At 42.6% G+C, this 144,179-nt stretch overlaps 1 protein-coding gene and 2 pseudogenes across 2 annotated transcripts; 2 read left to right on the top strand and 1 right to left on the bottom strand.

The window, feature by feature from the left end:
- Nucleotides 1–36,169: 36,169 nt before the first annotated feature.
- On the top strand, nucleotides 36,170–134,124 carry TGFA (transforming growth factor alpha). Of its 2 annotated transcripts, XM_090281490.1 has the most exons (6): nucleotides 36,170–36,504; nucleotides 73,604–73,657; nucleotides 115,136–115,256; nucleotides 127,846–127,995; nucleotides 131,672–131,781; nucleotides 133,700–134,124. In XM_090281490.1, exons 1-6 carry the CDS (start codon nucleotides 36,465–36,467, stop codon nucleotides 133,705–133,707), a joined length of 483 nt encoding a protein of 160 aa, XP_090137616.1. In that variant the 5' UTR covers nucleotides 36,170–36,464; the 3' UTR covers nucleotides 133,708–134,124. The 2 variants fall into 2 exon arrangements, with proteins under 2 accessions (XP_090137616.1, XP_090137615.1); XM_090281489.1 differs by lacking the exon at nucleotides 133,700–134,124 and having other exon boundaries at nucleotides 131,672–131,798.
- LOC150006180 (elongation factor 1-beta pseudogene) lies at nucleotides 41,414–42,119 on the top strand (annotated as a pseudogene).
- Nucleotides 58,153–58,962, bottom strand: LOC150006179 (calponin-2 pseudogene; annotated as a pseudogene).
- Nucleotides 134,125–144,179: the final 10,055 nt, after the last annotated feature.

Here is a 144,179-nt window from a genome sequence, read left to right as displayed (position 1 = left end):
CCAATTCTATAATCTACCAAATTGCCTTCCAAAAAAACTAGCAGAGGGCTTCTCTTATCTACCAACAAGAGCCCTGACTAGTACACTCATTAACAGATGCTAATTTATGCTTGACTTTGAAAAAGATATAGGTATATGTATGTATACATGTATAAATATATAAATATACATTTACCTTCAAATTATATATAATCTAAATATATATTCCTTTATGTAGATTTAATTTAAAGATAATCAGTGGTAGAATAAAATGGGATCTAAAACTTGTAAGTTATGAAACAAAAAAGAACAAATAAAAGTTTATCAATATACGAAAAGACTGGAAAAGGAGAGCAGAAATATATTAGCATAAAATTAAATACTTCGAGCAACACGATCTGTTATAATAACTGTTACTGGACTGTACTCCCATTGAAACAGAAGGGGTCTTGGAATTCAAAAGGATAAATCCAACCTTGTTAATGTGTGGTCAATTCTTGGATTGGCTCTCCTAACTGCCATTCCATCCTCCTTCAAGTTGGAGAAGTTGCAAAACTAAAAATTACCTTTTTCAAAGGCCTTCAAAGTTAGGGTGCTGGGAGTAAATTTGTTTGGGCCAATAAGATGTGCTTGAGCACAATGCACTCGAGGAAGATGACTACTTTGGTAGGTGGAGGTGAGGTAGAGGCCACTTTCCTGCCACTGGTTGATAGGAAACAAGTTTGAACTGACAGGACTATTGCTGGCAGCCAGAGCTGTGTTCCTGTGTCTGGTCTCTAACTTTGAAAAGCAAGAGGTGTCTTGGGGATCAGGAAGCTCTTCACTAGCTTCCTGATCCCCATGCAGTAACTTGGAATCAATAATTCAGTGAAAGCTCCCAATCTTCATTCCTCCAGCCACCCCTAACACATCACTAAGCACCAATTTCCCTGCATTAAATCCCCTTTCACTTGAAACACATAAGGTGATTTCTATTTCTGCCACAAAAATCTGAGTAATGAACACTTTACAAAAGTCAGGCCTAAAATAAAGTGACCCATAAAGCTCTTTTGCAAAAAAGTGACAAAGACATAGTACATTAATGAAAGCAAAGCAAAAACCAAAGTAGGGATGGCAATATTATCAATAATATCAAAGAAAAAAACATTGTATAGAATATTATTTCAACACAAGATGCAAATCACAAAGAAGATATAAGCTCAGGAATGTTTATATTCTGCATACAATATCACCTAAATATTAAAAATAAAAATCTTAGAAATCAAAAAGTATTTGAGAGAATTGTAACCTTATTGGTAAACTTTATCATTTCTTTCATGCACTCTGATGAATCAAGTGGACAAAGAAATTAAATAATATTATCAATATGCTTTTCAAGATTTATAGTCCACAAGCACCTAATTAATATTCCTTTAAAATAGCTAGAGGATACTTATAAACTAAGTTAATATATTATATCATAAAAGAAGCTTTCATAAATTCTTAGATGTAAATTCTCTTTGACCATAATCCAGCAAAACAAAGAATTAGTAAGAAAAATATTAAATAGTAAAATTCAAAAACCAGGAAATTAAGCAATATTCTTCTAAATAACTCCCGGGTAAGAAAGGAAATAAAACATGTAATTAAATAGTGTTTTGAAAGTAACAATAATAACAATACTAGGTTTCAAAATTTCTAGCATGTGACAAAGCTATGCTCAGAAAAAGATCATATTCTAAAATGAGGTTATTGTTATTTTTATAAAGGAATAATGAAAATAAATGAATTAAGTATTCATCTTAAGAAGGAAAGTTTTAAAAATTTTTGTTTGTTCACTATGTAATTAGAGAAGGTGGTTTCACCTTTTTTCACCTGCTTCTATCCAACAGCCTTTATGGTTTGCATATTCTTTTTTCCAGCTTTATTGAGGTATAATTGACAAATAAGAATTGTATATATTTAAGTTATAAATTTGACGTTTTGATACATGTATACATTGTAAAATAATCAACACAGCCAAGCTAATTAACATATCCATCAGCTTACATAGTTCCCGTTTTCTTTTTCTGTGTCTGTGCATGTGCGTGTGTGTGTGTTTATGGGGAGAACACTTAAAATCTACCCTCTTAGTAAATTTCAAGTACACAGTATAGTCTCATTATAGTCACCATGTTGCACATTAACTCTCCAAAACTCATTCATTCTGCCTAACTGAAACTTGATACCCTTTGGCCATCTCCTCCCCAATCCTCTGCCCCTCTCCCAGTTCCTATAGCGACCATTCTACTCGTTGCTTCTACGAATTTGACTGTTTTAGTCTCAGAAGAAATGTGGAGGTTTTTAAAGGGTAAAGTAAAGCTGTTAAAAATTATTAATATAATGAAAGCAGAAATTAATTTATTGAAAAAATCAAACAGTATTGCTAATAATTCAATCCAATCTGCTTTCTGTAAAACAAACAACAATAAATTAAAGAACATTCTAAAAGTCAAGTTTTTAAAAAAGAGAGAAAGAAAAATCAATGCTAGCCTATTTGAGGATCCTGAAAAGGGATTTTTAAAGTTACCAAAAAGAACTCAATAGGAGGAAGAAAACCTGATTGCACTACTAATTCTTAAAGAAATTTTAAAACTGTATAAAAAAGCATCCAATCTCAGTGTTGTGTGGTATATTGGACATCACTTGGAATCCACTGGCCTCAGGCCTTCCCTCAGTGTAGGATGTCAGTGGGATTCTGTCTGCTCAACCAAGGTAAGAAGTAGTTTATGTCCTTTGGGGCAAGTCCCATCAAGGGTTGTGGGGAGCCAGGGGATATACGATTCCACACCCCTAGGAGCAAAGCCCTGAGCTGCATATTGTAAAGCTTCTCAGATTGTCCACTGGGATTGAGCACACTGTAGTGATTAGTCAGCTGGATAACACATCCTTGTTTGAACTCTCCTTTCCCTTTTTCATCTTCCTGTCCTTCCCTCATTCCTATCCCACTTCCTAGATCTACACTCCCAGATGAACAGTCATACATGAGCCTTGGTCTTAGGCTCTCCTTTCTTTTTTTTCCCAGTTGGCTTTTGACTTTAATTTCAATCTGAAAATCTCAGTATTTACATTGGAGTGTTCCATTCATTTAGGTTTAATGCAATTACTAATATACTTGGGATTATATCAATTTAATATTTGTCCCATCTGTTTTTTTTTTTATTTGGGGGTTTTTAATAATTAATTTTTTAAAGAATAGTTTTAGTTTCACAGCAAAATTGAGAGGAAGGTACAGAGATTTCCCATATTTCCCTTGCATACCTAGGATAAATCCCACTTGGTCATGGTTATAGTTCTCTAATGCACTGTTGGATTCAATTTGCTAATATTTTGTTGAGGATTTTTACACCTATGTCCATGAGAGATATTGCTCTATAGTTACCTTTTCTTTGTAATGTCTTTGCCTGGTTTTAGTATTTTGGTAATGCTTGTCTCATAGAGTGAGTTAGGAAGTATTCCCTAAGCTTTTATCCTCAGAGAGATTGTAGAGAATTGGTATTATTTGTTCTTTAAATATTTGGTATAATTCACCAGTGACTCCATCTGGGCCTCATGCTTTCTGTTTTGGAAGGTTATAATTATTGATTCAATTTTCTTACTAGATATAGAACTATTCATCTTTTTCTTCTTTTTCTTCTAGGTTCAGCTCTTTCAGGACCCTTTGTACTTCCCAGACCTGTATGTCCATCTCCTTCGCAAAATTTGGGAAGTTTTTCCTCATATTTTTCAATTTTTGCTTCCTCATTTTGCACTAGTTGACTTTTTTTCTTCCTTATGTTTCAAATCATTGATTTTGAACCCTGGTTTCCTTCCTTTCACCATTGGTTTTGTGTGGATTTTTCTTTATTTCACTTAGCATAGCCTTCACTTCTTCTTTTATGCGTTTGCCATACTCAAGCATATCTGTCAAGCCTGTGAGCATCTTTATCATCAGTGATTTGAATTCTGCCTCTTTTAGGTTGTCTATTTCTTCATCTGTTAGGTTGGCTATCTCCTTATTGCTTAGTTCTCCCACTGGAACCTTGATCCGTTCCCACTTTTGGGTCATACTTCTCTGTCTCCTCATTCTGACAGGCTCCTGTGTTTGTTTGCCTCTGTATCCCAGGTAGAGCTGTTGCTCCTGTTATGTTGTAAGGAGCAGAGTCTTAGGCGACCTGTTTCATCACATTGTGGCACTGTATGTGGGGGAGGGGTCTGAGAGGGAACAATGCCGCCAGCCCAGCACTTGTCCCTTTTCCAGGCACCTCTCCCACTTCCGCACTGGACTGGCACCCCCTCTAGCTGCTTCCCTGGCCGTCATTCCCAGAGTGGGTGGGTCTGAGAATGTTCTAGGACCATGGGGGCCCTTTAAACAAGTGGACTCTGCTGAGACCGGCAGTTTCTGCCTCCACCCCAACCCCCACTGGTGTGCACAGTCAGAAGCAATGAGGCTTGATTTTTCCTGGTACTGGGACCATGAGCTGCTAGGTCAAGCAAGGAGCTGGGAACTCTCTCCAGGTATCCCTCCTGACTTTTTTAAATGTGTGACTGCACTTTCTGCTGGCCTGCCGCTACCGCTGCTGCTGCTTCCACCGCTGCTGCTGCTGCCACCACCACACCGCATCCTCTCCGCCCCTCCTACCTGTCTGGATGAGTTTTTCTTCTTTATATCTTTGTTTGCTTAACTTCCATGCCGTTTGATTTTCCTGGAACTTCTGGTTGTTTCTAGCTGAGGTAGTTGTATTCCTTCTTAGTTATGGAGTCAGACACAGTGTGTCTGTCTATGCCTCCATCTTGGCCAGAAGTCCCCATGTGTTTTTTAGAAGTGTGTTGTTTAATCTCATCATATTTTGGGACTTTCCAGTCATCTCTCTGTTACTGATTTGTAGTTTAATTTGATTGTGGCCTTAGAGCAGACATGGTAATGATTTATATACATTTAAATTTATTAAGGTATGTTTTATAGCACATAATGTGGTCTATCTTGGTGAATAATCCATGTGAGCTTGAAAAGAAAATGTATTCTTGTTGGATGAAAAAATCTATAGATATCAATTATACCCAGTTGGTTGAGGGTGTTGTTGAATTCAATTATGTCCTTCCTGATTTTCTGCCTGCTGGATCTGTCCGTTTTTGATAGAGGAGTGTTGAAGTCTCCAACTATGATAGTGGATTCATCTATTTCTCCTTTCAGTTATATATTCTGATTTTTAGAAGAACCCAAGCTAAAACAGTTGGCACAAGGAGTATCCTAGAAAGTAGACCCTTAGGGTGGGACTTATAGATGGGCCATTCATAGGTCATATGGCCATCAGGGCCCCAGAGCTGGTTGTAAGTATTGTGGTCAAAACTTCTAACATGCATTGACATCAAATTACTAAGATTCTTAACTGTGGTTGACTGGGATGAGTACAGTGGATGTGATGTGTTAGATTAGGAATAGGAGTGGAGCTTGAACTATTGGAGGCAATTGTAATTGTAAGTATTTTGAAGTGGTATAGCTTTTATTAACTGCATTGAAAGCCCTGAAAAAAGAAAATTATGGAATCAGGAAAGCCATCTCGCAACTTGCAAAGCATGCTGTGAAAGCAAGGTTGCTTCCATAGAAGCATTTAGTGAGATCTCTTCATTTCCAGCAGTTAGAGAGCACATTGTGTCAAAAAGCAGGCCATAATCTAATTGTAAAGATTACAAAATAGGAAAGGAGACAACATGTATTCACAATAGGTGTCACATGTTAGAATCAGGGCCCTGATACAGAAAGAATGAATCTGTGAGACATGGGATGGGGACATTTGGATGTATAGCCCTAATAATTTTAAAACCCAAGGATTCCCCTGGATAGCCTGCACTAGGGGAAGCACCCACCTCCTGCTTATTACAGAGCAATATCCTCTTGCCTGGAGACCTGGGAAGACCTTACTGAAGCCAGTACCTTGCAATATGGAGCCTCATTATAGTTATCTATAGGCTGACAACCACAATACTGTGTCAGACAGCCTGAGGATGGAAATGTGGTTCTTGCGCCAAGAGGAATTGCAGGACCTGACTCATAGGTACTGGCATGAACCAGAGCCTGGGAATGCAAAATCTAAGGATGGATAGGGAGAAAACATTGATACAGGGACTCACCAGTGACTTGGGATGTAATATTCTGAAAAGACACAGTCAAAAAACTTACTGGAAACTTATTTCAAGACTTCAAGAAAAAAGTAATTAGAAAAAAAATTAATTGCTCCAGAGACTACAAACTGTAAAAGATTTCCAATGTATAAAATAAAACCCAATTTATAAAATAAAGCTAATATTCCTTGAAGGCAAAAATGGCAATAAAAATTACAGGCCAATTTATTTTATCAGCACAGGATAAAAATCCATAAATAAAATATTAGCAAATATTTGCAATAGTATATATTTTAAAATATGCCACACCATGTCCAGATAAGGGTTTATTCCAGTCTCCAGTAGGACAATCAGAAAAAAAAACTATGTCCAGAGAGAAGAGCTATCCTATGTAGTGTAATAACACTAAATCCTGTCTTCAGAATTAATCTGTCATCCTTTGGAATAAATTATTTTTCTGCTTTCTATGAAAAGGATACTTGAACTAATTAGAGAGTAGTTAGTTGTGATGTTCTAAAACATATATTTAAAAGTCCAGGGTTTTACTATATATAAGCAATAACTAATTCAAAATATCTGATGGAAAAAAGGTTCCCAATGATAGTTACAGAAATTGTGACACATCTAAGAATAAACTTCATATGAAATAAGCAACTCTTTTCCCAACTAGACAAAACCAGTTAAATAAAGGATATAATTTTCAATAATTGGTCAAATGACTAACCATTGGGGGAGGGGAGGTTACTTTCACAATAAATCAACATCATCATTAGATAGATTAAAGATGTGAATGTAAAAAGTAAAATTATAAAAACCCTTGAGGAAAATAAAGAAATAGTCTATATATACAAGTATTTATTTTGGGTAGGGAAGTACTTTCTAAGAATGCTACCAAAGACAGAAATTATAGAAGAACTAGATCATTAAACTTTGACAATATAAAAGATGTGCATATCAAAAAAATTTTAGTATAAGATTAACAGGTGAAAAACAATTTGGGGGGAAATATTTGCAATTTGTAAAGGAAGGAAAAGTTTGATATTGTTAATATATATGCGCTTATAAATCAATGGGAAAAAGATGAATGATTTAACAAAAAAATGAACAAAGGGCATGAACATACAATTCACAAAAGAAGAAATACAAATGCTGACACTGAAAAAATAGTCAAGGTCCATAATAACCAGCAAAATACAAATTTCTAAAAAAATGAGATGCTGTTGGGTACCCACCAGTTTGATAATAATGTGTATCTACCAATAATGATAATAATAACTAGAATTGAAGAACATATCTGCATATGAGTATGTTCATGACCTGCTGGCTTGCATATAATAGGCACAAACTCTTTGAAGAATAATTTGGAAATAAACATCAAAAACCTGAATAATGTTTATACATTTTTGAACCAGAAATTCTGTATCAGGAGCCCATGTCTAGGGCAGTTATATTGAGAATATATACTTTGACTTCACAAAAAGGTTTTGACCTCCAAAATTACATTGTCAATGCAAAAACATTTAGAAACAATCTAAAAGTACAATAGGGAGTGGATTAAATATAATAATATATATCGTAGAATACAACCCTATGTAACCATTAAAAATAATGTTTTAGAAGCATACTTAGTGACTTGAAAAGACTGCATTATATTGTTAAGTAGGAACTGGTTTAGTAAACAACATGTACCACGTCTTTATTTTTGTAAAACAATATAGCAAGATATATGTTAATAGTGACTATCACTGACTTGTGGAATTCCCATTTATCTTTCATTGCTTTTGGCCTTTTCTAATTTCTTACAGGCAACATAGCACTTCTATAATCTAAAAAAAACCCATAAATGCTAAAAACAAACAAACAAAAACACTAGTTCACATCCCAGAAGTGGCTAAAGTTCTCTGTGTTGGGTTTATGTGCTGCCCAGGACAAAAGTGGCAATAGGAAATTGAAACGAAGTTATTATTCTTACATTAATTACTATTATTATGGAGGCAAAATTGCAGTCTGTCAGTTGCCCAGTTCCTGTTATTATGTGAGTCTAAGTCTTCAGGGAGTCTTTGTGCCCCTCTGGCCTCTTTCATCAGCAAATCTCTGAGCAGCAGACAAACATCCCCTTCCGGGTGGATTAGAAATGGGGCAAAGACCATCTGGCTTTCAGATGGACAAACACAGTTTCAGAGAGATAGGGGGATTTCCCATCCCAGCAGTGGAGTACCTGGAGCTCAGGGCTGGAAATCATCTCAGGAAGAATTTGTCACCCAGCATGCTGCTGAGTCCCTGGTACCCGGCCCTGGTTAGAGCGCTATGCTCTACCTCTTTCTTATTGGGCCTTTCTAACAGTTGGCAGGCCCCTCCCAATATCGAGGGAAAATCTGCCTCCCTGGAATTCCACTCACTGGCCTTGGTAAAAGGAACGGAATTTATTGAGTTGTTCTGATACAGCTCTGGTTCTGCTGGAGCCACCAGTAATTATCCATCCCGCTGGACGAATAGCTACCAGTCACTCTGCATCTGTAATAGTTGTCTATGATCTGCCTTTTATCTTTGTTTTTGTTTTTATTTAACAGCTTTAATGTGGTAGAATTCACATACCATAAATGTGTAATTCAACAATTTTTAGTAAATTTACAAAGTTGTGCAACCATTATCACAATCTAATTTTAGAACATTCCCATCACCACTACCCCCCAAAAAACCCTGTACCCATTTGCAATCATTCCCCACCCCTCAACTCTTCTCTTCCTACCTGCCCCCCGCCCCCCACGTTTCTATTTTATACAGGGGTCTACAGCTAGTCTGTCTCTTGATCATCTTTGCTAGCATTACCTCCATACTTTCCTTTAAAAAAAATTTTTTTTAATGTTTCTTGTTCCTTCCCGCTCATTTCTAAAGAATCCAGGCTAACCCAGATTTAGATTGCAGAGTTAAAGGTCAAGGAGATAACACGCCCTAGCTATGCCTGACTGCTGCTGGGCAAGACCAATCGGCACCCACACACTTCGCAAGCATCTTTTATGTAAGGTGGCCAATGTGCTTCTGAATGAGCACTTGATGTGATTTAGTTCAGTTTACCAGGGATCATCAAAGCCTAAGAGAGAGCAAGACCCATTATTTACCTTTGAACATTGCAGATAGTTTTCTGTTTTGTTGTTTTTTGTTTTTAAAGAAGCCTTTTCTTCTCACTCACCTTGCTATGATTCGCAAATAATGTCAGCCCTAAACTGCACTGAACTGTGAGAGGTGCTTGGCGTGGCACCTGAAGGTCAACAAAAGCCTTCTCAAGTCCTTGTCCAGGGCATCAAGTGAAATAGGAGTCACAGAAGGAAGGATTCCTTCCTGAGGAGTTATTTGCACCCTAACTCTCTAACCAGGAACAGAAGTCTTAAACTGTGAAAATACATCTGTAGTATACTACACTGGCCGTATCTTTCTAATTAATTCTGTAACCCCTGCCTCAATTTTCATGTTAATATCATCAAACTGATCCCTTAATCAGTCACCCACTTTAGCCCACCCCCACAAATGATTTTTGGTTAAGTTTTTAAATTCTTATTCCACAAATAAGCCTGAAGCCTTTATGTTTAAACTAAACCAAGACATTTAAGGTCTCTTATCCTCCTCACTGGTTGAAAGAGCTTACCCTCAAATTACCATTACCCAACCTATTTCTCAGAAAATGCTTCGCCCCTCTCCAAATCTGAAATTATTTTTTCTGGGAGTGGAGTGGAGGTGAGTGGTGAGGAAAGACTCCAAAAGGTAGAAATAAAGCCCAAGAACAGGTTTAAAATTCCTCTGGGGTTTATATATGAACCAAGTGTCACCAGCCTCACACCACCTTCCCTTCCTGTCTCCCTCTTTCTCTTCCTCCCTTCCCTCCTCTTGTCTTAGCTGCTTGATGACTTTTTTACAAAAATAAAACAGAGCCTTCTAAAAGAATAGAAAAATAAGAAAGGATAGAACTTAAAACTCAGAAAAACACGTAACACCAAACCTGAAGCTGATTTTCAAACAAAGTGTGAACACTCAGCCTCACCCTCCTCTGCTCCCTGCACCAGCCTACCCACCCCCACCCCCTGCCCCCCACCATGGGGCACCCCTCACAGGCATCTCTCTTTCCCAAAGAGACAGCGAGAAACCACTACACACTCCTAATATGAAACCGCAGGTTCCGATTTTTAAAAAATGCTCAGAAAAATAAAAATAAAGACAATTTTACGCCCTGGCTGGTGTGGCTCAGTGGATTGAGTGCTGGCCTATGAACCAAAGGGTTGTTGGTTCGAATCCCGGTCTGGACACATGCCTGGGTTGTGGGCCAGGTCCCAGTTGGGGGTACACGAGAGGGAACCACGCGTTGATGTTTCTCTTCCTCTCTTTCTCCCTCCCTTCTCTCTTAAAAATAAATAAATAATTGAAAAAAAAAAAGACCATTTTACTAGTTCCCTCAGGGATTTTTAAACCACTAGAATCTTACTTTAAGTTCTTAGCCAGTAGGATCATTACTATTAGATGTCCTGACACACACGTTTGTGCACAACACACACATGCGCAGCACCTACCCACACACTCATCATGCAGATTTATGAGAATGAAGTGTGGGGACTTTGTTTCCAAGATGTGCGTGTAGGTAGCTTGGAAGTAGCTCCTACATCCTAACAAGCAAAAAGCTGAACAGATGGAAAAATCAACAAACTCCTTCTTGGATCCCTAAGAGAAGGAGGAAACAGGGCAACCTGCTGCCCCCAAAATTGGAGAGACAGACAGGGAATATTGGAGACTCCCAAGCAGAAACCACCACAAGAACCAGTGCCAGGGGAACCTGAACTGTTGTTGACAAATTACTGAAGGCTCAGGGTGGACAAGGGGGCCCAGTCGTGGAAGGAGTGCACAATTTTGGAAATTTACCTCCTCCAGGAGGTCAGCCATGTTCCCAGAGTAAATATTAGTGAAAACCACCCTCTTGCTTCCGGCAGGGAAACGTGACCATTTCTGAAATAGCCAGAGCACTCTGTTCTTCTTAGCAAGGCCTGTCATCAGGGGAAACAAGTTACCCTGGCAGGGTATAATCAGAGCCTAACTAACCTGGGGGAAGGGAAGTCCTCAGCTCGAGTCAGCTCTAGACATCCTCTCACACCTCAAGTTAGAGAAGAAAGTTAAAAACACTTGTGAAGTTCACAGTACGAAGGTTCACTAAAAAATTGAGACCTAATCCTAGGACTATCAAATGCCTTCTCTCGCCCGACAGCTCACCACCATGTCATGAAAGGCCTGTTTACAGTAGTTCCCTTTACCTGATTCATTATGTACAGCTATTTAAAAAAATAAAATAAAAAAGTACAAGGCATAGCAAAAGGCAAAGGCACAATTCAAAAAGGCAGAGCAAGCATCAGAACCAGACATGGCAGGGATGTTGGAATTATCAGACTGAGAATTTCAAACAGCTGAAGAGAACTAACATTTTGCTATCCTGAAGCTGTCTTTCTGGGATACTGACTTTAAGCTGTTTATTAAGAAACAGAAGACTCAGAATGAATGTTTGACCGTCCCCACTTTCTCACCCAAGAGATTCAGACAGAGAAACCTGACTCATAGACTTGCCTCGTTCTCTGCATGACACCATAGCTGACTTAAACACAGAAAACCACTTATGATATCCCAGGATTTCCAATGTCAGACTTGGGACTACTCTTTTCAAAGACATATCTAGTGATGTACATAAACTCAGGAACTTTTTGAGAAGCTCTTGATCTCTGTCTTCCATCTTGGAATTTTCAGATTCTCCTTTTCACCAAGAGTTCTACACCCAGCGCTGCCAAATCAGCTTGATCATAGGAAGAGGAAATTATGAATTTTATGTTTCCCATTGGGCTACTGTGCTTGGGTGATGCTTGGAGATAAAACAATTTGCAGATCTCAAACGTTTTCTTAAAGTTTGGCAGAAGATATATTTTATTATTTGTACATATACAAGCATATATTACAGTAAGCATGCATACATGTTAACATATATACACATATATGTATATGTTCTTTCTTCATTGACAGTGAAGTAGAGATAAATAGTAGGAAAATTGTTTTCAAGCTGCATATTAAGACATAAATCAACTTTATGCAGTTGAATTAAGTGGCATTATTTGTGAAAAAACAGAATGTGGGAACCAGGGATATGGGAGAGAATTTGTCATTGGACTTACTGGACTGAAGAGGTTCCCTCGGCCCCGTTGATGTCTAGCAGGGCATCTCTAAGCATCAGCTCCCAAAATGAAAAGTGACTTTATGAACTTTAAATGTCAGCTAATTGTTTTCCTCTCTTAACACAAATTAGTCAGATTGACAGTTTAATGTGGAATTATTCCCCATTAGAGATTCTAATACTTCATCCTTTCTGCTGTGGTATTCAAAGCAGGTTTTTGGTGTTGTTATTCAGTTACCCTTTATGTGCTATCAAGCATACTACCACCGACATTTTTGAAGGCTTCTAAAGAATGCTACATTTATGACATTACCTAAGTTGTGGCATCAGGGGACCCGCAGTTGAAATAGTTTTGTTTAGCAATCACCAAGGCAACAGTATCTATAACCCCGGCAGGACTGTGAAGCTGATAGGAAACAGTGCAGCACTGTGTGGATTCTATGTGATGGCGGAAGCCAGATTATGTTTATGACTATCCCAACTGAACAAAGACAGCCACGACTCTAAAAGAGCTTACAGGGTTTGTGATAGCTTACTATTAGCTGTCTGGGAAATACTTAAGTTAGAGTGACAGCAAGGGTGTGGTTGGTCTGTTTAAAATAGCTTTTTATTTCCCCCAGAAATCCTGAGTTTGGTAGCACTTATAACCTGCAGGGCCCTAGTAGTCACTTCTTCATCATCCAGTCCCACATTCACCCATCCAAATGCATAGAAGATGTAAGAAGGTGTTCATACAGAGAGTTAAGTGTTTGATTTCAGGAATTCACTTTTGAAGACTGTGAAGAATTCTAACTGCCAAGAAATTGATAAGGATAAATAGCATTGCACAGATACATCTTGTCATGAGGCCACACAGAGAAGGATAGGACCACAGATATCTTGGTTGGGTATACAAACCCTACAAATGGAGCCAATGCATCAACAATGGAAGAAATTGGAAAAGACTTCCTCATGTACTCCAGTTGGCTATTCAAGAGGAGGGGGTTGACAAGTTAGCTTACTTAAAACATCAGGACACACATAAGTCTGCTACAATCAAAAATGAAATAAAAAAGAGTACTAAAGTGTATTCATAGACCATTAAAGCTCTTATAAAGTGGACAAATTCAATTCATGCTCTACTAGAAATAAAACCAAGAAACTATGGGTATCAAAATTTTTGCTTGAAAGTGACAGGATATAAAGAAGAAATAAGTACAGCCAATGAATATACTGAAGAAATGATCAACTTCACCAGTAAACAAAACAAAAGAAAACAAATTAAAGGTTGACAAAGGTGAAAAAGAGTGAAAACATTGCAGAGTGCTGGTAGGATATAGAAATTGATTATTCATAAGTTTTGGGTGGCAGCACAACCACCATGGGTGCCAAATTGTCATTTGGGTCACGCTTAACTGAAAGCTACAGTTGAGTTCAGAAAACCCTAGTATTGCCCTTGGTACCCAAAATAAGCTTTAGAAGCCAGAGACAGAAAGACATAGACTGGAGATACCCACAGGCATACCCAGCTTAACCACCACAGACCACTGGAGGTGCTCTGACTTGACCTTGACTATCATGTTTTTTCTTAAAGGGGAAAAAGTCTCAGAAAGGCACAGAAACAATTCTAGAACAGATAAATAATATTAATTTTTTTTCAGTTTGTTTACTTGATGGTCCTAGTGCTATCACAAAGGCCGATAACATCTATGGTGACTTCCCAGAATGCATTGATCTAAAATATATTTTTCAGCTTCAGCTGCAACACTCTGACTTAACTCACTGATATCTCATTAGTTACAAACTGGATAATGATACGTTTCCATATCACAGTTCAATGTTGTACAGAGTAAGAGGGCGATTCCTATGGATACTGTGGTTGACACAGTTGTGGTCTGAAGCACAGGTGGAGGCCCAGATGGGTGCAATATGTTATTTACAGTTGTGTGAAAGTAAACAACTAGATCTAAAAACTTTAATTACAGCAGTGATCATTTATCTTTTCCTGCTTGTTTTTAGTAGGAATAGGACAAAATCCCAGCTATTGAAGCAGATCTTGTTTCATGAAGGTTCAATATTTATATCTCCAGTTTAGACTGGTATATTTAGCTGTCTACATGACATCATTGCTTAGATATATATTCTTAAACTTAGCTTGTTCAAAATAGACCTCCTCCTTACCTCCCCAAAAAACTTGTTCTAGTTCCTAAACAACTAGAACAATGCCTGGTACATAATTGTCATTGTCTTCCCTGTGTCAGTAAATGACATTTCCAAACTCCCAGTTGCTCCGGCCAAAAATATTTCTCAGACACCCATCAGTTGATCCCTATCATCAAAGTTTTCCCAAAAGTCAAGCTCTTCTCACCAACTCCACAAGATCACCCTATTCCAAGTAACCATTTTCTCCTGCCGGCATCATTGCAAGAGCTTTCTACCTCATCTCCTTGTGTATACTTTTGCACCCTACATTTTGGTCACAACACTGCAGCCAGAGTGATCTTTTTTACATACGTTCATGCTTTCACCAAGACCCGAACCCAGGTCTTCAGGGTTGCTAGACAAGCACTCATTCCACTCTGCCACCCCTGCCTCAGCTCAGAGTGATCTTTTTAAAATATAAATCAGGTATGTCACTCCTCTGCCTAAAACCTTCAGTGGCTCCCATCATTTCGCTCAAATGGTGGACAAAGTCCTTACAATGGCCTATAGAGACCTACACAGCCACCCCCCATCCGAATTTCATCTCTACTACTCCCATTGCTTCCCTTTTCCTTTCTGCTATTCTGCATAGAAGGCAGGCATGCTCTTGCCTCAGGGTCTTTGTACTTACTTTCCCTTAACCTGGACTACTCTTCCCCCCTTATCAGCAAGGCTTACTTCCTCACCTTCTTTAGATCTTTGTTCAAACTTCATCTCTTAGTGAAATCTTTGCTGACCACTCTTTTATTTTTTTCAAGTATATTTTATTGATTATGCTATTACAGTTGTCTCTATTTTTCCCGCTTTCCCCCCCTCCACCTGGTACCTCCCATCCCTTCAGCAATCCCTCCCCGCTTAGTTCATGTCCATAGGCCATGTATATCAGGTGTTTGGCTTCTCCAGTTCCTATACTATTCTAAACATCCCCCTTTTTATTTTGTACCTATCAATTATTCTTCTTAATGCCTATACATTTCCCCGCACCCCATTCTCCCCCTTCCCCCTCCCCACTGAAAACATCCAAATGATCTCCATATCTATGATTCTGTTCCTGTTCTAGTTGTTTGCTTAGTTTGTTTTTGTTTTTATTTTTTAGATTCAGTTGTTGATAGTTGTGTTTGTTGTCATTTTAATGTTCACAGTTTTAATCTTCTTTTTCTTAAATGTGTCCCTTTAACATTTCATATAAAGGTTTGGTGATGATGAACTCCTTTAGCTTTATCTGCCCTTCTATTCTAAATGATAGCCTTGCTGGATAGAGTAATCTGGGTTATAGGTCCTTGTTTTTCATCACATTGACTATTTCTTGCCAGTCCCTTCTTGCCTGCAAAGTTTCTTTTGAGAAATTAGCCGATAGTCTTATAGACACCCCTTTGTAGGTAACTCTCTGCTTTTCTCTCCCTGCTTTTAAGACTCTCTCTTTATTTTTCACCTTTGGCATTTTAATTATGATGTGTCTTGGTGTGGCCCTCTTTAGGTCCAGAAACAATTTTAGTTTCTAGCAGGTGTGCATCTAACATGGCTCCATATAACTGAGGTAGCACATTCTCCCACTTGGTTCTTTATTCCTCTGAACCATGGAGTCACCTGTGAAACTGCATTTGATAGTGTGTACTACTATTAGAGATCTTCCTGTCCCCACCCTAACTGTAGTGTTTAACTTGTAAATATTGCACCTCCCAGGATATAGTACAAAATTGCTGGTTCTCCTTCCTCCCACCCCTCCCCCACATATATACACACTTTCTGACCAGTTATTTCCTGGGAGGTGCTACTTTCAAATAGATATAGTATTAGCATACTCCAAAAGTAGCACTGCCTTAATAATACTCTATTGCATATTTGGAAGTTGCTAAGATTTTACAAGTTCTCATCATAAGAAAAAAGAATTTTGTAACTATAGAAGCTGACAATGTTAATCAAACTTACTGTGCTGATCATTTTGCCAGGTATACAAAGATTAAATCATTGTGTTTTACACCTGAAACTAATATAATATTGCATGTCAATTATACATCAATATATATTTTTTTATTTTTAAAAAGCTACACTTCATAGCATATGGGTACCCACCTAGTGTTCTAGTTGTTATAGACCTTGGATCTCTCTACTTGTAGGAAAAGGTAGGAGCAACTAGCTTCCCATTGACTTCTATTACATGAGACATAATCTGCATAGGTTTGTACAATTCAATGTATCCCAGTTTATAATTATTAAAAATGCCTCCTAGCCCTGGCTGGTGTGGCTCAGTGGATTGAGTGCTGGCCTGTGAATCAGAGGGTCACCAGTTCAATTCCCAGTCAGTTGATTCCTGGCTGGGGGCACGCAAGAGGCAACCCTTCTCTCCCTTTCTTTCTCCATCCCTTCCCCTCTCTCTAAAAATAAATAAAATCTTAAAAAAAAAATGCCTCCTTGAATCTCATTAAGCCATTGATTGGATTGAAGTTTCTAGTGTCCTTTTGAGTTCTTGTCTTTTCCTGTTTTCATAAACATAATTTGGGAGAATCTGCCTTATACACTTTGAGCCAAATGGCATTTAAAGCCAAAAGTCATGTCTTTGTGGCTACCTATTTTATATGTGTCTGTCATTAGAGAGAAAGGCACATTCCAGAAATCTGTGAAATAGGACTGTTTGTTTTTGGCTGGGCATAAATGGAATAAAGACATAGGATCCAGACCTCAGAGAATGCTATTATCTTGTCAGTTATAATGAACTATTTATACAGGAGATGTTACTGCATTGATTTCAGCACAAAGAGACTCTCTTTCCTGTCTTTTCTCTCCAGTCCCCTCATGGCAAGTCTCTTTTTCTTATCATTGGGCCCATCTTCCCCATCAGTTGAAACCTTCTAGAATGCAGACCTCCACTTGGTATGTTCTCTACAAAGTGAAAACTCCAGTCTTGGCTGCTTGTTTCTCAAGTCTCCTTCCTGGGTTTTAGTCTTTAAAAAACATTTGATCAGGCAGTTAAACCTGGAAAAACATCAAGAGAAAGGGTTGTCTGGTAGGACCCACCAGATGTAGAGGTGAACACTTGATTAAGGTACCTAATCCATAGGGGCTGGGGCCCACGCCTGGTAAAAGTGGCTTTATTCTTACCTTAAAACAAAACAAAACTGTTTTTCAATAATTGAGATTTCAGACTTGCAGAGCTGACATAGGTTTTTCAAAAAAATATTGGGCAGTGAAAGTTTTATGAGTTTGTTTTGGTAAAAGTTTCTGACAAGAGGGTTTGGGATTATTGAAGATTTAAGAAATTCTTCATAGATTAATCCACTCATTCATTGAATGAATATTATTGGGAATCAGTTATATTCTAGACTGTATTAGGTATGTAAACTTCTAATGGGGAGAGGTAGACAGAAAACTAATAAGTTTGGAAGTCCTTATGTAATTATAAATGTGGTATGGTATAATAGTTATGAATTTAAATGAAAAAAAAAAGTCATTTTACTTGTCAAATTAAGTATTGCTTAAAAAGCCACTTGCCCAGGTTAATAAAGTTCTCCCCAGTGATCCCTGCTATCCTTGGGCTGATATCATTCAGAAAACTAGGGTATGGCCCATTCCTCACCCTGGATACCTCCCACTTTGGCTGACCTTTCTCTTGGCCCATGTTGCCCTGCAGTGGAGGTTCCACCCGCTCCATCCAGGCCTGACCACTAAAGTCCCCACTGAAGGGCCCAAGTTTGCAGACTTAGTGCCTGAATTCCACAGGTATCTTAGCGGTTGTCTGTGGGAGGCGTTGCCACACTGGAGGTGATATCTCGTGGTAATGCTCACAGAATCAGCAACCTTCTCCTCTAGGCCTGATCCTTCATGGTTCCAATGCCCACCTTGGCTCCTATTCCCACCCAAGAGGCCCAAGGCCTCCACATGCTTCTGGAGATCCTTCCACTTAACACCCCAGGATACTTGTAAGCCCAAGAGAACCAAGTGAGGGTTGGGGTGGGGTAGAAAAGCATCCTTATCTTCACTTTGAGGTTAGACAAAACATACTGTGATGGGAACAAAGGAAATGCTATGAGGCCCCTTGAGAAACCTGCAAGGTACTATCAGAGTCCATGTCTTATGTCAGAAGAATCAGGGAAGGCTGCCTGGAGAAGAGATATTTTGGCTGAGCTATGAAGGGGAGTAGGAGTGAACCAGGAAAGCTTCAGACGTGGTGGCTTGCAAGGGTGTGTGTGCATGTGTGTGTTTTGAGACAAAGGTGAGAAGTTTATTAATACAATTAGGAGGATGACATTTTGATTATGACTCTAGCTTGGTGAGTAAGGCTACTTCACTCACGTTTAGATATTGCTTATCTTCTTGGGACTTTTGGAGACATTCCTAAGGGAACAGCTCTTGGTTTTTACTTTCCAGCTGAATTCTGTAACAGCCAGAAAATTTGGGGATATCTCCCAAATTTCAGGTTGTTTAGAATGATCCACAGAAGCAAATCATTAAGCACATTCTAGACCTACCTTTATTCTGACATTGATTTCTTTCAAATCATTCACCACCAGCATACCTGTGAGGACGTGTCTGGTGCATGAAGATCTGCACAGGTAGAGCCCCTCCCAGTGGGAGGGCATACTTGTCATTCCTCACTCTCTTAGTCACTAGGTTCTCTAGCTTCTTTGCAGCTTCTTTTGGCTGTAATGGTTTCAGACAGTTTTGTTTTGTTTTTTATTGTTCTTTTCTCTTTTTTTATACAAGTTTTTAAAAAATTAGAAATGTGCAAAACTAGCTTTCTTTTCAGAATTAAAATGTAGAATAAATGGGAAAATTATGGTACTTAACCTTCCCAAGTTTGAGCCCCCACAAGTAAAGTGCCCAAGTGTTACATTTTCAATAGCCCTTCTGCTCCATCTTCTCTAACTTGGTTCCAAGTTTTATCTTCATTCCCAATAATGCCAATTTCATTGTTATTTAAAAAGAAAAGGCCATCATGGTTATTGTCAGAAACTGCTCTTTAGCTTACTTACACCGTCCACTAGCTAGCAAACTACAGAGAGGGTGTTGTGGAATAGGAGCAGTACAGAGTGGGATACAATTCATGAGAACCACTTAGTCCTTACAGGAATCTGGTTGCTAATATTTCTATCATCTGTGACAATGACTCCTGACTTTTACTTCCTGTGAGAAATGGGGGGATTCCTTTCTTTTTCATGCAAGTAGCACATAAAACAGCAATCTCATCAGCTGAGCTGGTAGGGAGACTCCAAAGAAACCAAGGAGCTCTGAGAGCTGAATAATTAAGAATACAACAGGACCACGTCTTTATTGCCTCTTTGCCTAGGGTTCTGGTGTTGTCCTCTCCTGGAAAGATGGCCCTGCAAGAGAGAAGCAGTGACTTCTTTTTCACTTCTGGTAGATGCAATGGCCCTGGATTTGGTGTTCAGAGGACAGAGTTCAGCTTTGTGTTCTGACACTTCCTCATTGTGTGACCCTAGATGAATCATTTAGTCTCTCTGAGTCTCAGTTCACTCATCTGTAAAATGGTGATACGTTAGTAGCTTCACCACATGTAATGCAAGGATCAAATAATATAATGATTCAGAAGCTCTTTGTAAGTAGTACCAGGAGAGGGAAATGTTGGTTATCTTATTCACTGTGATCCAACAGCAATACCACTGAGCCTGTCTCACCTAAGAGGTTCTTCCAGGGGAATTCCAAGGCCTTGATCAACTGGAAAAACAGATAACTTGACAGATTCCTATGTGGCCCCAGGAAGGCTGTGATAGTTGACAGTACAGATCACTGCTGATACTTAAGTCAAGGACACCATAGGCAGGCACATTTGCTTTTAGATCTGGGGTGTGGTTTCAGGACACAGGTAAAAGTTCGGACATGAACAGACACTGGATCATGCTGAGCTATGTACTACTATATTTGCAAACATGCACCATAAGTTTATATGAATGATCATAAGAAAGAATATTAAAAACCAGAAGTTTAGTTGTATGAGAGTAAAAAGTAAAATGGCAGCATCAATATCTTAACCCAGTAGTCAAAGAATTGTTGTTGTTGTTGATTGAGAATGACAGACACACTAAAAGGACAAAAATTAAGCGAATCATATCTGACCAAAGGCCAATTAAATTTTGCTTTATTTTTATTTAAAAAAAAAAAGATAAGCCTTGGCTGGGTGGTTCAGTTGGTTGGAGCATCATCCCATACACCAAAAAGTTGCGGTCGAAACTTTTCCCCAGTTGGAACATGTACAGGAGGTAACTGATGGATGTTTCTCTCTTCCTCTCTCTCTGTTTCCCCACCTTCCTCTCTCTCTAAAAATCAATACAAATATCGTCAGGTGAAGATTGAAAAAAGGAGAAGAAGATAAAATGTTAATACACTTTCTTAAAACTACGGACAACATATAAAACCTCACTCATTAAAATTGACTTAAAAATTCATTCGAATGCTTAGTTTCTCATATTGCTGGTAAACAGAGGGAGAGATGGGAGAGAGTAAGGAAAAGAAGGAGGCAGGTTCAGGGGTGCCTGTGAGGCAGCAAGGAGGACAAGCTGAAATAGAGCACAGGGAAAGAAGAATCTACAGAAGGTTCTAAAGTTAGCATGGGAAATAAAGTACCTAGGAATAAACTTAACCAAAGAGATAAAAGACCTGTACTCTGAAAATAATGTAACATTGAAGAAAGAAATTAAGGAAGATACAAATAAATGGAAGCAAATACCATGTTCTTGGATGGGAAGAATCAACATCATCAAAACGGCCACACTACCCAAAGCAATTTACAGATTCAATGCAATCCCTATTAAAATACCAGTGACATATTTCACAGACCTAGAACAAATACTCCAAAAATTCATATGGAACCAAAAAAGACCCTGAATAGCAAAAGCAATCTTGAGAGAGAAGAATACAGCAGGAGGAATCACAATACCAGACATCAAATAATACTACAAAGTCATTGTGACCAAAACAGTCTGGTACTGGCATAAGAACAGACATATTGATCAATGAAACAGAATAGAGAGTCCAGAAATAAATCCAGGACTATATGGTCAACTAATATTTGATAAAGGAGGAAGGAACATAAAATGGAGTGAGAAGAGCCTCTTTAACAAATGGTGCTGGTTGAACTGGACAGGGACGTGCAAAAAAATGAAACTAGACCACCAACTTACACCACACATGAGAATAAACTCAAGATGGATCAAAGACTTAAATGTAAGCCGTGACACCATAAAACTCCTAGAGGAAAACATAGGCAGGAAAATTTCAGACATCCCACGTAACAATATTTTCACAGATACATCTCCTAAGGCAAGAGAAATAAAGGAAAAAAATAAACAAATGGGACTACATCAAACTAAAGAGTTTCTGCTCAGCAAAAGAAAACATCAGCAAGATGAAAAGGAAACCAACCATATGGGAAAACATATTTGCCAATGATACCTCAGACAGGGGACTGATCTCCAAAATATATAAAGAGCTTATACACCTCAACATCAAGAAAACAGACAACCTAATTAAAAAATGGGCAAACACTTCTCCGAAGAGGACATACAGAAGGTCCATAGACACATGAAAAAATGCTCAACATCACTAGCCATCAGAGAGATGAAAATAAAAACCACAATGAGATACCACTTTACACCTGTCAGAATGGCCATCATCAACAAATCAACTAACAGCATGTGCTGGAGGGAATGTGGAGAAACGGGAACCCTACTGCACTGTTGGTGGGAATGCAGACTGGTGCAGCCACTATGGAAAACAGTATGGAATTACCTCAAAAAACTAAACATGGAACTGCCTTTTGAACCAGAGATTCCACTGCTAGGATTATACCCAAAAAAGCCTAAAACCGTAATTCAAAAGAACTTATGCACCCCATGTTCATAGCAGCACTGTTTACAATAGCTAAGTGCTGGAAACAGCCTAAGTGCCCATCTGTAGATGAGTGGATCAAAAAACTGTGGTACATTTACACAATGGAATACTATGCAGCAGAGAGAAAGAAGGAACTCCTGTCATTTGCGACAACATGGATGGAACTAGAGAGAATTATGCTTAGTGAAATAAGCCAGGCAAAGAAAGAAAAATACCATATGATATCACCTAATACAGGAAACTAAAGAACAACATAAACAAACGAACTAAATAGGACAAGGAGCAGAAAAACAGTCAATAGTGGGCAGGGGGAAGGGAGAGAAGGGGGATAAGTAAGGGAAGGGTCTAGTCAAGGAACATGTATGAATGACTCATGGACATGGACAACAGGGAGGGATATGATTGCGGGAGCAGGGGTGGGCTGGGTGGGGGGAGCAATGGAAAAATGGGACAACTGTAATTGAAAAACCAAAAATTAAAAATAAAAAAATAAAGTTAGCATGGGGCCAAAGAAACTGCTCTTTACCTCCAAGTAAGTTATTGCTATCTTTGGTTTTCTGATTATTTCTCAGGGTCATCCCTTCTGCTCTAGAAATAGCTCATCTACCATTTTTAGGAATAAATGCTTCTTTCCATCAGAACTTTGACATTTTTTGGTGTAGGAAGGGATGGTTAAGTTTTAAGAATTTTCTATGTGTGATCTTAGCTATGTCTTAAAATCCATCGGCTTCCTTTTTTTCTCTCTGTTCCTGCTGGTGACTAATAACAACTCAGTGGATAAAAAGAAGTGGGAATGTCCGGCCTCACCGGTATGGACTGCTTTGTGTTAGATCCTCAGAGATTCAACTCTAAATGGCATTCCTACGAGAGATGACTCAGGAATCCTTGGGCTCTGAAATATGACAAGCAAATGTCACCTCAGATATTTACCTCCAATGTTGTTAGTAACAGATAAGATTTGACAGAACAGAGGATGACAACATGGATATAAATTAGTGATCTCACATTTCCCCTTTCCATATCATTCATATATAAACCACACCCCCACTGGGGACATTTCACATCATTGGTGGCCATTCTCAATCTTACACTGCTAGAAGACTACATCAGACTCTGAGGGTGGGGTCAGATGTGGGGTGCAAAAGCCCCTCCCCAAGTTTCTATGTCTACCCCTTTTGAGAGTTACTGATACTACGGTAGTCACTCAAGAACAAGCCAGCATCAGATAGTCACTGACTCTACAAGCTATGCTTTCCAGCCCTATACATGCACCAGTTCAGCCCCATCTTCCCAAACTGGGGAAATGCTACAACTCCCTCTTCCATAGGGGGTGACAACACTTGCAAGTCACAACAGTGACAGCTACCATGCATTGAGTGGTTTCCATGTATCACGCTCTGATAACACCCTTAACACACATTGTCTCATATAATTTTCATTAGTCACTCTATGTGCTGAGTGTTATGGTTATCCCCATTTTATAGGTAAGAATATTGGCAATCAGAAAGGTTCAGAAAGTTGTCCTTAGGTCATTGGTGCCAGAGCTAATTGAACCCAGAAGCCATGAAAGTCCATACAATTTTCACCGTGCCACAGTGGCCTTCAAGAGCTCATTCCCTATAGTCTCAGGCACCATCTTCCAGTGTAGAACCACACTGACTTTCATGATTTAAAGACTCCTATGTCTGATAAAACTCTTTGTAAGTCTAATTTTCTAATTTTGAATAAGCATCTGAAAGGCAAAGAGTATTCCACTGTGTGGGAGGCTAGACAGAAGGGTGGGAGGCGCATGGTCTTGAATATGTGTGTGCTTCCAGCCTATAATGAGCTTATTGCAAAAGGTCAAAGGTCACTTGTTCCAGCTGACCCAGGTACAGGGAATGCCCCATTTCCTGGGTAATGAATGGACAATTCAGGGGCCTAGTCAGTCACTGCTACTTCTCAACCTTTAAGCCATAAATCTTTTTTTTTTTTTTTTTTTTTTAAGTAATAATAAACAAGGGAAGTTCTTTAAGGCTCCAATCGGCAATCTAAGCTGATTGATTTTTATTCAGGGAAGATGCCAAAAAATCCCCAACTCACTACAATTTTTTTCTTTTTTTTTGTCAGAAACTGAAAAGAGGGAAAACTCAAATGTTTTTGCTGTCCTTCACTTGAACATTTCTAATCCAAAGTAAACAGGGGACCTCTGTCCTTTGTGTTGGATAGTGGCAGACACAGGCCCCTTGTTGGAGGAGCCTGGTATTGGCTCATCACAGGCCCTAGCGCACAGGCCCCGGTGTCCAGGCGAGTGAGATGGGCCCAGGCAGCCTCTGATTCCTGTCCATGCTGGTGTGGCAGCGCAAACAGTTGATGTTCAAACTTCATCTCGCCCCATCCCCCATAATCATCTCTACCTCCGTGAAAGAAGAGAAACCCTCCTCTCATCCTCAGCAACTCTGAAACCACCAAACTGCACTCTCTGCCTTTCTTTCTGAAAGAAATCAGATTGTTTTTTATTATAAAAATAAAATAAGTTCATTGTAGAATATTTAAATAGGAGAAGTAAAGAGAAGAATAGACAAAGAATCACTCAAAGCACCCAGATCTGTGTTCAGAATTTTTGTATATCTACAGCATTTATCTGTTTTTCTATGCATGTATATTTATATTTATGGGGGAGGGACAACATTTGGATCATACGGTATATTTCTTAAAGATGTGTTGTAAATCACCGAAAATTCAATTGGATTAAAAAATTAAATGTAAAAAATGGTGGGATAAATATAGATGAAACAGGGTAAGCAAAAGTAGGTTTACAGTTGGAAAATAATACAAGAATTAATAAATAATAATACAAGAATAAAATCTGTGTTCTGTGTATTCACAACTGTGAACCTACTTTTGCCCACATCTGTATTAGTATCAGATATTTTTAACCTGGGGTCCATGCATAAGTTTGAGGGAGTCTATAAATGCATATAATAATATGCACAATTTGGTGTATTGATATATAGATGTAGACATAGATATAGATACAGCTATATGGGGAAAAAAGAGAAGACAGTTCATAGTTTTCATCAGATTCTCCAAGGCGTATATGCTCCAAGAACTAATGATGTATATTAACTTGGCCAGGGGGGAAATAGCAATGTAGAAAACTGCCTACCACACAGCTGGTAGGAATGTCAAACTTTTCTGAAGGACAGTTTGGACACTCTCATGGAGAGTGTGTGTGTGTGTGTGTGTGTGTGTGTGTGTGTGTGACAGAGATTTTAAATAGCCATAAAATATTATGAAGTTAAAATAATGCAAAAAGCCTGGGGATTAATGGGGCCATGAATATAAAAGATCTGTGATATGATAAAGTTATTATTTCAAATCAGTGAGGAAAATAGCTAAAAATAATGAATATCAAAAACCTTAAGATTCTTCATCATCAAATCAAATTTTAAGAGAAAGTTATAGAACAGTGGTTAGATTAGTATTCTTGTTTGGTTCCTGGCTCTAGTAGAAATGCTTCTAATATTCCGAGATGAAGCATTTTATCAGACAAGAGTGTGGTGAGTTCAGTGGGCAGAGGGTGGGTGGAGGTGGAAGAGGTTATAGGGGAGATAAATGGTAATGGAGAAAAATACAATAAATGAAATACCTGATTTGACATAGGTATTCCCTATGTTAATGAAGTAGCCTATTTCTATTAGTTAACTAAGAACTTTTCTTATCTATAGAGATAATTAAGTTTTATTTTTGATTTTAAAATGTTAAAAAGTTTTGTTATTATGTGTGGGATGGATGTTACCTAGATTTATTGTGATAATAATTTTGTGATATATACAAGAACTAATCATTATGTTGTATACCTGAAAGTAATGTACTGTTATATGTGTCAATTATATTTTAATTCTTAAAATATAATTATTTATGTTAATAAAATACTACCTGCGCTAGCAGAAAAACTCAACTTGGTCATAGTATATTACTTTCAATAACATTTTGCATTTGGTTTCCTATCAGTTTGTTTATTGTTTTCATCTATTCTCTTAAGTTTGGTCCTTAGTCTGGTTTCTACTTTTTGTTCATTTTTGCTATTTTTGTTAGTTTGGGATATCAGGGTTGTTTTAGTTTGGAAAACTGAAGTGGGATACTTTTTATCCTTTTTTATGTTCTGGAACATTTTAAACAGCAAGAACATTAAATTTCTTAAGGACTAAAAGAAATATACTTTATAACTCTTGGAACAGGCATCTTTTACAGAGTAATTATTTAATAACTTCTATTTCTTCTCTAATTATTAGTTTTTTCTTTTTTTTTTTTCAGATTTAATGTGTTTTATTGATTAAAATATTACATTTGTGCCAATTTCCCTTCCCTCTGCTCCCCTCCACCCGGTGGCCCCCCTCCCTCCAGTTGTCCCCCCCTTTTAGATTATGTCCATTAGTTGTGCATACAGTTCCTCCCAATCTCTCTCCGTCTATTCCATTCCCTCCTACCATGATCCCCAATTCCTATATCGTCTCCCTCCCTCTCCCCACTCCCCCTCCCTGTTGACCTCCCCCCACTATGCTTCCCTTACCCACAGTTCCTTTTCCACTCTCGTTGCCTGTTTCGTTTGCCTTTGTTTCATCTCCCTAGCTTCTGTTTTTTAAACCAGTCCCTTTAACATCTCATATAACAGTGGATCTAATGAACTCTTTCAGTTTTATTTTGTCCTGGAAACACTTTCTCTGTCCTTCTATTCTGAATGACAATTTCGCTGGATAGAGTATTCGTGGTTGTAGGTTTTGGATTTTCATTACTTTGAATATTTCTTGCCAGTCCCTTCTTGCCTGTAGTGTTTCCCTTGAGAAGTCAGCTGATAGTCTAATTGGGACCCCTTTGTACATAATTCTTTTCTTCTCTCTTGCTGCTTTTAAGATTCTCTCTTTATCCTTAATTTTTGACATTTTGATTATAATGTGTCTTGGAGTGGTTCTCCCTGGGTCCAGTCTCTTGGGAACTCTCCTTGCTTCCTGGACCTGCATGTCTATTCCCTTCCCCAAGTCTGGGAAGTTCTCCTTTATTATATTTTCACTCAATTTTTCAAGTTCTAGTTCATCTTCCTCATTCTCTGGCAAACCAATGATTCTTATGTTGGGCCTTTTATAGCTGTCCCAGAGGTTTCTGATCCTCTCATTGTTGCTTCCTATTTCCTCTCGCTGCATTGGTTGACTGCTTGTTCCTTCTCCATATTCCAGTTTGTTGAAATGAACTCTGGATTCCTCACCATCTGTCTCGTATGTGGTTTTGTTCCTTTCGTTATGAAAGTTTTTCGCTTCTTTCATATCTTTTTCCTGCTCTTTTGTGAATTCTGTAAGCCACCTGATAACAATGGCCCAGAACTGAGCCTCTGACAGGTTTCTTATCTGTTCATCTGTCAGGTTCTCTATCTGCTGTCTGGTGAGTTGTGCCACCGGGATCTCTATATTTGTCTGCCACATTTTGACAGATGCGTTTTGTTTTCCTGGGCTGGCTGTCGGGGGCGGTGCCTGTGTACGCGTCACAAATCAGCGACCGGCGCCTGCCTGTCCGCGACCTATTTCGCAGCCCTGTGGTGCTTTCTGTGGGGGCGGGGGTCCAAGATGGATTCACACAGTTATTCAGCTAGGAGACCCGGATCCGTCCTCCCGCCCCCCTGGGCCTCACTGTTCAAGGCGATGCTGCGGCTGCTCTCCCCAGCGCCGGAGTCGCGCACGCCAGGGGCTTGATTGGAGTCGCGCACGCCAGGGGCTTGATTGCCTCCGGGATTTTTCGCCGCCCCGCCCGCTGCTCCGCAAACAGCTTTGCCTTCTTTAACTCTTACCTGCCCAAATGGCACCGCTGGTTTATAACTTCATATGTTGGGCTTCCGTGTAGTTTTATTTTCTGGAATTTCTAGTTATCCTTTGTTTTGAAGTAGTTGTATTCCTCTATAGTTGTAGAGGAAGACCTAGCGTGTCCGTCTAAGCCTCCATCTTGGCCGGAAGTCCCTCTAATTATTAGTTTTTTCAAATTTCTACTTCTTCTTGAGTCAATTTGGCAAGTGAATTATCCTAGAAAATTTATTCATTTTAATGAGATCTTTCAAATTCTTTAACACTGAGTTATACATACTACTTTCTTATATAAAATCTTTTCCACATGTTCTATCCCATTGCCAACACTGTACATTTTTTATTTTCTCTTCTTAATTAGCCTTACCATTTTTATTATTTTTTTTTCAAAGACATTCTGACATTTATTCTCTGGTTATTGCCTTTTCTAAGCCATTATTTTTTGTTTTAATTGTAACTCTGCATTTCTGCTTCCTTTAGATTTATTTTTCCTTTCTATTGAGGTTAAATCATCACTTCATTTAGTTTTATTATTTCTAAGTAATAAAAAAAAATTTGTGGCTACAATTTTTTCTTGGAATACCTTTGGCTGAATCCCAAACAGTTTGATTTGAAAGGAATATATTTACATTTATAGAGTAGAAAATCTTGATTTGTATATATTAAATTAATTTTATTAGATAAGTTTTCAAATTCATCATAACTTTATGAGTATTTCTTCTTTTAAGGTGCCATAGAGAAATGCTCAGGTCCCACAAAGTGTATCCATTATTTATTGCTACATAACAAAACACCCCCCAAAATTTAGTGGTTTAAAACAGTAACATTTTCGTATTCCTCATGATTCTGTGAGTTGGATGGATTCACTCTTACAGCTGAATCCAACTGTTGGATTGGATGAGGACTGGGTTCAGGAATGGTGGCTTGTCTCTGCTTCATGTCATCTCTCTTCCTCTAGTAGACTAGATCAGGCTTCCACCCAAGATGGCAGAAACAGTTCAAGAGGACAAGCCCTGATGCACAACAGTTTTTAAGTCCCTGCTTGTATCATTCAGTTTACTGAAGTTCTACTGAACTAAGCCAGATACATGGACAAACCCAGATTCAATGTGGGAAGGAACTACACAAGAGCATGGGGACTATTAATGTGACAGTCTGCCACACAAAGGGATTATAATTCATCTGACCATCATTCTCAGAATGGGTGGGTCTGTGGACATTCTAGGACCATAAGGGCTCTTTAAACAAGCAGACTCTGCCGAGACCAGCAGTTTCTGCCTCCATCCCCACTGGTCTGCACAGTCAGTAGCAATGAGGCTTGATTTTCCCCGGTGCTGTGTCCGTGAGCTGCTCGAGGTCCAGTGAGGAGCTGGGAACTCTCCCCAGGTGTCCCTCCTGACTGTTTAAATCGTGTGACTGTGCTTTATGCCAGCCTGCCACTGTTGCCACTGCTGCCACCACTGCTGCTGCCACCACACCACATCCTCTCCACCCCGGCTCCGCCCCTCCTACCTGTCTGGATGAGTATTTCTTCTTTATATCTTTGTTTGCTGGACTTCCATGCAGTTTGGTTTTCTGGAACTTCTGGTTCTTTTTAGTTTTGAGATAATTGTATTCTTTCTTTAGAGATAGTTGTATTCCTTCTTAGTTGTGGAGGGAGATGCAGTGTGTCTGTCTATGCCTTCATCTTGGCTGGAAGTCAGATTATTGTTATGATTTAATCCCAGCTCCTAATTCCTGTACATATCTTCAGTAGGTTTATTAAATATCCAACAATACCTTTCGCCTCACATATCAGACTTCCTGACGAGCAGTGGCTCAGATATTACAAGCACTTAACCAAACCACGTAGAAAGGCAGGTAAAGGGAGGTGGGTCCATGGTTGGTTTAGCAGCTCTTCAATATGTTCCAGGGTCCTCAGTGGGCATCTCTCACATTCTTTTGGCCTTCTCATGGTTATGAGATGGATGTCACACTCAAGATATTTCATCCTTAGACAGCCATCTTCAAAGCAGGAAGAAAAGTCAAGCTACCTCACTTTCTGTCTTTATCAAAAAGCAAACTCCTCCCCAAGAAGTCTAACAGGAGACTTTCCCTGACAGTTCTTTGGCTAGAACTTAGTCACATACCCCGATCTAGGCCAATCATCAACAGTGGTTCAGGGCATGTTGTCAATCACACAAAACTGGAATTCTGTTTGTAGGAAGGAATGAAAAAATTCATCTGTTGGCATCCAACAATAAGTGCCACAATATATTTTTTTTAAATCAAGAGTAAAGCTCAACATTAAGTTTTTTTTTGTTGTTTTGTTTTGTTTTGTTTACTTTTGATGAAATTGCTTTAATGAAGATATTTCTCTTAATTATTAAAATATAATAGGTTTTTTTTTTTTTTTGGAACCTAACCCCCCTTTTTGTACAAGTTCTTTCAACATTAAGTTTTACTGCTTTCATCAATTCATTGACATTTCTTTTATGCTATTCCCTTTACATTATTGAATTTATTTGCTTGACTGGAGTATTTTCTGTGGAGTCTTTTTTTCAGTTGTGGTGTTACATGAATTATTTACTTTTTAATAGATGCTTGTCTAAAATATCTTAACATGAAACAGAATTTTAAGTCATAATCATTTCCCCTAAAAAATCTCATGGATATTGCTTTGTTACTTTGGCATTTATGTGGCAAATGTCAATATGACTTGTTTCTTTCAGAGGTAACCTGATACTTCTCCCTGAGCGACTCCATGAAGCAAAGAACACGTGTACATTGTCGAATCCCTAGGCCTAACCCAGTGCCTGCAACATAACAAACTTATCATGAGTCAGTTGTCTGTGGAGACTCCCAAAAGAGCAGAGTTTCGCCTTAATATTAAGTAGTTTTCCCCCCTGCATGCTATAACCACATAAAGCTAGCTGGGAGCTAGTGTGGCTACCCTGACCATCATTGTCCCCTTGGCATGTTCTGTCTATGCCAGACATCCAATGCGAGCCTCCCATGGGATCCTTTCCCTGTGTGCACCCACTACCTGGGCACTTCCAGGGTGCTTCAAGAAGCACCTGACTTTCTTGTGATTAATTTTTGTCTACAGCCCTTGTCACAACGAACCTTGGGAGCATTACTGGATCTGGTGGGGAGGGGTCTTTCCCTCATGAGACCCCCTTCTTTTTACTGTGAGGTAAATTGAAGGTTCTCTAACCTTTCTCTCCAACTGCTCTCATCTGCATTGAGTAGTACAGAAATTCCTTAAAATGCCTGGTATGTGGGTGAAATTCTTTTTGTTTTTTTTTTGTTTGTTTGTTTGTTTTGTTTTGAACAGTGACAGATTTTCCCTATCATTATTTATTATAATTGTTTTATTTTTGGCTGTTTCAATAGGACTTTGGAAGAGAGGCAGCATGGGAAATGCAATGTGATGGTCTGAATGTCTGCAACAGAATGAAAGCTTTCCTTGCACTTTCTGTAGTCTCTTTAGACAAAGCCCCTGTCCCCTTATAGACCTATAAAATGTACAGCCCCCTCCTCTCATCACTAATCCCTCCTGTTCAGAGAACAAGAATATTTTCTCTTCTATTAGCTCTATGCTCCTTTCTGGGATCCCTATTAAAAATATTTTGGATATTCTGCTTTTGTCTTTCTCTGTCTCAGAACTTCTCTCTCATATTTTTTTTTCCTTTTCCTCTGAACTTGGGGGGAATTTTTTTTAGTTTGTCAGACAGATTGACCCATCACTGAAAAAGAAATTAAGCCTCCTTCACAGCTCTCAATCTTTCTTTGCTTTCTTCTTCCTCTATTCTTTATATTTCCCTTTTCCTGTCTGTCCTTTGCTTCACTCAATCATCACTACCCTCCGTGTTTCCATCAACATCATTAGTTTTACTTGCCAAGGGATTTCTAGGCTTTTGATTTAGGACTTTCCCCACGGCACCCCTGAGAAGTCTGGTGGGCAGTCTTCCCGATCTACAAAATGTTGTGACTGTATGGCTGGGGCTGCTGGAGGACAGCAGCAAAGACAGCAAGGACAGAATTGAATGCAGAGCTCTTCCTCCTCCAACTGTGCTTAATGGAATGGTTTGGCATGAGCTGTACTGAATCTTTAGGGTATCACTAACGCATCCAGTCATCTGGGCAGTTCACGAGCTATATGAGAAGATAATGCCTTTAGTTGCAGCAGCCATGTGTTAACTCCAAGTCTTAGAGATTCAACCTAGTGCCTTGATGTCCTGGAGCTGCTTGGACCATCCATGGAACCATCAACCTCCAGACCTCAGTATCGAGCCTTAGGCCATCCCATGATATCCCTTGAGAAGAATTCAAACTTCATACACAACTTCAAAGTGTATTCCCAAGGCAGATCTGAGAGCCGGGGGGATGGAAGATGTTAAGCAGAAGGTCACACCAGTATTTGGACAATAATGGTCAAGAATATCACTCCACTAGCTGAGGACAAAGCAAATGCTTCTTATGGCTTCTTACCCCACCCATTATGCTGGCAATGAAAACTGTAAAAATAGACTAAGCATAAGGTTTCCTATTTTCCTTTCAGCTAGAGATAAGGAATACACTAACAGCTAAGTCTTCACAGGGAGCTGATACTTGGACAATATCTTACTTTGGATTAGATTTCTTTTCCTAAATCCCTTAACACATTAAAATCTTACTTTGCCTAAACACAGTCCTCAAGAGTCCTTTATCAAATCCCTGCCTCCCACCCCATCTCTCATACACAGATGACATCTGACTTTGGCCCTTCTACTGGGCCAGGACCCCTTTCCTGTTTTCCCTCTGAGCCCCGCTGTGTGCTGCTGCCACCAAGAAAGGTCCTGCAGCCCCCTGAAGCCATCACTGGTCATTGCTCTTCGAGGCTTGTCTGCAGGAATTGTAATTCCTTCAGTGCTGTGGCTCATGGCTGTGCTTCCTTCCTAAGAATGTCTAGGCTGTTTACTTACTAATTTCTTGGGTAATTACCAATCTGAACAGTGGACGGCCTGAATCATTCGGGGAAGACTCCTGTGCGGGTAGCCCACAGTCATTTCTACAGATGAATCAGGACAGGGGGAGGCTGATTTCAGAGAAGAAGGAGACTCTTTAAACACACCTCTGTAATAAGTAGGTAGAAGAAAGGAAAGGGGAAACTGACAGCGGGAATTTACAGGCCAGAGTAGAACATAACATAGTTCTCTTGTTTGCACAGGGAGGAGAAGCCGCGATTGGCCTGTTACAGCAGGGGCTCTCCTTGAGCTAAGGGCCAGCTGAAGCAAGTGTGTGCAAAGGCAGCCCAGGCAGATTCCTAGTGAAAAGTCCACCTATTCATTAGTTCCATGTTCACACAGAAACAGGCCCTTCAGCGGCCAATGAGACAGCTACAGTGCCTGTATCTGAAAGAATGCACCCACATGTCTACATAGCTCCCAGGGCTATGACTGGAATTTCACCCAACTTAGAAAGCAAGTATTCCATACTGCTAAAATGCAAAACATCAACCACCCTTTAGGAAAAAATGATTTCTTGCTCTGAATCATATTCTGTAACTTTTCCCCGACTCCTGTTACACCACAGACTGAGAAATAAATTCATAGCTCCTGACTTACCTGTGAAAGTTTCCCCTGCAGGAAGGTGTGTTGTGTGCATGCAGAGACATATATGCACCAGCAAAGGTCTGATATAGAAATGATAAAATAAAGATAACGGTAGGGACTTGAGAAAAGGGAAAAGTATAGCCACTGAGGGAGTTTTCTTTAAACCATAGCCAGATTTGTTGATATCAAATACTGTGCTAAGCATGCAAAAAAAAGTTTTGCAGTTAGTCCTCATGGCAACCCAGTGAGTTTAGTATCATCCTTATTGAAATGTGGAAACTGAGGCAAGATAGTATAGAAGCCAACACATAGACCTTGGAACCAGCTCATTTTGCTTTCAAAATTGGGCTCTGCCATTTGCTGGCTTTGTAACTCTAGGTAAGTTACTAAATTCTCTAGTTCTCAATTGTTTTAATATTAAAGGGAGATGGAATCTATCTCATCAGTTTGTTGTGTGGATTAAATGAGATATACAAGGTGCCAAAGGCAGAGTGTTAACATTTTAGGATATTAGGTGTCCTCATAGTTCTATAAATAAATGCTCAGAATAATTTCAATTCAGTTTACAACAAATGCCATGGACATTTTAAAAACTCAACCCTTGATTACCTATGTGACTTGAATAAATTGGAAGGTTTATAAAACTATAGATATGGACTAGCTCTTGAAAATGTTGGGGGAATCTTTGATTTGGATACTCTTTAGTTTAGAAGATGGCAAATTATATCTTGACTTTCCAGTCCTGATCGGGATGTGCTCACTGGCTTGATGCTGCTGCCACTTCACTCCACCCCTGACTTTGTGTGTTGGCAGAGAAGGGGAAACACCTGAACCTGGCTCTAACCAGCCTGGACAGCCGGACCTCCGCCACAGTGAATTGGACACAGTGTGTGTGTCTCAGCAGGAAACAAGCTGATAGGTCCACTCTCCAGTCCCAGTGGGGTTCCTGGAGAACAGGAGAGCCAGAAGAATTCTTCATTTCTTCCCTCCTATAGCCATGGCAGGCTAGTCTAGGAATGAGACAGATGAGCCACCAGAACAGATCAAGACCAGCCTGAAGGAGATGGACATAGATGCTTGAAGGGATCACTTACCAAAAAAAGTGTGCCCTGTACATGCATGGTTGTGGACATAGGTACCCCGGGACTTACCATGAAAACTCTCATCATGGATCATTAAGGGTTGAGAGAACATCAAAGTATCCTCTGATATATGTATTGAATGGTTTCTCAAAGTAAATTTACACTGTTTTCAAAATCCCTTTCCACACTGATGTTTCCTGCTCAAACGTTGATGCCAATGGCTTGGTGCTTCCCTGTAAAAACTAGGCCTCTCAGCTCATATGAAACAATCTTTGCAAAAGCAGCCCTGAGAGTCTGATCCTTGGGCCAAGGAGACAGCAGACTTCCTCCTGCCCCCTCCCACCCAAGGAGAAGGAGTCTACCCAGCGCAGCTAGGCTGGTGGGTAGGGGGAGGTAGGAAAAGAGAATTAGTCCCTGAGCTCAGGGCAACTGGTCACTGCCTCTCTGGGGCCATACTGTCCACTGCGTACAGTCCCCAAGGAATCTATGAATGGTTCCCAAGGAACCCATGGTTCTCCCATTCTCCGTCCAGGATGTCTTTCATCGGTCCCCTCCACTTCCCTTAATTCTAGCACCAAGAGCCAGCTCCAGGTCACAAATCCTGAAAGGGCCACCCAGATAGCTCCAGCACATTCACCATTCTCTCGGGGAGCGCTTCTCAGCACGCTACCCCACTCCTGGCCTCAGCTGCCTATAGCAGGGTGGGCTAGGGGTAGTGGTAGATAAGCAGGTGCCTCTTAACAAAGACCCATCGTCATTATCAGCCCCAGGCCAACATGTAGGAAGATCCCCTGATCTTAATGTGCCTGCCTGGGATTGTGGGGTGGCTGTGCTCAGCGGCAAGCGTCCCTAGAATCCAGTACTATTCGCTGGAATGGGGGTGCAGGTGAGCAACGTGCTTTATCAAATTCTTCGCTGGTTCTAGGGAGCATTTTCCCTAGCCCAAGTCTTGATGGGCAGCTGAGAAGCTCACAGTTCAGGTCCATTCAGGGCCGTGTCCTAAGTCCCTTGCTTGGGTGACCCCCTGCAGAGGAAGTGGGCACAGGTGACCGCTGCCGGGCAGCTCTGCTCCGCCGCCTAGAGTCTAAAAGCTGGCACTGCGCCTGGGAAAGCTCTGGCTGCACAGCAGGCACCGACCCCTGGCTCAGAGGCCCTGGACCCGCACTGCCCTACTAGTCTGAGGGTGGTGTCTGAAGTCAGGAGCTTCCTGCCTTTTCCGTGGCCTTTTCTGTGGCTCCTGTGCTGGGCTTGGAGAGTCCCAAATCGCCCCGCCCCACCGCCCGCGCCCTGCATGGTGCGTGCAGCGTCCCCGCCTCCAGCCCCAAACTCCCACCTCCCATGCCCTTAGGGGGGGCACCCCCATTGGGGTTGGAGGGTGGTCCGCCATGCCCTGTCCCCGAGTGGCGAGTGGCGGGAGGTGACGGTAACCGCCTTCCCATTTCCGCCTAGCAGACAGCAAGCGCAGTAGGGTGAGGGCCAGCCAAAGCGCTTGGGCCAGCTGAGCTCTTGGTCCTCCCTACGCCCGCCCGCGCGGGGGCTGGCCTTGCTCCTCTGGCGCCTTTTTCCCCCCTGCACCGCAGCGCCGCTTCGCCATTCGGGCACCGCAGGTAGGGCAGGAGGCTGGAGTGCCTGCTGCCCGCCGCCCGCTGCCCGTAAAATGGTCACCTCGGCTGGACAGCTCGCCCTGTTCGCGCTGGGTACGTACACTGCCGGCTGCGGGTCTCCTGCCTTCGGCGACACCCCGCTTTCCCCTGTCCCCTTCCGTTTCTTTTTCCCGGGGGGTTTTCTGTGCCCTCCTAGAAGAGTGGAGCAAGGTTAATGCTTTTCGAGGGTGGGAGGCTGAGAGACAAGGGGAGTGGGTAGGGCTTACTAGGGATTTGGGGAGCACCTTGCAAAGTGGGCGACCGTCGAACACCCAGGCTTTGCCCACGAAGTGGCCACCTGGGCTGTGTGTGAGAACGCCGGCCCGGGAAGGGGAATTGGTGTATGCTCAGGCTTGAACTTTAATGTGCCGCGTCTGTGTGTGCGCGTACACTTGCCCACACCTACCTGCTTACCTGGCTGCCTCCACGCCCGTCTTCCCCCATGTCGGTAGTGTGTCGACTCACAAGGGGTGACCAGCGTCCGACCCTCCAGCCAGACCTTGCCTGCTTCCCTTTGGTACCTCCTGCCTATCCCGGAGTCCTAGTAGATGTTCATGGTCAGGAAAGGTGCCCTCAATCTTCTAACTTCCAGCGCTCTTGAGTTTTAGCGTAGATTTTGGATTTTTGTGCGGATTAATTGTTCTTTTAATTAACTTCCCTTGGAGAAGTAGTTTAAGACTCAGCTAAGGGCAAGAGTGAAACCCTAGACGGAGAGTTGCTAGTTTCCTTTGAATTTGTTCTCCGACGGGAACAAGGGATGGGGGAAGGGAGGGGAAGTTAGACCCGGCACCCCGAGGACAGGTATGCGGAGCAGGTGAGTTTTCAGCAGTGAAGTTCACAGGTTGGTCTGAAAGTGACGAGGGGCGCTGTGCCTCACATCGCCTGGTCGGCTCTGAACTCTGCGGAGCCAGATCTGTCCCGTGTGGAGATAGCAGACTAACAGCCCAGGTGTCCTGGTTATTGCCACAGCTTCTGTGAAATGAATTGTTCCGTGGATTTTCCCTGTAAAGCTAGTTGCTCAATACATCCGAGTCTGGGAAAAACTTTGGAACCCTTCCCCCAGATGCCCAGAAGGCACAGCCTTACTCAGTTTCGTGTATCGTTTTCAGGAGGTTCATGGACCTGCCTGTAATCCTGCGCATGAAACGCGGCGAAAGAACTGCAGCAGAAGGGCAGGCACATCTAAGGGGAGTAGTGGGTAGTGTGGAATGGATGCTCCAAGTATCCTAACCTGAAACTCACCAACAGGTGGCATGATTATGGATGGCTGTACTGATTTTAGATGTGGTTAAAGCAATAAAACATTGCCAATACAATAGAAGCCCTCTATAGGCAGTTTTCCTGTTGTAATTTCCTTTGCAAATTCTAGTAGTAAAAATAGCTTGAACGTTTTACTCTGTGTCATGTATTAACTCATTTACTTTTCACACCAACCTGGTGAAGGAGGAATTATCACCCCCATTTTATCACCTCCCAGGGCCCACAGTGAGTAAGTAGCTGGGCCTGGATTATTAAAGAGTGTGGAAGGAATGTGGCCAGGAAAAGTCACCTAACTGTGGTCTCTGTAGTTCCATCTCCTAGATATGGGACTTTGCCTTGAGGAGAGATTATGTTGGATACTCTGGGACTTGCTGTTAAGTTCTGTGAAGTCTGAGGACATAAAGGTCTAGGACTTCAAGGTGTTCTTAAGTTATTCAGTGAAAATTAGGGGCAGAAAATAATAAAGGTAAACATATTTGAGGAAGCTTTTTGAAAGTTGCCTCCTCCCAACTCCCCATCACAGTATAATTAATTGCCCATGAAGATTGCATTCTTTCATCATCTAATTTTTCTTTATTGCCTAAAAGTTCAACTTGATCTGTGTTTCCTTCTTTAAGAAAAAGATGTATAAACTTAAAAGACTGGTTAATGTGTAAAAACTGGCTCATATAATTCTAAAATGTGAACAGTTTGGAGCGGTGGGGGGGAGGGTCAAGGAAAGGGAAGGCAGGAGTGATTTACACCAATAAGGTGTAAATATATATATATATATATATATATATATTTAAAGCATTTACTAGAACTTCTGCCTCCCATCTCACTTTCTGCTTGATTACTAAATGCTCATTAATGCCACATGCATTTTAACTTGCACATTTCCTTCAGAGCTACTTTCCTCTCTAATTTTCTTAAAGTAATTGAAGGCAGTTCCAGGCAAATCAGCCAGTGTTCTATCGCTAACCAAGATCTAGAAAACCAAGATCTCTCCTCTCCTTCCCTGTTTTCATGGGGACACTCTGAGAAGGAACCAGTTAATGCTCCTGATTATTTAGAACCTAAGCACTGATTGATGTTTTGGCAGAATGTGGAGACTGTTGATTAAATGGCAACGCTGAAAAAGTAATCCCGGTTCCTGTGGTGGCTGCCCTCCCTTGTCAGGTTTCCATGGCTGGCAGAGCAAACCTCACAGGGGCTTGGCACTGCCAGTTGCACATCCTCTTTGTGTTCAGAGAGTAAGATGTGTAATTTTGGGCAAGTTACTTAGCTTCTCTGTCCTTTGCTTTTCTCATTTCTAAAATAGTGATATTAGTAGCACTGCTGGTTGTATTTAATGAGCATAGAATGGTGCCTGGCATGTAGTAAGAACTTAATTAATCCTAGTGCCATCAGGTTGTGACTGATGTTAAATAAACTTCATAGAATTTCATTGCAGGTTATGTCAATTCTATAACTAGGAGAGTGTCTATCTTATCTCCCTGCTCCCTGTCATTCTTAAGCCAGAAAAATACCACTCAACTTAAAAATCAGGTGATTTTGGTGACTATCATTTGGCAGATGACAAGGGCAAGCAAATTTGGGGGTTCTTTTGGACATTGTGAATTCTTTAGTTTTTTAAAAAATTCTTTAATTTTTTGATGCAAAGTATTTGTATTTCCTCCATTAACATTTAATGGCCAGTTATTTGGTGAATTCGGTACTAAGTTACAGTTTTCTCATCTGTAAATTGGGAATAAAACTGTACCCACCTCATAGGTTGTTATGAGAATCAAATGAGATGGAAATATGGAAGCTACTTAAAAACTATAAAAATAAAGTGTTACACACAAAATGAAATTGATTTTATAATCCAGAAATATGTTTTATAATCCAGAAATAAACATTATTATTCTTCTGGCAACTCTCAGAAATAGGACTGGATAAAGACCTAAAGGACATCCTAGGACACCAAGGGTCACTAAGAATGTGTAGAGATGAAATAAGTCAGCTTCCCTGTGGATTTGGGACTGAGACCAGTGGGAGGCATGAAGTAAGCTGTTTCTCCATTACATGGAAATTATGTATTCCAGTGTAGGTGATGGGGGGGGGGGGTGCCAGGACACAGGTTTTCCTTATTGGGCAGGCATAATTAGGGAAAGTTCACTTAGAACAGGTTTCCCCAGCCTCCTTCCTCCCTGTCCCTGGACACAGCTTGCATTACCATCTGAGCTTCACCTCCTGTCTCCCCCACCCCATCCCAGTCCATGGAAAAATTGTCTTCTACAAACACGGTCCCTGGTGCCCAAAAGGTTGGGGACCGCTGACAGAACATGAGCAGTAAAAGTGTATATGGAAGACTTAGAGCCTAAGTTTCCCATATTTGCTTTTCCAAAATTTTATTTCCTCGGGCTTTTTCTGTAATACTCAGTGTCCTCTGCAAAGGGGACCTTTCTTGTAGGAGTAGATGATACTTCATGTTACTATGGTAACATACAAAAAATAGGTGACTTTTTCCATTAGCCCTATCACTAAGGGCCTTTTGAAAGTGTGTTTGAACTGGGACTTGCTCTTTGGGCAGCCCACTAAAAGGGATGGGCAATGGGAAGTTGAGGTTGGGTCAACCAAAAATGGGAATGGCCTGAAAGACTGAATTGGACATTTTGTGCTTGGTTTCACATGCAAGCCTCTGTAGTATCTTCCACAGCAGTGCCCTCAAATCACAAGCGCCCAGAGGGTCTGGTAAACCAGATTGCCAGGCAGTAAGTGGGAGAGTTTGCATGTCCAACAAGTTCCCAGGTGTGGCTTATGCTCCTGGTGGGAAGGACAGGGGAGGAACCCTTGGAGAACCATCACTCTTCACTCAGTTGCTGTTAGGGAAGCCGCTGGCTTAACCAATTGCATTTTCTCTAAAAGTACATTCTGACATTTTTAAACGCCACTGTGGATTTATGAGCCATTATTAAAGGTGCTTTTATAGCCTGTCTTGTTGATGAGGGCTGAGTAAGGACTCTGGCTGAGATCTCTTAATTGTTCTAAGTGTTCTCGTACTTTACCCAGGGGAAATGTGATGATCCCATGTTATTAGATTTAAGCTGACCAACACTAATCATGTCACTCTTTGGGTTGTTTTTTCTTTTTCTTTTGGATTACCAAAAGTGACCGTTGTTTTGCTCCCATTTCAAATACTTTTAATCACCTCATTTTAAAGTATTGGGTTGGCTAAAAAGTCAATTATGTGTTTTCTATAAAATATAAGATACATTTTTTATTTTCATCAATAACTTTATTGATTTGGATATTTTGAGTGTTTCAGCTATCTCCCACTATTGACTTCTAGTGAGTAGAGGCCAGGAGTCCTGCTAAACATCTTCCAGTGCATAAGACAGCCCCACAGCGAAGAATTACTTGGCAGTCATCTCCAGTACTTCAAGGGGCGGGTCCTTTAAGTCTTCAGAGGTTGAGGGGGTGCTAATTTAAGACATGCCTCTTTTATTAATTTATTTCCAAACACAAAGGCCCACGGATAACTGTGGGCTATTTAATTCATAGCCCCAATATTTGTGTTGAGGAATGAAAAGGTTAATGTACTTTGACCTTAAACTTCATGTGGGCGTGGCAGAGGGAAATAACTCTATCTCTTTATAAGGAATTATCTGGCTTTTTGCAGTCCTCTTTTTGCTGTTTAGCACTTGGCACTGACTTCCTGGGCTCCCAGGTTGGCTACACCATGGGTTTTGGAGATCCGGAAAACCCCGCCGGTCTCCAAGTACTCAATGACTACCCAGCGGACAAGAAGGGGTATGTGCCATCGCAAGCAGGGGTGGCAGTATTTGAAGCGACCTCCGGCCCACCACCTGCCGACTTGTACCATGCGTTACATTGGTATAATCAATCATATCAAGTCTTACAAAAAGGAAAAAGCCAGCCTGCCTGAAGTGAAGAAAGCTTTGGGCAAGTATGGCCCTGCTAATGTGGAAGGCACCACAGGAAGTGGAGCCACAGATAGTAAAGATGATGATAACATTCATCTCTTTGGACCTGAGGAGGAGGAAGGAAGTGAAGAAGCAAAAAGGCTAAGAGAAGAAGGCCTTGCCTGTTATGAGTCAAAGAAAGCCAGAAACCTGCACTTGTTGCCAAGTCTTCCATCTTATTAGATGTGAAACCTTGGGATGACGAGACAGATATGGCAAAATTAGGGGAGTATGTCAGCAGCATTCAAGCAGATGGCTTGGTCTGGGGTTCTTCTAAACTGGTTCCAGTGGGGTATGGAGTTAAAACACTTCAAATACAGTGTATAGTAGAAGACAATAGAGTTGGAGCAGACATGCTGGAGGAGCAGATCACTGCTTTTGAGGACTATGTGCAGTCCATGGATGTGGCTGCTTTCAACAAGGTCTAAAATCCATCCTGGATCATTGCCCTTAAATAAAAGCTTGAAAGATAATAAATAGATAGATAGATAGATAGATAGATAGATAGATAGATAGATAGATAGATAAGCAGGCCAAAATGTCGATAGTACCAAGAAATTTCGCAAACTGCTTCTGACACATTTGATCAGTCACAGCACCTTCTCCATACACTGCACAAATTGTTTTTTGCATTTCAACTGCATTACCTTTCTTGAAATAATAAAGCATAATAGACCAAAAGTGCTGGGTATTTTTGTCCATCTTCAGTAGTAAAATGGCTGCACAAAAATTCACCAATTTTGATATATTTTTTAAATGTACACTGATATGATAGCTGTCACAATACATCTAACAAAATTATTTCAAATAAAGTTAAAGACAACTAAGAACTACTAAAGCCATCATACAGATAAAATATTATGGACTTTCTGGCCAACCCAATATAAACATTATTTTACACTAAAGGCTAATATGTTTAAAATTGTATCTAGATTGAGAATTGGAGTACTTTTACATTGACTTTTGGTTTTGTTCTGCTTTTTGCCCCTGTGAAATGTCAAATAAAAAATGTAGAAAAACCTGAAATCTAGACTACCAGAACCATCTCTTAAGAATTCTTCATTTCAGGTACAAGGCATATTCCCTTTAGACCAACTCTAAAATCTGGGCAAATTCTTTTGAAGCATTATGAATTGGTTGTATTGAATATGACTTAAATTGTTACCTGAGTTTAGAACAAGTTAAGTTTATTAAAATGGAATTTCATGTATTTGCTACTGCTTTTTTTTTAAGTCCTAGAAAGCAATTTTCTTTTGTATAGTCTCTCCCTTGTCAAGTGAATTCTATGCTCAGTACCTTTGCCTTTAATTTTTCATTGTCCCTTTACCTTGAAAAGCTTTCAGTCTTCTTTTTCTCCTTCTCCTTTCTTGTACATCTCAGGTACTTGTAGATGGTTAGGGCTTCCTCGAGAAGGGATATACACATAACTCCTTTGTGTAACAAGCTTGTACTTAGAACTTGGTGGAATTGCAGCCTGCTATTGCCTTGCTTTTTTGTTTGTTTGTTTTTAATCTTCAAATATGTTAACACTTCAGCAGCAGAGTTCTGGCCCCTTCAGGTCCTGCCTTGGATTAACATTGTTGGTGCTTGCCCTCTCTTTTCTACTTGTTTGAGGGCCGCTTGAGAGCAGAGAGCCTTGGTCTTCATCTCTGCCCTTGGCCCTTCTGAGCACAGGTGGAGCCTCAGAAGCGAACACTAAGCACTTGATGACACCTTTGGGTGCCCAGTGCTGGATACTCCAAGTGAACACTCTATTGGAAGACACTGGCCACATAGTTACTCTTAATCCTGAAAAATTCTTTATTATGATAAGGATAGTGGTAGCATATAAGTTCTCACAACACCAATACAATTAGTCTTTAGAATCTATTTTAAAAAATAGATTATGATTTAATGTTTTTAATGATTACAAAACATTTTTTTCCTTCTAGACCATTTGGAAAATTCTAGAAAGCATAAGGGAAAAAATGGTTTAATAACCTGTAATTCTACCATCCAAAGATAACCACAATTAACATTTTGTTGTACAGGTTATAGATAAATGCATAGGTAGGTAGTCTTTTGTGGATTGAGCGTCGGCCTGCGAGCTTAAGTGTCGCTGGTTCGATCTTCCAGTCAGGGCACATCAGAGAAGGAAAACTCTGACTCCAAAAAACCTCCGCTGCCTTGCGGCATACCTCTTCAGGGGAAAGGCTAAGGGAGTAAACCCCGACAGAAAATCCGGAGCCGGAGTCCCTAAGGCGGTTTGACGTTGTAGTCAACACCGGCAACTCCTGCGGCGCACCTGAAACCAAGCTGTATTGACTCCGTCTTTCCCTTGGACCCTTCAGCTGCGAAGAGAGGGGGGGTCTGCTGCATGGGCAACAGCAGACCCTCCATATCACCCTGCCCAGGCTCTGTAGCTTCAGCTTCACTGGAGAGGACACTCCAGCGTCATCGCAAGATGTCGATTCAACACGGGAGGAGACAGATACCGTGTCACTCCCGAGTCGGACTGCACAGCCATTCTCGGCGGTGCAGATAGACTCTTAAGAAGCTACACCATCGTCTCTAGAGACGGACGGCTGCCGACGACGAGGTAGTCTTTTAATAATATTTATAAATTCCAGTGAATTAATTTGTTTTTGTAACTTAACCTTTCATAATAAACATTTTTATGTCATTAAACAGTCATCATAACATCATTCTTGGTTGCTGGGAAATAATCCCTTGACTGCATTTACTGTAATTCAACCAATTTTGAAGACACCCTTTGGGCCAGATTTTTCCTATTTTTCACTACTATGAATAATCTACACATTGTTGGTGGGAATACAAATTGACAGAACTTTTTCTGTAGTCAATGTGGCAACAGATATCAATTTTAATTGAGCATAATTTGGGTTACTAAATATGCAACAAAAAATGTAAAGGATGGTGATAGTTGACTGTTTATCAGAGTACATGGTGCCAATACCACACTGCTACAGTTGCTTAAGTAGTTCCCTAAGTAAGTTATTTTTGTGTGATAACACAATGATTTACTATGTCATATTTAAAAGAATAAAGGTTTCTTATGATGTATTAAATTTTAAAAGGCATAGAACCATATTTTTATGTAGTGCCTTGGTTTGAATTTGTTTCTTTTTCATAAGAATATTTTAAATTTATGCCTTTTGAACCAGCGACTCCACTACTAGGATTATACCCGAAGAATCTTGAAACACCAATTCAAAAGAACTTATGCACCCCTATGTTCATTGCAGCACTGTTTACAATAGCTAAGTGCTGGAAACAACCTAAGTGCCCATCTATAGATGAGTGGATCAAAAAACTGTGGTACATTTACACAATGGAATACTATGTAGCAGAAAGAAAGAAGGAGCTCCTGCCATTTGCGACAACATGAATGGAACTAGAGAGAATTATGCTTAATGAAATAAGCCAGGCAAAGAAAGAAAAATACCATATGATATCACCTAATACAGGAAACTAAAGAACAACACAAACAAAGGAACTAAATAGAACAAAGAGCAGAATAGCAGTCAATAGGGGAGAGGGGAGAGGGAGAGAAGGGGGATAAGTAAGGGAAGGGTTTAGTCAAAGAACCCGTATAAATGACTCATGGACACGGACAACGGGGAGGGATATGATTGCGGGAGAGAGGGTGGGTTGGGTGGGGGAGAGAAATTGGGGGAAAGGGGGACAACTGTAATTGAAAAACCAAAAATAAATAAATAAATAAAAGAAAAAAAAAGAAAAGAATATTTTAAATTTATAATGCCTGAATTCAAGGAAGATAAATGATTCAACAGACATTCTTGGACATAAATGTGTAATACATCTTTGATTATTTAGGATAAAGTCCTAGAAATTGGCCTTTTCTCCCACCAGCAGTATAACAAATGCCCATTTTCTTCAATCTTCCATAACACTAGAAATTGGTTTTAACATTTCCCAAGTTGATTGGAGAGGAAAGGTCTCAGCCCAGTTTTTATTTTTAGTATTTCTTAGGGTGAGTAAATTTGCTGGCCATTGTCATTTTGTTAGTTGCATCTTAACCTTTTCAAACTTTTTCCTTCTTGATTGATCATCTTTTTTCTTAGAGCTTTACACAACACTTTATATAAAACAAACATTAATACGTTGCAAGTATTTTTCCCATTTAATGTCTGTCTTTTGCTGTTTTGTTTATGGTATTTGACGTGGCTAAGGTTTTTATTTTTAAGTAGCAGAAACTATAAATCTTCCCCCTTAAGCTTACTACCTTTGCCTCTAGATTTAGGAAAACCTTCCCTATGCTAAGGCAAATATTTACTTATTTTTTTCTTCTAAATCTTTTAGTGGTCTCATATATTATGTTGAACTATTCTACCTATAATATATTCTAGTGTATGGTATGAGGCATAACTCATATTTCACTTTTTAAAAATAGCCAACCAGTTAATAGTCTCAATTGCTATTTGCGGAATAATCTATCATACCCACTATGGTTTGAAATTCCATTTTTATCATATGCTAAATTCTTATAACTACTTGAATCTGTTTATGGAATTTCAGTTTGATTCTATTATCTTATATTTTTGCCCTTATTGTGAATTTGTTCATTCATGTATTCTGCAAACATTTATTGAGCACCTATTCTGTGATGGGATTGCTTCTAGATGCTAGGAAATCAACCAAGAATGAGACAAAGTCCTGTCGTGGAGCTTGGGTTCTAATGGGAAAGATCCTCCTTCTGCTCTGTATTCTCATCAATTATTGCTAGTATTTAAAAGCCTTTTTAAAGAATATTTATTTTGTAATGGGTTTGTTAATTCTAATAGTCCTTCAAATTCATTCTCTTAGGTTTCACAGTTATATGATCATGTAATCCTGAATGGTAATAACTTTGCCTCCTCCCTTTTAATATTTTTATTTCTTATTACTTTAAGAACAGCAGTGTTTAAAAGGCAGTAGATATCCTTGTATTTTTCTTGACTTATCATGTCTGTAGTATTTAACAGTTAAGTATTAGGATGACTTTGTAGTTATATACATATGTGAGTTTATATTTATATCATGTATATATGCATCTAAACTTTATTATGTTAATGAAATATAATTTTCTTCATCACTTACTAAAAATGTTGGCATTTTGCTTTGTTTTGTTTTTTAACACAGGGGAGAGAATATAAGTTGTCTTTTTTCCTTCAAATGTTTTGAGGACTTATATGGACTTAATTATATTAAAGCCATTCTTAAATTCCTGGACTGAATTTTTTGTAACTATGTGATAGTATTCTCTGTAAGTACTGCTAGATCTGATCTGTCCTAAAGTGTTTGGGGCCTCATTTTCCTTTTTAGGTTTTGATGTCTGTGTTATGTCAGCTTTATAAAATGAAATTTAAAAACATTTCATCTGTTTTATTCTCTGGAACAATTGAAATATCATAGAAATCAATGGCTCTGTGAAGGCTGAAAAAATTACTTCTGAGCCTGGTCCCTTTTTAGTGGTCAATTCAAGTCTTCTACCTCTTGTGTCATTTTTGGTTTATTTTCCTCACAGTCTATTCGATTCAGATTTCTAAGCATTTAACACAGATTTACAAATGACCTCCTTTTAATTTAAAGTTTTTCTTTTGCATCTGTGGCCCCAGTTAATGAGACTTCACCAAATATGAAACAAAGTAAGCACCTAGGCCCCCCAAATAAAGTATACTTTTAAGTATGTTTCTCTTGGCAATAATATTTTTTTGGCGAAAAATACTTTTTAATCATTAGGCCAAATTTAAGTGAAAGCTCCATATTTAATAGTGTTCCCAGAAGCCAAGGAAAATAACTAGTTTATTTGCATAATTGCATCTGCCAAAGTTGTTATTGTAATGTCATTTCTGATTTGAATGATGCATGACATTGTAATTTCTAGCAGAAGCTGCTAAGTATTTTCCTGTTGGTTCCTTAAGCATTTAAATGTATTAAAACATCCAAATATGCAATTGTGTCCATTAGATGCTACAATAGCATTTGGAATAAGAGGACCCAGGCTTGTGAGGGAGATTCTTGTTGTTTGCTCATTTGCTTTTTGTTTGTTTTGTTTTGTTTTGTTTTTAAGATTAATACTTCTAGGTCAAAATATTGGATTGTTACAAAGAGGCCATATCTTCAGCTTGAGTTCCTTAGAACCTGCGATCTGAGTTTGAATGAGGTCAGTCAGTAAACAATTCTCTGGGGCAGTTAGAGGATAGATCTACCTTGCATGCTCTTTCCTCACCTCTTGCCAGGTCAGAGGCATTCTCTGTGTAATTAATGTACTTCCAAGAGGTACAGGAGATTAACTAGCTAAATGGTACACCTAATGTGCTGACACAAAAGCAGCTGAAGCCGATAAATGAGAGGTTTGCAATTACACACTCCTCTCCCTCCCTCTGCAGGCCTTGGCAACCAACTGGGAAAACACAAACTTAGGACACTTTTCTTGGTTGAAAGAAGCAGCTCAAGGAGGGTGGGAGGAGGTAGAAGAGAGTAAAGGGGGAATAAATGGTGATGGAAGGAGACTTGACTTGAGGTGGTGAATACACAACACAATATACAGATGATGTATCATGGAATTGTACACCTGAAAGCTATGTAACTTCATTAACCAATGTCACCTCAATAAATTTTAAAATAAATAAATAAATAAATAAAATTTAAAAAGAAAAAGCAGCAGCAGCTAAAGACCTGTAACTTTTACCATGGCAGTGGCTCTGAGGAACTGGCATATGAACTATGGAGACACGTAAACTGTTCACCTTATTTGGCATGAGCTCAGATGGAAACTCTGGGCTTGAGCACTTCTCACCTGGGGACGGCTCCCGGATTATTATTTTTGCATTGGAGGAGCACGTCATTGGGCCAGTGCATGCTAGCCACACACCCTGCCAGCAAATTGAAACAATGACAGATGTTTTTTGCACATAGCAGACCTTGGGTGTTATAATTAGGGTTGCTGGGGATGAATCATAGATCCCTGAACTAGAATGAAGAAAGCAAGCCTGTGGGACTCGAGCATTTTTTAGGAAGGTGACAGAAACTCAGACATCACCCAGATGGGGAATCCTTCTGCATCTGGACTCTCTCTGAACCTCATCAACCCTCCTCCTGCCCTCACCAAAACACGAAACAAGCACACGTGTCGTGCTGGCCCCTGTTCAGGTCACTTAGTGCTCACAGATCATGCACACCCTCTGGTCGCCACCTCCCTGTGCAGGCCATTCGGGACACACTCCCTCTCTGTCAGCCTCGGTTACATCCTACTTGTTCTTTTTCCAAAAAGAAAGAGAAATCAGAATATACAAACCAAAGAATCTAAGAAACACCCCCAATTAGACTCACCAGAGTCATCCTCTTACTAGGTTTAACCAACAGGTAGGTGTCCTACCAGACCTAGTTCTGTGTATAGATATAGATATTTGTATATTCACTTTCCTTCAGAAATGCCATTTGGTAGATTATGTTTTCAAATCTGCATTTCACTTACAGTATATAGGGAAAACATTTCTGCGGCAAAAATATAAATATATCAATCTATTATTTTTTAATGACTATAACACATTCCATTATATAACTATTATTGTTTATTTATTCATCCCTTATTGAGATATAGATTGCTTCAAATGTTTAAATGTTCAAACCTGAAATGAAAATTCTTCCAGCTAAATTATTGCTAGCATCTTCAATTATCTTCTGTGGACTATCCCCAGAAATGGATTACTAGGTCACCTTTTAACATGCTTTGACAATGTACCCTCCCTGAACAGTTGTACAAATTAATACTTCTACCACCCACGTGTGAATGCCTATTTTCTAGACTTTCCTAATTATGTTGGAAAATGGTATCTCATTGTTTTAGTTTGTATTTCTTCGGGTAAGATCAAAATTTGCTACCATTTAATGCTTTCTCATGTTTGAGTATTTGAATTTATTTGCTTATTTTGGGGTAGGTTATTTTGGATAGGTTATTTTCTTATTGATTTGTAAGCAGTTTTTAAAAATATTTTCTTCATTTTGCCTTTTAAATTTAAATGTTTTGTGTTTGGGTTTACGGAAGTATGATTATTTGGGGTTTTTTGTTTGTTTTTTTACTTTTAACCATTTAAAATCTGTTCATTACTCCTTTATGACTTCTACTTTTGCAGAATAGTCTCTGAGTAGGAAGGCGTTTCAATGACTATTTGATCTCTTATTTTCTCTTGTACTTTTATGTTGTTACTTTTGGGGTTTAAATTTCAATTCCTTGAGAATGTATTTTGGTGTAAGGTGTGAGATAAAAATCTAACTTGCCTGTTGTTGAATAACGATCCAGTTCCTCTAACACCATTTGTTGAATAATTTATTTTCTACTCACTGATTTCAAATCCCACTTCTGTCACTTGATACATTCTTAGGAGTACTGGGTCTGTTTGTGGAATTTCTGTTCTGTTGCATCAATAGGAGGCTCGCCCTGTAATGACCATTCTCTTGGACTGGGAACACAGCATTGCCCCAGGAAGCTGGGGCAGAAAATATTGAGAACTAGGAAAGCAGACAGTGTGTTATAGTGAGTATAATTTGCTTCTCCCTCTCATGGCAATACTTCACTTCCCTCCCACCTAGGGCATGTGGGAGGAAGAAACGCTTGTGGTGACGGAGGAAATGAACTTTTCCTGTGGTAGAAGAGAGAAGGATTACTTACCATGTTTCAATCCCTGGGGAGAAAGGATGTCTTACCTCCTCTTCAGCTTGGTCTAAGACTGATGGGCATTGGGCCTTACTGTACTGGAAGGCGTGGTGAGCCTGCTCTGCTCTCCTGTTCTTGCTGGAACTTCATGCTTTACAGAGTTTGGGGGTCATGAGGCAGCCCTAGAATCCACCATGTGACACTTCAGTTAACAGAGACTGTATATTTTCGTGTCCCCTTCTCAAATGGGAGCACTGTGGAGTACACTGTGGCATGCTTGGAACCACAGACCAAACCTGGCACATCTCCCTGGAACGAGGAATAATTAAGGAATCTAAAAGGAACTTAGCTGGCAAGTCGGAACATTGTTTTCAATATTAAAACATGCTCAGATTGAGGTTTGAAATATCAAAATTAACTTTTAGGATGTAACACCACTAGTCAATTAGAGTGTTTTTTTTTCCTTCAGTTGTTTCAGACTGTGCCCCAGACTCTATAAAGGAATGGGTATGAGTTCCTTCTCTTTGCCATTTCAGGGATTTTAATGGAAAAATGTGAGAAAAACTCTCCCATGTGGATGACTAATTTTAGATATTTAAAGTAGAACAAGACGGTAACTAAAACAAATATTATAACTTTATCATATTCTTCTTACTTTGGATTTAATTTATTTTTCTTTTTCAAACCTTTTCTAAGGTGAAAACATAAATTATTGATTTTAGTTCTTTTCTAATATGTTTATTCAGTGTTATAAATTTGCCTCGAAGCACTGCTCTCGCTGCATCCCGCACATTTGGATGAGTTGTCTTTCCAATTTTATTTAGTTCAAAATATTTTTTGACTTCTGAGATTTGTTCTTCAACTCACATGTTATTTAGAAGTGTGTTGCCTAATCTTCAGTATTTAGCTCCTTTTGGTGTGAGAGAAGACGTTGAATCATTTCTAATCTTTTAAATTTGTTAGGGTATGTTTTATAGGTCAGAATGTGGTCTGTTTTGATGAATGTTTATGTGAGCTTGAGAAGAATGTCTATTCTGTTGTTTTTGGATGAAGAAGTCTATAGATGTCAATTATATCAAGTTGGTTGATGGTGTTGTTGAGTTCAGTTATGTCCTTTTGATTTTCTGCCTGCTGGATCTGCCCATTTCTGATAGAGGTGTGTTGAAGTCTCCAGTTATGATCATGGATTTATATGCTTCTCCTTGTAGTTCAATTAATTTTTGCCGCATGGATTTTGACATTCGGTTGTTAGGTGCAATACATGTTAAGGATTATTATGTAACTTTATCATTCTTCAATGATTCAGAAGCTATTTCAGAGTCTCTCATTGCCTGAAAGTCATCATTAGTAAACTCTCATCCCACCCCCCAACATGGTACTTGTAATTATTGCAAGTCTTCCATTACTACCTGTGAATGAAAAGTTCCAGAGAGTAGTTTTCTTCCTGAGTTAGTTAAGAAAAACTACTCTATTGTAATTTTCCTTGTGGAGAGAAAAAAAATACAAAAGGCATTACTCCAAGTTTCTGGACTACTGCTGTATTAGGACCTAAAGAGGGGGGCCTCTGATTGAGGCCATCATTTCATGTAAGTCCTTACCTTGAACTTTCTGTAGGTGGTAGAAGGTTTTGGTGAACGAACTGGTGATGCCACAGTGAGTAACTTGAAAGTTAGAGATTTATGCTTAAGAAAACAACTTCAATGTAATGTGAGCTTATTTTCTTATAAAGTGCCTCTTTCCCTCTGTGGAAGAAAGGGGGAAACAAACAAAACAGGCCTTTCAACTAAATTGGATTTTTCTGATTTTAGATAAAAGGCAGGACATTTTTCTTTTAACAGTAATAGCAGAGGCATTTGAAGTATCTCTGCTGTCATCCCACGTAGACTATATCCAAGTGATCAAACAGTAGTTGTGATTTTTTGTGAACTGGGCATAATGTAACATGGTTCTTAATTCACTGAGGTAGCTACTTTATTCACTTAATGCTGCATTTTATAGAGCCAAAGGGATGAATAACAAAGATAAGATTTATCAGCTCAAAGTGAGGGACACTATTTATTTGTTTGTTGAGGTTATTTATTTTATACATGGATTGTTTGGATCCTCTGCTAGGATTGGTGACATTAATGCAGAGGACCATAACCTAGCTCTTGCCTCCTGCTTCTGAATTTTTTGTAGATTGTAGCAGAAGCAGATGCACAATATTTTTACAATGCAGTAAGATATACAGTGGGCACCTTGGGCTCAAGAGAAGGGTTCTTTGTATGACAAGACAAAACATTCTTTGAGGACATAATGACCTCCACGTAGAACAGTGCCTGTACATGGTAATTTCTTTAGGTGCTTTATGTGGTGTGAAACTCCTTTAACCCATCTAGAAATCCTATGAGATATCATTATGCCCATTTTGCAGATGAAGAAACTGAGGCACAAAAATGTAAAGTAACTCACCCAAGCTCCCACAGTCAGCAAGTGGCAAAATAAGATTTGAACCCAGGATCCTTGCCTGCTGACCTAGGCATCCCATTATTCTACTTCTCTGTATCAGTCATGGAAGGTTCTGGATGCTGAGGAGTCTGGAGTCATTCATGTGTGACAGTGCCATTTAGTAGCAGACATTAGGCTAAATGCAATCATATTTTCAGATAGCTGGTCCCCTAAATATTTACCATATTGAGAGTAATTGCCATGCAGGTAAGTGTCATGCTGGCTAGAAAAGAATTTTATCATTTCCCAATGCTGTGAAGTATCATAAAGAAACAAGTGTGGTCAAGTTCTTTTTTTCTCTCCTGTAGTCAAGAGTTCAGATGTTCAGAAGACAGATAATCATGTGAGTTGTGCTACCTGACATTTTTTGTTGTGACCAGAGAACCTCTAACAATAAGTTCATTAATGGAGGCCTGTTTGCATTTCTACCATAAATTTTTTAAAGGTGTTTTTTTTAAGGTGTTATTTTAAAAGATCATCTCTTCCATTAATGTGTCTGAAAGTCACAGCACATGGAAACTGTAGTCACAGCATGTGGGAGGTGCTGGCTTGACCTCTTCCTCACCCCATTCCTACACTTCCCCAGTTGACATTTCCCCCAAATAATAGTGGAAGATGGTAGAGTCTTTAACACTTTTACTTTAACACATTTAGTTTTTCGAAGTCCAACTAAAGATAGAACCTGTGTTAGTACTTTGCTAATAGCTGGCTTACTGTCAGACTCTTGGCCCTCAACTTTAGCAATGACATGTGCCCAAAGAAAAACATAGGTATTTCCTTCGACTTTATGGAATAGCTGATCAGAATTAAAATAGCATTTATTGTTTCATCTGCACATGGGAACTTTCTTCCTTCAGCTGGCAGCAGTTTTGATAGCCTTTGCACCTCTGACCAGAGAGTTTAATATCTGGATCCTCAGGTGTTAAGAGCAATGCCACAGTGTGGATTCTACCCACATGTATTAAAGGCCATTTCCCCCTCAGGCAAAGGTAAAGGAGTCGTACGCATTGGCACAGTGTGTTACTAACACATGAAACAGCCAGTGGGATGAACCTCTTTTGCAATGAATGAGCATCTGTAAAAAAAAAATGTGGGTTTTAAAAAATCAATGTATTAATTAAAGGACCTTATTTGATAATCCTTTATAGAACAATCTGTCCTTAATTTGTTTGTAAATCCAAATCATTCATATCTCTGGTGTGCTTAAAGTAGATGGACCCCCAACATCCACCCAAAGTTGACTACTTAGTAGTTATATAAAAACCCATCCTGTTGGCCCATGGGGAAGGAAATGCGGATGTTTTAGGGAGCCAGGAAACTAAACTACCTCCTGAGATTTAAACAAACCTACAGATAGTAGCTCCTTATAAGCATTCTGTTGTTCTTAGAGCAGGAGGCCGGCTTGTATTTTCCATGGCTTCCCCACACTGCCCTACAGGCTTCCTTGATCTTCAGGTGCGTCACCTAATCTCTAGTTACCCAGCATCAGACATTTCTTCCTCAGATTGATGCTTTTTAGTTGTAACATTCAGCAGGAGAAAAAAACAAAAAAGAGAAGGGTTCAACATTTTGGAACAGAACAGTACCTTTGGGTCAAAATTTCTTCATCTTTTCAGCTTGTACCTCAGAACCCAAGGAACCAAAATTGCAAGAAGCCAGTGAGTGATCACAAGGAAAAGATTTTGGTGCAATGAGCCTGCTGTTTCCCAGCAGTAAAGAAAATAAATGTGCTTAATCACTCATAGATGGGCTTCACCTACTAATCATGGAATGGCACTTTCCAGCTGTTTTCCCTTCTCCTCTGAGAGGAACTGCCTGAAGCTGGGAGAGGGTTCTTTTCCTAGGCCAAGGATGAAGTCTGTCTTTCTGAGAGGCACCACCCTCTGCAGAGAGCTCCCACAAGCCTGCCCTGCAGATGGACAGTTTATCTGAGATCCCAGCCTTGAGAAGTGAACCCCAGGGAGTGCGGGGTGGGGGTGGGGTGGTATGTTTGTTATGCCATAAAATGAAGAATATACTGTTAAGCAAGGCAAGTACCAGCTGCCTTTGTGATTGGGAGAGAGGGTCAGGTTGCAAAGTGTAACCCCTCCTGTGTGGGTGGTCTTCACCCCTGAGGGTTCCATGTCCCCAGAGTCTGGTCCTGGCTCAGCCAAGAATGCCCTCGAGGGGGCTGTGATGCCATCTGACTCCACTGGGAGCAGAGCAAAAGTGAGCAATGGCCTCACTGTTTGGCCTTGAAGGCAAAGTCATTTACTTTTGTTTAGGCTCCCAATAGAAAGCATTAACAAAATCTGGGTTGTTCTAAACTACCTACTTATGTGCTGTTCTTGGTTTTCTCCACTAGCCTCTTTCAGAAATAGTTGTCATTGTTTTCACCTGGGCTATTTATCATCTGATGAGCTAGCTATTTTCAGAGGCTACACAGGCAGAAATTTTCTGAAAATCTAGGGCTTTGTTTATATAAAAACCTTCTGCAGAGAAATTGGTAGTAATAGCTATTGGTATCCTTAGGTTCTACCTCCTTTCTGCTGGGGGAAAAAGAATCAATCCACTTTGATATGGTCATCATACCAAGGGTGTTCCTGGATGACCTCTTGCTCCATTGAGAGTAATTGTGTGTGAGAGTGTGTGTGTGTGTTTCTTCTCCAGGTTTCATTCCCTACTTCATGGGCTTTTTCTTTTTCTTCCTCTATTCTCAACTTCTACAGTGCAAATGGTTGGCAAATACATTTTTATTGATGACAAATAATTTACCCCCAGAGTCTCTCTTCACTTCTCTCTTCTCTTTCTTCTCCTCCTCCCCCATCTCATCTCCACATCATCACTGACGTAGCAACAGATATTTTATAAGCAGAAATGAGAAATAGTGCCACTTTTTAGGCCAACTGTGGTCACTTGGGAGTGGCTGTTTAGAAGGATTGAAGGCTGCATCTGTGTCAGTGGGAATGGTGCTCTGATCAATTAGTAATGTCTGCTGTGGGCTCAGTGTGGAGATAATGATACATGTGCAATATCTTTGATGGTAGGACACTTTTTCTTAAAAATGAGAAAAAGATGTGTTTTCAAGGAATTGGTTGAAGAAGGTCCCACTTATGTTACTTACATTTCATGTCCTTTTGAGTACACTACCTTGATTTTCAAAAAGTGTTCCATAAACATGATACCATAGTCATAGAAGTACCATAGAGTCGTATTAGGCACAATTAGCATCCCAGCAAGGCAAGGAGCCCATGGGGGTGTGGACTGGTATGTCCTGTCATCATTCAGGACACGGGCATTTGCCTCCCTCCAAAGTAAGAAACTAATGCTGGGTGATGAAGCTCTGTGGCAATGCTATTGAGTAACTAGGAGTGTTGCGGCTGCCCCCTGGTCAGAAGGGATGCTGCCTTCTATCTGTCTCAGAGGGAAGGGTCCATTTTCCAAGAGGATGGGTGGCATGTTGAGTGCTTCAGCTGAGCAGCCATCTTAGCGTCTTTACACCCACATCAGTGAGGCCACTGTCCGGTGCTCTCCCGCAGGCACCGTGGGGGATATGAAGGGAAGGAGAGAGCTGGGCTGTGCCCACAGGGGGCATTAAGAGGTTGCTGCAGATGCAAGACATTTAGCGTAGAGAAACTGGGTCTGCATGTTTGCAACTTGCACAAGTTCTGGTCACAGGTCAGGACAGAGTCTGTTCACTTTGCTCCTTGGCAGCCCTTCCCTTGGCCCTTCCCTTCTGAGCCTGACACATTAGTCCAGCCATAGGCAGTAGTAGAGGGGTACAGAAAACCCTGGGTACAACCATCACCCTCTGGAGGCTATCTTATCCTGGATATCAAATGTGTGTCTCACAGGTAAGCCTGGGGTTACCTTACACTGAGAGTCTTAGGACCTACTTGGAGATGACCCGGGGCAGGACCTTCATGTTAGCTTGTAGCATCCAGAGGACCTCAGGGATAGTGGGAAAACCCTGGAAGGGATTATACTAAAAGCTCTTTAGAGAAGTTTGAGAACCTCAGGACCAAGATAAGATTGACTTGTGTGGATTTGACTCTTGTGGCATTCAGCGTGCTAATGGGTTTCTTTAGGCCTATGTTCTTGTGTGTTTATTCATTTGTTTGCTTTTTTATTTTTTGAGCAAGATGGGTGGTCAAGAAAGGTTTTTGAAGACATCAATGTTTGAACTGGCCTTGAGAGTTGAAGAAGGCCTAGGTGAAGAGAAGGCAGGGGCATCATAGAGATAAAGACGAGGTAAAGAGAGGAGGTCCCTGAAGAAACAGGACCAAAGAATACATCCCATATTCAGTCCTCCCAAGTTCAGTGACTCTTATCAACTCTGATTATATTCTACATCTGACCCTTCTCACATCCTTCCCTGCTACCCCTCACCTTTCACCTGGACTTCTGCAGTAGTCTCATCTTCACTCTCCAGCTTCCAGTTTTGCATCTGGTAAGGCCTCTTCTGTTCTCAGTACCCCAAAAGACCGCTTCTAACACATACGTCATATGCTGTTGCTCCTCTGCTCAAAACCTTCTGGTAGCTGCTCAGCTTATAATAAAATTCAGACTCCTACCACTCTATCTGCCTTAGCATCTCTCCAGCCTCATTCCCCAACACTGTCCTGCTCCAGCCACACCAGCCTTCTTGTTCCTTTTTGTTTTTTCCCTTTTGCTAAAAGGTTTTTATTGCCTTTGGTCCACAGTTGGTATTTCACATTATCTCTTGTTCTCAGGGCTCCTGAGTGGGATTGGTCCCAGAAGGGCCTCCTGCTCTAGGTCCCTGTGCAGTATTTCATGGGGGAGAAAGGAATACTATAGAAGGAGGTTCTGGCTTTGCCTCAACCATTCACAACTCCACTGTCCTGTCTAGGCCTCAGTTTCCTCACTGGGCCCCTGGGAGGGTCCTGGGGAAAGCCAGTTCCTCATGATGCCTAAAATATCTGGGGACTGTGGCCTGACCCTCTCCTAGGGGACTTCCTTCCCAGCAGCACCCCCTCCAGCATCCCTACCCCATCACCCCAAATTACTTTTGTTTAGTTAAAACTGCCTGAAAATTTTGTGGGTACAGAAACCACAAACTGATCAGCAGAGAAAAGGGAAGAGGGGCAGAGCAACCGGAAACCATTTGAGGCCAGTTTCCCACCCTGCACAGGTTTCTTCTTCCCCCTACAGCTTGGCCCAAAGCCTGCTGGGAAATTTGCTACCTGGATGTGCACTGGCAGGGACCCCTTATACCACAAAAATCTAGATCTGGCCTTCACAGACCCTCAGCTGGAAGTACTTGAACACAGAAGAATAATATGAAGACACAGAAAAACCCAAAACCCCAGATGGAGTGATGACGTAGGGAGATACCCCACAAGGGGGGACTCAGTAGCCTGCCTCCTCTTGGTAGTAGGGGGGATATTCTGGGGCCTTCCCTGGGCTTTGGTAGTCACCTGCTGACCCTGGAGCCCCATCGTCCACTGGGCCTTGTGGGCAGTACTTGGGGTCATATATCTGCTGGCCCAAGCCAAAGACCTGGCCACTCTGGTTGGCACCCTGCGTGTAGCCCATCCGCAGAGACATGGAGGAATTGTCACACTTGTCGATCCCCAACTTGGTGTCATAGATGTGCCGCCAGGTCCCGGGAGCCATCATGCCTGACTGGCTGGCACACTTGTTGGTGCCCATCTGGAGCCCAATGACGCACTGGCCCACCTCCATGGTAGCATCATCAAAGTTCTGCTCCTGCTTTTCTGAGTACTTGATGCCGATGTCCACACCACTCTGCAGCCCCTTTGTCTTGGCCTTTCCTGCCAGAGCCAGAAGAAACACCTGCACCTGTGTCATGTTTCCACTCTCAAAAAGGTCATTGGCCTCGAACAGGTCCACAGAGTTCATGCCATAGCTGACCATGGCCTTGGTGAAGTTGGAGAAGTTTTCTAGCTGGTGCCAGTTTTGCATGGAGTGGTTGATCTTAGGGACAGAGCCAGGCTACAGCTTATTCATGAGTGTGCACAGGATAATCCCATCCTTCAGACCCTTCTGGAAGTCAGAACCGATAGACAGGCCCGTGAGTCCCTCGATCCAGCTGTGGAGTTCTTCCTCCTTCTGAGGGTCATATTTGGATAGGAGCTGGTTCTTGACCTTGGCCAAAAGCCTGTAGGAGGGCCCCTTGTTGAACTGTGTGGAGCTCATGTCAGCGGCGGCGACAACCTTCTTGTTCTTGCTTGAACAGGCTAAGTTCACTCCCACCACAGGACCTTTGCACTTGCTGTTTCTTTCACTTTGGATGTCCTTCCCCCATATATTTGCAGGACTGGATCCTAATTTTATTCAGGTCTCTGTTAGATACGACCAGCTCAGAAAGGACATCCACAATGACTCTAATGATCTACACACATGCACCTTCAGTGTCTGCATTATTTCTTGGAGAAGTATTATCACAGACATGTTTTCATGGTGCCTTATTCCAGAATGAAAGTACCAGGATTCCACAAAGTCCTTAAAAAGTTTTTGTGCTCAAATAGGAGTCCAAATATTGTCTTCTTTGGTCCACACTCTCTAGACATCTTTGTGGAAATGTGTGGCAGGTTTGGCTTGAAACGGAACTGAATTCATTTAGCAAGTATTGTTGAGAGCTATCTCTGTGTCAGGAGGGCACCGTTTGGGCCCTGAGCATACACCGAATCAAAAACACCCTCTCTCCCGCACCCCTAATTGATCCCAAGAAGGCAGAAAATAAACAAATAAACATACAATAAAATGTCAGGTTGCAACAGTGCAGGGGATGGGGTGTGAGTGAGCTGCTCACTTCAGTACCTTGCTCATAGGTTTTCATAGAAAGATGATGTGGGATATTTAAAAGGCCCAAGTGCTGTCTTATTCCTTTCCTGCCTGAAGTATAAGGAAAGAGAGGAAGAGGAGGATGAGAAAGTTCTCTGTAACTCTAGTTTCATTTTGTTGTGACAGAGGCTATACTTGACACCTACTTGGGAGCTCACTTTTCGATGCAGCTGGAAGGTCAAGAAATTGGATGAAACAATCTTGCTAGCAACTCTTACATCCTGTTACCTCAGTCTCACAGCTGACCGTGGCTGGCACCAGATTGAAAATTGTATTCATAGCTAGTCCTTAGCTGAGAGACAGCACATCTAGGAAACATCATCCCTTTTACATTAGGGACCACCAAAGCAAAGACTGTTGCCTTGAAACCGAGATACTGGATTTCCTTGGTTGTTTCAAAGGCTGTTTAGATTCCTGACTATGTCTGTCAGCTTCTCTGTGGGAAGACTTCTCTTGAAGACCCCTCACCCATTATTTCTCTTGTTCCTCCCCTGCCTTCTCTTGGCCTGTGACTCTACTCTGCTTTCTCTCATTTGATGTGCTCCCCATTTGAGAGGGAGGCAAAGGGTACATGGCCAAAGCTGGGCGTTGCTCTTCCTGGGAGCCACTGTCCAGTGAGCAGAGACTTACAACCCATTTCACAACAGGGGAGAACTAAGTGTGCTTCATGCCCTCTAAGTTTTCACCTGGCCAGAACTCACAGTGATGGCAGAAGATGGCCAGGAAGTGAGCTCTGTGGTCTGTCTTTACATTCTGCTGAGCTGATGGGGCAGCGATGGTGCCTGGAGCCGTGGGACTCTGTGAAAAGCTGCGCAGTGTCTCCTCTGTATTTCCAGAAAAGTCCAACCCAAGCTGTTCATGCCAGCTTGGCCTTCCTAGGGAAGGACATTGTACTTGCTCTTAAAGAAGCAGTAAGACTAGACAATTCAGAATGTGGAGAAAATAATAGGGCTTTATACTGTTGTAATTATGATTAGCTGGGTTTTTTTTTTTTTTTTTTTAATAGGTATTTTTTAACAGCTTCGGGTTTATAGAAAAATTTAGTGGAAAGTACACAGTCCTCATACATTTCCTTACTTCACCCCACCCAATTTTCCTCATTATTAACACCTTGCCTTAGTGTGGTATGTTTGCAACAATTGATGGGCCATTATTAGTGCATTATTATTGACTAAAGTTAATGTTTTTAACTAAAGTTAAATGTAAACTAAAGCCCCTAGTTTACATTAGGGTTTATTGTTTTGTATTGTGCATTCTATGAGTTTTGATGAATGTAGAATGACCAGTATTCACCATTGTAGCATCATACAGAATAGTTTCACTGCCTCAGCTATCCTGTGTTTCCCTTTTTTAATTCCTCTTCCCTCCCTTTTTCCAAACCCCTGACAACCACTGATCTTTCTACTGTCTCCATAGTTTTGCCTTTTCCAGAATGTCATATACTTGGAATCATATGGTCTCAGCCCATTTTTCTTATTGGCTTCTCTCACTTAGTAATATGCATTTAAGGTTTCTCCATGTCTTGTTATGGCTTGGTAGCTCATTTCACTGCTGCATAGTACTCCACTGCCTGAATGTACCGCGGTTTCTCCATTCACCTACTAAAGGATGCCTTGATTCCTTCCAAGTTTGGGCAGTTATGAACAAAGCTGCTATAAACACTTGTGTGCAGGTTTTTGTGTGGACATAAGTTTTCAACCATTTGGATAAAATCAAGGAGCTCAATTGTGGGACCATATGGTAAGACTATGTCTAGTTCTGCAAGAAACTGCCAAACAGTCCTCCGAAGTGCTGTGCCATTTTATCAGCTGATTTTGGTTCCTATGCCACTTTCATTGAGATGGGTCTCATTTTTCTAGACAATTCTTCAATAATACACTGAATATTAATAACCTAAGACCCTTTTCTCACCGCACTTCTACTTGGCACTTAAACGTACAGGGTTTCCACCCACATTCTTCTTTATACCGTCCTCCTATTCTTGCTAGCGCTGAACCATCCTTGCAGAAAATGTCCCTTTTGCCTGCTCTTTCTGCTCTTTTGCTTCTCATCTCTAACCTGTCCTCCCCAAAAGTCAAAGAGGTAAATAGGGGCAGAGGGCCACAGCAGGGGTGTTGAGGGAGATCCTATTCCCATTCTTCCCTGGAAGAGCTACTGTGTTTTCCCCAGGTTTGTGTCTTTCTTTAAAATGCTCTAAGTTGATACCACTAAAAGGTATATGATGCTCTCTGCCTCAGAACTGTGGGAACAGGCATGCCTCATTCCTTACTGTTTTGTCTCAGTCAGCAAACGAGACTCTTTCCATATGACTAAGTGCTTTGGGGGCATTTTACGAACAGCTTTGCTGTGTGTGGCCAGAACTCACGTTGCCCCAAGGGAAACACGTCAGGGGTCCTAAAATAGGGCAGTGGACCCAGAGAGAGTTGAAAGCATCACCTCTCCTGTCAGTGCCCCCCCCCACACACACACACTCTTGAGGCTCTTGGAAGTCTTTCTGGAACCCCATGACCATAAAACACTGGGATTGGGTTTGTTTATGGCTTGTCAGTCTTGTTTCTTTGTAGGTAGACTTCGTATTGTGCAACCCAAATACTCTGGGTTAATATAGAGACAGGCAGATGAACATGAGAAGAGAGGGAATTTCTGAATGGCAAAGAGAGCACCCAGTTAACTGAGGGCAGGCTGATCACCATGGTTACTCTGCAAGCTTCCCTGAAACCATCTGCAAGGCTCTAATGAGCAGCCCTGTCTGTCCATGTGACTGCCAGCTTGTTCCATTTCTCCTGAGTGTTGGCTGCTTCTGCCCATTTGCTTGGATGCTGAATGACCTATGGTTGAAGGGACACTCCCTGTTGGGGCCCAGAATTTTTCGACAGAGTGCACTATGAGCATTTCATGCAGGACAAAGTCCTGGGCATTACAGCAAGTTGGCATCCCATCTCCCACACACTAAATACCAGGAGTACCCCCAACTCATTGTGACCACCAGTTTCCGGATGCCCCCTAGGAGGCAGTGCCAGCAGAGAGAACCCCTGGGTTGCGGGTGGTCTGGGCAGGGTGTCCCAGTGAAATGAGCTCAGTCTGAGTGCTTCCTGCCCGCTCCTCATCCAGGCTCCTTTCAGGAGCTGCAACCTGCACTTGTCACTCAGGCCCTTTCTCACCTACTCTCTCCTCCTAGAGCTGCCCCTCACTTTCAGGGCCCAAGGGAAACAAAGACATTGTCACTGTCTGCAGCGTGATGTGGATTGAGAAATGCGGGGTTAGAAGAAATTCATGGTGTTTTCCCTTTAACTCTGAAAATCTATAGTTCTGGAGATTTGTCTCCTCTCTGAACCCTTCTTCTCAGCCCGTGGCCCTTAACTGGTCCAATGAGTTCCCCACAGGGGTATTCTATGGCCATCCCTGAGAACACAGAACACAATGGAAGTCTGACAGTGGTGATTAGTATTGGTACAACACTGTCCCTTAAGCCCGCCCTGCCCCACCCCACCCCCAGGGCTGATGCCACATTGATCTTAAATTCTGCCAAGTCACACAGTTATTTATCTTGGCCCAAACCCCAAACTTCACAGTGCCTTCTGCAGGGTGGTTCTGGGGCTGACCTGAGTGAAATGGTGGAAAGTGGTGAGTTTGTCGTCACCATACTATTCACATGGAAGAAGTGGGGCGGAGGCCAATGACTGCTTATTTTTTACCTCCTCCCCACTCATAGCTTACTTCCAAGCCACTTGCAGTAAGTGATGTTTACATATGGCTTTGACAGAGCTGAAGGATTGGCCCGGCTTGGTTGGTTCTGCTGAGAAGCTAACTGCTGGTCTGAAGTCCACGCAGACAAAGCCCCTGCTGACTCTTGGCCCAGAAGATGGCAATTCTGAGGTCCACGAGGCCAAGGGAAGCTGAGATGGGGCCAGTGGGTCTCCATGGAGTGGGAGAGGGCTTGTATCATCCAGTGGACCCCTCCAGAGCTGGCATTTGATTCCTAAATTTCCTGACAGCCAGGTCTCTGCTCAGCTGGTTCACAATGCTGAGAGCACTGGGCCCTGCAGATGGAGCCACTGTGTCTTTAGTACACGTCTCACCCTGTCTTTCCTCTGGGACCCTGGGAATGTCAAGCATAGTCCCTTTTGCAGTCACCTTGATGCCTCAACTCTGTCAGTCAGCTTGGCATGGCTTCTTGCAACCTCAGAGCTCAGCTCTGGTTGAGCCTGTTGGTGATTCAGTGGCCAGGGAACTCCAGCTAGCCTGGGACACTTGCCCTGCTGCTCTGCATCCCCTGAACGGGGGCCCTCAGCCAGCCAGCACAGGAGCAGGCCTTGCGGAAGAGGAAGTTTGACTCGGTGCCCAGCCCTTGGCCCAGGTCTTTGGTAAGGCTTTGTTGAACTCTGCTGAAGATCTGTTGTTAGCTGCCTCCTAACAACAAAGAGTATAGCATAGATCTGGGTGAATGGGATCAATCACCAGGCCTTCCTCACCCAGGATGCTCAGTGCATCCTGGCTAACTGATTGTTTGGTAGAGATGTTTTGCCCTTGTATGATATATGCATTAGTTGCAGGAGTCCTCTCAGACCACCAGATAAGTAGATACCATTGTTCTCTAAGGTTTTGAAGTGGGTGGTGAGTTGGAGAGAGTGTAGAGATATGTATTGGATCAACTCCTGGTCCTTAGAAACAAAGGTATTTTAATGAGGCAGCACCCACCTCCTCCTGCAAGGGTCTCTAAGGCTTTTTTGTCTAGTCATTTATTTTTGCTCACTTTCCCAGAAGTCAGTAAGATCACATGTCATCTTCTTTTATGGCTGCATTACTTCTCTGATGCCTGTGCATGTGGTGTGAGCCCTCGACTCTAAAGAACTCAAAGCATTTTGCAGATATTCTGATTTTCCCCATGAAGTAGGGAGGGGAAGATAGTAATCAGTTCTCCTGAATCAGAGATGGTGGGGAATGAGCTCTGGGCTGAGAGGGACAGGGGAGACCCACGTGAGCGACTTAAGTGGGCTATGCACCTGCCTGGTGCTGACAGGTGTCAGGAGATAAAAGGCGAGACTTCTACCTGCTGGAGTGGTCAGGAGGGTTGAACTGGGCCTGGAAGGCTGGACAGAAGTGAGGTCAGGGCAGCAGGAGGGTTTTCTAGGAGAGAAAGAATGAGAGAGCGTATGTAGATGTGTAGGGCTCAGCAAACCCTGGCCAACCTGCAGCTCCAGCCATTCAATGCGCTCTCCTCCTATCACATCCTGTCGTCTTCTCCTGGGGTTCCCAGGTGTCAGTCTTCCCATTTACTCATAAAGTTTTCAGAAGGCCTACGAAATGAGTTAAGGATCTGCAAACAAAACGTTTTAGGGGTCATTTTATCTGTAACTAAACAACTCAGGATCATCTTGGCATTCCAGTTCAGCAGACACACACTCCAGGCTCAGAAGGACACTTCCCCACAATTCTAGTGAGACTAGTTAGCTAACATCATTGTTGACATTGAAGACACATTTTAACTCACCACCCATCTGAATGGTGATGCAGCCGTTGTTTATAATGGAGTTCAGTGTAAATGGTTTCCAGGAGCTGGGAGAATTATTTTCTATAGGACAGGTACATTGTAGACACTGTGAGAGAAGGAACTTCTAATCCTTCACTATCTCGGCAGCACCTAGAACTGTGTCTTCCCTGTAGCGGGTACAAAGTAAGCACCTGTTGAATAAATAAATGCAAGGTTTCAAGTGTTCTTGTTCTGCAATCAGAGTAAGAACCAAGGCTTGGAGCTTATAGCTGAGGGCATCTAGGATAGACATGAGGAAGGAATTCCTGAGGATCAGCTGGTTTGTCCACTCCTCATGTGCACACTCTCAGTACTCATCTCCCTCCAACTCTGTAACGTCCTAGTGAAATCCAGTTCAGTGCATCAAAAACCTAACTAGGTGTGAGGCACTATGCCGGGCGGCGGGGTAGATGTGAGTTGGGTACAGTTCCTGACCACACTACAGGGTAAAGTAAGACAGATAAGACGTGAAAACTTTCAAACTACAAAGCAGAATCAAATAAGACTGCTCTGAGGAAATGATTATTTCTGACATTTGAGTGAAGCTTTGAGAAGCAAATCTGATTTCCATGGGCAGAGGAAGGGGCCTGCCCACTTGAGAGACAACATAATACAGGGGTGGGCAACAGTAGGTTTACAGTTCTGATGGAAAGTGACAAATCATACAACAGTAGGTTTACAGTTGTTCTGATGGAAAATGACAAATCATACAAGTAACACTACAATAGTTAATAAATAAATAAATACCACAAGAATAAACTGTAAACCTACTTTTACCCACTCTGTATTTTGGTAACTCTCTGTAATAGCAGCCACCATTTATGTGCCACTCAACATACAACACGCTTCTCATGTGTCCCCTCATCTCATCTTTACAATAACCCCGTGCAGGAGATGGAGATCTTTATCTCATTTTACAATGAAGGATAGCGGAAGCAAATATCACACAGCTGCAAGGACTCGAGTCAGGTCCCTAGTGATGTGAGCCCAAGGCACTGAGCTCTGAGTGAGGGCAAGTCATATGCAGGGAAAGGGGACAGTACCTGATGTGAGTGGATGGGAAGAGCAGGTGGAAATGGGTTTTAGGATCAGGCCCTGCACCGTATATCTCTGCTCGGGACTTTGCACTGGGTTCTGTGCACGGTGACTTTAGAGGAAAGGAGTGCTATGGTCCAGCAAGTGCTTCAGGAAGGTCCCTCTAGCAGCAGGAGCAAAGGTTAAAAAGCTGTTGGCAGGAGAACCTGTTAGGCAGGCAACTATGTGACAGCCTGGGAGAGATGATGGGGCCTGAACTGGGGCAGTGGCAGCAGGGGTGCTGGGGATGGATGAGATGGACAATGTGGAGGCGGGAGGTGTAGGAGGCCTTGGCTTGGAGAGCAGGTAAAGGAGAGGGAAGGGTGGACCATGGCTGTCAGGCCTCCAGCCCCACCCAGAAGCAAAGAGGAGGAGGTAGAACAGGTCAGGGGATGAGACCAGATGAAGTCATTTTTGAACACATGGTTTGAGGCACAGGCTTCTGGAGAGGGGTCAGGGTTGGAGATGGTGCTTGGGGCCTGGAAGCAGAGGCAGTGTCTGCGGGGCTGTATGATCCGGGTGCCACCCTTGGTGCCTCATACTCATCTGCCTTTGCTGTAATATGGAAGATTCCATTTTCCATGACTTTGTGTACTCCGTTTCATTTCCTTTCCTCCTTGCAGTAGCTGTGTGAGGAGGTGTCATCCTTATTTATGGATGAGGACACCGAGTTGAGTAAGACTAATAACATAAGCCAAGCTCTCACAAGTAAGGAGTGGCAGAGTCAGGATGTGAACCCAGGTCTGATTTCCAGGCTCCTTTCTGCTCTATAACAGACCCTGAGTCAGAATTAGAAAATGGTAGAGGGTTGCAGTGTAAGCACCCATCTGCTTATTTCTTCCACCTTCCTGATGCTAAAGGTTCAGACTGAATACTTTGGTTTTTCCTAGCCACAGATGTATTGAGATGGCGATGGAAAATACCTATGAACATTCAGGTAGCACTGGCTTATTTTCCATGACATCATAATTATGAGATATTGCCTTAACCTCATCAGGGTGGACTTTGCTGCCTATGGCCACCCCATTAGGAAGGGCACTGACCCAAGTGCATTCCCTCATGGATGGTGAGCTTGCAATATCCTACCTAGCCAAAATCAAGACTGCGCTGTGCTTGCTTAGGCAGCACCTATACTAAAATTGGAAGACTGTGTGGAAAACATAGAGATGGAACATAGTTCACTTTTAGGTTCAGATTTAGAATCTCCTCCATCTCTCCTGATAGTTGATATAAATGCCATGTTAAATTGAAAGGCAAAATTACCACAAACCACACACACTCATTGAGACACACAGCCTTCATATCACCTGATCCTCATTCAAGGCAATGGGTCCACCTACACAGCATTGGAAGGAGGCCAGTGTCCCTTGATGGTGCTCCATGTGCTAGATGGTTAAGGAAGATGGTCACCTGTTCAATTCCCAGTCAGAGCACATGCCTGGGTTGCAGGTCAGGTCGTCAGTTGGGGGCACACGAGAGGCAGCCACACATTGATGTTTCTCTCCCTCTCTTTCTCCCTCCTTTCCCCTCTCCCTAAAAATAAATAAATAGAATCTTAAAAAAGGAAAAGATAACCATAGAGTGAGAGACGTGCAGTGACTTGCTGAAGATGACACCATTCATGGATGATCCGAGTCTCTGGGCTTCCCATTAACTGTTTTCCCCATATCACAGAACATAGTTGGATTTTATCCAGGAGAGAAGAGGAGGAGGTGGTCTTTTCCAGCATTTCTGTGTTCTTTGACTATTTCACAGGGTAAGCAGAAATAAAGCGAGGCAAACTGGACCCAGTAATATAAGCCTACAAATGTCTGTCACTTACAAGCTGGGTGACCTTGGGCCAGTTCACCTTCTGTACCTCCACTTTCTTACCACTAAAATGGGAGCATAATAATACCTATGTCCTAGGACTTGCTTTGAGTATTGAATGAGATGGTGCTGGGCATGAAGTAAGTAAGTATCAAGCAAATGTTGCTGCTATTAATACTAATAATGCCATCAGCCACAATGACAATCCTATTACTGAACAATATGAGGAGATAGCTCAGAACACCAGTCAGGCTCCAGTGGTCTTCACTCTACCGCCCACCGCTGGCATAGAAACATCTTCCTGGTTAGCGTGTCCCATGTCACAGCTGTGTGGGTGCAGCAGTCAGGACGTCACTTGTGTGGGTTTGGAACTAAAAGCTGCTCCCTCCCTGCATAGTTGTTTTCTTTGCTCCCTGCGTCAGGACCTGCCACCTGAAACATGACACTAATCTTTTCTAATAATGTCTTGATAAGACTCCCTCCTTGGGTAGCAGGGTCCGACCTGTGTTTTGAAAGCAGTGTTCCAGTTGCCAGGATGGCAAAAGAAAGAGCCCTCTGTCCAATGAGCCCATCTGCCCAAGGTGACTCATTCCTGGGTCACATGCTTCTGAACTTTCCTTGCCATCCCCAGAGTTTTCCTAATCCCGTTTGGCCAGTTCCTCTGCAGCTTCACCTGACGTTCTCTGAAGTGAGTGTCACCGGAGTCTGTGAGCAGAGCAAATGTGGACTGTCACCTCCTCCTTCAAGAGAAACCATGGCCCCTCTGAGAGCTGGCCTCCCTGCACTGGGCCGATGGCAGATGCCGTGGCTGCTTTTGGCCACAGCATTAGTGGGTATTGTCATGGGGGCAGGCTCTGCTCCCCTGGTCTTTCCAGCCTCTTACGTGCCCCTCCCTGAGGTGCAATCTCTTTTTCTTTCTTCCTAATCAGTTCTTATCCTGCAACCAGCATCTCACCTGGCTATCAAAACCTCTTGCAGTTAACATGTTGGGTACCGGGGAATTTAAATGCCTTTTAGAAATGATGAGAATTCTCGCCACCTGTACGCAATGTGTTAAAAATACTGATTGCTTGGGGGAGGTGAGTATAAGGAGGCTAAATGGTAATGGAAATAATACAATAAAGATTAAATAAAAAAATTAATATACTGATAGTCATACAATGTTGCAGTTTCTGCTACACAGTTAAAATCTGGCCTTGTTTGCAAATAAAATTTAATATTGGGATATAATTCATAAGGAAAGAGGCCTTAGAACATATACCAGCAGGTCCTGGGTTCCATGTGATCCATTCACACACATGTTTGTGCCCATATGGCTGTTCCATGGGTGTCCCCTGTGGACCTCTTGCTGAGCTGCAGGATTCTCATCTTCTAGAGGCCACCTGCCACTTCCTGAGCTCCTGGCTCTGTCCTTCATGACTTCAGAGCAGCATAGGAGAGGAAGGGGGAGATCCCGGCTACCCTCCAAACACCCACACTGCTCTCTCTTGCCTGACTCCTGCATAGTTCTTTACCCATATGCCTTTCCTAACTACCTCTCCAAATTCAGGGCATCCTTCATGCAAAAGGACCTGCTGCAACCTCTCTCCATTCTCCCCGTGTCTCCCTGACACCAAAACCTTACCCTTCACCCCCTATATAGAAAGCCTGGCTTAGGGGACCCCAAAACAGATGAGATGTGGAGCTCTTGACTTTCTCAGGGCACAGCTGATCAGCACAGTGGAGAAGCTAAGAGCCAGGAAGCAAACACTGGCTGTGACAGAGGCCAGAGCCAGGCATGGTCGACTGCTGGGCTGACTGGGCACCAGAGCTGAGTGTCCACAGAGAAGATGGCCACCAGGCTGACGAGGAGGTAGGATGCTGGGTGTCCCATGCTGAAGGCACAGCCCAGGTCCCAATCCTGTGCATGAGTGAGTGGCTGCATGGAGGGGCTGGGGGGAGCTCCCTGCTCTGTGGTCCAGGGCACATGGGGGCCCAGTACCTCTCAACAGCACTTCCCATTGACACACCTGGGAATGGGCTTCACCATGGCTCTATTACATGTACTCAGGAGATTAATAGCCTAGCCTCCCTGACATTCTTCTTGCAGGAAATTATTTTTGCCTTTCTCACAGCTGAGTTAGAGGCACTGCCACCCTTGTCCTTCCTTGGGGGCAGGCCTGGGTCCCCACTCTATGTGGGATGGGGCTGATCAACCTTTCATACAAGTTCTCTTCCCTTGTATGTGGTTTTTCCCCCTCACTACTTTTTTTTTTGAAGTCCATAATCCAGGGATTCCCCTCTTTGGAACTTTTTAAACAGAAATGGGATGCTGGCAGCAGCCACTTGAAAGGAATTCCTGCCCCAGAAAGAGGCTGGCTGGGTGGCCTGTGGCAGGCAAGGTCCAGCTTTGAAACTCAGGCAAGAGGAGCCTGTGGCTTCAGGCCACAAGCCGCCATCTGAACTGTGTGTTGTCTGCCTGGAGTCACTGGGTGTGGCAGCTGTCCCAGGGCTGTGTTGTCCCCACACAGGTGCTCCAGGGAAGGATTTCCTGTGTTTCTGATGAGCCTCGGAGGCTGCTGAAGCTGCATGTTTCTGGAAGGCCTTCACAGAGCCCAGCTTTCCTAGCATGACCAGGGGGGTCAGCAGTCTGGACATCTGGGCTTACACAGACTGGCAGGCAGGGGTATGGATGTTCATACCCTGGCCTCTCAGGAAACCTTGTTCATAGTTGGGTGTGTGTGTGGCGGGGGGTGGGGGGGTGGGGGGTGGAGGTAGTAGAAATTACCACGAGGCAACAGATGTGGCCTCTGGAAGAGAGGGATAGAGCCTTGCTGCTAGATCTACTGAATGAGTTGGACTCCTTTTAGAGGTTATAATTGGTGATTACACACCAATACGTTGCTGTGGTCAGGAAGACTATTGTGTAGTGTGGTAATAGGAGTTGGGCAGACTTAGTTTGACTTTGGCTGCAGGAGCTTGGGCACATTTCTTAACCTCTCTCAGCCTCAGTTTCCTCATCTGTAAAACCATGTGTTTCCATAGACTGGACCAGAAGGCTGGAGGCTGGGGGGGTGCCTATATTATGGGTTATTCTGAGGACCCCATAAGACAACACATGTAAAAGTGGTAGGCCAGGAACTAGGACATGCCCACTAAGTAGTACCCAGCCACCTGAGAAGTCAAACAAGTGACCCCTAGTTTTTTTGCCTGGGACCCTCTTAAGGAGCTCACCACAGAGAAAAGGGAAAGGAGAAGCCTCCTCACCTTTCATCACACAGCCTCAACTGCAGTTGTGCCTGAATCGAGATAGTACAGAGAAGCCCAGAGCATTAAGTTGTTTTCCACAAGTGCAACAGGGTATAGAAAGAAACTATTCTTCTCATATTTCTCAGATTATGAATAAAGCAGTGTCTTTCATCTGTGGAACGTGGTGGTTTTGCAAACTGATGAGTTGCCCAAACACCTTTATGTTAACTCACATAGGAGAAACAGAAGGAGCAGCCCTTCCACGTGCCCTGAAGGGCTAGTGATTGTCTCTGCTCTGTCCTGGCTGCAGGTGGACGAGATTTGCTTTCTTGTCATGGTTTTGCTTAAGCAGAGGTGGACATGGAGCCCAGGAACTGTACTTTCCCTTAACTTAGGGGACACGGGGCCAGGGAGGGAAGTGACAAGATCATTCAATCATTCAGGGACAGTTTGTGACTGGCCAGTGGCACTTCTTGCAGAAAGGTATGCAAAGCATCCGCTTGCTGTTATGTTACTACAGGTCACTGGCTGACTTTGGCCCTGAGTGGTTTGTGGTGGTGCCAGCAAAGCCAGTGTGACAGGTGCACTAAGACTTCCCCTGGCTTTGGCGGGAAAGCCTTCCTTTAACACTTGGTGTGTGGATTACAGACTCAGCCTTTTACCTATGTCCAGGGGAACCCTAAAAGTCATGCTTTCAAAATTAGTGTCTACTGGGCAGCAAAAAAGAATTGCACAGGGAAGACATGGTAATTTTACTAATTATCTCTTCTTGCCTCCTACCTCCTGTCCCACCCCAAATATCTGGTCCAGGACTCTGTAGGAGCCTTTAGGAAATCCATGCCAGGCCTCCTGCAAATGTGCTCTAAAGCTTGTGTGATGTTTGTCATTTCAAAGGCCTGAAGAAAAGTTGTGAGCATGATTGCTCTCTTCTAAATGTGTTTCTCCACTGAGAGTCAAGGGCTCCTTTGTCTACATGCTGACTGCAGGGGAAAGGAGCCCCCTCGACCTGCCTGGCCCATGGGATTTACCCTGGTCCTGTGCAGTGGAGGGGTCACAGCAAAGAACTGTGCTTGTTTTCTGTATGACTTGATTCCTCTGCCTCCTGGGCTAATCCCTAGACTCTGCATGGCCACCATGGCATCTTTTGCATTTCAGTTTTAGGAAGTCATTGTAACTTAGTTCATGCTGGTTGCATAACTCATAAGAAGTTCCTTTTTCATTGGAAATTTGCAGCAGTGTTTCCAGAAACCTCCGCTACTGTAACATCAGGGCACATAAGGTCAACTGTTGGCAGGAGCGGCTTCATGGGCGTGCGACTTGTGTGGCCTCAGAGTCTCACGCTCTGGTGGGCCCTAAGTATGGGGTTATAATGCTGTGGTTTCAATCTTGAAATTCTTAAGTTTATCTTTAAATTTGTGTCTTATAAGCGAAGTGCAATGGGACAATGGAGTGTGCACGGGGGCACGTGATCCCACCTACTGTGACTACCTCCTGCCTCCCCTGGGTAGGACCTGGACACATAAAAGATAGAGGTTCAGTGCATGCACCCCACGGCATCTTGGGACAGGGCTTGGTGACAGCTGTCCGCATGCTGGATGACAGCACTGCAGCATGTTCAGTGGGTGACGAGGTAGGCATGAGCCTCTCCTCTTCCCCTGATTCAGGTACCTAGTACATCCTAATGCAAAGGTTGTAATATCTTTGGGGGTCACCTGTTGGCCTCTGGTTGGGGGACCTGGTCCCTAGAAAGAGGAAATATCTGACTAGACTTTCCCGCCTCTAGCTGGGTCATGGTATATCCATCCAGCTTCTGGCTGGAGGGGAACCGGCAGTCAGTGGTCTCGTGTGCACTTGCACACTTCGTCGCTGGGGCCTCCTGTGCTTATGAGGGGCTCTGTTCTCTTGCAATTATCCTCATACTTGAAAGAGAGAAGTGACATAAATAGCAAGTACGAAACATCATGGAATGTACAACAACGTGAATGTACTTAGTGCCACTGAACTCTACATTTAAAATGGTTAAAATAGTAAATTTTATATCTATTTTACCCCAATAAAAATATTTAGACTGTATTTTAAAAAAACAAAAACAAGAAACATCATGACAGGTGGAGAGAGAGACCCTGGAAGAAAAGAAAAAGCTTTAAATGTAAGAGCATTAATGGCACTATTTTCCTGCTCTTTGAACAAAGGGCCCTGCATTTTCATTTTGCACTGAGCCTCCCAAATTATGAAGCCAAGCCCGCCTGTAGGCCACCTTGTGAAACTACCTTTCCAGAGGCCTGCCCTCAAATCCCGAAAGTCAGGTGCTGCTGAGCTGACTCTTACCTTTCTCTCTTCTTCCCTCCTCAGGTCTTTTGTTGGCTGTGTGTCAAGCCCTGGAGAACACTACATCCACATTGAGTGGTGAGTCCTGTCCCCTCATCCTTTTGGGGTGCGATGGCATGTGGGGGATGGGCAGGGAGCAGATCTTGTCTGGTTTGTGGAGCCTGCGCGCTAAGCTTCCCTCTGGGGCTCCTACCTGCTGAGCTGGCACCCAGCTGTCCCCTGAGCAATCTCTGCCCTTCGTTCCAGGGGCCAAAATCATGTTCCTGGAAGATCTTAACTGCAGGCTTGAGGGAGCTATTCCCCCTACTTTCACACCCTCTCCTGCCCCTGCTGGCCCAGGGCTGGCCCCCTCCCATCTCCCTGTTCAGACATTCAGTGTGGGCAAGGGTGCTAGAAAACAGTCTGCAGAACAACCCAAGAATTCAAAACTAGCACATCTAATAATCCATCTAAAGAAGAACCCAGGTTCCTGAACTCTTTTTTTCTGCCTCTGCCCAGTGATCTTTGTTTAGTTATTCTCTGGTTTGTCTTTTGACATTTGAAACATTTGGGAAATGTAGGAGGCAAACCGTTCATGGCCAGAGTACCACAGAAATGCCCCTGTTATGTTTGCACTCTGCTTTTAGCCTTTGTCCAAGTGCACTAATATTTTTATTCAATTAGTCATGGTGAGTCAAATATTTGATTCCTGCTTTTTCAACTCAAGGCTTAGAGTTGTGCATTTTTCCATGTTGCTAGAAAGTCTTAAATTTTATCCTTTTAAAATGTCATGATGGTCCTTTAAAATGGACACATGTGATTGAATTAAGCATCCCACATTGGATATTTATATTGTCTTCAGTTTAAGTTATGATGCTACATCTTTATGCCTAGAAGCTTTTTCCTCATTCTGGATACTTTCCTTAGGATATATCTCCAGGAGCAAGAATGAATATATTTATGACCCTTGGTACAAATTGCCAAATACAGCTTTCCAAGTGAATGTGAGCTGATTTTTACAATAGCCATTCATGAGTCTGGCAGTTTCACTGTTCCCTCGTTAACATGAGGTACAGTCCCATCTGTTACTGCAGCGGTGCCCTGATCTGTCCGTGTCTCCCTAGTTATTTCAGGGTAGTATTGGGGTGTGTGTGTGTGTCTGTAAAGGGGGTGTTAATTATGTATTCACAAATTCTCTAACTAACCACACACTGTTCTGGTACTTTTCTCTTCTCCTTTGCCAGACCTTTCCCTCCAAACATACTAGAGGGGATGCTGCCACTCCCGCTGAGTATCACTGCTTCCGCAGCCCCATAGCCTCCCCTTGGAGCTATTATCCTTGATGCACTTAAACCCTCGAGGTGCCCAAGCAGCTTGGTAGTTGATGACACAGAAGAAAATGCCTTTCTTCCTCTGTGTTGTGCTTTATTGGGGCTAGGGGTGGAAGGGTGTACCAGTGCTGCTGGGGTCCAGGATCTACTGTAGTTTCCATAATATGGCCATTCTTTCCCTTTTTAATTACCTCTAACATCACAAAGGGCTCAAATGTGAAGATATGGGACAGGGAATAGCTTAGTAACTCCTCTGTGCTATTCTCAGAGTTGTCCCAACCCCCTTCCTAGTTTCCATTTACCTTCTGCCAGGTGCATCCTCAGCCCCTCCTGGTCCTCACTGCAGGACCTAGTAGGTGAAGGTGCCACTTACAGGTGACAGGTTGCAATGATGAGAAATGCTGATGTTGCCACCCATGGGGAGGAGGTACTCCTGGTTATCCCTCCTCCAGTCGTTATTCATTCACATAGACAGGAAAGGCCTAGCGGTATTGTACCTGAGCCGATTTCCTCGGGTGTGGCTCTTGCCATGGTCATTTGGGATTTCCCAGTGTTCTCTGGGCAGACATAGAAAGACCTGCCGTCCAGAAACGACTGTCCCTGCTGCAGTAGTGACAACCTCTGCTTCACCTTTCCTTTCTGGACTTCCTTCTGTGAAAATGTCTCTGATATGAGATTCACAGTCCTCCTTAATATGTATGCTCTTGAAACAGTAGTTGTACCTGCCATGTTGCACGTCACCCTGTAACAGGCTGAGTGCCACCCTGTGGCTCAATGTGGTGGGTGAGAGTAGGGGCAGTGCCACAACTTGTTGAGTCCACAGGACTTTAAGGCTCTGGAGTTGTTGGTCTGTGGAGGAGGGAGGGAGAGAGGCTGCCTGTCTGGCCTCTGCAATGACCATATGTTTGATGGGTTACTGAGCTATGAGAATTGTGCCCAGAAAAGTTAATGGACTAGCTCTTTCAATTTTCACTTACTCTCTGCCCTGCCTTGTTGGACTCTGTCATGAATCCAGAGAGGACTACGCTAGGAGACAAGTCCAAGGTGTGACGACCATGTCACAGCCACTTTGACACTGAATCAGGCTTGTTTGCTTCACTGTCTCTTCCTTTAGGGTAGCCTTCCTGTCTCTTTAAAGACTCCTTAAATGCTAGGAGGCCTTACCCACCACCACCCATACTCTGTCCAGATAGGCCGAAACCCTGTGGTGGATGCCACTCAAACTGGAGACCACCCATACCAACCATATTCGCTACCCCAGCACTGGAGTGTGTGTGTGTGTGTTTCACTCTTGGCTAATTCAATAAGCAAAACTATTTGAAAACATTTACAAAGGAAATCTTCATACACAGAAGAAGAGAAATATTGAATAGCAGCAAAATCAATCCCCATATACCCATTACCTGGCTTCAACAATTAACATTACTCTGCTATTTTTCTTTACCTATTCTCCCACCATTTTGATTTTTCCCTTTGCTGGGATATTTGAAAGCAAAGCCCACTTGTGAATATTACTTTTTTCTAATGGACAAGTACTTTTAAGAACAAAACCATAGCCCATTACACCACAAAAGTGACAATGATTCATTTCATCAGATTCTTAAGCATGGAGGGTAGATGTTGCTGCATCCAGTTTTGTGACACTTTGTTTAACTTGCATTTCCTTTAATGTCTTATTTTGCTTTCTACTTATACTACCTTTCGGTGGAACCCTGTTTTTGTAAAATGTACTCATTTATATACAGTGTGACTGACTTTCACACTGGAGTCCCTCCTAACCCCTTACGCTCTGGATGTTAGCGGGCTCGTTTACAGAACAGTCCATTTAAGAGTAAACATGGATCATTTTAAGACAAAAGCTACAAGGGCTTTACCCATGGGTAAATAGGCAGATCTCTTCACTCTTAAGAGTTGACAGGAATGAGAACAGTAGTGGGTAGAAGAAGAGCTTGGTACGTTCCTAACGACAGTGCTGGAGTATACTCAGGATTAAGCGTGAACATTCTGATGGAGGAGCATGGAGAGAAAATGACAAATTTCATGTGCCAGTCAAGGGCAATACCTGAACATAAAAGAACAGGGACTGATCCCATGTGGTTTTCTTGTGCTTTTTGAAATAAAAGTTTCATGTTCTTATTACTTGACCATTATTAACCTTGGCCTATCTTATTGAGGTTTCATTGGTTTCTTCCTGTCTCTGAGGTCTCTTAGATCCCAAGATGTGGAGGGTACATGATGCCAGAGGCATAGGAAACTGACATTATTGTCATCAGTAAACATTTCTCAGATATCTGCTTAGAGGGATGAGTGCCTTAGGCTGGATGTCAGAAAGCCTGGGTGTTGGGCCCAGCTGGTCTCGGCTTTACCAAGTCTCTGGGCAAGTTTTCATCTAAGATCCTGTTTGGATTTTAGTTTCCTCATCGGTTAGAGTTGAATCAGGAATGGCCTGTAAGATTTTTCACATGACCACTCTGATGAATTAGTGGAAGCTACTTGGAAGGCTTTGTCAAGAAGGACTATTAGGCTACCTGCAGGCTGCTAGGAAATAACAGTGGTGATCCATATACAATGCCTGCCATGGTCTCAAGGTAGGGAAGGGGTAGTGTGACTGTCATACATTCAATTCTCTTGGAACCAGTTGCTATTTTACATTCAGGTTCTAACATTCTACTTGCTGAGACTATCCAAAGAAGCAGTCCTTCTCTGCCCTTGTCCTCAAGGAGCCCACCATACAGGTGAGAAGGCAGCAAGGGAACCCATGAGACCCTCGTAATGACCTAAGGCTACACAGGACTGAAATCAATAGTCTGGGGGTTACGATAAAAACTTTTATCTGTTGGGTTATCAATTTGTAAAGCATGCAGAGAAACATTAGCTGGAGGCAGGGTGAGGGTGACAGCACCTTCAGCTTAGGACAAACCTGTCCAAGGAAGGAGTTATGAGCTCTCTTCAAAAGGCACCTTTTAATGTTCCTTTAAAGGGACAGAATGCACACGGTTAAGTTGTTAGGTAGCTCCTTGTTTAACCCTCCTAAATGTTGCACAGTTCCTAGGCTGCTCATCTGGTTCTCTTGTTTTCATGAGATTCACTCTAATGACTGAGGGTGTGGTGAGGGCTTTGCTCAAGCACCTGAGAGCCAGGCTCCAGGCTCCCCTATGCTACCTGCTTTGCACGATCATAGTAGTCAGGGTGGCTCTTCAGACCTCTGAACCACTGCTCCTTCCTCTCGCCTGTGTCTAATGACACCCATGTGGAATCAGGGAGTGTTTGAAGGCTTGCTTAATTTAGTGTCAGAACGTAGAAAATTCACAGTGGTGTTATTCACAGGAAAGGGCACCATTAGCAGCTTGCTTGAAGAGATAGTGGTCAGATTTTGGTGGGGACATTGGGCTTCACTCTACTGAGAGGATAAGTTTGGGCCAGAAGAACACAGAGGGAGAGCAAAGCAGATGATAGGAAGAAGTCTCGGAAGGCATTACTTGTTTGGAAAACAGGTAGAACATGGGTCAGCCAGCAAGCCAGGGATCTGTTTATTGCTCATCTTGCCAAACAAAAGCTTCTCAGAATGCAAACTGCTTCCCCATTCCATTGTCTGGAGTTTTCCCATGTAGAGCTGCAATCCTTCTAAAATTAGAAGGCTCACGTGTTCTGCCCAGGTACATGGTTCACTGTTCCAAATGTGTCTTTAGCACAAAAGAGTTGTCATAGTTTGGGGATAAAAGCACATATATCTGTGTATGCCAGGTTTTGTTTCCATGCCCAGAGGAATGTGGAGACTTTTCAAAGGAAATTGTGCTGGGTCAGAAGGAAGGTTGCTCAGAGGATATGGAATCAGGGACCATAGTTCTGACTCACTAGCTGTGTGACCTTAAATCTCCCTGAACCTCAGTTCTCCCATTAATAAAACTAAGGAGTGGCATGAAGGCTGTGTCAGGCTGTCTTTTCAAACTGTGAGTTACAAAATTGCTTTAGTGGGTCATGAATGAGATTGAATTGCTTAGAACAGAGAATTTCGGAGTATGTTACATGAAGGAAGGACAGGTATTGTTTCATGATACTCTTATTCTCGTTATTGATGGATTCATATATTGACATTCTGCATCATTTTATTTGTAGGAGTTGTACCCATATTGTACCCTTTTGTAATTTCCAGATTAGATTTCTTTAGTGAAAGAACTTAAACCCTTGCAAAGTAAGTGCCATAAATCCTTCTAGACCTGTACATTTTACCCCTCTTACACACACACACACACACACACACACACACACACAGACACACCCCTAGTCTTTTATAATTCTTATTCATTCCTAATTTGACAGAGGTCCTTTTAATCTACTCACCTTCATCGAGCAAGTCTTCACAAACACTCAGCTTATAATAGAAACAACAGCTCTTTCCTTATGCATTGACATTTCATTAGTTTACGTAATACGTAATTAAATTACATAAACACAGTGAGTGCAACCAGTATAACCAGGTTTGGGGACAAACACAGTGTCCTCTCGGTAAATATACAGCTTAACTGGTAAAAAACAGAAATGGACTAGTAAACTAGAGTAGCCAGCTAACCAAGCATTTGCATGCTTAGGATCTAGATGTTTTAGCAAAGGAAAGGAGAGGATGGAGAGGGTGAAGCAGGGACTTGGTTTAAGTCAGGTTCAGTGAAGAGAGTATCCACCATCTTTGAAAGAACAGGCAAGTGACACAACTCGTGGATTTTTTTTAAAAATCTGGGTCTATGGAGACCTTACCATTTCCCCACTTTTTTGTTTTTGACATTTATTTATCACACATTAATTATTACCTCATACCTGCCATTGTGGTAGGCTCTGGAGATACCCATGGAAACTGAACATGAGGCCTGCCATCACAGGGCTTAGGGTCCAATAGGTAACGTTGGTGACTTTTACATATCAAAGTTAATCATAAACATAGACAAAGTTGTGATCTCAGTTACTGAGATGGATTTCTTTGAAGGAAAGACCTGCTTCTGCTATGTTCAGGCTTCCAATTTTTAACTGAAATGCCAAACTGTACATTTTTAATTCTCTTTGTTACATTGTGTCTTGTTCAGTTTGGCCCATGGTGCTGGGCAGGTTTTTCATCTGACCATAACTCTTCTGGGCTACAGTTGTCCGTCTGTGAAGCTAGCAAAGAGGGTATCTCCACCAGGAACCTTTTGTTGCAAAAGCAGAACCCAACCACACACCAGCCTAAAAGGGAGGTTGATTTTAAGGAGTCAGCCCTTGGGGAATCATGTTAATATTATATTCTTAACACAAAACTGGAATCTTCCTTTATACATTTATTCCTCCATCTAACAAAGACTGACTCTTCCTATAATGTGCTGAGTACCAGGAGAATGACTGAGACATCATTCCTGCCCTTGAGAATCTCACCATCTCAGGGCAGAACTGTCTGGCTAACAAATAATCACATTCGTGTGGCCTGCCTGCTGTCAGGTGGCTGCACAAGGTACCATGGGATAAGGAGAGGGAACCTAAATTTGTTCTTTGGGAGCCATTAGGGAAGGCTTCTTGAATGAAGGGCCTTTAAACTGAGTTTTAGAGGCTGAGATGACATTGAATAGGTTGACTTTTGGGGAGAGGATGGGCATGTAGGAGTACAGAGGTGAGGCTGGAAGAAAGTGGTAGCCAGCTGAGGAAGACTGTGCATGGACTTTGTTCTGAAGTATATACACTATTATTATTGTAAATGCTTTTCGTAAAATCTAGTCACAGATAGGTGCTTCCTTAAAAAAAAATATTTTCATAGATTTCTATACAATGGCTTTGTTAGTAGGCCTATGAAACACAGAGGATTAAACCTTTAGGGTTCCAAGTCACAGATCCATGTAGATAATTACACAATCTCCCACTCTTTCATTTTATTATGTGCAGTGTTTCTCATTGGCCAGCAGCTTGGATATATATCCAGTGCAGGTGGTTTCTAGGTTAGAAATTCTCACAATATTCTCAGAGCTTATACTTTATTTGATTTTAGCTTCTCATTAGCAGGTGAGGGAATTATGCCTTTTTTTATCTATTTAAATTTTGCTTGATGGAAAGGTACCTAAAAATAAAAACGTCATTAGAATCTGATAGCACAGTGGTTACAGTAGAGTCTAGAGCCAAATGGCCTGGGTTCAAGCTTTTACTGTGTCCCTTGGGGACTGTGGCCCTGAGCGAGTTACTTAACCACTCCGTACCTCAGTTACCCCCGTCTGTAAAGTGGCAATAACAACAGGGCCTACCTCATAGGGTCATTGTGGGGATTCAGTGAGATGACACATGTAAAGTGCTTGAACAATGTCAGGTACATAGTAAGTTCTATTTGTTAGATAAATATTTTCCTTTAGATTTACAAAGAGAGAGAGAAAAAGCAGTAACACACATGTAAGAGATGGTGTCTGAAATACAAAGATGACCTGAGCCAATTGGTGGCAAGAATATGTTTGGATTTAAAGATACAAAGGATTGTGACAGAGTAAGCCACATAACTCAGTGCTCAAGGGCACGCATGTCTTTGATTCTTAAAGAATGGGTCAAAGAGAGCCCCACTCTGCCTGTCTGGAAATGGTGTTGTGAAATGTGCTACTCTGCTAGATGCCAGAAATTAAAGCTTTTCTTTTAGAATTAGTGGACCCAAAGCAGAGGAAACACAGTCTGCCCCCTTGGTGACAATTATGGTTGACATGGAATGTTGTGCTCTATCCTGAGCAATGAGATTTAAGAGGAACAGAGAGCCACTGGAGAAAACCACCGTGTGAAAAGGCTGAAGGCCAATGGAGGCACCGAGGGCAGCAAAGGAGGAAGGATGTCTTGGCTGCCTGGACCTGGGGCCCAGCACATGTCACAGGAGCATAGAGTGAAAACGGCACAGTCACTTGCTTGAGGAATTCATGTCCCCACTTGCTACATGGAAACCCCTTGACACTGTTGTTTAAAGTTCAGATAGGTTGCTCTTCCTTCATGTAAAGGATTCAAGGAGAGGTTGATAATCAATTGTGGGGACTATAGCTATTTATATGAGAAAAATTTACTCTGAATTCTCATTTTGATTCTAATGAGTTAAGAACCTAAGTGGGAGCACAGATTAGAAATGTATAATAATAGGAAAGTAATTAGATAGTTAAATGAAGAACCATCCTAATTGAGAAACTAGAGTTATTAAGTGGCTCTTAGGATTAACCATCAGATGACAACATGGAGGAAAATCCTATATTTTTCTAAAAGAGAAAAGGAAAGTTCTATGGGACCCTTGAGAAAGAGGATATTATACTAAAGGAATCTTTGGCCCAATTTGAGTTGACCTACTTTTCTGATTTTTTTTATTCTTATGATTGAATGTGAGGGCTCACTGCAGAGGGCTGTACTGGGCATTAGAGATGGACAAGGGACAGTTCCTGCCCTCCCGGCCCTTTAATTTACGGGGGGGTGAGGAATAGAACTGCAAATATTTAGAACAGAATGCAAATTATTGGAACCTTGAATTAAATGACTGCACACCCAAGTTACAAATAAGTCAGTGCCAAGAAGGGCCAGGCAGGGCTGTCCTCTGCCAGAGGAAACTGAAGGAGGCACTCTGGGGAGTATATTTTTTACCTGTGTTCCACCACCATGGAAGGGCTTCCCAGCTTGGGAATCTGCACCAGCAATGGTGTATTTGGAGGATCCCAAGTGGTTCAGAATCGAGGATCTCTCATCCGAGAACCAAGGAAAAGCAAAAGGATATTTCTGAAGTAGGAGGCGTGTGACCTGGATCTTAAAGAACAAGTCAGCATTCCCTAAGCGGAACATTGTCACTGGTGCAGGTAACATGAGAAAGCACTAGGCTACTGGGCTGCAGCAAAATATGGGATGAAACTGTGGAGAGAGGACCCAAAATTTCATTGCCTGAATAGCAAAAATTCAATTCTTACTCATCTGAAGTCCACTTTGGGCCCTGGGCAACTCTCCAGGGAAACTGATGGTGCAGATTAAACCTCCACATCAGCAAGCGGGATGTCGGGTCCAGTGTCAGCAGCAGACCACACTCACCCAAATAGGTGTCACCTTTTAGTGCTCACATTTCATTGCCTGAAGCACCTCATATGGCCATACCTAACCTCAAGGAGATGAGGAAGAACAAGGCTTCCGTGTGCCTAGATTCTGTAGAGGTGTGCGATATTGATACACAAGCCAAATGCGAATCTTCAAGGAGGACCTCAGAATCTACATTATTAACTCCCTTGCTGATCCATAATCACACTAAAGTTTGGGGACCACTGGGTAAGAGAGGAATTCTCAACTTTGGCTGCACATCGGAATTACCTGGGGAGTTGTAAAAACAAGCTCTGGCCCTTCTTCCAGAGATCCTAAATCACAGGTGCCATGGGTCAGGTCCAGGCATCAGTAGTTTTTCAATTTTCCCAGGGGATTCTATTATGGGCCAGGGTGGAAATCCACGGGTGTGGGGAAAAGTGCAAGGGCTGTGGAATCCTGACCCTAATACTGCCTCGGGCTGTTTGCTTATCTGTCAGTGGCAGTGAAGATCAAACAAATGTGAGAGTACAATATTGAACAAATATTGGCTATTCTACACTGGCAGGTGTGGACTTTTATATTAACTGCATTTGTGTACATTCTTATACATGCATGATGTTTATCTCCTTCCGCCACAAAGCCAGGAGAGGAAGGAAAGTGTCCTCCACACCTTTGCATCTGTCTTCTTTTATAGACAGTAAGTGGGCGGTCCCTGCTCCCTCATGTCCACTTTCCTTGGTGATAAAGGGGAGGAAAAGAGAGGGAAAAAACTTCTTCCCTGCCTCTATTTTCCTTTTCTTTTTCCTTTTACAAAACCCTTAGCCTTTATCCTACCATTGCTTTTCCCAGGCCCCTTTCCCTTCACTCTCTGTTCAACCTGAGACCTGTGCCTTATACCTCTAATCCCCTACGAACATTTCTTCAACCTCTGCCTATAGCCCATTCTCCACTGACACCCTGGTCCCATGCCAGGCCAGAGTGAGCATCCTGGCTCTGGGTGAGGCCCCTCCCTGCATTCTGAAGGGTTGAACAGCAAAGGAAACCCATACTTTCAGAAAAGTCATACCCAAGGCATTGTCCCATAGCAGTATTGTTAGGACTGGCAAGTTCAGCAGCACTCTGAGAAGTAAGGCCAGCCTTTGTGAGCTGGTCTGGCACTCTCACCCACTTTGTGTAATATTTTGCACAATCTGCAAACTAATCTGCAAATGACCTCTTCATACTGTTCTATAACCTGAAAATTATCTCAGAAGTCAGTTTTTTTTTGTTACAAAAATACCACATTGGCTTTCTTTCATTGACAGAGTTAAGAATTAATGCAGGAATATGCTGTCTTTAATTATTTTTCCTCACATGTCTAACAATTTTCAAGGCAGAACAATGCAGGAGTATCTCCTAAGAAGTAAATGCAATGTCACTTATGAAAATATAGATTTGTGCATTTGATATGAATTGTTGACTTTATGAAAAGATCAAAAGATTCCCCCACCCCAGACAGCTATAATAGAGATCCTTTGAAATGATCAGCTAATACAGCTGAGGTCTCTGACAGTGGAGGTTTTTATGTCAAGCATCCTGTTATAGTCCCAAAAGTTAGAGCCCACTACCTTCCTACCCATCAACCTGAGCTTCCTCTCCACCATTGGTTCTTAAGCAGAAGTCGGCAGGGCTGGAATGCCACATGTCCAAAGTAAAAGATAGTCAAGTGGCTCCCCTCCTTGTCAGCAGGAACCACTGGCCCAGCTTTTTTGTACCTCCAGCACCTCCCATATAGTAGGTGCAGTTGGTGTTTATCATTGAAATGTGCATGGTGTTAGGTCTAGTCCAGACATTGGAGGTTTATTGAATTAAACAGAAATGCTTAGCAATCCCAAAGTGAGCCTCCTTAGGTAAGATCTCTGTGGTGTATGCTCTTGCAAATGAGATAGTAGTCCATGTATTTGAACTTCTGGTTTAAGTTGCACCCAATGCAATATCTGCCATGTCACCATTATTTACAAGAACAACAGCACCAGGAGGAACATGCTCTCAGAGTAAGACCCCAGGGCACTCCTGCTCTGCCGGCCCGCTGTGTGCAGCCCCACCTCCCTCCTCAGCTGCAGCTCACACTTCCTTCCTTCTTATTCTCTCTGCTCCAACTCTCTGGCCTCCTTTCTTTTTCTCAGATTTATCAGGCTTTTCTCTGACTCTAGGCTTTTGTAGTTGCTGTTCTTTCTGCCTGGGATTCTCTTTCCACAGGTCCCCATGATCCCCTCATTTCTGTCCTTCAGGTCTCAGATCTGCTTCCCCTTCTCAGGGTGGCCTTCCTTGAATGGTGACCTCCTGCAGCCACTCTGCATCACACCTCTGTTCATTTCCTTCAGAGTGCTCACTGCTATCTGTAATGATTTCATTTGTTATTTACTTATCATGTGCCTGCCTCCCCCAGTAGACCTCAGAGCAGGGATCTTGTCTGTCTAATCCATTCAGGTATCCCCAGGGCCCACCCAGCACAGGGCTTGACATATAGAAGGCACTTGATATTTTGGTGAGTGAGTGAAGTAATGGATGAATACTAAGCACCATCCAAGTGCTTTAACGTCACTATTGCATCTTGACAACATTCACTATTGATACGTGGGAAAATGGAGGCCCAGAGGATTTCAGTGACTTACCCAAGGACAGAATCAATAACAAAGAGATAATATTTGATCTCAGTCTGTCTGTCTGCAAAAGTCTGTTCCAGAGTCAGTTCTGAGGTTATGGGTCAATCTTAAGTTTTTGCCTTATTCTGATCTTCATAGATTTACTAGTAGGAAGTATTTTATTTATTCCTGTGACCCAAAACTTTTTGCCCATGGCCTTGAAATAGGCCATTATCCACAGTTCTGTGCAAAAGAACTAACAAGAAAGTGTTACATATTTTGGAGGGAGATGTAGATATCTGCTTGAGCATGAGGATTATAGATGATTCTTATTTGAGAAGTAATAATACACATCTTGAAGTCTAGTTTCTGGAAAACAAAACAATAAAAATAATGATGGCGCGAGTGAGAGGCAACCACACAGTTGGGGGCGTGAGTGAGAGGCAACCACACAGTGATATTTCTCTCCCTCTCTTTCTCCTTTCCCCTCTCTCTAAAATAATAATTAATAAATAAATAAATAAATAAATTGTTTTTTAAAAAATAATAATGATGATGGTATCATATGGAAAGCAGGGACAACTTGATGATGCTCTGGTAACAACACCCTTCGCCCAGAGGCAGGCACTCCAAGGCTCACATGGGTGGGTGTAGCAGCAGCTTTGCAGTGTTGCTGGGATCTGTGCAGCAGACAGACTTCTGAGACTAGACCACTGTCAAAGGGCACTCAGTGAACTCTGGTTGGAAAGGAGACTAAACCATTGCTTTTACAAAGTATATAATTATATACCTGGAAAACACACACAAACCACCTGTTACAAATATTTACAGTATCTAATAGGGTACAAGTAAGAAAATAAACCATCAGTGGTTTCCCTATAAACCATCAATAACCAATTAAAAATATACTAGGGATGATCACCTTCAAATAGTTATAAAACAGACTAAAAACTAATATATGAATAAATTTTAAAAGATTTTTTTAGCTCTATTTGGAAAATGCCATAAAACTTTCCTTTTGAAGTAATTTATTTGACTAAATAAAGTGGACTGTGCCTCAATAGGAAAGCACAATGTCATAATATTGTTAGTTCTTCCCATCATTACTTTAGAAACATAAGGCAGTTCTAGTAGGTCTTTAGGATCAGAATGGGTCAAGAGGAATTTGACTAAATGATTCTAAAGTTTACCTTTAGGAATAAGGCACAAGAAAACGGTTTAGAAGGCAGAAGGATTTGTACTATCAAATATTAATAAATGATATGTCGTCGTCGGCATCCGTCCGTCTCGAGAGACGATGGTGTAGCTTCTACTGAAGCTACAGAGCCTGGGCAGGGTGATATGGAGGGTCTGCTGTTGCCCATGCAGCAGACCCCCCCTCTCTTCGCAGCTGAAGGGTCCAAGGGAAAGACGGAGTCAATACAGCTTGGCTTCAGGTGCGCCGCAGGAGTTGCCGGTGTTGACTACAACGTCAAACCGCCTTAGGGACTCCGGCTCCGGATTTTCTGTCGGGGTTTACTCCCTTAGCCTTTCCCCTGAAGAGGTATGCCGCAAGGCAGCGGAGGTTTTTTGGAGTCAGAGTTTTCCTTCTCTGAATAAATGATATGAAGCTGCACTAATTATAACATTGCAGCACTGGCACAAGAACAGATACATTCAGGGAGCTCCAGGAGAGAGCCAATTACACATAACAAGTTGGCATGATAAAAGTAGCATTTGGCATCCCTAGGAAAAGAGGAGATGATGTCACAAGTGATTCTGGGGTCCTAGGCTAAACACAGAAATAGAGATAAAGTTTGATATGAAAACCTTATGACATTCTAAAATAAGTTCTGGCTGATTAGGATATTTTTGAAATGGAAGCATAAAATTTCTCTAAGAAAATATCGTCGTCAGCAGCCGTCCGTCTCGAGAGACGATGGTGTAGCTTCTTAAGAGTCTATCTGCACCGCCGAGAATGGCTGTGCAGTCCGACTCAGGAGTGACACGGTATCTGTCTCCTCCCGTGTTGAATCGACATCTTGCGATGACGCTGGAGTGTCCTCTCCAGTGAAGCTGAAGCTACAGAGCCTGGGCAGGGTGATATGGAGGGTCTGCTGTTGCCCATGCAGCAGACCCCCCCTCTCTTCGCAGCTGAAGGGTCCAAGGGAAAGACGGAGTCAATACAGCTTGGCTTCAGGTGCGCCGCAGGAGTTGCCGGTGTTGACTACAACGTCAAACCGCCTTAGGGACTCCGGCTCCGGATTTTCTGTCGGGGTTTACTCCCTTAGCCTTTCCCCTGAAGAGGTATGCCGCAAGGCAGCGGAGGTTTTTTGGAGTCAGAGTTTTCCTTCTCTGATGTTACTGATTAAGTCTGGAGGTTATTTAGGTGTTTTTCTCAGGAGCAAACTTTGTGGCAGTTCTCTCTGTTTTAATGAGAAGAAGTAAATGATGTGCCTTTCATTCCCCTCTGTTGAGGGCTTTAGGGTCTTCCAGTCCTATCAAGTTGCTCAGTTTCCTCTTTAAGTCTGTTCTGCATGTGGTTCACAGTGAGCACTCTTTTCAAATTTTTTTTTCCCCCACTGTGTGGTTGCCTCTCACTTGCATATAACTTACAAAAAAGTCCAGCTAATCAGAACAGTAAAGGCAGAAACCATAAAGGAAAATAGATATATTAAAATCATAATTTTCTTAACTTTCTTTTTTCTTTATTTTTATTGTTGACACTATGGCAGATGTCCCCATTCCCCACTTTGCCCCCCCTTCTCCCCATTCCTGCACTATAAGCAAATCCATAGGCAATATTTGCCAATATTTGAATCCTAAAATGGATTCATATATTTAATCCATAAAGTGCTCATACAAACTAATAACAAAAAATTTAACACACCAGTAAGAGAACAAGCAAATTATTTGAATAGATAAGTCATAAAATAACTACCTGTGGCCAATAACCATAGAAAAGATATTCTGCCTTGCCAGTCATAAAAGAAATGTAAATTAATTCAAGATATCATTTTCATTGATCAAATTAGTAAAGATAAAAATAAGTGTTGGAGTACAAAGTAGATAAGACTTGTATTTTGGGGTGTGTAAGTTGTCACAATTTTTGTGAGAGACATTTGGTAATACTTATAAGGCTTTAGAATGCCCTGCTTACCCATTGACCCAGAAATACCACTTCTAAGAATTTATCCTAAGGAAATAAGCATGACCAGATTTTTGTAAAGGCTTAGTTACAATAATGTTCATTGCAGCAAGATATTGATCAGGAAAACTCCAAGTATTGATATGATAAGAGGTGCTGGGGAGGTTTAGAATTGCTCTGAAACAGATGGGTAGGACCTATATGCATATGACTGGACCACATGGAATGTTTAGTGCTCAGGTCATGCATGTAAACAGCAGTGATGCATTTGGTAACCTATTGTTTGGAGATATTTTTTCCCATTTTTGATGGAAGTTTTTCAGTTTTGTATCTTGCAAGTTACTGTGAATTTGGGACCAAATTTCTCATTTACAGTTTTGCTATTGAACACCTGCTTAGGTTTGGATAGTACTAGTGGACATAGTCATTTGCTTGAATTTCTGACTTGTGTTGGGGAGGTAGGTTGAATATTACGGTCTCCCACAGATGTCCTAAGGCCCAGAACTTGTGACTGTGTTACCTTACATGGCAAAAAGGGACTTTGTAAATTGATCCATTAGGGACCATGAAATGGGGAGATTATTCTGGATTGTTTGGGTAGATCTAATGTAATCAAAAGGGGCCTTAGAAGAGGGAGCAGGAAGGTCAAAGTCAGAGGAAGACAGGAGATAGGGAAACAAAGATTGGAGAGATGCTGCCATGAGTCAAAGAAGCCTAGCATATCTAGAAGCTGGAAAAGTCAAGAAAACTGAGTCTCCTCTTGAGTATGTCAGAGGAAGCTGCGCAGATGACACCTTGACTGTAGCACCATAAGACTAATTCCAGACTTCTGACTTCCAGAACAATAAAGCAATAAACTTGTGTTGTTTGAAGTTACTAGTTTGTGGTAATTTGTTTTTTGTTGTTGTTGTTGTTGTTGTTGTTGTTGTTGTTTTAATTTTATTTTTTGGTTTTTCAATTACAGTTGTCCCTTTTTTCCCCCATTGTTCCCCCCCCAGTCCATCCCTTCTCCCACAATTATATCCCTCCCCGTTGTCCATGTCCATGAGTCATTCATATACGTTCCTTGACTAGACCCTTCCCTTACTTATCCCCCTTTAGAAAGTTAATGCATTTGAAAAAGGTGGAAAAATCTAACTTATACTTAAGCTGTAGTTATACATTAGTTGGTCCCAAGTGAGAAGCTCAGAGACCTGGATTCTGGCCACAGCCTTGAAAAGCCACCTCTCTAGATCATAGTTTCTTTATCCTTAAGGTTCCTTTCTTGCTCTAAAGTTCTGTTCCTCCTTAAGCATTTAAGCATTTGTTTACCATCATTAGACACGTCATTGTTATGACACAGATACCAATGGGTAAGGCTGGTGAATATATTTGAGTTTGTTTTGGAAGCTGGCTACACTATTGTTAGCATTTTCCTTTTGGGGGCGTGTGCCTCTGTGTGTGTTCTCACGTGGAGGATCCCGGAGCATTGCAGCGAGTCCTATGGAGGCAAGTGAAGACATGCACAGGTTAGAAGCCATTAGAATTATGACAAATGGATGGCAAGGTGCACCTAAGACTAAGCATGCAAGCCTCACAGAGTCTCCATAGCAATCTGAGATCTTTCTAGAAGAATGTTCTAGAAGATCCCCTCTACCCCAAATCAGTGCAGAGTTTTACACATACAGAATGGGAAGTTTGAGGTTATACTCACATCAAGGCTCTGCAGTGGAACAACCCAGGCATCCACATTCACTTGCCCACTAGACCCACAAAACCTGCCCGGAAGGGAAGTCAGGCCTTACTCAGTCCTTTCACCTCATATGGTATCTGCTTTCTGGCTTACAGAAGGGGCACAGGAAATATTGCTGAAGAAAACAGTTTGAAACAGTAACAGTGATAGTTATCACTTAATACCATAGTGTATACATGTTTAATAACTTGGTACATGGGCATTTGGGGATTTTATCACATACATTCTGTCTTCTGCATATAAGCACAAGAACCATGAAAGTATCCTTTACTGTTTGAGTTTGAATAAATAAAAGATAAATGTATACATATAGTTTTCAAATTGGTGTTTGTGTCTATAAGGTATCAGAGCCACATTTAAAAATGTACAAAAATAATTATCACATTTAGAACAAACCACTGTAGAATTTAGCATTCATACCCAAAGTAAAGCTGTTTCTATCAGGGAATGACATGAAAGACACCTTTGTTTTTCAGAGTACATTTGAAGCACCTGTGATGATTGAGACACATGTGAGGTGGTCATAGTTTTAACTTGTTATCTCAACATGTGGAAAGTTTGTAAAATGGAACTGGAGTTTTGAAGTTAAACGTGGAAATGTGGAAAACCCCTACTTTATGCAGATTCAGTTCAATAATCAAAAAGGATATCAAGGAACAGCAAGGTGAACAAAACAGCCTAGCATGGTGGGAAAAAATTCCAGCCTTGATTTCCTGGACACTCTTGGGTTCCTGCCATGGCTCTGGTTCCTATCAGCAGAGTAACTTTGGACAAGTCACTTAACTTAACCTCATGAGTCTAATTCCTTATCTATTAAATGGGGAAAATAATATATACTTGTCTGGTCATGGTGAGAAATAGGGGTGATGGCTGACACATTTAGCCATTCATTTTGTCCACACCTGACCTCAAGGGATGCAAAGTCCAGCTTAGAAGATGCCAGGGCCATGCTCAACTGACCATGATCCAAGACAGAGCTCATTAATTCTTGCTCTAGAATCTCCTCCCTTTTGCCCCACCTTGGCGAGGTGTGGAGAAGGAAATGGCACATGGGAGTACCATCCCAGACCCATGGTAGGCTCTGGAAGGCTCCCATCAGTATGAGACAAGCTCTATCCTTCTTCCCTTTCTCAATCCCTTATTGTGTTGAGTCCCAAGGATTTGTCTACAGTTTTGCCTTCTTTCCTCATGTCTCTCTTGGTATCTTTGTTTTTCTCTCCTTTGTATCACCATATATGGGAGTATGGGTATTAACTTCACCCAAGTATATGTCCTGAGAAGGTAGGGCATGACTTGCTCATGGTTTTTTCTCTTCTACAGCAAGTTTTCTCTTCTACAGTTAAGTTTCCATGCATAGATAAAGAGTTGATATTTGGTGAAAATTTATGTAAAATTGAAGGTCTCACCTACAAAACACTGAGATATACCTGTGTGCAACTCATTTACTGGGCTTCTTGAACTCTTAGTTTATGTCATGTGGACTGGTGCCTGGGAGGTCCCAAGGGATGACAATAGAAAACCAACCAAGCTGTTGTATCTTTGGCCTGGCAAGGAAGCTCTGTGTGTGCCTTTTCTTAGAGGGTTAGAGGACAGCAAAGAGGGCCTTTCACTCACCAGCGCAGAGCCCTTCTGAGAAGGAAAGCTGTGCCAACAGTCTTGTTCATGAGACCCTGTTATGCCACTGTCTCCAGGAAAGAGATCTGGCTGGCTGGGGACAGGGTGAGAGGGAGACCTTTAAGTGTACATTTGTGTTCCTTTTGAAAATCAAAAAGATAAAAGACATGAGTATCTTTTAAAACCAAGTTTCATACAAGCCAAGGAGCCTCATAGAGGCACAGGTGGGCTTTGGTTGCACCACCTTGAGTAGAACAGATCTCTCGGCACACACATTGTGGGGTGACTTCTGGATCATGCCAAACTGGAAAGTTTGGTTTAGGTCTGGAGGGTTGTTGGTCCCCTGCACACTAAGAACTGAAGGCCACTTGCCCAGGCCAATCTCCTGACACCTCACTGTTGCCTGACTCAACGTGGGTTTTTCCTGGGGTGGGGGAGGTCCATTCCAACCCTATTCCTGACACTGCCTACCTGGGGGCTGAAAGAGCTTGAGAGAAGCACCGCCCATTCACTCAGGTCCTTATCCACAGCCCCACTTTCTGAGAGCTTGGGAGTTAACAGTGCCTTCTTTAGGAGTTAAATTAAAAGTGGGTCGGTGAGTGTGTAAACTCTGTGCTGCCCCTGGGCTTAGAATACTGAATACTGACCATTTTTTTCCACTCTCAGTTCCCACTGAAAATGATCATGTCATATGTAAAACCTGATAAGATTGGGAAAACCTGAGCGAGGAGTCACTTTTATGAATGGCTTGAATTGAAAGGAAAGACACTAACTGCTACCCAGACATGTCTACACATTGTGTTGACATGCTCCAGGACCAGATAAACGTTCAAAGTGAGGGAAGCCCCGTAAGCCTAGACTTGGCTTTGGGGCTGACATGCTGCCTAGGTGGCGGGAACATTAGGGCAGATACAGTTTCCTAGCTCACCTATGAGTTTAAAGCAAAGTAAGGCAGGAAGTCAGAGAGAGACCCATTCATACCCCCTTGATTATTTACTCAACATGATGGTGAAAGACATTTGTGTTTTTTGGAAGTTCTGTTCCCTGGCAGTGAAATAAAACCTCCTTTCTGGGCTAGAAAGATTGATGTCCAACTACATTAAAGGACTATGTGAGTAAAAGGAAACTCTGTAACCCCAAATGAACACAAGAACTTCCACTGTTCTTATGTAACCGTAGTGCAAAGCATGTTATCAAACCAGAAATTTGCAATGCAAAAATAAATTGTTCTAATAAGACTGCGGCACAAAAAATATTCCCACTTGTCATGGTTTGAAAAATTGTTACATGAGGAGGGGGGTTTTATTTATTAGTTACAAGATGGAAGAGAATGAGAGAGAGGAGGTGTCATTATGTTTTTAATTTCACTGAAGGCTGTGATTCAACCTTGCTTTAATTTTTCTCTTTTTAAGTGCATCATTTTAATCAGTGCTTATATGTTGAGTTTCTTCTCAATGAATTTTGTTTAGTTGTTTGCAAAACTCTTGATGATTCTATTTATAATCCAGGAAGAAATTTCTTAATTTTTTTCTTTTAATCTATTTATATGTATACTAAGCCAGGGGTTCTCAAACTTGGCTGCATATGAGAATCACCAGGGGAGTCTTTAAAAACCCCATTGTCCCAGCTGCACACTTTGTCCCAGAACAATTAAATCATAATCTCAGGCATGGGGTCTTGTCCAATGTGATTCTCAGGTGCGGCCAAGATTAAGAAGCACTGTCCCAGAGCCACACTTCTCAAACTGCAATGTGCACTCAACCCTGGGGGAGGGGGGACCGGCAGATTCTGACTGAGCAGCCCTGGGGTTGGGTCTGACATTCTGCCTCTCTAACGAGCTCCTGGGCAATGCCAACACTGCTGGTCTGTGGACCGTACTTTGAGCAGCAAGATCTTAGACTATAGAAGAAAACTTATAGCTAGACACTAGATCATAGACACTGTGATTATAAAATGCTGCACAGGTTCTCACTTGTCCCTTGACTGCTGTCCCCTACTTTGTAAACAAACAGCAAAGCTGCTGGAGTTCTTTATCTTCCTTTTACTGTAAGATTATGATGATGATGATGATTTGCAAACCCCAAATGAAAAGCCTCTTTCTCAAACATTGTCTGATGGTTTTATTTTCCTTGAGAACATCAGTCACCCCTAAGGTGGAGATTTGGGGTCTCCCCCCCTGAGTGGGTGGCACCCTGTGTTCTCTGCTCTGGCGGCTTGCCCGGTTGTGGGAACATTCCCCAGGCAGTCCAGGGAACCCTGGTCTCGTGCTTCATCTGATGGGGAAGAGAGATTATAGTAAACACTGCGTGGGAAGAGGAATGAAATGGGCAGAGAATGAGGTTAAGGAATGGGTGTGTGAAACGCCAGGTTGAGGGAGGCCAGGGTGCCTGGGAGCAACATTCCAACACCCACATCTCTAACAGCTGGTGGGAGAAGGCGCTCACCTGTGCAGGGAGGCAAGCTGTGCAGAAAATCAGGATGCTTGAGTTGCGAGGGTGACAGGACCCTGGCCACTCTGGCATAGCTCTGGGTGCACGGCCTGTCTGAGCCTCACTCTAGGACCTGGGCGTGGCAAGAAGGGGCACCTCCTGACCCTGCCTCCCATTCTGGGCACTCCCCAGAAGGTCCCAGGCCCCATCCTGTCTCCTGGGCCAGAAAAGATCATCTTGCTCTGTGCTCCCCATGCCCTCTTAGCTCATGGAAAGGTCTGATTCAAGACCAAGACCCCTAAGTCAATTCACCTGGATTTCTTGACCATCATTGGACCAAGGAAAGCTTAGGACTGGGCTGCACATTCTGCACTAGACCCTCTCTGTGTAGAGTGGGTGGATTCTACAGATCTACCACGCAAGACTGAGTGAGCTAAAAGGAACATACATTAAAAGCTGGCTCAAACTCTGTTGTCCTACATTGTTGCTCTCTAGTCAAGAGTCTAACATGGTTCCTGCTCTCCAGTCAAGTCAGATCTAATCTGCCAACTCCTACTCCCAACCCCACCGTCTGTACCTTTGCATAGACGTCCTGCATTGGGAGCACTGACTCCACATATTTTCTGTGCCTTTCAGGATCCCACATTCAAGCTCACCTTCAACAAGTTTTTTTCAAACTAAGCTAGCCTCATTTAAACACTCACCCCTTTATTGTTTACTTCTTCAGCATCTAAGCATATCGTGAATAATAGACATTACATGTGAATTTCTGTGGGATTACACCCTCCTTCAAGGGCTGTCCCATCTACCATCTCACTTTTTTTAAAGATTTTATTTATTTACTTTTAGAGAGAGGGGAAGGAGGAAGAAAGAGAGGGAGAGAAACATCAATGTGTGGTTGCCTCTCACACGCCCCCAACTGGGGACCTGGTCTGCAACCAGGCATTATGCCCCGACTGGGAATCGAACCGGCGACCCCTTGGTTCACAGGCCAGCTCTCAATTCACTAAGCCACACCAGCCAGAGCCCATCTCACTTTTGATAGAACGAGAATTTTAATAGGAAGGGAGTTGTGGCTATACAGGGGGAACCCATTCTATTGAAAAGTAAACTGAGACCCAGGGAAGAAAGTTATTTGGCCAAAGTCATCAAGAATGGGTGTCCCAGCTGCCCACTAGGACCCATGCTGCCTAGTCAGAGTGTCTTGTGTTGCCATCCTTCCAGCCCTGGCGCAACCACCAGTGCATGCTATTGCAGCAGGCCAGTGTGGCTAGAGGCCTTGAAAAATCCTATCAGGGATGGTTAACACTAAGCCAAGGGCATAGCAAGAAACATTAAGTCCAGCAATCAACATGCACAGGAGTTCCATGGAACTTTACTGCATGATGCACAAAGGAGATTTGAATAAAAGGGAAAGCATAACATGTTTGCAACTAGGAAAACATCATCTGCAAATGGGCCAGTTATCTGTAGGTTAATTTATAATGTCATTCTCCAAAAGATTTAGATATCAGGAGAGAACTTATAAATTATTCTAAAGTTCATCTGGAAAAATCAAACAGTTGAGAATATTCTGTTCTTTTTTAAATGAAGGGAGAATGACAAATTTTTATTACTAGATATTCAGCCATATGACAAGATTATATTTAATACAATGATTTGGTACTGATATAGAAACAGACAGAATCTAAATGGAACTAGATAGAAGGACCACAAAATAAGTACTCAATGTATGATAGAGATACCATTTCATATAAATAGGGAGATGAGGAATTATTCAAAAAATGGTTTTGGAATAATTGGTTGGCTATTTAGAAAATAATAATAAAGTAAACATTATATGCCAAAATAAATTATAGGTGATTTAGGATTCAATGTAAACAATAAAATAGTAGAAGGGGACATAGGTAAATAATTATATAATCTTAAGGAAGGGAAGGCCTCTAACCATAATATTGAGGTGTGACTTCTGCATAAACAAAATGAAGACATAAGCCAGAGATTATTTTATATATATAGTTATTGTTATTTAGCTCTTATTATTTAAAAAATCTCATACAAATAAGCAGGAAAGAGCATATCTGTAGAAAAATGGGCAAAAGACATAAGCAGCTAGTTAACCAAAGTTGAAATACAGGTGCTAATAATCATTTTAAAAATTGACATCATAAGTAATCAAGAAAATGCAAATTTTAAAAATCTGACTTCAGTCAAAATGGAGGTATAGCTAAACACTATTCACCTCCTTGCACAAAAATAAGGATTACAACTAACCTAAAAACAAAAAATGCCCAGAACTGTCAGAAAATTGAACTGTATGGAAGTCTAACAACCAAGGATTTAAAGGAGCCATATTCATCCAGACAGGTAGGAGGGGCAGAGATGGGGAGCTGGGGTGGAGAGGATGCGATGTGGCAGCAGTGAGGCCGTAGTGAGGCAGTGGGGAGGTGGCAGCGGGGGCCAGCAGAACAAGCAGTCCTGCATTCATGTATGGTGGATAAAAATTGGAGGGATGCCTTGGGAGTGAGCGATCCCAGCCCCAGACCAGACCGCACAGTCCAGGGTTCCAGTGCCAGGAAAATAAAGCCTCATAACTTCTGGCTGTAAAAACCAGTGGGGGTGGGGTAAAGAAACTGCCAGTCTCTCAGTAGAGTCTGTTTAAAGGGCCCACATTAATCCTAGAATGTATGCAAGCCCACTGGCTCTGGAACCACCACCAGGGCAACTGCTAGAAGGGCACCAGTCACATATGGGAAGGGGGTGAGGTGATTGGAAATGGGGTAAGCACCAAGCTCTTATTATATGAAATGTTAAAGGGACACATTTAAGAAAAAGAAGGAGATCAAAACTATGAACAGTAAAAGGACAACAAATTAACAGCTATCAACAAATGAGTCTAAAAAATAAAAACAAATTAAGCAAACAACCAGAACAGGAACAGAACCATAGGTATGAAGGTCATTTGGAGCATTATCAGTGAGGCAGGGGAAGAGAGAGAATGGGGGAAAAGGTGCATGGATTAAAAAGCATAATTGGTAGGTACTAAATAGACAGGGGGTGTTAAGAATGGTAATGGAAATGGAGAAGCTAAAGAACTTATATGCACGACCCATGGACATGAACTAAGTGCGGGGGGAGGAGGTGAGTTGCTAGAAGGAAGGGGCTACTGGACAGAAGGGGACAAAACGGGAAAATTGGGACAACTGTAATAGCATAATTGATAAAATATACTTAAAGAAAGAAAATGCAAATTAATATACCTCCATGGAACTGACAAAGAAGGCAAGGAAAGATAATATTCAGTGTTGGGAAGGATATGAGGAAATATTCATCGCCTCCTTATGAGAGTATAAATTGTTATGATGGTCCTAGCATGCAGCTCTACAGTGTGTCTCAGAGGTCTTAGAAATGAGCATTCCTTTGTCACACTAATTCTGCTCCCTGGAAAATAATCATAAATGTACATGAACAACTATCTATATAGAAAAACACTCAGTTCTATATTATTTACAAGAGTTAGATGTGGAGAAACTATCACAATGTCCAACAAAAGAAAATTGGGGCAAGAAAATGTGTTAGTAGAAAACTGCAGCCATTGAAGATTACCTTGTACTATAATACTTACTGAGTTGGGGAAAGATACACAATAGTATCATTTTACTCCTGTTGGGCATAAATAAGAGCACAGAATAAAGTCTATACTCCAAAGTGCAACAGTAGTTATCCATGAATGATGGGCTTACAGGCAACTTACGTTTTTTTCTTTCTTCATGCTTTTCTGTTCTCTCAAGTTGTCTGCCTTGAACATATGCTGCTTTTGCAATTTCAGAAGTTATTAAATTGAAAAAAAGAAATAAATGGAGGGAATACAGTTGTAAGAATCTGGTGGGATTACTCAGATGATTTTGAGAGACCACTTAGGCACTTGTGGTTGGGGTCTGGTGCCACTACAGAAGTGCACCCTAGAGGGACCTAAACAAGGATCAAAGGAGGTAGAGTATCTATCCTTTAGTCCCTGGGTTCTCCTTCCCATAAAGGCCTCAGTGGAATAGATCTATCTGAATGTTCATTGTTTCACCATCTCGGTCTTTCTAGAGAGGGCATTTATTTTTGCTATGTTGTTTGCAGGAAATACCTCAAAAATGGATATATGAAAAAGAAAAGATATACTTCAGTGGGCAGTAGAAAGTAATGGCTTCCTGATTTTGTGAGCTAGGAAAAATATATTCAGGACACATCAATTGGGAGACTTCTCTATGTGAGCTTTTGCCATTCAAATTCCATCTGCTTGAGAGAGTAGAAGATCCAGAGTCCTCAGTTCCAGGAAGAAGCAACATGGTTGTGAACTGTGACTTCTTGTTGAAGGGTATGATGTTGACCCTGATGCAGGTAGTTAATAGGTATCTGATTGTCCTTGACCATCTTTCTGAGACATGATGGAGAACGGCCAACACAGCCACCAAAATGGGGTTGTTGCCTATGTAAACATTATGTGTATAACCATGACCATGGCCTATAAAGATTCCAGCAAGAGATAGACTCTCGCATGTAAAGACAGGGAAGTTAGTACATGTTTGGCAAAAGAGCCACCCAGCTGATCAGTATGTCCTTAAACAGAAATTTGGAGGAGGGGAAGATGAAGACTCAAAATTGTTGTCAAGCCAAATGCTGTGGAGAGAATGACAAGTGTAATTTGAAAACTAAGCAGCATTCAGCCCTCTTGGATTGATTCTCAGTTCTGTTACAATACTGAATTTATTTTTAAATTTCACAAACCATTAAAGGAGACTACAATGTTTATCAATTTAGGAAGGGAGAGCTTAAGTTAAGAAAAACAGTAATAATGCAAAATACAGCATTTCTATAAACAGTACTTCAGACCTTGGATAACTATAGACTTTGAGCTCACATTGGGAGGCAGTAGATAGATTAAACTTGAAATTTTTAATTCAGTGTTTGCCTTATGGGTTTGTTAGGGAAATGTTTTTGAAAAACTGAAATAAACAGATGAGGCCAGTGAGCTGAATGGGTGATTCCAAGACTCTGTGGACATTAGGGGCCTGGTGGGAAGGAACATCACTGGGAGAATATTCCTTGTTTGGAGTAGTACATTAACTAGGGTTCTTTGATTGTTACTGGCTAACTTAAATAAAGGCAACTTTGGTAGAAGGCCATTGGAAGCCCAGTAAATCAGCAAGAAAGCGGGAAAACTGCAGTTGGAAATGAACGGTAACCAAGGTGGCTCCAGGAAACTAGGAAATGGGATTACAGAATCCATTTCAGAACAGGAACTGTGTTGAACATGCCATAGTGGTCATGCATGAACTCTATCTGCATGCTCTTTGTCTTCTCAAGATTCAAATTTTAGGGAGAGAGGACATAAGACAAGGTGGGGGGGGGCACTTGATTGTGGTTATAAACCAGTATAGACCCATGCTGAAAGGTAATTAAAAAAAAATCTGGGTGCTATTAGGAGAGGGACAAATGTTTGCCAGACAGCCCTAAATCATTCAGCACAAGCTAAACAGAGATGTGGACATTTGATTCAAGATGAAAAAGAGGAAATAGCAAAAGTAATATTATCATGGATCAGTTTTGTTGATAGATGGTATATCCAAGTAATTAATACCGTCTGTACCCTGATTACAAAGTAGTCATAGGGGTAGAATTTCGTTTGACAGCAAATGTCAGATTGGTACATTTTCTGGAAATCTTAGCATGCCACAAATTAAACACCTAAAAAATAATTTACATACCTGTTGGTTGTGATATTACTCAGAGGTAGAGAAGGCAACAGAGACACCATTTGTGAATGCAATCTTGATAACAGGTTGTTATCTGTACGCATCATTTTAAAGTTTGTAATAGTGAAAGAAGGAAACGCTAGGTAGAGTTCCACATCAGAAAAGCAGAGTCTACAAAAATTCAGAGAAAATTTAGATGTGATTCCATGAGTAGGATTCTAAAAAGGAATATGGTCTGGGGAGGTTGGAAGGCTCCGAGTTTGGTTTCCAATTTATAGTCAGAGAGTTCATGAGAAAGACAAGGAATAAACATTTAAAGAAGACCCCAGCGCATCTGTAGAGGGAGTTTTCTGGGGTGCCATTTAATAAGCTGTGCAGAGAAGATCAGAAGACAAACATGTCCCAAGAGTTAGAAGAACTGCACTGAATGGTGCTTTGTTAAGTGAACAAGCATGCCAGTGCGTCCCTAGGAGCAGGTGTTGCTCTGCGGGCTGGCAGGTGTTTAGAGAATGTCAGGAAAACCGAAGCACAGAAGAAACTGAGGATTGCCCACATGGCTATTGACCACACACATACAAAAAAGAAAAAGAGCTTTTTAAAGCTATATTTGGGAACAGACAAGTAAAAAAGGAAAGAATAAGTTCATTTCTTAGGATGGATGAAATAACATTATTGAAGAACCAGGGAAAGACTACTACTATAATTTTGTTTTTATATTTTATGTCAAGAAGGATATTCAAACTAGAGGAAATAAAACAAACACAGTAAAATAAGAAATAGAAGAGCAAGCAAGGATCCTAGTAAAAGATCACCTAATGCCATAAATGAATTTATTTTTAAGGATGCAGATGAATTACAACTCAGTATTCTAAGAAAGCTTGTAGGAAAAAAAAGAACAACTTCCCATCCTTGTTGACAATTTTTTTGTTCTGGTGGGTCTTAAGAAATAATAACAAATATAAACAATGCTCAGAGAGTGAAAAAAGACAAATTTTAAATGAGTAAAAATATAGATGATAAAAACTTGATGATAACCCCAGGAAACTCTAAAACAAATTATTACAGCATAGAGAATAAATACTTGGGCCCCAAATGAATTCACCAAAATGAGTCACAGCAGACTAATTTTATTTTTTTAAGCATTACAGGACTGATGAGGGAAATGCTGCTAGGGCAAGACTATCAAGCTAATACAGTGTGATTTCAGGAAGGCACATGACAAAATCAAAGTATTCGGTAAAACCAAATGAAGAAATATGAGTTAAAATAATGGCTGGCCAGTGAGATAGAACAACAGCGACCTTAAATGAACGACCCCTAGGCATACCCTATCCAGGTTCACCTATGAGATTTTGGGAAGCCCAGGGAGTTTTTAACCAGGGCATCCCCAGAAAATGTTCACTGATGTATTCATGTTGACCTTGGAGGGGGCCTGTAGGGTGTGCAGGTGGGATTCATGCTTTTTTCCTCTTAAGAACTTAATGAGCAAGTTGAAGAAAGACATATAAGTCAGATTCAGCAAATGTAGAGGTGATACAAAGCCCGGAATGATAGCTGAAGTGTTGGTGAATGATAGAATATTCATTCTAGGAGGTAAAGGGATTGTCATGAGCAGAAACACACCCACAGCCCAACCTCAGAAGGCCATGGTGTGGGGATAAGAGCAGGCCACGTGGCAGTGGGACTAAGAGAGGTATAGCTGGCTCATATCAATGTCGCAGGAAAAGACTCCAGTCAGGAAAAGACACCAGTCATCAGGGCTGCACTGAGTCATGAACTCAGTCAGCTCTTACTCCTGACATGGTGTGCGTGCCTGCCAAACAAGGGAAGGAAGAAAAAAATAACCTTCTGTCCCAAAGGTAACAGATTCCTCAGCTACTTAGAGTCAGTATATTTAAGCTTTTTTTTCTCTATCTCTATCTGGGCCTAAAATGTTGAACAGGGTCACACAGTCTCTGTTGGTACCTACATCATGCTGTGACATCCCATCATACTTTGCAAAGTAGATTATCCTAGGCCTCCCATCACGGACTTCCACCTGGTAGTTGAGGAAATTAAAGCTAGTTTTACTATGTTCCTGTGTAAGTAACATATTTTTATTTTCACCTGGATGCTTATGAGACTTTTTCTTTGTGATGAAAACCTGTTAAGTTACATCGAAAGTTAATGCTTTCAGTTTTGTTTTTTCAACTTTATTTTTCCCTTTTTTTATTGTTTCTTCTATTACAATTGTCCTTCTTCTTTCCTCTTTTGCCCCCCCCCACTCAGCCCACCCCTCTTGCCCACAGTCAGTCCCCTCTCTCTTGTTCATGTCCGTGAGTCATTCATACATGTTTTTTGACTAGTCCCTTCCCCTTCCTTCTACCATTCCCCCATGCCACCTCCCCTCCTACAGCTATCAGTCTATTCCATGTTCCCATGTCTCTGGTTCTGTTTTGCTTGTTAGTTTATTTTGTTCATTAGATTCCAGGTGTAAGTGAGGTCATATGGTATTTGTCTTTCACCGACTGGCTTATACCGACTGGCTTATTTCACTTAGCATGATAGTCTCCACTTCCAGCCATGCTATTGCAAAAGGTAGGGCTTCCTTCTTTCTTTCTGGTGCATTGTATTCCATTGTGTAAATGTACCATAGTTTTTTAATCCACTCATCCACTGCTGGGCACTTGAGCTATTTCCAATACTTAGCTATTATAAATAGCACTACTATGAACATAGGGGTGCATAAGTTCTTTGGAATCAGTGTTTCAGGATTCTTAGAGTATACTCCCAGCAGTGGGATCACTGGGTCATAAGGCAGTTCCATTTTTAATTTTTTGAGAAAATTCCATACTCTTATCCATAGTGGCTGCACCAGTCTGCATTCCCACTAATAGTGCACTAGGCTTCCCTTTTATCAACATCCTCGCCAGCACTTGTTGTTTATTAATTTATTAATGATAGCCATTCTGACAGGTGTGAGGTGATATCTCATTGTGGTTTTAATTTGCATCTCTCTGATGGCTAGTGATGTCGAGCATTTTTTCATATGCCTATGGGCCATCTGTATGTCTTCCTTGGAAAAGTGTCTATTCAGGTCCTTTGCCCATTTTTTGGTGGGTTATTTGTCTTCCTGGTGTTGAGTTGTATGAGTTCTTTTTATATTTTGGAGATTAAACTCTTATCTGATGCATCATTGACAAATATGTTTTCCCATACAGTAGGTTCCCTTTTCATTCTGATGTTTTCTTTAACCATGCAGAAACTTTTTAATTTGATGTAATCCCATTTGTTTATTTTTTCCTTTATTTCCTTTGCCCTAGGAGATGTATTGTGAGAGGTCTGAAATTTTACTGCCTATGTTTTCCGCTAGGGCTTTTATGGTGTTATGACAGATATAAGTCCTTTATTAGTTCTGAGTTTATTCTTGTGTGTGGTGTAAGATTGTGATCAAGTTTCATTTTTTCTGCATACACCTGTCCAGTTCTCCCAATACCACTTATTAAAGAGACTGTGTTTACTTCGTTGTATGCTCCTGCCTCCTTTGTGGAATATCAGTTGACCATAGAGACATGGATTTATTTCTGGGCTCTCTATTCTGTTCCATTGATCTGTGTCTATTCTTATGCCAGTACCAGACTGTCTTGATTACAATGGCCTTGTAATATAGTTTAATATCAGGGACTGTGATTCCCCAAACTTTGTTCTTCTTTCTCAGGATTGCTGAGGCTATTTGAGGTCTTTTTTGGCTCCATATAAATTTTTGGAATATTTGTTCTAGATCTATGAAATATGCCATTGGTATTTTAATAGGAATTCAAAACATTGGCAATATCTGGCTCCAGCAATACAGTAAACGGATCATACACCATGATCAAGTGTCATTTATTACAAGAATGCAAGGATGGTACAACACACTCAAATCAATAAACATAATACACCAAAATGAAAGACAAAAATCACATGATTATACCTATAGATGTTGAAAAAGCATTTGACAAAATCCAGCACCCACTTGTGATAAAAACACTCAGCAAAGTGGGAGTAGAGGGAGCATATCTTAACGTAATAAAGACCATTTATGAGAAACCTACTGTCAACATCATACTCGATGGGCAAAAACTAAAAGCTTTTCCCTTAAGATCAGAAACAAGACAAGGGTGCCTGCTTTCACCACTTTTATTCAACATAGTACTGGAAGTTCTAGCCACAGCTTAGATTAAACAAGAAAAAGAAATAAAAGGCATCCACATTGGAAAGGAGGAAGTAAACTGTCATTATTCACAGATGACATAATAGTGTACATAAAAAACCTTATAATCTCCACCAAAAAACTACTCAATCTAATAACAATTCAGCAAAATAGTCAATATTCAGAAATCAATGGCATTCTTGTACACCAACAATGAAGCATCAGAAAGAGAAACTAAAAGGAAAAAAATCCCATTTACTATAGCAACAAGAAAAATAAAGTACCTAGGAATAACTTTAACCCAAAATGTAAAAGACCTGTATTTGGAAAACTATAGAACACTGAAGAAAGAAACTGTGGAAAATACAAATAAATGGAAGCATATACCATTTTCATGAATTGGAATAATTAATATCACTAAAATGTGCATACTACCCAAAGCAATCTATAGATTCAGTGCTTTCAGTCTTAAAGGACAAGTCTTTTTCAGCTTAAGAAAGTTCTCTTTAGTTAGTTCTTTGATAATAGTGTTAACTTTAGTTTGCTTTCTTTTCTTCTTTTGGCATTATTATTATCTGTATATTGGATTATTTAGTTCTGTTTTTCAGATTTCTTTTTTCTCACTTTTTAAATTATATTTTATTATTTATGTTATTACAGTTGTCCCAATTTTTCCCCTTTTGCCCCCACCCCACACAGCACTCCACACACACAGACACAAACACACACACACACACACACTCCCTTTTCTCATTATTTTTGTGTTTATGTCCTTGTGTGTTCTAGGAGAAATTTCCAAAGTCATTTTTTTCCATTTCACTGATTTGACTTACTATAATATCCAGTCTGTTGGTCATTGTGTCATTCACAATTGGTTGCCATATTTTTTCATCTCCTTGCAGCTGCTTACTTATATAGCTCCCTGCTGTCATTTTATAGATGCAATGCCAGCGTTAGTCTTTTTTTTTTTTTAATCATTAGCGGTTTTTTTATTTATTTGTTTGTTTATTTACTTATTTATTTTTAGAGAGAGGGGAAAGGAGAAAGAGAGGGAGAGAAACATCACTGTGTGGTTGCCTCTCACTCATGCCCCCAACTGGGGACCTGACGTGCAACCTACTCATGTGCCCTGACTGGGAATCGAACCCAGCATTAGTCTTGAAGACACAAATTACAGATTATCCAACATCTTCCTCCACTTCTTGGAAATAGAGAAAGTTATTAGAATTGCTCAAGAATGTTCTTGTATAATGAATCTTTTCATGTGGCCAGCAATTCCTTGCATTATCATCATTATAAAGACAAGACAGTAGCATGATTTATCTTAGTGCAGATTTAAATCTAGATTCCTGAAAGGCCAGTCTTTGGTAAAACTGCAGTTATATCTGTGCGTAAAACAAAAATAAATAAATTTGTTTAAGCACTAGTCATGTTTATAATGTTGTGGGGTTTTAATTTTTAAATGTTTATTTTCCAACTCTAAAATGCTTGTTTTATAACAGGTGAAAAATTATAAAAAGAAAAATGATTGTTCATAACCCCACCACACTCTTAACAGCTCGGTGTTTTTCCTCTGGAAGATAATCTTGATTGATGGGCTTTTATTTACAGGCAAACAAAAATCAGCTATATAAAACACAGGTGAAAAAGAAAGTCACGTTTTTATCATGGAACAAAGTCCCAGCCACAAATTCACATTGATGTTTTTAAGGCTTTTGAGCTTTGACATAAATTTACCTCTGGATGCCTCAGTTTCTTTGCTTAAAATGAAAAGTATCCTTCATTCATCCAGAACACATCTGTAGACTGTAAATGAAAAAGGCATCTGTCAAAAGTTCTGAGGGCAGAGAATGTTCTAGAAGAAACAGTTGTCCAGGTAGTGCTTATATGTATTTAGTGTAGAACGTTTGAAGGGATTATGGTTCAAAGACTCAACAAGAAGAAGCATTTTTTCCTAAGGGTAAAGTGAGGGTTTCCTGCCAACCACTTTACCTAACAATTTTGATATTAATAAAAAAATAGAACAGAGACACAGGGTCTTGCAAAACCAGGTAGCCCTGGGCTCCAACGGGGTTCTTCCTGCAACAAAGCCAAAATAGAATTCCCCATCCAGCAGGACTTGGCTCTAGTTCCCAGAACTGTTCACGTTCTGCTTCAATGCTGACTGATGAGAGCCAAACAGAGATATCCTTGTTTACTTTGTAAACAGAAATTTGAAATGAACTATTTTCAAAATGCTGGTTGACACCCAAGAGGATGTAATTAGAATAAGGGGCTTTCTGGTTTGAATATACAAAAGAAAGAAATGCTCTGTCTCTTTGAAATGAAATTATTAAGAAGTAAAAGAGAGAGATTTGGCTTTTAGTCTTCAAAGCAAAATCATGACATGCAATTTTCTTAATTGGTTTTTTGCTTAAAATTACTAAGGCCAAGGCAGGGATAGAAGGAGCAACCTGGGGGCCAGAGGATAGGTTTGTGAGGAGAAAGAGGAGCTTAGTGGAGAGGAGGTAATCATCTATGTCTGGTGCATTTCCCTTCTATTTCCATCTCATTTTAACCAATAATGGATCTAAAATGCAGTCAGGGGGCTGCCTGGGGATTTCACACCTGCCTCTTCCTTCCTCATACCCTTTGGGGGAGGAAGTAGTATTATTGGTGGGAGCTGGGTGCAAGTAAGAAGCCAAGTTGAAATATGTGTGCTTTGCATCTTTAGATGAATATGCCCAGACTCTGGTTTTACCCCATACTTCACATGATTTATTTGAGACTCCTAAAGTCTCTTTAATAATTAAAGTCATTTTGCCTTAGGACTTTTAACTCTTAATTCTAAAATAGCCCTGAGAATTTCCTGGTAATTTCTTATTTGTTTATTCTTCAAATGGAAGAGTTGTCTTAACTGTGGAAGGTGCCATAAGGATTTCTTTACCCTCAACTCATTTATTCATATTCTCTTTCACACACACACACTCACACACACCCTCTGAAGTGACAATGTGATGTATTAGAAAGAGAAAAATCTTTAGGGACAGCCAACCATGAGCTCTGGTTTCAGTTCTGCCAACAATGAAAAGCCTTAGCCTCCCTTGGTTTCACTTTCCTCGTCTATAAGACTGGGATACTAATGACTATCTCTCAGGATTTTTGTGAGGATTAGGTAGAATTCTCTAGATAAAGTGCTGGTCATAGTGCTTGCAGTTAGTAGCTACTATTAATAATAATAGTCATCATCATTCAGCATCATCATAGTTCAGAACCTCAGAAAATCCACATTGGGTTAAAAACTGAGTCCAAGTACTTTAGGTGGAACATGAACCTAGCAAAGTATTTCTATGATCATGTTATCTGATTCTCTTCTGTCTGCGGGACTAAAAAAAGGTACCAAAAGCGATGCAAATTCTGCCTTTGCCTTCAAAATAAGCACAAGAAGGATGAACCCCACTGGGGTCAAATACCACTGGTGACTTTCTCTTTAAACGTGTATCTATTTCTCCATCACACATACATCCTGTATTACTGATAACCAACACCTTGTAGGAAAGTAGAAAATATGTTGTCCGCTTCTTTACTGATACCTTTCTTCCAATTGGGTTCCCTAACATCTGATGCCACTTGGGTTTCATCCAAAGAGAAATGACCAGAGGAAATTAAACTAAATTAACTCAAATGTTCCCTTAGGCTCCCCCAGCATCTTATTTGGTGCTGCAAAAGCAATTCAAGAGTCCATTTGAGCATTGCTGTGAGCCAGAAGCTCCCAGTCTCATGCGCATGAGTGCTGTCTAGCCCAGAGTTTGGGGTCTGCCAGGGTAGACTTTGTGGGGCTTCCCCCACCCTACTTCCTTCCAGCTACTCCTCAATTAACAATCATCCATAGACGTCTAAAAATCTCTTTGTCATCTGTTTCTGTTTTGCAGCCACTGCTCCCTTGTGGGAATAATAAGTTCCATATGTACAGTTCCCCACTCCTTCCCCAGATAAAGTAATCCCTCTTCTAGTTCCTCCTAAAAGTGCCCCTTTCTGATTACTAGAAGCTGTCTAACACGTGTTCTCCTTCCTCACTGCCATGTGATATGTAGATTTGATTACATGCCTTCCCATCACTTGTCTTCATGGACTTGAATAACATCTTAATTCTCTACAGCTCTTTATTTTCTTAAAATCAGAGAGAACTGAGATACAATTCCAATTCTAGTACTTTCTAGTTACATGTCTGTTGGCAAGGTTATCTAAGCTTTAGTTTTGTTTTCTCATCTGAAAACTAGAGACTGGTAATGCTTGCCCCATAGTGACTAGAGATAATACGGTATCCATGCTCATAAATGGGGGTAGACAGATGGATAGGGTCTAAAGCCAATTCAAGATCAGGGAAAGGTTAAGGTCAAATGGGGTCAGAATTCACCAGTATTGGAAAAGATTGCTGAAGAATTAAAACTCAAGGTTCAGGGACCAGATTATAGGAGAAATATGTGTTCTTGAAGTATAGGAGTTACTCTCAGGAACTTGAAAATCTTGAGGTGGAGGACAGTATACTAAAATGGCACTACCCTCCCCAACCTGATTAAGAGGGATGGCAGGAGGAATTGCAGCACCACTTCAAGTTGCATTTGTCTTTCATTGCTTCACTACAATGAATGTTCCTCTCTCTTAAAGGATGGTACTGTGAAGCCAAATTGTTTTCAAATTGCTTTATACCTATTCTTTTTAAAGTACTCGCTTTTCTTGGTTTTAATAGTAAATGCATTGAGTGATTATATTTCTCTCATTCCACCACTGCACACACATCCCCAAAACACCAAAACCAAGTTTTCCTTGTTGATCAATAATCCTTGAGAATAAGATGAGCTTCCTATTCCTGCTATAAATGTTAACTGGGATGGCTTTTTTGTACCCTGCTAACTTCCACTGCTCATTTGAAAATTGCTCCCTTGCTCTCCATTCTCTCAAACAGCCTTGGGAAATGCTCCTATTGATTAGCTTCCTTAACAGGCATTCCTCTGTGGGGTAGAAGTCAGTAATGTTGCCACACTCATTACTGACGATGCTCTTCCTCTTCGGGCTCATTTATAAAACTTCTCAGTGTTCTTATTGTCACCCACCCCCTATACACACACACACCCCAAGAGGCCCGGGACCAGGGACCCTGCTCATCAGTTTCTGTCTGGAGAGATTCCTGTGTTCCACACCATTGATTTCTCTAAGTTCTGGCTTAGCACTTCTGCCACCCTGTGTTAGCACCTTGTACCAGCCTTTTCTTCACATGCTGGCTAAGTGTGGAGTTTTGTGCATTGTCTCATGTGAGCTTGGAGTTCCATCCCTGTAAAATGGGCCACTGGTGGCCTGAAACAAGCCTTCCCTGTCCCAGAACTGAGGCTAGAACCATATGTAACTAGGCTGGCCGTGTGGTACACTGGCCACCGTGGCACCTGGGAGCATCAGAGTAGATGTCAGCTGTGTACACTCCCCAAGTGCCACCGGGGGCTGCTTGTTGCCTCCCATCTTCATTTAATTAATCAACTGCCTATTCTCCTAGACATTCCAGAAGTATTTGTTGGCTTGGCCATTGTATTGTTTAAGAGAGAAAATATTTAGTCCCAGGTCAAAATCCTTGGCTAAAAGTTCCTATTAAAAAGCTAAGCATTGTTATTAAATTGTCAGAAAGTAGCCAGGCTATTTGAGGAAGTAATGAAATGGCTATAAATGATGTGAGCTTTCTAACGGGTGACCGTATTCACAATGTCTGATATCTGGAGAAGAGCATGAGGAGCCATGGCCTCAGCTGGCTCCCATCCACCAGCCCAGCAGAAAGTCCAATTGGGGTTACTTTAAAAGGGGGGGTGATTGTACTTGGTGGTGCGGATGCCATTCTCTGGGGAACAAGGCCGTCAGATGGAGCCATTCAGACAGCTGCCTTCCCAGCCCTTCTGAACTAGAGAGACCCCTCCTGTGAATTGAATCTGTGGTTTCTGTGCCCCTAGATTGCTATTCTAGACCCTCTTCCCATGAGTGAAGCTGGGCTCTAGGCCCTATTAGTGGGTCCGTGGTCTCCAGGTAAAGCTTCCCTGGACCACAGTGGTGTCTACAAGATTCACGCCAAGTTAACATGTTGGAGGGACCACAGCGGTGTCTACAAGATGCGCGCCAAGTTAATATGTTGGAGAGACCTCTCGTAAATTTCAGAGCAACAGGACCTGAGCAGCTTTGAAACTCCAGCCGCCGATGTGCTTCATATGAAGTCCGCTCTGAAACCCAGAACATCTGATTTTCCCATCAGCCCTGAGTGCTCATCAGACTCCATGCCTGGAGGAGACAAGGGCAGGGTCCAGAGCCTTGGGGAACAGGCCAGCCCTCTGCCCTCTGTCTGGGCTCTATGGGGGCCTCTTTGAAGTTTCTCAGTTGACCTTCACAGCCTTCCTTTTCTAAGGGGATTTTTTTTTTTTCCTTTTAAGTATCTAGGCCTTTCCTTGCTTCACTTGAAATTTCTTGAGTTATTAGAAAGAAGAGAAAGAAAAATTAAGAGGAAGAGAGGGAAAGAGTAGAGGAAGGTAGAGGAAATGAGGGGCGGGGGAGGACAGAGAGGCTGAGAGACTCATTCTCTGGGAAGATGCTGGGAATTTGGGGATTTCGTTGTAAAGGTCATTTTTACCTAAGTTACTGAGCAAATCCTCCACCTGTTGTGATCACCTACCCTGCCTGGATTTGTGAGATGCTATAAGGATGGCACCTGGCACTCATAAAGTGGTAACCCTTCTTCTCCCCTCCCCATCCTTCCCCAGACTCCCTTTCCTCCTGAACTTGGTGAAGCTTCTGGGAACATCAGCAGGGGTGGTTTTGTCTGCCTGGCTAAGGGCAGACAAGCCCCCTGCCCTCCTTGTCTATGGCTGGCTCACCCTGAGGTAGCACAGTCAGAGCAGGTGGCCAGTATGTGGCTCACCCTTGAAATTGTTGTTGGTCTCCTCCTCCCTGTCCACTTTTCATGTGCAAATCCATCCCCCAAAGCTGCAGAATGTGCTATTGGAAACAGGACCCACCCCTTACATTACACACATTGAACTTCTTGGGGTTAGAGACCAGGGCTGCACCCTTTGCAGTCTTGAACTAAGTGCTCACTTTTGAGATATTTGTGGTCATATTAGGGTTGGGAAACAGAAGTAACAGAGTAGAAACAGTTAAGTTTACATGAGTGCATGCACGGTGTACTTACATAGTTCTACATGGTGGATTAGAGATGAATTTTATTCTCTAAGATGTTTTTTATTTCGCATTGTCATTTACAAAAGGCATTCTACAGTGATATGTCACTTTTGTCATCAGGAAGAAAAATTTTAAAATAAAGTCTTTTAGTAATCTTGATAATTGCATAGCATCAAGCTCTCTTGGTCTCTCCTCAGCGCCTCTGGTTGTATCAGAAAGATGAGATTGTAGAGGAGCAGGAGTTCCGTCCTTAACCTGGTCTCTGACTGCAGAGAGCAAAATCAGTACCCTTCAGCTGTCATGGCTGTGACTATAGTGTGGAGTTTCCTCAGCCACTGGGCTCTGGCTTCTTAGTGAGCTGTGTGAAGGACAGAGACTGTTTCCATCGGCAGGTGCTTCTGCATTGTCTTTGGGAAAATGTGAAGAAAGCCATCCTCCATATAGCACATGAAATCCTCTTCAGAAGCAGCCGCAGAAGAGGAGCTGCTCTCTGACTTGAGCAAAGCTGAGCCTACCTGCAAGTGCAAAATCGGTGCATTTCTATCTAATGGACTGTGCACATCCTTGCTCAGACTGCTAGGGGACAGAGAGCTGGCCGCACCACTCAGCTTCGACACCTGCATGTGACTTTCCTGATGCTTATCTTTGAATATAAACTGATCATTGACTTCTCTGTTCTTTTCAACTCACTACCTTTATTTTCCTTTGCCCAGATATCTCTATTCCTTTCTCACTACTTATTTCTGTCCCTCTCTTTCTTCCTTTCTCCCCACTCCCTTCCTCTCCTCCCCTTCTTTTCTCTTTATCTCTCTCTCCTTCTCTATATATCTCTGGGTCTCTCTCCCTCCTTCCTTTTTTTCCTTCCTGTGTGTGTCTCTTCTCCCTCCCTCTCCATCTTTCTCTCTCTCTCTCTCTCTCTCTCTCTCTCTCTCTCTCTCTCTCTCTCTCTCACACACACACACACACACACACACACATACACAAATCTTTTCCATTTGTGTCCTCTTTTTATGGTACTATTTTTATAAAGCCTCCTAAAGTCATTTATGAGAGGAGACAAAATATCTAAAAATACATGAGACACGGTGACATTGCGTCTACTCCTCATCAGTTTTGGAGAGTAGCACTCCCAAAAGACAGATCCTGAGTTTTTCTTTCAGTATTTCTATTGAAGCAGATTTCTAGCTTTAGTATCACACAGGAGTTTGGATTTCTGATAGATAATCACCTCCAAAAAAGATCCCTTTTGGGACCCCTGACATATTCTGTCTGTAACAGACCTTTTGTCTCTACCCTTTTTTGTTGTTGGTTTTTCTTTTATTCCTGTGTAATACAAGCCTGTGTCTCAAACATTAATGAATTTCCTGGAGGGCAAACGGTACTGTATATGAAATCTATCTCAAATCTGACTTTTAAAAAATCATCTAGAGAGCATATCACACAGATTCCTGGGCCCCACCCCAAAGATCCTAATTCAGAAGGTCTGGCGTGGGGCCATAAACTTGGCTTCCTAACAAGCTCCTGGGATGTGAAGCTGCTGGTCCACGGGCCACACATTAAAGAGCCCAGCTCTGAGCCCTGAAAAGGGACTCCCTCTGGCCACTTGGAGGTAGTTGTCTAAATGGCCATTTGTATCAAAGGCCTTTCCAAGCTCTAAATCAAATCAGATCCACTAGTGTCTAGCCCCTTCATCTTGCCATGTTTGCTCCTTGACAAGGTTAGTGAGAACAGAGGAGCCAGTTTTGTGAATCAAAGCAGAACCTTCCAGTGTCTGCTGTCAGCAAGTGACCACCCAGGCCTGGGACTTGGAGCCAAAACAGTTGGGCAGCCAAGGCAGTCGGACCCCATGTCCTGGAAACTGCTGCCAGACAGGGACATACTGCAGCCAGGAGGAGCAAGGCTGGCGGCAGCCTGGGTGGACATTTCCATCTGACTTTGGGCTTCCTGTTTGCCATCACATGTGAAAGTAGCTATCATTAAGGGCTAATGGGGGCACTTAGACTTTTAGTCTCACTATGCCAAATTTATGGAGGGAGGGGGAGATTATGTACTACAGTATAGTGGTCTTATAACATTTGGGACTTCATTAGCATTGGATTATCAGTGCTGGTAACAGCAACACTAACAGTTGAGTGATATGTAGCAGGCAATTTTTTGAGTACAGTACTGATCAAGCTTTGCCTCATTCAGCCTTGGAGCCACCCGTGAGGGAGGAGGATTCCTCATCCTGTAGAAGCCCAAGCAGGCTAGAAAAATTCAATTACTTCCTCCAGGGGGCAGAGGCAGGATTCAAACCCATGTTTCTGCCTCCCAAAGCCCATGCTCATAACCACCAAGTTCTCTCTTGCCTTCTACATCAAGGATTCTTTTGTATTGTTAGCCTTTGTTTTTTCCACTGAGATTATGAGATTTCCAAAATTATGACACTTCTAGAAGTGATTCATGAATAGAAAGGCAGGAGCATGAGTTTAATATTCATTGGTGGTTTAGAACCCCAAAATCTGAGATGGTCTGCCTTTCCTCAAAGAGCAAAAGCTCCAAGAATATCTTTCCCAAAAAAATTAGTGGGAAAGACACTTCCCAAAACCCAAAACAGAAGCACGAGAGGACCTTTTGAAAGAAGCAACAGAAACTATATCTTCCATGCAATCTTGAAATAGCTACCAACTGTGTCTCAAGTGTTATTTGGATAAAATAAGGCTATTGGAGTTTAATTAAATAAATCCAATGCAATTCCCTTTGGGCTGGTCCACAGGTCTCTGCGTGTGTTTTCCCCTACAGTGCTCCTGGCTGGCTATTTTGATTCCTGTCTAAAAGCCAAGAAAGGAAAACCCTGAGAGATCTGGCAATGCCCGTAGCTCTTGAGAGTTATGGGTGTCAGGGCCGTAAGTAGGACTGGTCTCTGCCCCCTGACTCTGTTCTCTTTCTCTCACCAAAGCTTTCCCATTACTGTCCGTGCTGCTCCCAGTTGGACTTCTGTGCCCTAAGTCATCTTCATGGCCTCAACATGCCCACCGCCCCAGAGAAGCCCTGCTACCATCTTCATGCATAGCCTTCCCAGACTTCTTTATGTTTGTTTCAGTAGAATCATACCATACAGATCATCTTGGAAATGCACCTAATATTCAGTAATATATCATGAACATCTTTTTACATCATTAATGCAAAAGCATCAATTTAATGGTTACGTAGTACTCTTCTGGTTTCTTGCATTTCGAACAGATTTTTACGAAGACTATCTTTTAAAAAAATTGTCACTGTCACTTTGCAAAAAAGTAAAATTAAGTTGCTTTGGGATAGTAGGCTTTAAATAGTAAAACAGCTCTAGTATCTCTGACTCACAAAATCTTGTGGAGAGGTTGTTTTGTTTTCTACGAAGGTAAATAAATAAATAAAGCCCTGCTGGAAAGCACACAATGTAGGAGTCGCTAGTCCCGGGCTGGCCAGTGGGAAGTGAGTGCGAGCTGTGGAGGGGGTGCCGGCAAGGACAGAAGTCCCAACCACTGGGGCTCTGCTCCTCCTGGCCAGCAGGGGCCAGCGGGCACACCTTCCTGGACTGTGGGGCTGAGCCAAGTGTCTTTTCTCTCCTCAGCAAACCCACCCGTGGCCGCAGCTGTGGTGTCTTATTTTAATGACTGCCCGGATTCCCACAGTCAGTTCTGCTTCCATGGCACCTGCAGGTTTTTGGTGCAGGAGGACAAGCCGGCATGTGTGTGAGTACCCCGTGGTGTCCTGGGCTTCCGGGCAGAGGCAGCCCAGCAGCCCCCGAGGCTCCTGGAGCCTAACATGTTGGAGGATCAAAACCCAGCTGGTGAAAAATCCAGCCCAGAGCCACTGAGGCAGAATCCCCGGGGGCCTGGAGCCTGGAGATCTGCATTTTAACACGCATCTCAGAAAACTACTGGGTTCAGCAAAGTCTGAAAATTCCTGGATTCAAGTTTAATTCGCTACTTAGAATTTCTAGAGGACAAGGCATTGAGTTGGATCCTTAGAGTAGCCAGAATCTCTAAGATGAAGTCTCTGCCCTGGAGCATCTTTACCTGCAACTAATAAATAAGTAGAAGTGTATGCCTAGAAATAAAGATGCCAACCAAGGCACAGTGGTTTCCACACCATGCTGACCGTAAGCCCCCTGCAGCGGCTTCTTAAAGTGTACCTGAGTCCCACCCCCAAATCAGAATCTATAGGAATGGGAGCCAGGAGTCACATTAGTTAAGAGTCACCAGCCATGGCCAGCCAGACTAGGGAAGAAAGGCCCTTGAGGAAAGCTTCCCAGAGCAGCTGTTGGGGTCTGGTGGTGGGGAGATCAGAGAGGTTACTCCAGGCCTGAGTGTCAGGGACCTGTTGTTATAGGTCAGTGAGGCCACAGCAGGAAGGAGACAAGATTGAAGACCAAGGGGAGGCCAGAGCCTGTTGGAAGTGAGCTTTTGTTCTCTAGGCAGTGGGAGCCATGTCAGTTTTGGAAAGGGATGTTTTAAGAAAATTAATGTGTCCACATTAGAAAACTATTAGGTAGCCCTAGACTCAACATTGGCACTATTGACATTTGGGGCTGGATAATCCTTTGTCATAAGGGTCAGCCTGAGCATTGAAGGACGTTAGCAGCATCCATCACCTCTACCTACCAGATGCCAGTAGCACCACCACCCCACAGTCATGACAATTGAAAGTGTCTCCAGATATTGCCAAATCTGGGGAGATGCAAAATCACTCACTGGCCCCATTAAGAACCACCGATCTATATGAAGTTGCCATTTTATAGGTCAAAAGTTGTTGAAAGTCAGCAATATCATGGGGTCCAACCCAATAGTACCAGTAAATAATACTAAGTGTTAATAAAAGCTAACAGTCATTGAGCTTTTGCTCATGCCAGTCACTATTCCAAGCACAACCCATGTGTTAACTTATGGAATCTTCCTAATGGTCCTATGAGGTAGGCACAGAGGGGCTGGGCCCAGATTATATACCAAAGTTTACATTCAAACCCAGGCTGACTCCTAGAGCTGAGTCCATTACCATGATGCTTAAGAATACCAATTGCATTAGCGCAAGAGAAATTGGGGACCAGGAGAGCTTGTGGTAGCAGGTGGTGGTGTGCCGGGCTTCCTTCTTCCTGAGGTGTGGCTGTGTGAGCTTGAAGAGGCCCCTTGGGGTGCCTCTGAGCCTCATCTGGAGAGGAACACTGTCCACCTTCCTCCTGGAGGAAGGACTGTGTGGCGCCTCCCAGGTCATGTCTACAGAGCTAAGAGCCTTTCCCACCCCATAAATACAAAGCACAATGACAGTAATAGTCACAGTCATTATTCATTATTATCATTCTTATTAGAAGACACATAGGGGCCCCTGGGGGAGTGATGGGGTTGTTTTTGTTAGCAGCTCAAGGTCATTGTGGAAAAATACTGGCCCTGGAGGAAGTGTTGCCTCTTGGCCCAGATATCAGGAAAGCTCCCCTTACAGCAGGCAGAAGGCATCTCCCCTCCAGTAGCGTCCAATGCTGGGACCTCAGGAGGCTGCCCCTGTCTGTGCATTGAGAGGATCCTCTTTGGAGAGGGATGGCAAATCTTTGCTGAGTTCTGATAAACTGTGTCCAAAGCTCAGTTTTTTCTCCTCAGGTGCATTCCACCAGGTCAGGGGCTGGCGTAAACTCTGAGAAGCCTCCAGCATGGGTCAGCCGATGAGCCAAAGCAATAACCTTACCTGTGGCCAAGACCTCCATTGCTGGTGGAAGTCTTCTCTTGTTCTCAGTCTGGATCCCAAGCCTTGCTCTTGACTTAGGAAGATACTTGTCCATCACATTTACACGTTGTTACATTTTGATCATCGGGATGACTGACTGGCTGTATCTCCTCCATTCAGGTTATAAATATTACTATATAGTAACTTCTCAATAAAAGCCATAGCTAGAGCCAGGCATGGCCCCCAGCAGTCCTGGCTCCTGGAGTCCCTACAGCTCCCCTGTCAAACAGGGAGTCTTGCCCTTATTGTATAAATGAAAAAACTTAAGCCAGCTCAGGGGAGTTAAACCACTTGTCCAGAGTCCCAGAGCTAATAAGTGGTAGAGCTGGGATTCAGGTCCCATCAATTCCAGCTCCCAAACCCATGTTTTCAGCCACTGCCTCAGCCTCACAAAGTTCACCTGAAATCACTAAGCTCTTTGGATTTCTGGGAAAGGTGCTGTCTCCTTCCCCCTGCAGGTAAACCTTCTGCCAGAGAAAGGTCAGGGTCATGTCCAAGCTGGTTGCCCTGACCACAGACTCTTAAGGAGTCCTTCCTGTGGGCCCAGGGTGGACTCTGTGTAAACAGCCAAGACAGTTTTGCAGTTTGGAAAAGCTGACTTTCTGTGTGTGGGGGGCGGGGGGGGGTGTTGTGTATGTGTGCACGTGTGCACACGTGTAAGGTAGGGCGGGAGGGCAGAGCACAGCCCTACAAGCAATGACCACCTTTTTACCTCAGTTTCCCCACTGGATCGTGGTAGCATTCAGCCCACAGAGATGTTTTATGTGGTGATAAATGGCAATCCATGTTGTTCTTTGGTGGTTTTAATTAGTTGTCAGCATTTTGGAAGTCAGGTTTCACATCTCCATGCAGAGGCCCAGCTTCTCCAAATACAGGTTCTCCGGGTCTCCAGTCTCCACTTTTGAGCGACACAAGCTTGTAAGGTCAGTGAGGACAGGACCACACCTTATACCTGTTGTATTTGCAGTACCTAGAAGAATGTTCTAATTAACTAATTCCCACTAGACCAGAAACTCAGTTCATAGAGAGAAAGCAGAACATTCCGTCTGTGATCTGAAGACCCGCCCCAGCTTTGGGGAATTGACGCACACATTCTGGTCTATAAAACTGACATGCCTTGAAGTAAGGCCTTGTCTGCCATGGCCTTAGAAAGAAAATCCACAGTGTTCCAAGATTATAGTCTCAACAGAGGGAGTTCTTTCTAAAATACTGTCATCCTGAAGAACAATAGTCTTTAGGTTTCCAGAGAACCTCAAATGAAACCTCACACTAAAATATGAGGTCAAGGAAAAAAGCTAAAACAAATAACTAGTCAGAGATAGCCAAAGGTAGTGAAAACTCTCCTTAAACGTGTATGCTTCAGATGTATCCTAGATTGTATTTTACATCTCCCTTTAATAAAACCCTGCTGGTACCCAACTACATCAGGAAACAAATGGAAAAAGAATTTCCCAAGACAGTAAAGCCATAGAACACAAGCTTAGTACTCACACACCATATTTTACCTGAGGCAGTTTCCACACTCTTGGTCTGCTGCCTGCAGAAGCCTTCAAACAAAGGAAAGCAGTAGAAGGAAGCCACCCAGGCGACAAGTTTTAAGGGTTCCAGCGTTGGCAGCCAGTGGCAACTAGTTTGACGTTTTGATAGTTCGAAGTTTCTCACCTGTTCAAAACACTCCACTCCTCCTTGACTGAATTCCCTGACTTAGTGTTCTCACAGCAAAGTGTGAAAACAAAGTACTGTCTGCCAAGAAAAACATTCCATATGGCCCTGGCCATAGCACGTTCCGGTGGGATCGAACAGAGTCAAACACCCAGGGAGACGTGACTACCCTGTGTGGCCAGGAGCACACCTCCTAAGAGATCCGGGTTGAGAGGTTTTCTTGTGGGTGCTTGAACCACTTTATGTAGATCAACTCTCACCTCAACAACCAGCAGGTCGTGGGAACTGGGGGTTAGGCAGTTATGGCATCCCTGTCATCCCCATGTCTGGAGAAAGTGTATGTCCTCATTCTCTTTCTGTCCACCCCACCAGAAGCAGATACTGAGGGTCACACACCAGGCAGGATAGCACAACCATTAAAGGCACAGCTCAGAATGTCAGACAGACCTGAGTCACTTCTACAAATGACTTAGCTCCATTAAGCCTCAGTTTCCTTTCCTCTAAAATGAAGACACTAGTGCTTCATAGGATTGTGATGAGGACCCAGTGACCACAGTTCCTGTAGAGCTGGTGCTATTCAAGACAACAGACACAGACAAGACAGGCGAGACTATTTATATTAATTCATTTAATTAAAATTTTTGTTTCTCAGTCTCACTAGCCACATTTCAAGTACTCAGTACCTCTGGGTGGCTAGAGGCTACCGTATTTGACAACATAACTAGAGACTGTTCCCATCATCACAGAAATTTCTATTAGACAGCACTGGAGAACATCCAAGCTCAGTTCCCAGCAGAGCATAAGAGCAGTTGGTATCAGGACCATCTCCACTGTCATCAAGTCATTGTTACCATCACTGTAGCTGAATGACATTGAAAGATTCTGCTGAAAGGAACAGTGAAAGTCAGGAAGACTGTAGAACCCAGGGCTGTCCCATGAGGCCCGTGGATCAGAGCTGCAAAGGAAGCCTTTACTACATCCAGCCCACTCCTCCCCAAGCCCCAGGAGAAGAGAGGCTATAGGACTTGGCAAAACTAGTTCTTAAGAGGCCAAGAATGGGTAAGCCCAATGCAGATGTCCTTGGACTCAGGGGCTTCACTCCCACCTGAGCCCTGTAGATTTTCTCCACACTAAGGGCAAGTTGGTATGAACATAATTCTGAAACCAAAGTCCTTGACCCTTGGTCAACTTGGTCCTTGGCCCCCATATTAAAGACTTCATCTTGGGACCTTTGCCAAAAGACTTGGCTAAAAATCAGAGCATTAACCTCCTGCCAGAGAGCACATCATAGTGTATGAAGACAAGGTCTCTCAAGAGCCTTAACAATGCTCCCATCCTTTATTTACATCCTTTTTTAGCACTTAGACATCCCTTCCTTTGTGCCAACCACGTCACAAGGTATTAGCTCATTTAGTGCTCATAACAAGTCTATGAGGTAAGTAATCTGATTATCACATTTTAAAGTTGCAGAATTGATGGCACAGAGTGATTAAGTAATTTGCTCAAGGTCACAAAAGCATTAAGTGTAAAATGGGATTTGAACCCAGAATAATTTGGCTCCAAAGTCTGTACCATGTTGTACCAACCTGGGGGACCCTATCCTGAGGAAATACTATCAAATGCAAACAGAGATGTGTACATAGAGATAACCACCTGGCTTTCTGTATGGCCTCTAAATTGGATCAATCTAAATGGTAAGGGTTCAGTGAAGCACCCTGTGTACATAAATTACTATACAATCATTTGGAAGGACTTTTGCAGAGTTTCAAATAACATAAGCAAATGGTGAAGAGATGCTAAATGAGAAACTGATACAAAAGTATAAAAAAATCCTAATTATGTCAAAAACTACATAGAAATAGTCTGGAAGGAAACATGTTAATTGAACTGCCATTTGAGGAGGTGGGATGTACAACAATGTGGCCTGTCTTATTTTTCTTTCTGCTTTATTATAATTTATGTACTTTACAGTTTGCTTAGAAAGATTCCTTTTCTAGTTGGGGAAATTTTTCCTTAAAAAAAAATTTAACAGCACAGCTCTACATGGATTATCGTATTTTTTTAAAATTTGGAAAGGGCTCTGGCTGCTGTGGCTCAGTGGATTGAGCATCGGCCTGCGAGCCAAGTGTCGCTGGTTCGATTCCCAGTCAGGGCACATGACTAGGTTGCACGTCAGGTCCTCAGTTGGGGGCGCAAGTGAGAGGCAACCACACAGTGGGGGAAAAAAAAATTTGAAAAGAGTGCTCACTGTGAACCACATGCAGAACAGACTTAAAGAGGAAACTGAGCAACTTGATAGGACTGGAAGACCCTAAAGCCCTCAACAGAGGGGAATGAAAGGCACATCATTTACTTCTTCTCATTAAAACAGAGAGAACTGCCACAAAGTTTGCTCCTGAGAAAAACACCTAAATAACCTCCAGACTTAATCAGTAACATCAGAGAAGGAAAACTCTGACTCCAAAAAACCTCCGCTGCCTTGCGGCATACCTCTTCAGGGGAAAGGCTAAGGGAGTAAACCCCGACAGAAAATCCGGAGCCGGAGTCCCTAAGGCGGTTTGACGTTGTAGTCAACACCGGCAACTCCTGCGGCGCACCTGAAGCCAAGCTGTATTGACTCCGTCTTTCCCTTGGACCCTTCAGCTGCGAAGAGAGGGGGGGTCTGCTGCATGGGCAACAGCAGACCCTCCATATCACCCTGCCCAGGCTCTGTAGCTTCAGCTTCACTGGAGAGGACACTCCAGCGTCATCGCAAGATGTCGATTCAACACGGGAGGAGACAGATACCGTGTCACTCCCGAGTCGGACTGCACAGCCATTCTCGGCGGTGCAGATAGACTCTTAAGAAGCTACACCATCGTCTCTCGAGACGGACGGCTGCCGACGATAATCAGTAACAAAAATGAAAAGGCCTCAGGCCCGCCCCTGGCTGGAGCACATTCCCTTTCATCTCCAACCACAATCTCCTTTTGCAGCTCAGACAACCCCCTTACCCTCCTGTGCTACACGTTCTTTTTTGTGCACTTCCCTTTTGGCTCTTATTTTGGGGAAAACAGCCTGAATGTGACTCCAGAGCCTCCTTTTCAGCATTATGAAGACAAAACAGCATTCCAGAACCTTGTGTCTGGCAAAACCCACTCAAGACAGATGAAATTGAATGGTCAAATTATATTTTTAAAAAGCTCAGTCTTACATATTTCCCATTCCCCTTTGTGATAGGTAAAATAACTCCTATTTGGCTCAGATTCTTGTCTTAAACAGGGATGCAATGTCTCCTGTTTCTCCTGCACTTGATATGAGGGGCTCATTTTATAGCCACCACCCTGGGTAAATGCCTAGAGAGAGGAGGGGAAGGAGAGAAAGGAAGGAAGAGAAGTGGCAGGCTTTGAATTGTTGGTCCTTGACTCTGTGTACTTCAGTAATAATTCTCCCTCAGTGGTTCTTAGGCCTGACTGCACATTAGAATCACCTGGGTGCACAGAGCAATGGGATGATCATCTCCTGGGGTGTGACCTTGTTCCTGGCATTTTCCAGAGCTTCCTAGGTGATTCCAATGTACAGCCAGGTGGGAACAAGTGCCTCCCTGAGGTAAAGGAGAGGACAGCAGCTGAGTCAAGTGTCATTCATTCGTGATCAGGTGCAGTGAGTCTTCCCTTCCCTGTGTAATTTGTACCTAAAATAATCAGCTTAATTAAGTCTAATATTAGTAGAATCTTGGGATGTTTTTAAAAAGTATCCAAAAAAAAAAAAAAGTCACCAAACCTTTTCTTTTCCCCCATCATAACAAGCAACTGGGAAGCATTCCTATTATTAGAAATGATTGGGGAGGAGAAAGGACCTCCCACCCCATGACCAGAAAGTCAAAATTATTGTTCTTAACTTTGGCTACCCAGTAGAATCATCTGGGAACTTTAAAAATAGTACCGCTCGGGCCTTATTCCCATAGATTCTGATTTAGTTGGTTTGGGGTGTGGCCTGGACATCAGTATTTTTTTTTTTTTAACCTTTCCAGAAAATTCCAATGAGCTGTGAAAGCTGATATCACTGGTAAAACCTTCATGGTGGCTGTCAACTGTGCCTTCATCAGAATTACCTTTGGCCTTTTCTTTAAAATATCCAGACCCCATTTTCAGAGTGATTTTGATCTGAGAGGACCTGGGGGAAGGCCAAGCATCTGGACCACAGGCTATTCTGCATCTGGGCTGCTTGGGGCTAAGATCTGCTATTCTCGGAGCTGCCCTAGGCCATGACCTAGAGTCTCACCTATTAGGCAGTATCCCAGGTGCCTCCTGTGCCTCACTGGGAAAATTTTTATTCAGAAGCCTTTGAGCTCCCTAGCTCAGTGAAACTGAGATTTGAGTACAATAGACCATTGAACAACCCCCACCCTCCCACAGGCCAAAAACTACGTTTTAACTTTTGATTCCCCCAAAACTGAGTTATCCCTGCGAATCCTCAGAGGATTAATTTCAGGACACCCTATAAAAATCTGCAGATGCTCAAGTTCCCTATATAAATACCAAATATCAATGCATATAGTTGGCCCTACACATCAGCAGACTCCCAGCCGGGATCACAAACAATACAGGTTTTTATTGAAAAAAATCCACATTTAAATGAACCCTCATAGTTCAAAACTCTGATGTTCAAGGATCAGCTGTATTTGCAGCTGTGACACTAAGGTGATGGGCAATCTCCTTGGTGTTACGACTTTCCTCATGGGCTAGGGACCATTGCCGGGGTGGTTTTGAAGCAGGCAGGGCTGGTTGTGAAGGACCCACAATATGGTAGGAAGAACATGGAAAGTCAGCAAAATGTGACCCAGCCCAGGACATATCTTTCTCCAGGGCATCTGGGGTATCTTTGCAACTTGCCACACTTGATGGAGCAGTCAGCAGCTTATCTGTCTTTTTGCTCTGATATTTGTGAGTTTGTCATTAAATCACTGTCCCAGAGGATCATCCAAACTAATTTGCATTACCCCAGAAAGGTAGCTTTCATGATTGACAGTATGAGTTTTTAAACCTCTAAAAGCTCCCATTTCCTAATTTACAAAACAAGGTAAATACAGCCCTGGCTTCATAGGCTCTGTTATCGTTGGGATTAAAAGAGGTATTTCACATAGGAGTTTAGCATACTTCCTAGATAAATGGTGTGTGCTGTAATTAGCACCTGGCTGCCACTCTTTTATTTAAATAGGATTTCTTAGGTTTGTTAATTTATAGGGTCTTCAGACCTTATGGTTGGGGAGATGTTAGAATCAGGCCTGCAGGTTAAGGTAGGAACATTTCAAGCTACATGAAATTGCCTCAGGGGTGCTCATTCACCTATAACTTGGACCTTTCACAAATATTTATGCTAATCCTCATCACACTGCCTTTGTCTAGGAGGAAGTTGTCTACAGAGAAGGCTCATTGACTTGGCTGCTACTACTGGTTAGAAATTTAACAATTCACCCCAAAACCCAGGCTCCCAGCCCATTCTGTTAAGTGGTTCACCAGCTTTTGTAGAGTGAGGTCTTTCCCAGGGGAGCCTGCAGGGAGGCTGGTGGAAGGACAATCAGAGGTCTGAGTAGTCCTGAGGGCATACAGAGAAGGAGCAGTTAGGGAGATCCAAGGAGAGCAATAGGAAAAAGGAATGGGTGGGTGACATGGTCTGTAAATCACCTCTTTTTGGAGAATGTAGTCCTTGAGATGGAGCCTGAGGCAGAGAAGGTAACAGGAGCTGAGATGGGTAAGTGGGAGGGTAGTCATTCAGTCATTAGACAGGTGTATCCTGATTGTCTATGTGCTGGACATGAGTTTATTTGACACTGGGCCAGAGAGGAGGGAGAGACAACTTGGGTGAGCTAAAATCTTGGTGATGGGAATAAAGTAGAGCATAGATTGGGGCCCTGCAGAGATGGGTGTCAGATACCAAATAAAGGAAGCCCAAAACTCAGGTGGGAGCCAGCTGGGTGTAGGGTGGAAACTCAGAGATGGGCCAGAGAAGGGACCCTTTCCAGGGTTCTCTTTTAATAATGACAGCTTAGATTTGTGCATCGCCTACACCTGTAGATTATCGCCTCTCAGCCTCTAATCCAGGCTGCTGTCAGCTTTCCCCTGGTGGTAATGGGCCAGTGCCTTTCTTTGCTTCACAACCTGTAGGGTGAGCTATTTCTTGACTTTTGCCTTCACATAATTGTAATTAATACCAAACAAAAACAAAAGAAAAAGAAAAATAGGCCTCTGTCCCATTGCCCCTCAGTCTTCTCCCTACCAGCCCAAGTCTATGAGAGCCAGAGTTCTTATTCAGAATTCTGTGGTCCAGATTTTTTTTCAAGATGTCTTCTTGCTAGAGATGCCCCCTCTTCCACTTTGTTTTTTTCTCTTCTGTCCATGGTCTGCTCTCTCTTCCTTGAGTCTGTAGAAAACCCTGTGTGGCATTTTTCATCCCAGTTGGCCCTCCTCAGTTTCCCTACTTACCAAACAATGAAAACTTTTTGTACCCTTGTTAAACCTATAACCTCAAGTCTTCTGCTCTTATCATGATTGGAGGCTAAGCCAAAAGCTAGGTTTGATCAAGAGCTTAATCTGTGGCATTCTCATCCCAACCCCTGTTTAATCTGCACAAGGACCAGCCTGGTGAGTGAGGGAGAGCCCAGAGTATGAATTTCTCTCTCTTCCGTAGCAGAGTGGGCACAGCCCAATGACTTGACTTCCCTGTGCAATGATTAAATGAGAAAAGATATGTTAAATGTAAGGTGACCCTTAACAGAAAAGCAAGTGCCTGAATTCAAACTGAAAAAAAAAAAAAACCTTTATATAAGATATGTAACAACTGGGATTTGGGATAGAGGGCCAGTGAAAGACTCCCATTAAGCAGTGTTAAAGATAGAATCTTGCCCTGGCTGGTGTGGCTCAGTGGATTGAGTACTGGCCTGAGAATTAAAGGATTACGTGTCTGATTCCCAGTCAAGACACATGCCTGGGTTGTGGGCCAGGTCCCCAGTTGGGGGTGCATGAGAGACAACCACACTTTAATGTTTCTCTCCCTCTCTTTCTCTATCCCTTCCCCTCTCTAAAAATAAATAACTAAAAAAAAATATTTTTTTAAAGACAGAAGCTTATATGCTCTGGCATCCCAGGTTGTAGCCTTAAGGAGCAATTTTTGCCACATCTAATGTTTGCCATAAATTTTAACCCCCATAGAATACCTATTCCTTTAACATTAAAATGATGAAATTTTGTTAACATTGAGCAAAACCTTTGCTTCAGGAAAATATACTATACAGCAAGTCCTCACTTAATGTCATTGATAAGCTCTGAGATTTGACATGAAATCAACTTTACAATAGGCTAATTGGTATAAATAGGACTTAAGTTCATTAAGTGTGGTGATTGTTGAGAGGAGGGGGTATAGGGGACTAAATGGTAATGGGAAAAAATACAATAAAGATTAAATTTTTAAAGAGTTAAGTTCATTAACATTATAATGAACTGCTATAATGAAACAGGGTTACAATGAAACAACATTGTAACGAAACTGAGGGTATTCATTATTCAAGGGCCTGGTTCCAGGTCTCCTGGTCCTGGGTCATGGAGGAGCCCAGGTTCAGGGAGGTCATGGTCATGAATGGAACGCTCCTGGGGCTGGCACTGGCATAGTTGCAGGCACACCAGAACCCTTCACCTCCTTTCATTTTTCTTTGTTCCTCCAATGTCTTTTAAACAAAAGTGAAGGTCAAAGGCTAACTACTTCATCAAACGGTAGACTCTTAAAAAAAAAAAAAAAAAGTTTAGCTATCATGGCCATGTTTGAGGGGAAAAACAAAACAAAACCTCAAAACCAGTGTGTGATGTTTGGGGCAAGGCTGCTCCTAGGGGAAGTCCCCTGTGGGAAGGCAGGTTCCCTACCTGGAAAGGCAGTGGCTGGTAATCAAACATTTTCATCACAATTTGAAAGTCACCTCAAACAAAGGTACCAGTGTATAAGCTACATATCTTCTATTGAAAAGAATCATATGCTTGGAGCGCTGGAAAACGGCCATCACTTCCTTATGACTAGAACATGTCCTAAGGAATCACGTGAGAGCCACTGGTGGCTGACCCAGAATTGGGGTGGACACCAGAGGGGAGGGAGAGATGGAAGAAGCAGCATTAGCCTTTAGCACATAGGAGGAGGCTGTTACTAAAATGATGGATGCCAAAGAGCCTCTGAATGGTAGCAATACCAGTAATCATAGCAGCTTGTGTTGATATTGCCCTTTAAAGGCTACACACAGCTCAGGAACATGACTCCTTTTGTGCCCTTGCTAATCCTCAGTGGAGAAAGGCCAGGTGTTGCTGGAAATGAGGGCCAGGGTTCACAGATCAGTGGCTTCTCAAGTCCTACCATTACTAGTTAATGATGCTGGCCCCAACCTCAGTACATGTGCCATGTGCCGGGCCACCAGTTTAATGCTTACAGAACTAATTAAACTTGAAGAAGATAAGCAAACCACAGTCTGTGTCTCCAGCTGGTTTAGTGTGCTTTCTTGAGCTCATCCTAAGAAATTCTGAACACACACATTTGGTTTAAAAATAACCTGAAATTTTTATGAACTGTCAAAATGAACTCAATGTCATAAATACATTTGCTGCCTTCTTCATTCCCACAAGAGCTGGCATGGTGACAATAATAATAAAGTGCTTCACCAGCACCTTTCATCCTCACTTGATAAAACTGATGCCTTACCCTTCATTCTACAAGCAAGAGGTGCCTGAGCAGGGATGTGGGAGTGACTTTACTGACACCTGGGGTGGGGGGTAGGTCTCTTTGGGTTTTTCCTAGAGCTTTGGGTCACTGCAGCCCAGCCTTCCCTGGGGAGTTGGGGGAACAACACCTTCTGCCAGGAGATTGTGCTGATGTCCCTTTCTTTCCCAGCTGCCATTCTGGCTATATCGGAGCACGCTGTGAGCACGCAGACCTCCTGGCCGTGGTGGCCGCCAGCCAGAAGAAGCAGGCCATCACCGCCTTAGTGGTGGTCTCCATCGTGGCCTTGGCTGGCCTCATCATCACGTGTGTGCTGATACAGTGAGTATTTGCTGCCCCCAAAGCTGAGTCTCCTGCCCTCCTGCCCTTCTAGGAACATCTGCAGCACGCCCAGGTAACAGGGCCACCTCAGCAGTTGATTGCTGTAATGTCTAATTGGTGTCAGCTCAGCCAAACTGAACTTATGTGACAGCCAAACGAGCACACATCCTGGGAGGGTCCCAGCAGTGGGTCTGTGCACTGCTGGAAGCCATGTAGACCAAAGGTGATCTTTCTCTCCCCATTGTTGGGTTTCGAGCCTTCAACTAGTTCATGATGGGAATGTCCAAGTACTCCAGAGCGAACTGGAAACAGCTGCCAGCCTCATTAGGGCAGAAGCTCTTTGCAAACTGTAAAGCCACACAAAGGCCACTTACTGTTATAACAGGTTAATGACAGCCCTCCTTCTTTTTCACTTCTCTGCCCAACTCATCCTGCAAAGCTCAGTTTCTGCCTTGCATCTTCCACAAAGCCCTCCAGAGCCCAGACCATTAGGGAGACTGTTTTCAGATGTTTCTTATCCTTGTTTGCTTGCCTGTATCTTTCAACAGGACTGCTCTGCAAAGGGAGAAATTCTAGGGATGCATTCCAGCATCTGCCCAGATGTATTCCATGAAAACATTGGGAGATATCTCAGTCACAAAACAAGCCCTCAGAGAATTTATATCTAGTTGGATATGCACAAGAAATTCACAGAACAGCCAAGGGCTGCTGGTACCTTAGTATAGACTAACTCATGCCGGGGAGACAGCAAGTGGATGGGGTCATTCCGGAACGGGCTGGAGTAAACAGCTGTGTGTTAATGCAGGAAGCCAGACTTGAGCCCTCTGAGGCTGCCTAGGATTTTGGAGAGATGAATAAGTGTCTCTGCCCTGTTTGTTTATTGGTTTGTTGGTATTGAGACATCTAAAACACACGCTCCTGCTGAGTGAAATAAGTCAGACGGAGAAAGACAAATGCCATATGCTTTTACATATATGGGGAATCTAAAACAAAAAACAAGCAAACAAAACAAAAACAGACTCATAGATACAGAGAACATCTGATGGTTGCCAGATGGAGGTGGGTGGGTTGGGGAATGGGTAAAAAAGGGGAAGGGATTAAGAAGTACAAATTGGTAGGTACAAAGTAACCATACGCATGTAAAGTATAACACAGGGAATATAGTCAATAATATTGTAATATCTATTGTATTGTGTCAGAAGGGTACTAGATTTATTGGAGAGGTCACTTCGTAAGTTATATAAATGTCTAATCACTATGTTGAAAAACAAAACTTATACTATATGATTCCATTGTTATAAAACTGTAGACAAACCAAATTGGTCTCTGGTGATGGAAAGTAGATCGATATGCTTGGGGAAAGTGGGATGGGGTGGGAGAGAAGGAGAAGTAGGGATGATTACAAAGGAATCCTGGGGCTCTGGGGGGTGATGGATATGTTCATCATCTTAAGTGTGGTGATGGTTGCATATGGGTATACATATATCAAAACTTATCAGATTGTACACGTTAGTATGTGCAGTTTATTATATGTCAATTATATCTTGGTAAAAGAACTAAAATTTTTTAAAAATTTAATAAAAATAAAGCACAGTCTTCTGGTTCTGGCAATGAATGGAGTGGCCTTCAGAGCCCCAGCTTGTTGACAGTAGCCACAATCTGCTCACATCCTTCTCCTGGAACAGGCCAGCATTAAGTTGTGAGAGATGAGTCTGAACTGGGCTGGCCTTTCCCTCCTCTCCAAGCACTGTCTGTGCCATTCCCATGTGTCTTGGGCAAACATGTTTGCAGGTAGAAAACAAGCAGCCCTGGTTCCAGCTGGGGCAGAGCTCAGGTTCTGCCACTCATGAAAACCCTCCCTTAGGGAACAGCAGCAACTACTGGCCTAATGGACCACTGGCCTTGATTTTCATGGCTGGCTAGCTGCCTGTGCTCACACATCACTTCCATAGTCCTGTTGCTATGGCCAGGAGGGTCCTAGAGCCTTAGAATAATAACTGAGTGTGCAAACGGCCTCTCTAGAGGGATTTAAAGCTCATTTTCACCACTTTTTCAGAGACAAGAACAAACCAGGAAATCTGGACAGCCTCTCTCATTCCCAGGAAGGCAGCCAGTCCCACCTCTCCTCTGTCCTTTGCCAGCCCATCTTTGCCAGATACCAAGTTCAGAATCTCTGAGCCAGAGACTGACTCTTATGCCCATCAGGCTGCTCATTGCCTGGGCAGGGGGCCCTCCTGAGTTGCAGAATTGTTTGGGACTAGCTCATCCCATACCAGAGAAATCAAGAGGCTTTGATCTCACTGCCCTTGGGATGCTCCTGGCTGGGACATGATGGGAGCAAGTCTACCTGGCTAGCTGATAGCAAGACAGCAAACACTGATGGATCTGGAATCAAGGCCTTCGGCATGGGATGAACCGGGACTGTGCAACTCAGGAGGAACCCTTGCCCGGCAGACTGCTCTGGCCACCGTGCCAGAAGCAAGGTGGGCAGAAATGTGGCAGGGCTCCTTCTCAGCTCTGCTGCCCAAAGATTCAGGGGCCCCAGTAACCTTCCCAGGGCTGGCATAGGGATCGTGAATTGCCACCAGGCACCAAGAGGGAAAGAAGCACAGCAACAAGCTTGTTTCTTCATCTGTTCTCGGGTTCATGTCAGCCAGGAGATCCCCACAGCCCCAGCCAGCAGATGCATAGATTATACATACATTAAATGTAAAAGAAGTGAAAATGAAGTCTTCCATCATAGCCCATGGGAAATAGCCATCAGTGTCTCTGGGTAATGAATGACTTAGTGCTTTCTTTTCTGGCCTTCTTTTGAGTTCTCTAGTTCTTTTTTCATACTAACTCTGCCCATAGAGGGAGCCAAGAATGGTCATAGCCTTAATACTTCAGGACTGTGGGTAACACAGCTTCACCAGGAAGTTGGGTTTGCCACAAATAGAGGACGTTAGTCCTCAGAGAAGGATTCAAAGCCACCGAGATCCGTGACTCATTCTCTCGTTCTTTCCATGGGTCATTTCAGCCCATCCACGGTCCCTTCCTTGATGATGGCAATACCCTGCCAGCCCGAAGTGGCTGCTTTGTCCCAGTCCTGACAGCAGTTCTGAGGCTACCACTACACTTACAGAATTACGCATCTGCGCTCTATGGAGCAGCCAGCTGGGTGGGTTACCAGGCCCCTCTGAGAACCGGGAAAGCTGCAGCCAGGTTGCCCTGAGCAGAGCTGCACAGACAGAGCTGGTACTTTGGGGTGGCTAATGGGTGCTCTTGTTATTGGCCAGCATCTGCCCTAAAGACCACCACCCAGCCAGGCCTGCAGTCCCCCTCTGTGTCTGTCCCTCTAGAGCAACGGTTCTTGACCTGTGGGTCGCGACTCCCTTGGGGGTCGCATGACCCTTTCACAGAGGTCACCTAAGACCATTGGAAAACACATATATAATTACATATTGTTTTTGTGATTAATCACTATGCTTTAGTTATGGTTGGGGGTCACTACAACATGAGGAACTGTATTAAAGGGTCATGGCATTAGAAAGGTTGAGAACCACTACTCTAGAGGGTCCCACAGGAGGCTGATTGAAAGCCCAGAACTGCCCAGCAGGCCCCTCGGGCAGACAGTGCACCAGCTGGGCGCTCCTGTCAGGCTCCTGCCTCGACCATGTTCTCTGTGTCTTTGCAGCTGCTGCCAGGTCCGAAAACACTGTGAGTGGTGCCGGGCCCTCATCTGCCGGCACGAGAAGCCCAGTGCCCTCCTGAAAGGAAGGACCGCCTGCTGCCACTCAGAAACAGGTATGGGGCTGCATTGACAAAGGGGCCTTTTTACCTTGGGAGACACTATTAGATGGAGAAAATGACCACCTTTTCTCCAGATTAGAGCAGAAGTTCTTGGATGTTGAAGCAGGAGAAAAGGGAAAAAGAGGGCAATATTTATCTACCAAGTTAAGTTTAATTTATTCTAAGGTGTGTTTTACTCAAAAGGGAGCTCTTTTATCCTTACAGGTGACTTTTAACAAGCTACACAACCTCTCTGAGCATCAGTTTTCTTAATAAAAAGATGTTGTGTAAATTGAATAAGTACTGACATAAAGTATCTAGTATAGTGTATTGCCAGCTGTAGATATGCAACAGGTATTTGTTTTCTTTCCCTTGAAAAACCACCCATCTGTGAAGTGAGGGATTTGGCCTACAGAAGGTTCCTAAGGATTCCTTAAACTTTAAGATCCTATGGCCATCATTAAGTTTTCCATTGTTTTGTGAATGTTTTTCAACATCCAGGAAACAAATTAGACCTCTAGATGTGAGACCAAACACACACTCAGGAGCCCACATCTGAGCATCACTAGTTTGGGGCTCGCCAATCTGCCCCTTTATCCAGACAAGCGCTGAGAAATCTCACATCAGCAGTTTTTCTGGAATGCTATTTAGACCAATAGAGCTCATCATTAAATTTCCTTTTCAGGAAGTAATGGGTCAGGAGGCAATTATGCCGGGCTGATCCACCCCAAGGTGTCCTCTAGTAAACAGTTGACATTCTGGAAGCTGAAGGTTGCATACAGAGTGTAGGAAGAAAAGCAAATGGGAAGTTGGAACACTTATGTTTTGTTAAACCTCATGGTATCTGACCTGGAGGGAACTTAAGGCCCAGGAGCACTATTCATTGGTTCATTTCAAGAATCACAGTAATTGTGCATGGGCAGGTCTTTGGACTTGGAAGGATGCTAATCCATTAATCCTCAAAAAAAGCCTCAAGGAAGAGGAGGATTTGTGGGTGATGCAGGTAAACTGAATCTTCCAAAGGCCTGCTTGGGTCCCACCATGAGTCCATTGGGGAGCTAGGGTGAGAACCAAGGCCCCTGAAGGCCTCACTCACATCTCTCTTCTGCTACCTCTGGGACCATCCATTGAACTAGTGGCAGTAAATTTTTTTTGTCTTTTAGCACCAAGAGAAAAAAATCACTTAAATCTTTTAAGAAAATTTATAGTAGATTTTGTACCAGTTGTCTGCACCTCAGCAGAGTCACCCAAGGTAGAGTAAGTTTCTTCTTAATGTTACTTCTCCTCTACCCACATTTGAGAAGACTTTAGCCTTGAACATGGAGGTGGGTCTGGCCTTCCAGAGAAAGCCTCTGGGGCTGAAGCCCCTGTCCTTGTCCCTGAGATGATGCATACCTCCCCACCAGCAGAGGGCTGATGGGAGGGACCAAGGTAGGAAGTTGTCCAGGCTGACTAAGGAGCTGCTGGGAATGGGGTCCATGCTGCCTCACCACTACAGCCACAGAAGATGCCCTCAGGGCCCCACCCATTGAGAAACAAATGGGTCTATTCTTATATGGCCTTTGGGGAAGCCATTCTACCACCAGGACCCTAGACCAGCTCATGAGCTGCCAACTAAACCACTCTTCATGGGGGAACTGGCCACAGGCTGGGTCAACACCTCCGGTTGAACCGAGGCCGCAGAGCCGAGTGCATCCCCCATTCTCTCCTGCCACAACTCATTTCACTTTTGGTCAGCCTTTTCTTTGGCACTGAAAGCACAGTTTCAGAAGCTTCTGCCCCTGAAGTTGAACCAGCAAAACTTGGGCTTTGGGTCTGACTGCCCGAGAGAACTTGGTGACATCTCCAAGTTTCCATCTCAAGCCTGTTTTGCCAGCATGGCTGGGGTCTGGCTCACAGAGCTTAACCTGTTTTCCTGGTTTTCCTTCCTCAGTGGTCTGAAGAGCCCAGAGGAGGAGTTCGGCCAGATGGACTGTGGCAGCGCTGTTGAAGAAAGAACTTCTTTAGGATGGCCCAGCAAGGGATGCCCGGGACGTGCCTGCAGACCTTCCTATTCTGCCTGCAACCACCTGCGCAGCCTTTTGTCTTTTGTGGGCCTTCCTTGAAAACTCTCTCAAGAACTCTGTCTGCTTGGGATTATTTGGTGCGACCTAGAAAAGAAATCAGTGGATCCCCACTTAAAGACTGGTTAAAACAGAACTGCAGGGGTGGACTTCCTGTTTACGCATATAAGGAGTGTGCATCAGTCAGCGTCTGGGTCCAGGCATAATTGTCTTCTTCCATTCACAGATGCCAGGCTGTTTCTTTTTAATGGGCCCACAACAGCATGCAGCTTGCTCAACACTGGAGATTCCTATAGTTGTTACAGTTTTTTCTCATCCACTTATGGGGAATAAGGTGGAGAAAGGGTAACTGTTTGTTGTTACATGAGGATGCCGACTTTAAGAAGAGCTGTGTCTGTCTTCTGTCTACGAGATCCTCAACCAGCCCGTCTTCCACAGACATGTAGTGTTGAGGACCTTCCCGAGTCATCACCACCCTTGGACATGATTTCTTATTTATTAGCTGGATGATGGTTTTATTTTTAATCTCTTAAGCCAATGTAAAAAGCATAAAACTCTTTTAGACTTCTACATTAATGATGGATGTGTTGCTGGCTGCAAAGTTATACAGTACTTATTAAAAATGTCTATCCTCTTTGGGACACTCACAAGGTACAGGGATGGAAGCAGAAGTTGAGCTGCTGATAGAAGCAAAGATTGGGGTTCAGACGTGCCATTTAAGACACAAAGCAAGAAAATGCCCCAGAATACATTCTGTTGGAAAAGTTAACCAATCCAGCAGCATAGATTTGTCACCTCTGTTGGGGTAGAGAGGAAGAAGGTGTGTGTGTCTACACAGGTTAAACACAATACTTACTACACTGCTCCATGATTAAACATACTAACTTCCTAGTGAGCCCTCTGAGAGTGTGCTACGAAATAGAGCATTAGCCAAGAGCCACGGGCATTTGAGGGCCACATCCATGAAAGGGGAACTGGTCATTTATTTTGCATTTTGTCACTTGGTTGATTTGTTATTTCATTTTTAAAAGGAGAAATTCATTTTCAAACATGAGGAGAAATATTCCAGTGATTTTTGTTTGTTTTTCAAAGCTCTAACAAGCCATGTCCACTGTGAGGGTCTCACTTTTCCCTCAGAGAAAGGAGGGATTGTTCTCCTGGGCATTGGGCTACATTCCAACCCACTAGTCTGTCTGCCTGTGGGAAGCACTGCTCCCCTCCAAGTAAACAGTGGGGGGCTCATCCCTAGGAATTGTCATTAAAATTTGGTAATGGGATAACAATGAAATAGTATATAAACTTATGCACTAGTATTTGGGGAAAATGAAAGATTTCTACCTATTAACCCTTCAATGCATTGAGCTCCTCCTCACATAGCCAAAGTGACCTTTAAAATATGTCAAGTTGGCCTGAAATTTCTACCAGTTAATTTTTTCCCTTCTCTAATGCTTCCTCCCCAATCGATTTCAATGAATTTTTTTCTCCCTTTCTTATAGTTGAGACCATTTTATGACCCATGTCTTAACTTCGACATTTTCACCCAAGTGCATCCAAAGCACTGAGCACAGAAATGGGTTCTGTTCACAAGTGACCCCCTAACCATGTGATTAACACAGCTCCCAGGTTTTAATTATGAAAGAGAATAGGTCTAAGTTTACATTCCTTGGATCAGTCCTACAGCCACAGAAAGGAGGGCTGAGGCTGATATGTGTAGCAGCCCACTTGGAAACCTATCCAATTGTTGCTGGCTTCTAGACTCCAGTGTGCACTCACTTTTCCCATCAGACTCTGACAGTCTGAAATTCCTGTTTAGAGACTAATGAATGTGGAGTAGTGTCACTTGTTAACCTGAGGTCATATTTTTACTTCAGGACAATCTTTCTTTGTCTTTTTGGAGACTCTTTGAGGTCTGATTGTTGTTAAAGAATATGGACTGATGTGAAAATGTTTGTGGGGCTTTCTGAACCTAATGAATGGAAAGATAAGTGTCCAGTCTATAGGGATCCAAGAACATTTGCAGAGGTGTGAGAAGACATGGATAGAAGCAGTGGGAACCTTCTTGGTTCCCTGTGGGGACTTCAGATATAGTGTCTGTGAACACTCTGATCCTCAGGTCCAATAGGTCATAGCTGCCAACACCCCCTTCCATGTGTCTGTACTACCATATGCTGCAAACAGGCTCAAATATGTTCATCCCTAGATGTGCCTCTTGGGTCAGTCCTCTGTAAACTAGGTCTGAAAAGAGTTGGAAGCAGAGTCTGGGGTCAAAGCAGGCCTGGTTGGACCTTTGCCTAACCCCCAGTATATGACACAGGCTTGCTTCTTTGGTGATTCTCTTCTAGAAATCTGGTGGCAAATAAGCTTGGATTCCTGTGCCATCTCATGGTGCTGGTACTTCTTTGGTTGGTTGAAAAATGCCCCCATCTTGGGTTAAAAATGCAACTTCTAATCCGTGTCTGTAGGTTCCTATGTTTTCTTAATTTTAGAAAGCCAAGTGTTTGTGATGATTAGGGACTCATTCCCAAGACCTGACCTGATAGGTAGCCAACCACACACCTGGGAGTGGGGAACACAGCTGTTTGCAATGTCTGTCTCAGGAGAAATGAAAAGACTCCTTAAAAAAATGAAGAAGGTGCTTCCACATCTTTTATGGAGCCTGTTCTACAAACCATGACTTCAAGCGCACTGGCAGGAAACATTGTCTTCTAGACAGAAGATATACACCAGCCTATCTTGTGTGTGTCCAGGCGTATTTTCCAGATCAAGTGGAAAGAAGCCAGGTTTGAGCTTGCCATTGTGTTCCAACAGAGGAGGTGGGATTGACACTCCCCCACCCCCTTTGGTGAAGGAAGAGAAAATATGGTTCTAGAGCTTCTTGGGGGACTATTCTCTGCAGGTAGAAAAAGTGTCTGGCATCTTTAGCTAGGTCTTCCAGGGCCAGGTTGTCTCTGCACATGGGCCACTGGTTGATTTTCCAGGCAATTTTGGCAGGAATGGGTCAACCAGGCTCCAACATTGCTCAGGGCACCCTGATCCCTTAGTAGGATCTGGGCTTTACTTTCTTCCAACCTGCTCAATAAAGGGGGTTTAGGGGGTGATTCAAAAGCCCAGGACCATGTGGGACATCACAGAAACAGACAGACACCTATCCTCGCTCTTAATGTTCTAGCATAAGACCTGTTCTCTGCAGCCACTGATTTTGCCAGGATTTCTGAAAGATCTGTTGATAAGCACACACATGCAGTACTGAAAAGCGACCCCTCTTTCTAATGTAATAACTGACTGAAGTGTTCAACTTTTCATTGTCTTTATTATAACAAACCTGATGCTTTTTTTAAAGAACTCGTTACTCTGACTTCTGTAAATGTTGCACTGAAAAAGTTAATATTTAATGTTTTAATTTATTTTGTGTGGTAAGTTAATTTTGATTTCTGTAATGAATTAATGTGATTAGCAGTTCTTTTCCTTAATATCTGAATTATTTAAAAAGTAGTGAGCAATATAAAATGCAGTTGCATTTTTCAGTCATGTGCATTGTTGTTCGGTTGTACTGTACTTTGTTTGGAAAAATGAAGGAATGAACTCTTTTTCTTTTTTTCCTAAATCAATACTGAAACTTTTCTTTCATGAGATTGGGATGTTAAGATTTTTCTCTGCAAATGTGAATAATGAGAAAAAATTAGATGCTCTTTTTTCAAAATATGGGGGTCCTAAAATGAGCCAGAGTTGATCCCTGTCTGCTTGAAGAAACCAGATCCTTTCAAGCTCTTCCCAATATATAACATTTCATCTACTATGTGTCCAACAATATGCTAACTGATGTAAAGGAAAATATAGAGCATACAATCCCTGCCCCAAAGGAATTGAGATCTGGTTGGGAAGACAGACATGCAGAAAATAATTCTGAGTCAGTTCTAGACAAGACACAAATAATTAATTAAGGTAGAGATCATGCGTTAATAACATAGTTCTCAAATGTTGTCCCCAGACCAGCAGTCAGTAGTATCAGAACTTCTTAGGAATGCAAATTCTCAGGCCCTACCCCAAACCTATTAAACTCTAGAGGTGCCCCACGCCCCCTCCACCTATCAGGTTATTCTGATACATGCTCAAGTTTGAGAACCACTATGCTTTAGGACTCAGTGAGAGCAGAAGTGAAACTTAACACAATTTACCTAGTTTCTAACTACAAGGAATTATTCTAAAACTGTCAACCCAGTTCTTAGGAGCATCACTGCACTTGCATTCCCATGGTTAAGCCTCTGCACTTCTATGTGGGGACCTCACATGTGCAACCTATGAGAAGCTCATGCAGAAGCTGTGGAGAGTGAAATAGTTGCTGAATGGCATGAGATCTTGGTCCCCAAGGAAGGTTCAGCACTTTGTAGCCAGAAATAAGTGTGTAGAAACTGTTCAGGCCCCGGAGGAATTGGTATCAGCCTAACTTACAGAAAGATGGACATCCAGGCACCTTTTTGTTCCAAGTTTCCTGGCCTGGTGTCTCTCAATAGAATCTTCCCCACCTGTTAGGGGAGAGAGGGCAAGACCTACTACCCATACCTGGTAGCCCTCCTCATCACCTACTTAGTGTTTAGGGACATCTTCAGGCCTTATTTTCAATCCATGGAATTTTCTACTTATCCTATTTCTTCTCTTTCCCCCTCCCCCCCAAATTTCCAAGCCCTCTTCCTGCCACAACTGCCAGCCTGCCAGAACCAGTATCCATCCAGTGGCCGTCGCTGGTCCTGGTCAGGCAGGTGCACTGGTCTATGTGGAGTGTTGAGGACCCATTCCAGGAAAAAGTACCTATGAACTTGAAGTCAAGCCAGACCTTTGCTCATTTATTTAGGTGGCTTGTAAATTGCCAACTTGAATCCAAGTTCTGAAATGTTTGGGCCTAGTCTTTTTGGATGCTATTGGCCCAAACTTCAGAGCCCCATTTTGCCTGGTTTTTGTATGCCCTTACTCCTACCTAGCCCAGTTCAGGGGTGTTTGAATGTGACCTAGCCTGGCTCAGAGCTTGCTTTGCAGCTGCCTGGATTCTAGCACTAGCACTCTCCCTGTCTTCTGAAACGTTGTCTTCTACAGGAGTGGGCAAAAGTAGGTTTACAGTTGTTCATGTGGAAAAGAATATAATAATCAATAAACAGTAACACAAGAAAAAACTTTTGCATATGCACAACTGTAAGCCTACTTTTGCTTCCCCTGTATTTGCTCTCTGCAGGGCTTCCTACTCAGGCAGGCCTAAGGTTTCTGCTGTGATCTTTTACCTCTAGAACTAGGGGGGAACATATGCACTGGTCGTACAAGCTGGGCCTGGCAATGCCTATTCCACCAGGCTGGTGTCTCTCACCACAGGTCAACTGAATTCTAGAACCTGTGAGGATGGGCACTGAGCTTAGTTTTAAATTTATTTTTCAATCGTAGTTGACATGGATTATTTGTTTCAGGTGTACAACATAGTGATTAGACATTTATATACCTTACAAAATGATAGCCATAGTAATTCTAGGACCCATCTGGCAGCACACATAATTATTACAATATTATTGACTATATTCCCTATGTTGTATTTTAAGTCCCCATGACTAATTTTATAAAATTGGGCATTTTTTAAATCTCTCCCAGTGATTTTAACCAAGTCCCTGCCACCCTCTGGATTATACCAGGCCCCAAGGAGCAGATGGCACAGACAAGTTTGATGCCTGAGGCTGAAAGCACCTCATACTCACCCAGGGCATCCACCCTGGTCCATATTTAGGCATCTTTAATATTCAGCACATGTTAGCCCCCAAGGACACTTGAAGGTATGGACCTCCTTTCAAGTGCAATCATCTAAAGCAGCAGTCCCCAACCTTTCTGGCACCAGGGACTGGTTTTGAGGAAGATAATTTTTCCATGGACCAGAGGTGGAGGATGGCTTTGGATGATTCAAGTGCATTACATTTATTGTGCACTTTATTTCTATTATTATTACTCTGTCGTATATAATGAAATAATTATACAACTCATAATAATGCAGAGTCAGTGGGAGCTCTAGGTTTGTTTTCCTGCAACTAGACGGTCCCATCTGGGGGTGATAGGAGACAGTGACACCAAAAGTGTCTGACTTAAAGCCTGCCACCAGATGAAGCTGTACAATTGAAGTACATCAACTCACTTGCCACTATAAAGCCTGCCACCAGATGCAGCTTAACAGCCACTTGCCACTCACTGATAGGGTTTTGATGTGAGTCTGCAAATAATTGATTTATTATGGTTTCTGTGCAGTCAAACTTCTCTTTTAATGACAATCTATATTTGCAGCCACTCCCCAGCACTGGCATCACCGCCTCAGCTCCACCTCAGTTCATCAGGCATTAGATTCTCATAAGAAGCGCACAACTTAGATCCCTCACATGCACAGTTTGCAGTAGGGTTTATGCTCCTATGAGAAACTGATGCTACCGCTGATCTGACAGGAGGTGGGACTCAGGCGGTAATGCAAGTGCTGGGGAGCCGTTGTAGCTACGGATGAAGCTTCCCTCACCCGCTGGTCACCTCCTGCTGTGCGGCCAGGTTTCTAACAAACCGTGGACCCATACCAGGGGTTTAGGGACCCCTGATCTAAGGCAAAGAAGTGAGAAAACACCTTTGGGAACAGGTGCCATGAGGAGTACCACATGGCTGGCGTTTGAGGTCATACACATGGGCAGGAGATGGTGGGCAGAATGCTGGAGATGGACTGGCCCCCAGAGGTTTTCTGGCTCATGCTCCAGTTCACCAGGGGAACCCTGTGCCCTCGGTAATCACTCAGCCTCTGTTTTTTAGAGCGCCAAATTCTGTAATTGGGAGTAAAAATATAGCAACATTTATGCTGAAAGGGAAACAGGAGTGAGGGTGGTTGGAGAAAGACCTCTTCCAAGGACATTTGCTCTAATGCAGCGGTTCTCAACCAGTGGGTCGCGATCCCTTTAGGGATCGAACGACCCTTTCACAGGGGTCGCCTAAGACCATCAGAAAACATATATAATTACATATTGTTTTTGTGATTCATCACTATGCTTTAATTATGTTCAATTTGTAACAATTAAAATACATCCTGCATATCAGACATTTACATTATGCTTCATAACAGTAGCAAAATTACAGTTACGAAGTAGCAACAGAAATAATTTTATGGTTGGGGGTCACCACAACATGAGGAACTGTATTAAAGGGTCGCAGCATTAGGAAGGTTGAGAACCACTGCTCTAATGGAAGCTTCAGGACCTTATACAGCTGCACAGCTAACCTGGGATGAAAGGAGCTCCTGCTGCCATGAAGTCTCCCATGGCACATTCAAGTCCCATGGGGGGGGCCCATCTCAGGAAGTCAGGAAGATGGAGTTGAGAGCTGGGCAAGGGAACAGCTCCACTCACCTGAGGTTGGTCTGCCCTGCACATCCCAGAGTGAACTCCTCAGGTCTAAAAATGGGACTATGCTGTAAGGAGCCGGCATCACTTAAACCCGGTCCCACCAGAACAGAGCAAGCAGCTGCACACTCCCCTGCCATATGACTCTCCAACCTGCCTTGGTAAAAGGAAGTCCCCCCAACCTGAGCACAGAGGTCTGGGCCCCAGTGGTGGGAGGAGGCCCAGGGCGAAGGAATGGGGTTGGCTGCAGCCCGGCTTCTCACTGGGAGTGTTACCTAGGGCATTACCGGTTCTCTCTGAGCCTCCTATTTATTACCTTCTGTTTAGCTCCAGGAGTTGTGAGAAAGCTTATAAATTCCCACTTGCACAGCCTGATGCTTAGAATAAAAAATCTAGTGTAATCCTAAATGTCATCAACATATGGCCCCAGGGAGGCCCCATCCCCATCCCCATCCTCCAGTGACTTTCATGAGATATATTTTCAGAGAGCCAGTGGCAAAGGGGGCCACATCCAGAGTCATGGTCCCAGGACACCACCTTTAGAAGTGCTTCAGGACCCAGAGGAGTGAGGAACATTGTCCTAAGACTAAGGGAGATGTTCAGTCTGGCCTTAGGAGCAGGGCCAGGGGCAAAAAGTTGATTTTGGCTCCATAGAGGGTCTTTTCATCAGAGCCACGTCCTGGTGCTGGTAGTCTCCTGGGCCAATGTGCACCCTAATACCAAAACCATCACGTGACTGCCAGGGACACAGGGGTCCTCTGGTGAACTGGAGCATGAGTCAGAAAACCTCTGGGAGCTGGTCTATCTCCAGCATTCTGACCACCGTCTCCTGCCCAAGAAACCAATGGGTTATCCCTGCGCTTCAGGCCTCCACCTCCAACAGTGCCATTCTGGAAGAGTCTTTTTGCACCCAAACTTGAACCTCTGTCCTCCCCTTGTCCTGCTGTGGGTGCTGTGGCCTTTCAGGACTTTGCAGCTATGGAGGGGCTTCTCAGGCCCCACCCAGGCTCCTTTCCTCCCACCTGCTGGCTTTGGAGCCTTCTTAGGAGGGTCCCTTTATAGAGACCACAGCCCAGACCACTCAGGAGAGGGCCTTTCCTACTTTCTCCATGCCAAATGCCCATGTACGCTGGTGATCTGCCCTCCCAAATGCACTCTCCACCCTCCTCTGCTCTGTGCCTGGAGGCCGATCCCTGTGGATGACCTCTCTAGGGCTTCTTTGCTCTGGCGTCCAATTCAACCACCCTACTCCCTCCCTGCCCCAATGCTGTGTCTTTGAATAATTGCACCTCCAGCACTAGGCTCCCAGGGCCTTTCTCCCTAGCTCCAGCTCTCAATGCACTTCATTTACACCTCTACTCCCCTAGGTTAGCTCAGCCCATCTCCCCCACCCATCCCCAGCTCTTTAATTTCCAAAAAATGCTTAAACAGAAGCTAAAATTAAAATGTCTCAGGAGGAAGGACTTCCGGCCAAGATGGAGGCTTAGACGGACACGCTAGGTCTCCCTCTACAACTAGAGAGGAATAAAACTACTTCAAAACAAAGGATAACTAGAAATTCCAGAAAATAAAACTACACGGAAGCCCAACATAGGAAGTTATAAACCAGCGGTGCCATTTGGGCAGGTAAGAGTTAAAGAGGGCAGCACTGTTTGCGGTCGCACCTGGGACAGCGGCGGGGCGGCGAGGAATCCCGGCTGCGGTCAAGCCCCTGGCGGTGCGCGACCCTGGCGCTGGGGAGAGCGGCCGCATCGCCTTGAACAGTGAGGCCCAGGGGGGCGGGAGGACGGATCCCGGTCTCCTAGCTGAATAACTGTGTGAATCCATCTTGGACCCCCGCCCCCAAAGAAAGCACCACAGGGCTGCGAAATAGGTCGCGGACAGGCGCCAGTCGCTGAATTGTGACGCGTACACAGGCACTGCCCCCCACAGCCGGCCCAAGAAAACAAAACGCATCTGTCAAAATGAGGCAGACAACTATAGAAATCCCGGTGGCACAGCTCACCAGGCTACAGATAGAGAACCTGACAGATGAACAGATAAGAAACCTGTCAGAGGCTCAGTTCTGGGCCATTGTTATCAGGTGGCTTACAGAATTCACAAAAGAGCAGGAAAAAGATAAGAAAGAAGCGAAAAACATTCATAACGAAAGGAACAAAACCACATACGAGACAGATGGTGAGGAAAAAAAATCCAGAGTTCATTTCAACAAACTGGAATATGGAGAAGGAACAAGCAGTCAACCAATGCAGCGAGAGGAAATGGGAAGCAACAATGAGAGGATCAGAAACCTCTGGGACAGCTATAAAAGGCCCAACATAAGAATCATTGGTTTGCCAGAGAGTGAGGAAGATGAACTAGAACTTGAAAAATTGAGTGAAAATATAATAAAGGAGAACTTCCCAGACTTGGGGAAGGGAATAGACTTGCAGGTCCAGGAAGCAAGGAGAGTTCCCAAGAGACTGGACCCAGGGAGAACCACTCCAAGACACATTATAATCAAAATGTCAAAAATTAAAGATAAAGAGAGAATCTTAAAAGCAGCAAGAGAGAAGAAAAGAATTATGTACAAAGGGGTCCCAATTAGACTATCAGCTGACTTCTCAAGAGAGACCCTACAGGCAAGAAGGGACTGGCAAGAAATATTCAAAGTAATGAAAATCCAAAACCTACAACCACGAATACTCTATCCAGCGAAATTGTCATTCAGAATAGAAGGACAGAGAAAGTGTTTCCAGGACAAAATAAAACTGAAAGAGTTCATTAGATCCAAACCATTGTTATATGAGATGTTAAAGGGACTGGTTTAAAAAACAGAAGCTAGGGAGATGAAACAAAGGCAAATAAACAGGCAACGAGAGTGGAAAAGGAACTGTGGGTACGGGAAGCATATTGGGGGGAGGTCAACAGGGAGGGGAAGTGGGGAGAGGGAGGGAGATGATATAGGAATTGGGGA

Source organism: Furipterus horrens, unplaced genomic scaffold (assembly GCF_987537825.1).
Source record: "Furipterus horrens unplaced genomic scaffold, mFurHor1.1.pri manual_scaffold_6, whole genome shotgun sequence".
Classification (NCBI taxonomy): Eukaryota; Metazoa; Chordata; class Mammalia; order Chiroptera; family Furipteridae; genus Furipterus; species Furipterus horrens.
The sequence above is the reverse complement of the archived record's forward strand: the minus strand, read 5'-3'. Positions and strand labels throughout refer to the sequence as shown.

What these genes read in the sequence shown, in the direction of transcription:
- TGFA (XM_090281489.1), top strand. Translation starts at nt 36,465, where the DNA reads ATGGTCACCTCGGCTGGACAGCTCGCCCTGTTCGCGCTGG. An exon ending in GCTCGCCCTGTTCGCGCTGG is followed by an intron (nt 36,505 to 73,603) that starts GTACGTACACTG and finishes TTCCCTCCTCAG; the next exon opens with GTCTTTTGTTGGCTGTGTGT. An exon ending in ATCACGTGTGTGCTGATACA is followed by an intron (nt 127,996 to 131,671) that starts GTGAGTATTTGC and finishes GTGTCTTTGCAG; the next exon opens with CTGCTGCCAGGTCCGAAAAC.